This window comes from Vigna radiata, chromosome 2 (genome assembly GCF_000741045.1).
Source record: "Vigna radiata var. radiata cultivar VC1973A chromosome 2, Vradiata_ver6, whole genome shotgun sequence".
Taxonomy (NCBI): Eukaryota; Viridiplantae; Streptophyta; class Magnoliopsida; order Fabales; family Fabaceae; genus Vigna; species Vigna radiata.
The window spans coordinates 1746050-1888644 of NC_028352.1; the positions used below are offsets into that span (position 1 = coordinate 1746050).

At 31.4% G+C, this 142595-nt stretch overlaps 14 protein-coding genes across 24 annotated transcripts in view; 6 read left to right on the forward strand and 8 right to left on the reverse strand.

The window, feature by feature from the left end:
* Positions 1 to 4942: 4942 nt before the first annotated feature.
* LOC106756215 (TPR repeat-containing thioredoxin TTL1) lies at positions 4943 to 13658 on the forward strand. Its single transcript, XM_014638535.2, has 11 exons — positions 4943 to 6682; positions 6916 to 7155; positions 7749 to 7878; positions 9197 to 9349; positions 9495 to 9739; positions 9881 to 9950; positions 10687 to 10893; positions 11114 to 11328; positions 11812 to 11890; positions 11968 to 12105; positions 12808 to 13658. Exons 1-11 carry the CDS (start codon positions 5226 to 5228, stop codon positions 13000 to 13002), a joined length of 3129 nt encoding a protein of 1042 aa, XP_014494021.2. The 5' UTR covers positions 4943 to 5225; the 3' UTR covers positions 13003 to 13658.
* Positions 13659 to 14084: 426 nt separating this feature from the next.
* LOC106776186 lies at positions 14085 to 19896 on the reverse strand. Its single transcript, XM_014663562.2, has 13 exons — positions 19577 to 19896; positions 19386 to 19483; positions 19204 to 19286; positions 18968 to 19094; positions 18202 to 18262; positions 17710 to 17807; positions 17526 to 17610; positions 17223 to 17346; positions 16281 to 16382; positions 16083 to 16147; positions 14544 to 14625; positions 14353 to 14432; positions 14085 to 14263 (listed from the first exon to the last, which is right to left on the reverse strand). The coding sequence occupies exons 1-13, from the start codon at positions 19801 to 19803 to the stop codon at positions 14206 to 14208; spliced, it is 1290 nt and encodes a 429-aa protein (XP_014519048.1). The 5' UTR covers positions 19804 to 19896; the 3' UTR covers positions 14085 to 14205.
* Positions 19897 to 20371: 475 nt separating this feature from the next.
* Positions 20372 to 27310, reverse strand: LOC106756306 (beta-adaptin-like protein C). The gene is made up of 15 exons (XM_014638681.2): positions 27023 to 27310; positions 26218 to 26415; positions 25728 to 25841; positions 25317 to 25567; positions 24801 to 24936; positions 24539 to 24718; positions 24320 to 24412; positions 23590 to 23801; positions 23400 to 23463; positions 23146 to 23325; positions 22516 to 22608; positions 21821 to 22212; positions 21360 to 21549; positions 21074 to 21277; positions 20372 to 20952 (listed from the first exon to the last, which is right to left on the reverse strand). The coding sequence occupies exons 1-15, from the start codon at positions 27107 to 27109 to the stop codon at positions 20653 to 20655; spliced, it is 2694 nt and encodes an 897-aa protein (XP_014494167.1). The 5' UTR covers positions 27110 to 27310; the 3' UTR covers positions 20372 to 20652.
* Positions 27311 to 33785: 6475 nt separating this feature from the next.
* On the forward strand, positions 33786 to 38644 carry LOC106755003 (hexokinase-3). The gene is made up of 9 exons (XM_014637096.2): positions 33786 to 34260; positions 35585 to 35735; positions 35843 to 36025; positions 36456 to 36530; positions 37030 to 37185; positions 37332 to 37430; positions 37503 to 37630; positions 37893 to 37974; positions 38067 to 38644. Exons 1-9 carry the CDS (start codon positions 33989 to 33991, stop codon positions 38418 to 38420), a joined length of 1500 nt encoding a protein of 499 aa, XP_014492582.1. The 5' UTR covers positions 33786 to 33988; the 3' UTR covers positions 38421 to 38644.
* Positions 38645 to 39584: 940 nt separating this feature from the next.
* On the reverse strand, positions 39585 to 41221 carry LOC106755578 (ubiquitin-conjugating enzyme E2 20). The gene is made up of 6 exons (XM_014637753.2): positions 40914 to 41221; positions 40525 to 40552; positions 40205 to 40432; positions 40030 to 40093; positions 39881 to 39940; positions 39585 to 39780 (listed from the first exon to the last, which is right to left on the reverse strand). The coding sequence occupies exons 1-6, from the start codon at positions 41027 to 41029 to the stop codon at positions 39737 to 39739; spliced, it is 540 nt and encodes a 179-aa protein (XP_014493239.1). The 5' UTR covers positions 41030 to 41221; the 3' UTR covers positions 39585 to 39736.
* Positions 41222 to 42531: 1310 nt separating this feature from the next.
* Positions 42532 to 57162, reverse strand: LOC106755954 (DDT domain-containing protein PTM). Of its 4 annotated transcripts, none has more exons than XR_001375430.2 (12): positions 56941 to 57162; positions 55116 to 56819; positions 54403 to 55014; positions 52836 to 53976; positions 51768 to 52050; positions 51540 to 51664; positions 50532 to 50992; positions 49584 to 49612; positions 46805 to 47476; positions 46436 to 46638; positions 43655 to 43921; positions 42532 to 43348 (listed from the first exon to the last, which is right to left on the reverse strand). XR_001375430.2 is itself a non-coding variant. In XM_022777512.1 (12 exons), exons 2-11 carry the CDS (start codon positions 56810 to 56812, stop codon positions 43907 to 43909), a joined length of 5238 nt encoding a protein of 1745 aa, XP_022633233.1. In that variant the 5' UTR covers positions 56813 to 56827; positions 56941 to 57162; the 3' UTR covers positions 42532 to 43348; positions 43860 to 43906. The 4 variants fall into 4 exon arrangements, 2 of the variants coding, with proteins under 2 accessions (XP_022633233.1, XP_022633237.1); XR_001375431.2 differs by having other exon boundaries at positions 55116 to 56827; XM_022777512.1 differs by having other exon boundaries at positions 43860 to 43921; positions 55116 to 56827.
* Positions 57163 to 65577: 8415 nt separating this feature from the next.
* LOC106755955 (GPI inositol-deacylase) lies at positions 65578 to 78035 on the forward strand. 3 transcript variants are annotated; one of them, XM_022777523.1, is made up of 19 exons: positions 65578 to 65845; positions 66102 to 66681; positions 67268 to 67516; positions 69531 to 69721; positions 69807 to 69978; positions 70361 to 70498; positions 70578 to 70767; positions 71210 to 71355; positions 71818 to 71994; positions 72141 to 72251; positions 72903 to 73025; positions 73443 to 73599; positions 74596 to 74759; positions 74937 to 75023; positions 75253 to 75581; positions 75835 to 75916; positions 76189 to 76328; positions 76542 to 76818; positions 77373 to 78035. In XM_022777523.1, exons 2-19 carry the CDS (start codon positions 66391 to 66393, stop codon positions 77703 to 77705), a joined length of 3357 nt encoding a protein of 1118 aa, XP_022633244.1. In that variant the 5' UTR covers positions 65578 to 65845; positions 66102 to 66390; the 3' UTR covers positions 77706 to 78035. The 3 variants fall into 3 exon arrangements, with proteins under 3 accessions (XP_022633244.1, XP_022633245.1, XP_014493674.1); XM_022777524.1 differs by having other exon boundaries at positions 65579 to 65845; positions 76545 to 76818; XM_014638188.2 differs by having other exon boundaries at positions 65579 to 65845; positions 72906 to 73025.
* A 1970-nt stretch (positions 78036 to 80005) lies between these two features.
* LOC106776381 (scarecrow-like protein 3) lies at positions 80006 to 82528 on the reverse strand. 5 transcript variants are annotated; one of them, XM_014663843.2, is made up of 2 exons: positions 82202 to 82528; positions 80006 to 81752 (listed from the first exon to the last, which is right to left on the reverse strand). In XM_014663843.2, exon 2 carries the CDS (start codon positions 81706 to 81708, stop codon positions 80341 to 80343), a length of 1368 nt encoding a protein of 455 aa, XP_014519329.1. In that variant the 5' UTR covers positions 81709 to 81752; positions 82202 to 82528; the 3' UTR covers positions 80006 to 80340. The 5 variants fall into 5 exon arrangements, with proteins under 5 accessions (XP_014519329.1, XP_014519320.1, XP_022633254.1 ...); XM_014663834.2 differs by having other exon boundaries at positions 80006 to 81755; XM_022777533.1 differs by lacking the exon at positions 82202 to 82528 and adding an exon at positions 82041 to 82187.
* Positions 82529 to 86467: 3939 nt separating this feature from the next.
* LOC106756315 (probable protein S-acyltransferase 19) lies at positions 86468 to 93516 on the reverse strand. Its single transcript, XM_014638697.2, has 9 exons — positions 93276 to 93516; positions 91822 to 91935; positions 91320 to 91721; positions 90485 to 90553; positions 90296 to 90367; positions 90069 to 90197; positions 89889 to 89969; positions 89311 to 89511; positions 86468 to 88389 (listed from the first exon to the last, which is right to left on the reverse strand). Exons 1-9 carry the CDS (start codon positions 93318 to 93320, stop codon positions 87292 to 87294), a joined length of 2211 nt encoding a protein of 736 aa, XP_014494183.1. The 5' UTR covers positions 93321 to 93516; the 3' UTR covers positions 86468 to 87291.
* Positions 93517 to 98735: 5219 nt separating this feature from the next.
* Positions 98736 to 105475, forward strand: LOC106756560 (gamma aminobutyrate transaminase 3, chloroplastic). Its single transcript, XM_014639032.2, has 19 exons — positions 98736 to 98961; positions 99698 to 99840; positions 100332 to 100416; positions 100562 to 100634; positions 101163 to 101260; positions 101589 to 101681; positions 102069 to 102142; positions 102227 to 102265; positions 102378 to 102466; positions 102560 to 102636; positions 102723 to 102797; positions 103624 to 103671; positions 103769 to 103852; positions 103941 to 104028; positions 104106 to 104184; positions 104282 to 104372; positions 104454 to 104532; positions 104845 to 104960; positions 105108 to 105475. Exons 1-19 carry the CDS (start codon positions 98926 to 98928, stop codon positions 105180 to 105182), a joined length of 1542 nt encoding a protein of 513 aa, XP_014494518.1. The 5' UTR covers positions 98736 to 98925; the 3' UTR covers positions 105183 to 105475.
* Positions 105476 to 107061: 1586 nt separating this feature from the next.
* LOC106755923 lies at positions 107062 to 107766 on the reverse strand. Its single transcript, XM_014638157.2, has 2 exons — positions 107552 to 107766; positions 107062 to 107464 (listed from the first exon to the last, which is right to left on the reverse strand). The coding sequence occupies exons 1-2, from the start codon at positions 107642 to 107644 to the stop codon at positions 107351 to 107353; spliced, it is 207 nt and encodes a 68-aa protein (XP_014493643.1). The 5' UTR covers positions 107645 to 107766; the 3' UTR covers positions 107062 to 107350.
* An 11139-nt stretch (positions 107767 to 118905) lies between these two features.
* Positions 118906 to 128407, forward strand: LOC106756083 (putative leucine-rich repeat-containing protein DDB_G0290503). Of its 2 annotated transcripts, XM_014638341.2 has the most exons (7): positions 118906 to 119116; positions 122164 to 122265; positions 123210 to 126395; positions 126543 to 126731; positions 126872 to 127030; positions 127222 to 127377; positions 127780 to 128407. In XM_014638341.2, exons 2-7 carry the CDS (start codon positions 122182 to 122184, stop codon positions 128023 to 128025), a joined length of 4020 nt encoding a protein of 1339 aa, XP_014493827.1. In that variant the 5' UTR covers positions 118906 to 119116; positions 122164 to 122181; the 3' UTR covers positions 128026 to 128407. The 2 variants fall into 2 exon arrangements, with proteins under 2 accessions (XP_014493827.1, XP_022633261.1); XM_022777540.1 differs by lacking the exon at positions 118906 to 119116 and having other exon boundaries at positions 122142 to 122265.
* A 3676-nt stretch (positions 128408 to 132083) lies between these two features.
* Positions 132084 to 134734, forward strand: LOC106756641 (scarecrow-like protein 23). Its single transcript, XM_014639143.2, has one exon. It carries the CDS (start codon positions 132125 to 132127, stop codon positions 133436 to 133438), a length of 1314 nt encoding a protein of 437 aa, XP_014494629.1. The 5' UTR covers positions 132084 to 132124; the 3' UTR covers positions 133439 to 134734.
* A 6740-nt stretch (positions 134735 to 141474) lies between these two features.
* The window catches only part of LOC106755657 (NAC domain-containing protein 35), a 1323-nt gene continuing 202 nt past the window's right edge, over positions 141475 to 142595 (reverse strand). The window contains exons 1-3 of the mRNA XM_014637845.2: positions 142512 to 142595; positions 142148 to 142416; positions 141475 to 141971 (exon numbers count right to left, since the gene is read on the reverse strand). The exon at positions 142512 to 142595 is cut by the window's right edge and continues 202 nt beyond it. Of these exons, the coding sequence (XP_014493331.1) occupies positions 141543 to 141971; positions 142148 to 142416; positions 142512 to 142595 (782 nt within the window). The 3' untranslated portion in view covers positions 141475 to 141542. The remainder of the gene's footprint in view (positions 141972 to 142147; positions 142417 to 142511) is intronic.

Genomic DNA, 142595 nt, shown 5'->3' on the forward strand with positions numbered 1-142595 from the left:
TAATCATTAATATCATATATTTACTTAAGGTAAGACAATCTGACTTATACCTGCTTAATTGTTCATAAGTGACAATCAATTTCAGTAGGTATACTTCATATAGTAAAAGTATGATTAAATTTGTTTTGAAAAAGGTAAAAATATAAAAGGTATATTTTCAAATGATTCCTTTCCCAACATATATCAATTCTCTTCGCGTTATTATGGTTGAGATCGTAGGTTTTGTATGTATTATCCTTTTCCAATATATCAAACCCCATTCATCCGATTAATGTTAAAATCTATACTTTGTCCTTATTATAGAAAAACTAGTAAAATATATGGAATACATTCTTGAATCAAAAAGTCACTTCTAGATCATTAATAATTTTTTATAATAAACTTTTGAATGATTTTCAGATTGTATAATATAAAATAAGTGTTTTGAGTATGCATTGAGAATAATAGTCAAAATAATTTATTATACTTTTCTTTTAATTTTGGATCGTCATTTTAGGTCTTCGTCTCGTTATAAAGTGTTAAATTAACAATAAATATAATTATCTATCTCTTTAGTCTATTTTTATATTTACAAGTTTCAAAATTAAATTTTAATTACAGTTTGTATAATAACGGTCCAAAAATTGATAAATGTATTTTGTCTATGAATATGTTCTATTTGTAATGTAGATTGTCCAAAAATTGATAAATGTATTTTGTCGTTCTATTTGTAATGTAGGTGTCTAAATGATTTGTTAAGTAGTTGTCTGATTTGAAAAACTTGATATTGGAAACTATTTTCTCACATAATATTTTTTTTTTAAATATTAATTGTCTTGTCAATAAAATATCGATCGGTCATACAAGAAGTAATTTTCAAATCTATAAATCTATTCCGAATTATAATTTAGAAATTACTACTGCTATCAAAAAGGCACTTTAGAATTCTACAGTCCAACAAAATTTTATATCACATTATCCGGAAAAAACAAGGGAGGCAGGAAACTGGATGTTAAGTTATTTGTATCTTTAACATACTTAAAGGTGGTGCAAAAAGAAGTCCCCACCGATCAAATAACCACAATACTTCTACTGAGCTCAAACCCAACACTTCTATTTGAAAGGCCCAATAGACTAGGTCTTGATTCCTACACATTCATCATTAATAAATGCACCTCTGTTAAGACTAAAATGCCCACCTTCATTACGTCCACCATTGCATAGGAAAAAGAAGAGAGAAAATGCGTTACGGAAAAAAAAGTTCATTTTCGAATTATTCTTTCCAAAACTTATTTTGTTGGTTCTATAAAGTTTATTTTATAAAAAGTGTTGTAAAGTTTGTTTTGAGAATTCAATTATAAAAGACTTATTCCAAAATATATTTCATCTGTTTTAAGAATTTTGTTCCAAAAATTATATTTCAAAAAACTTATTTTAAAATATATTTTATGCATTATAGAAATCTTATCTTGAAAATTCCACTAAAAGACCCCACTCTATAGATCATGCCCCAGAAATCTTAAAAAAATCCTAAAACAAATCGTCCAAAAATCATTTCTAAAAAAATCAATATTGTCATTTTAAAATTTATTTGAGTGAATTTTATGAGATTAGAGAAAGAAAAATTCCACAAAATATTACCATTACGAGCATAAAGATCTAGGAAAAATAAAAATAGTTAGTCACACATTCGTAAAAAGATACTTAGCATAGGAAGACATACTTAGCAAGAATAATTTTTTAAGGAAATATAATTTCACGAAAAACAATAAAGAAAACATGAGATGAAAGTATACTTTATTGTTCATTCTATTCACTTTTGTTGTAACACTAGATTTTATGTCATAAACAAATATTAAAATTTGTATGGCATCTTAATATGAAAATTAGAATTTAAATCATTTTATATTTTATTTTATAAAATTCATTTTTCCATTCTTATAAAATTTTCTTTGATATATATTTTTTATTAATTTTTGAGATCACTTCTTGATTTTTCTTTTCTATCAAATTAAAAACTGTGAAAACCAAAAAACATGTGTTGGGAGAAAGGAAATTTTAAGGTTATATTTTTAGAATTAAATTTTGCATAATTAAATATTGTACTATTAAATTTTGTGTAATATGATGTTTAATTTTGTATATAACATGTACCAAGCAAATAGATATTTTAAAAAGTCATAGAAAGTTTACCAAAATAACACATGAATATTTTATTCATAAAATAATGGTATGAATAAAGTTTTTATTATATATTGTATTTTACAAAACTTTGGTATGTTTTTAGAAAAATTTTCTCCTAACATCTTCTATCATTTTTCTAAGATAGAAAACTCATTATTCGTCTCTTATTCAATTAAAGCTTACTGTTAGGATCATAAGAGAGTACTCTAACTCAATTTGATCAAAATCATAAATAAAGTAAATTCATTTTTTACTTTTTTCGAAAATTAAAATTGTTTTTTTCTGTGCATGTGAATAATTTTGATTTATATGGTCTAATCCTAGTCAAATCGATTATTTCCATGTTAATGATTCTAAAAATATATTTAGATCATTGATATGATGTTTAATTTGTAAATAGAATTGTCTCTAAAAGTAAGTTATGAGATGTTAAGTATACGTAAATAAGGATGGTGATAGAAATGCAAAAGAAAAAGAGTACTTCTTAGTAATAACTGTGGACTTCTTTAATTGTGTTTTGACAGTAGTAGGTAATTGTGTTTAAGACTATAAGTTCATTAATTGTATATTTTGGTAGCAATTGTGTCTAATGTATGTAGTTGAAGGGCTTATAAATAATGCATGTATTATTCAAATTGTCACACAAAAAGTAGTAATAGTACAAAATGTTCATCTAAAAAGGCTTGATGTGAACAAATTTTGGCATTTAGAGAGCCTGAGTGTTTGAGTGTTTAAAAAAAAGTTAGAAGGTTAGAAAGTGTTTGTGAGTTAGAGAGTTTGAGTGAGATAACCAACTTTGCAAATAGTATGTTCGTGCCTAGGTTAACTAAAGTTGTCAATTATGATAATTAAAGTATGATGATAAAGATTTTCTTTGATTTCCAACAAATATGAGAAGTAGTTAAAGATGAACACCAAGAAGTAACTAGCGTCGAAGAAGTCGTTAAATGTCCAATTTACTACGTTTAGAGCATCACGAGTAATACACAAAACAACTTTATAAGAGTTGTACTAAGCTCTTGTCGAGTTTAACTTTGAGAATATAGTAAACGTTAAGTCTTTAATAAAAACGTGAGATGTATTAAAGAATATATATATATATATATAAAGAGGATGATGATGTAAAGAACGTCATGTTTCAAAGTTTAGAGACGGGTTCAAAAACAAAAGAATGAAAGAAGTTAAATAAGTGGTAAAATAAATATTTTAAGTAAAGATCACTGTGAACCACTTTGGTAGGAACGGAGAAACATTGCTTAGCATCCAAATAATGAAAATGATATGTATAATCGAATCAGTAAGAAATTTTCTTTTAATTAGTATTAATGATCTATCATGCAAATGTAGTAATTTTAAGGGTTGGAATTCTACTATTTAAAACATGTAATGTTTTAATGGAACTATACCAGTTCAATAATAATAATTTAATGTCATAATGAATAATACAATGATATATTCCAAATTACTATGTAATGTAGTTTTTTATAACAAGTAATTTAAATCTAAAATAAAGAAAATTATAATAATTAAATAATATAACTTTTCTCAATAATGCATTAATATTTAAATGTTGCCTAAACATAAAAATATGAAATAGATGAAACTTTATATAAATTTTGAGAAAGACAAACTTTAACATGATTATTTTGATTCCAACTTGATAAATAATCAATTTTAAAATTACGTGCAAGCAGGATAAAAAGATATGTCAAGTGAACCGACTTTCAAAGAACAATTCTTATAATACATCGTTTAACGATGAAATTGATACATATAATTAAATACCGATAAGATTAACCTTAACAAATGGATCATATTTATTTTATAAATTTTATGTAATTGTATTCAAATATCTTTATAAAATACAGTAATATTTATTTTTTATTATTTTTGACTTATATATTCTCTTATTGTTAGGAGAATAAATAATTTATAACGTATTTGCTTATAAATAAAACCGATACTCCTGTTACTAATGAACGGCTATATTTTAGTTTGAGTGTTCTTCATTTTAATTTAAGTCAATAGAGTTTTTTTTTTTTTTTTTTACATATTTCTCTTTGATAAAACACATTCAGTTTTTTATTGGAACAATATCTAATTTATCATGATTGAATAAAATTAAATAATACAATAAAAAATATTTAAATGTGTATAATATAACAAACTTAAAAATTATTGTACGTAATCATTGTAATTATTTTCCTTGTTAATAATCTTACCTCACATAATACTGCTTTTTTAAAATCAATGTCAAATATTGTTAAGCTTTAGATTTCAATGTATATATAATTTTTTTTCCAATAAGATATTAATATAGGGTTTATGGATGTTGCATAAGTGTAAGGAGGAACTCTTAAATGTACAATTTCTTTCTGTTTCATCTAAAAAAGTCCACAACGAGACTTTATACAATTAGAGCACACGTATTCATATTTGTATTTTTAAAAAGAAAAGACATTGGAAGGAAAAATAAAAAATAAAAAATAAAATATCACTAATTATTAGCTGCGATTAATTTTGAATTTAGAGTAGACATATTTTGTTGCGTTGCGTTCCAATGATTGCTGAAACCCGACGAAGAAGAATCGTCGATTCAATCACTATGATTCCGACGCGTCTCCGGCGACTTGCTCCGTCTAACTAGGGCAGCGCCACCTCCTTTGTCCTTGATTTGGATTATCGAAAATCCAAAACGACTGAACCAACCAATGGAATCGCCCAACGCCAGTGACGATAATAGGTTTTCGAATCCAAAAGCGAACGCGAACGCGACGACCTCAACCTCAGGTTTCACGTTCAGTAGCACATCTTCCGTTTCGGGCCTGTCCCGGCCCAGATTCGTCAAGGTTCGGAAGCCCAACAACGCCCCCGCTTTCAATCCATTTCGCAACGGTGCTGCCGCCAATGCCGCATTTGCGAACTCCGACTTTGCTGCAGGAATTGGCGATCGATTCCGGAATCTCAAAATCGGCGAAGGTTTCGACGCCGCACGCCACGGTGAGTTCGTGTTCGCTACTAATACTTCTTCGCGTGTTGACGAAAACTCGGTCTCTGAACAGATGAACAAGTTGAAGATCGTAAATGAAGGTGGAACAGGTTTTAACGAATCGGACCTACGGAATGACCTGAGGAAGAAATTGAACATTAATAAAGGAAGAGGTAATAATGCTGCTACTGAGAACTCAACTCATGAAGTTTTAAGTCAATTGAAGAATCTGAATGTGAATGACTCTGTTGGTAGTAATATTCGCAAGAGTAAAGTTGATGCCAAACCTAGTTTGGAGAATGTGACTACATTTGGAAAATGTGAAATGGGAGCGGATTTGTGGGAGAAATTGGAGAAGTTAAACCTAGTTAAGGAGAAGGAGGATTGTGCTGAACCGAATTTGTGCGATCCTTTTGCAGAGGCGATTGACCGAAGAGGTGCTAGTGTTGGTGGTGCTCAAGTTATTTCTGAAGATAGTGGTGTGTCACAAAGTGCTGCGTCGGCTTCGTCTTCTATGTTCTTTCAGCCCGTTGGAGTGAGCAAGGATGAGGGATTTGTGTTTACTGGTAAGCAAGATAGTTCGGGCTCGTCTTTTGTTGAGTTTAAAACACCTGCACCAAAAGTTGGCAAAGAGGGAAAACTTAAGCAAAAGAGTAGCAAAATGAGGATGAGTAGAAGCAGAGAAAATCTGAAGCATTATAGCACAACCCAGCGATGGCATGGAGAGGGTTTTGTTTCGAAGGAAAGTGTTTCCCAAGACCAACTACAGGGTTCACCGATGGATGTGTCACCATATCAGGAAAAACTGGCTGAAAACGAAAGGTCCAGGGAAAGTTCTTTGACATCCGAGGAGTTATGTAGTGTTGATAAGAACCTCGTGGTCAATGATTCGGCAACATCATCTGTTGATCTCATCGACGAAGATCTAATTGCCGCAACAGAGAGCTTGAATATAAACGAGGGTGATGTTGCCTTCAGAGACACAAACCCGGAAACTTCAGAGGATCAAATGCGTGCAAACAGTTGTGTTGAAGACCTGAAGGATGAGTCAATTTCTGGGGTTGAAACTAAAAGCTTTAAGTCTGCCGGTGATCAAGTGGACATAACTAGTGACGCGGCTGGTGTATCAGGAGAAACTGAAGTCCATAGTGATAGCATGTTGAATGTCGGTAGTGCTATGAGTTCAAGCAAAGCGAGTGAGTCTGCCTTCACGTTCGCTGCTGCTTCTTCAACTGATGCTCAATCATATAGTCCTAAAAGACATCACAAAAAGAAAAATGTCGGTCTCGATTCTTACAACTACTCACCAAACATAAAGGTTCCTTATTCATCATCTACCGTGGCATTTACTCCATTTTCTGGAACTTCATCTCTTTTCGCATTAGAGCAAGGTTTAAAACCCAAGGTATCCTCTCCTCAGCCCAAAACAAGTGATTCTGATGAGAATGAGAAGGGGTTAAAGGAGACTTATGCTTCTATTTCTGTTGCAAGCGTTGCTGCTCAGGAAGCCTGTGAAAAGTGGAGGCTTAGGTGAGTATGTATATTTGATAGTTCCATTACTAATTTTTCAGTCACTTGCTTGTTGTGTAAAGCTTGCTTTTTAGAATTGCGTCTGATTTGTAAACGGAAATAGAGTACAATATAGCAATGTTTACTGCAAACACACAAATGGATTTTTGTTGAGTAGCATTGAAATGATTTTGGTATAATAATTTACCAATATTGCAACCATCATTCACTGTACTGAATGTGCTCTGTATCAGAGGAAATCAAGCCTATAAAAAGGGGGATCTTTCTGCGGCTGAGAATTGTTACAAACAAGGACTTAGTTGTGTATCTCAAGCAGAAGCATCTCGTAACTGTCTCAGGGCTTTGCTGCTATGTTACAGCAACCTTGCTGCCACACACATGTCTCTTGGTAGGATGAGAGATGCACTAGAAGATTGTAAGAAGGCTGATGAGATTGATCCAAATTTTCTCAAGGTGCAACTTAGAGCTGCAAAGTAAGTTTCCACTGTTTCTTCAGGCTCCCTTTGTACACAATGATTTAAGTTGTATGAATCTTCAGTTTCATGCAGGATGAGTACAACCTCAGTAGATATAATACTACTGGGAAGTTGTGTGTAATGATTCATGATGTAAAAAGGAATGGATCAAACGACAGAACCAAATGAAAGCGTGCGAAAACATTAAGGATCATTTGCTTAGATTTTTTTTTTCTGCTTTCACTTTTAATTACAAAATGTCATACTTTTTCATTTTGTTTCCTGTTTTTAAACAATAATTTTTTTTTTCACGATTCCTATACAAATGATTGAAAACAGGAAACAAGTTAAATCATGGTGGTGGCATTTCTGTAATTAGAACTGAAAATAGAAAATGTTTCTCAAAACCACGCTGCCCTTAGTAATTAGCATCTAGTGCATGATTGCTATTTAAAAATTTGGAAATACATTTAATCAATAACAGGAATGCATACCAGGAAATACATTTTAGTGTCTAGCATCATGCATATTCGTGCCTCATGTCTAAAGTTTCATGTATCGTGTTTGATGATTGCATACCTAAAGTCCTTTTGTTTTCATTCTTGTTTTAGTTGTTACCTTGCTCTGGGGGAAGTTGAAGGTGCATCACAGAATTTTAAAAGATGCTTGCAATCAGGAACTGATATTTGTGTTGATCGGAAAATTGCCGTGGAAGCCTCTGATGGCTTACAAAAGGCACAGGTTTGATAATAATATATTTTTGACATAACTTGATATATTAGGCTCTTCCTTTTGGTTAATGATTTTTAATTAGCTACAAGCTGCACATGCAATGAGTTAAAATTTGGAGTATGTTAGACTGAACTTGTCTGACATAGAATTTATCATTACCCTTCTACAGTAAATCTTTCAAGGGTTTAAAGTGCATTTAATCAGTTTCCAGTGTGTGTGTGTATATATGTATATGGTGAATGCTACAATGGACCACCTTTAAACGTGGTCTACACTGACTCAGTATTATTTAACCATTAGATTAGTCTACATATCACACATCCTACATCTTTCGCACACTGAATGGCGTCTTCCTACTCCTTTACCATCTACCTCCCATCCCAATAATTCCTATAACTTACATTCTGCTCTCGTTGAGGCATCGCGTCATCTCACCTTGACGTCACTGTGCCTCAGTGTCGCCTTGCTGTCACATTTGGACTCGTGTCTTGTCTCTTCATCCTCCTCCTTCTTCAGTTCAGCTTCTTTGTTTCAAGAGGTTTCTCAATTTGGGGCTTGCTTTTAAGAACCATTTTCATGGCTTAATTTATTTAGGGTACCATTTACAATTTGGGACCTTTGATTTTGTTTAGGGTTTGTTTTTATTTTGTAGCTTCAATTTAATACGGACTCTGTATTCATTTTATGGCTTCAGTTTCATTTTTATTTTGGGACTGACTTCAATTTCATCACCGATTCATGAACGTGGAATTGGTATCATAAAATTTATTTATTTTTGTTGAATTTTGGCATGAAATAGACTCTTATTAGTCTAAAAGTTGAGTTTACAGACTTTCCACAAGTTTATGTAGACTCTCAAGTTTAGTAACCTTGATTGTAATTTGTAATGGGTTGTTTCTGTTTTATTGATTGGTCCTTATTTTTGTCTTCACACTATGTTTAGGCATGTGTGGGGACTAATTTAAAAGATTCTTTCTTGAGGGGAACAAAATGAAAAAAAAAGTTTTATGTATTGGGATTGAAATGCAAAAATATGTAAAGATTTATCACACGTCCAAAGGCCCTGCCAGAAATTCATTGGACAAGTCAGATTTGCTAACAATGTTATAATTTTTGAAAATGGTGGCGTCATTTCAAGGAACTTGTTGACAAACCTTTTCATGTACTGACCAAAAATGTATTACCTTTTCCAAACATTTTTGGCATTTCCTTCTCTATTCTCCATAACCAGATTTCAATATTTTTTAATTTATACTTTTTTATGTGTCTGATGTGAATGTTGGTCCCTCACTTTCGAATTGATTAGTGGTTTTAATGCATATTACAGAAAGTATCAGATGTCATCAATCATTCAGCTCAGCTTTTGCTAAGACGAACCTCAACTGACGCAGAGAGAGCACTAGAACATATTGATGAGGCGCTAATGATAAGTTCATACTCTGAAAAATTGCTCGAAATGAAAGCGGAGGTGCTGCTAATGGTTAGTGACTCTTTCTTATAATAAGATGGAATTTCATTAAGCTTAGGTTATGATTTTATGACTCTCAAAATTTGTCTTGAATATATTTGTGCAACAATTTGTACCAGTTATGTCTGTATTGGATAACTTTTGCCGCACGTATCAGCTTTGTAGATATGACGAGGTGATTCAGCTATGTGACAAGACCCTTGATTCTGCAGAGAAGAATGCATGTCCATGGGATGCTGGTTGTGAAGTCACAGATCTGGATAATTCACAACTCTCAAAAGGTTTCTACTTCAGAATTTGGCGCTGTTCAATGATGCTTAAAGCCTACTTTTACCTAGGAAAACTTGAAGAGGGTCTTTCTTTCCTAGAGAAACAACAGGAAAAGATGTCTACCGTAAACAAGTATGTATTACTAACCCCTGACTCATTCATCCGTCTCTGCCCCTCCTCAAATGTAAACCGAAAAGAAAAGGGGAAAATAAAAATGTGAATATTTGATAGCTATGGTCCTTTATTTGGTCACCTTAAATCCTCTCCCTGCAGGAATGGACGTAAGGTTTTGGATTCACTCATACCACTAGCTGCTCTCATACGTGAGGCCTTGCATCATAAGGTTAGCTCACGTGTTTCATTAGATCTTTATATGATGATTATCTTTATTCCTTATTGTCTGTTAAATATCTCGATTCCTAACATATCAACTGTTTCGAAGTATACTTCTCTATTTTTGTCTTGTGAGCTAATTGTTATTTTGGCTATTTTACTTGAATATATTATTTTATTCTAGTATGTCTTTATATTGAGTTCTCAACTGACTTTTAAAATGAAATTTTTATTAGCAACATAAATTCTTTTACCTACAAGCATTTATTGCATCAAACATACTGATGGTGCTTGCTATTGCTCTAGGTGACTGTCATTCTGCTCAAGCTCTTGTTTTTTTTTTTTTTTTTTGTATTTTTAGGTTTTGAGGGAAGCACGGAAACTTTTCTATTTCAGATTTTTTTACCTTTTTGTAAAGCACAGCCACAGATATTTATGTTCGTAAACTTTAGATTTTGGATTGACACAACCAAGTATATCAACACCTTCTGCAAACCAGTCTGATCACCCATCATACACTAACACTACCCTAATTGTCTTTAAATTGATAGTTTGTCATCTTCATTTGTGTTTCTATGCTCTTCTCAAGTACAACTATTCTATCACGAAGAAAACAATTGAAGTGCCACAGTCACGTCATATTTGAGGATGGTTTTGTTGGTTTAATTCATTTTGTTTTTGTGTCCTTTTCCTGTAACATGAGAATTGCTTTTGATTAGGATTGGTGTAAATCTATTTATATGTAGACTGCAGGGAATGCAGCATTTCAAGCTGGAAGGCATGCAGAAGCCGTTGAACACTATACATCTGCTTTGTCATGTAATGTGGAGTCTCGTCCATTTGCAGCTGTCTGTTATTGTAACCGTGCAGCTGCCTATAAAGCTTTAGGTCAAATAACTGACGCTATTGCAGATTGCAGTCTATCTATAGCCCTTGATGGAAATTATTTGAAGGTTTCTCTCCTTAACCGTACTTCATTTGTTCTTTTGACATGTTATAATTGTTTTTTTTTAGATGTTATAACTGTGTTTAAATCTATCAGAGAGTAGCAGTCTTAGCTTAGTGTGTTGCATCTTCAAATATATCTATTTTTAATTGTTATTCCGGGAGTTGTTTATTAAGGATTTAAATTTATATGATAAGTATGAGAAGAATGTTTTCATATTCTTGCAGGCACTTTCTAGACGTGCAACTTTGTATGAGATGATCAGAGATTATGCCCAAGCAGCCAGTGATCTGAGGAGGCTTGTCTGTCTTCTGAATAAGGGGTTGGAGGACAATGTCAATCAACTTGGAATATCTAATGATTTGAGACAAAATCGTGTTCGTCTTTCTGAAGTGGAAGAGGAAGCCAGAAAGGAGATCCCTCTCGATATGTACCTCATTTTGTAATAATCAAACTTCTTTATCTTATCATTGATAATATATTAATTAACCCCATTTTTCTAGTAGTCTAAATTGCCTTCCTTTTGGGCACTATCACTTCCACTTTTGCATGCTTTTCTAGTCAAAGCTGTGAGAAATATAGTTCTATTTATGGGGACGAAATACATAAACTATTATGCTGTGCCTTTTTATAATTGAAAATTCCATTTGGTATGAAAAGTTCCACACACAGTAATATTTCAAGTGATGAGCATATTGGTCTACTTGTCCTTTAATTAGTAGAGTAGAAAAATGATTGGCCTAGTTTAAAATTCAAATTTCGTAGTGAATAAAACTTCTGTTTATAATTGACACCATTCTTTGTGTAGTTGTTTTTCATCTGTGACAAAGAAAACCTAATGCCAGCTAAAAAACTATTTGTTGCTAATGTAGGGAAATGTTATCATTCATTTAAGGATATTAGCTAACTGACATTATGATGGCAGGGGAGTTGAACCTTCTGTTTCGATATCTGAAATCAAGAAGGCCTATCGGAAAGCTGCACTTAGACACCACCCGGACAAGGTTGTTTAATTGTCCACTTTGTCTGGTGCTCACACTAATTAGTAATCAATCTTTTGACATTTTATCTTGTTGTGTAGGCTGGCCAGTCTTTGACCAAAAGTGACAACGGAGATGATCAGATTTGGAAGGTAATTGCTGAAGAAGTACACAGAGATGCTGATAGGCTTTTCAAAATAATTGGGGAGGCATATGCTGTCCTGTCAGATCCTGCCAAGGTATTTTATATATTTTCAACTAATTATCTTGCTGAGAGGCTTGCTCTATGCATAGTTAGAACTTAGTAGAAGGTTGTTTTTTTGCGGAATTGTGTCAATTAATCCTACTGGTACTAGGATTTGTTTTTGACACTTGGCATGTCATATGAGATGTTTCTGTTCCTTAAAACAAGGTAGGTAACAGCTACTAATGACCGGTAGCTGATACCTTGCATAAAGGAATTTGGTGAGTTTGTTTGTTTAGATAAAAATCAATTTTTTACCAGTGTTCTAAGTACTTGCAGCAAATGACCATTAGTATAAATTTTCATGTGTTTCCTTTTATTGCAACGCGGTGCTGGATGAAAATAGAAAAAGGTAGGTTGATATCTTGTTATAATGGGAATGGAATAATATACTAAAGCTGTGATACTATCAAATAAACGTGCATCAATAACAGCGATAGATGAGTAGATCTATGACCCTAGTAAAATGAAGTTAGAATAAAATCTGATTTGCTTCTACATGTACTATGGAATCATTACGGAAAGCAGCAGAACTTGAATGTTCTTGTAGTTTGATTACATCTTGCAGTGTTTGTAAGTATGCATTTCCCCCTGTAATGTAGAAAAACTCCCATGATTATGGGAAGTCGTTTAAATGTTGTAAGCTTTAAGAGTATTATGCTACATATTCATTTGGTCATTATTCCATTTTATGTAGCGGGCCCGTTATGACCTAGAAGAAGAAATGAGGAATTCCCAAAAGAAACGCCATGGACCTATTGGTAGAAACAATGTGGATGCCCAATATTACCCATTTGAACAAAGTAGCAGAAGACAGTGGAGGGAGGCTTATAAATCTTATGGTTATTCATCTACCCGAGGCCCGGAACCTGGCCGATCAAGCAGGAAATAAAAAAGTTTTCAGGAATTTAATACCACGAGGATTTGGGTTGCTGTTTGACTATTTAAATGTGGCCTAGTTAGATGGTGCCTTTTAAGTTATCCGCTGCATTTGACCTTCTGAATTAACGCATTATGCTGAGTTTTGATGCATTGAACGAGCTGTTTCGTGGGTTAATCCTTCGAGTTAGGAAAATTCTGCAACTGATGACGTAGCAGTTGGAAAAGCTTGGCTCATTTGCTGGTCAATGGTACTGGTCGCTTTGAGAGGTAGAATTTTCCACTTGGAAAAAGACACGACGGTTGCATCCTGAGAGTTGTCTTCGCAGTTTGGTTGCTGAAACCAGCACCTGAAGCTTGAAAATTTTGCATTATGGTCGGGCAAGGTATTTTTTAGACATGTAAATTTTACAGACACAGATTGATAGAGATGTACAGACGAAATTTAATCATACCACCACAGCTATTGTAATTACCATACCCAGTTGGGCTTGTGTAGAAAAAGTTCATACCTAGCTCCACTTAGCATTTGTTAGGAATCCTACCAATGAATGGGAAATATTACGGTTAAGGCTGGGATTAGAATCACGTGTAAAACTTCAATATCATGTAAAGTACATTTAACCAATTAATTAAACCAATCCTTTTAAAAGAAACATAAATTATACTATGAAGTAGTCCCAAATCATAGTATGTATACTTTTTCGTTATTGAATAAATTTACATAATAAATGTTTAATATGTATACTGTTTTACACTAGTTTCAAAATAAATTGAGCTCATTCATAATATGAATAAGTAACCCTTAATTGAATAATTGATGAGCTTTAGGTAATGCTTATGGTTCCGTATTTTCTCCTCGTGTTTCTTGTTTATTATTGAGTTGTAAAGAACACACATCGTCATTCCTTTGGTGCCTTATTTAAAAGAAAAAGGGGGAATTTTAGAAGTAATATATCCTAGTCATGGATAACGACTGGTAAAGTGAAATCACATAACAAAAATTCTGTTTTCCTTTCTTACCGAAGAAGGTCATTTTTCATTTCACAAATCCAAACAGATAAGCATTTTGTACATTATTCTTATGGACATCTATCAATTAATCTCGTACATGCATGAAAATGAACGATGTCCCCAGAACAATATACACTTACAGCCTTGCAGTACATTAAAATGAATTTTACTAAATTTCAATTTTGCGGTGGTACGGGCAGACTTATAAGTATATTCCTAACCCGAGCTCCTTTGGATTTGTTTCAACCATCCATGGTGATCTGTTTATGTTTCAGAAACCGAAAAAAATTGTTAACAATCCAAATTCACCAATAATACAGAACACGGGCACTGATATTAGAAAGCGTACCTGTTCATTACAAAGTTAAAAGTTCCCTGGCTAGCACGCCCGAGAAGAACTTCTCTAGCTTCAATAGGAATTCCTTGAGGCTGCTTGTAGAATCGGATGAAATTGTCATATATTTGTTTGCAAAAGAAATGTCCTACGGTTCCTTTTAGATTGCAAAGAATAAAATGAAATTGAGACGTGGACACACATACCTCTTCAGGAAACCAGACTCCTGGCTGAGCGCTTCCTTCAAGAATTGCCAGTGCAAAAGCAGCCGTGGAAATTCCAACAGATCTGAAAAAAGTGCACAGTGGCATTCGTCATTACTAATAAAAAGAAACTAAATTCCGGGTTTTATGAGATTAGAATCTACTTGACAGTTGTTGATGCGGTAAAATTATAGAAATCGGATGGATAGACCAAGAGTTAAATAGGCATCCAATCAGAAATTATTCTTGACACCCAAATGCATCTAAAGCACTGGTCCATGTTAGCCTCAGTCTGATTTCCAAGGTAGTAATTATAAAAATCAACGACCATACATTTTCATGATTAGATTATAGTATATCAATTTGTATTAATTCGAACAAAAAAGATGGTTGAGTGAATCAAGTAAGAAAAAACATTGGGTTTTGGAGTCATGTTTAGATAAACTTTTTCCATAAGTTAAGTTCAATTTTTTCCATTAGCTAAAACCAATGAGTACCTTATCTTTTGAAAAAAAGCAAGAACTTCTGTAAAAATTAAGGACATGACTCAACTTAGAAGAGAAATTCAATATCTTGTTTCCTATAAATATTTATACAGAACTTTTTCCAAACATAAGCATACTTTCATACATATAGATTCTACCACGGCATGACCGAAGATCTTTTAATAAAGTAATTACTAGTGGACATGTCTTCACTCTAAATATCTCATTAATTTCCATAATTTCTTTTTATATCTCTATCATCACATCATATCAAGTATCATTCAAATTCTCCTTTTGTTTTGTTTTTTTGCTCTCAATAGGTGTCATTTAAAGTGGAAGTGTCCACTGATCCTTTTAGTTATTTCTCCCTCGCTTGATGCCCTTTAGAGTATAGATGTCCACCAACTTTACTCTGAATATCTCATTAAAACTTGTTTTCTTTTCTCATCATATCACTTTTTTTTTTTCTTTCTCAATAAATGTCAAAATGAAGGTGTTCACTGGTATCTTTGTTTAACATGTCACTCATCATATCACCTTTCTCCACTCTGGACATATAAAATGGAAAGAAAACGTATAGAAAAAAAAAGAAAATTCCATTGATAATATGACAATCTCACTCAGCAATATAAAATTTCCTTTCCTTTTTTCTTTATCATTTCTCTTATTTTGTGTTCTTTGTATTTTCTTGGATAATAAGTGAACTTGATTTCTTTATTTTAATACTTTAATAAAATGTTCCAAAGAAAATTTTCTAAGACTCTATTGATGAAATTAAAAACTGTTAAACACAATTCTTCCTTCTTGACATTGTAAAACCCGTTTTTCTTGCATTATGTTCTTTTTAATGAAGGTGTAGGTTAGGGATTATATACTTCACCTATATAGGAAAAGCAAAAGTCATAAAAAGCTTGTAGCAGAAATATTTCAAAAATTATCCCTTAAATATATTGACATAATAATAATAGAAAAAATGTCACATAAACTAGCTTAATGTAAGCATAGTTAAAACTTTGCACAAAGTTTCCCAAAAAAATTAGAGAAAGGGAAAACTTACACTGAAAGTCTCCTGTGACTGAATATACCAACAGTATGGCGTCCACTTGCGCACTCCAAATCCACCTGTCCATTGGGAGGGAAGGGGTAAAGTAAATAAGTAGTTTATATTCGCAGTTTACTAATATTATAATTTATAACAAACAACTACGTAATTTATTGAAGAAAAAGATGGTTAAACCCTTTGCATTCCCCTCACCCTCATTGATACGCGTTCTCCAGCAATCCCATCCAATGCTCTTACAAAAGGATCAAACAACTGAACCAAACTTTGTACTTTATTTCTGTCTCTCAGAAATTCCTGCATGTTTAATCACACGTCACTATCAGATTAATCAACAACATAATCTTCATTTCGATTTTCATGTTTTGTTTTCTCGTTACGTACCTCCTCCTAATTTTGTTTTTATGGTTCCACAGCTTGCTATTATGTTTTTCGTAGCTCTTGGTTCAAATTAGAGATGGGGCGCAGAGCGATTTTAATAGTGGTGAAGCGAGGGGAGAGGAGAGAAATAGAGGTCTTCTTATTTCGTTTGATTCAGGAAAAGGGAAAGGATGACTGCCAAATGTGATTTTGTTTGATTGAGGAGGGAAAATATGGATAATTTAGAGTTAGGCCGTATAAATACCATTGAGTAGTAATGGGGAACTTTTTTTTTTATTCATGTAGTAATGGTAAATATAAAAGATGAAATAATTTGTTGGGACAATTTATTACACTGTTCAAATCCCCCCACTAACTATTCAAGGGAGGCAAAAATTAGAGAGGAGGGATTTTAGCCCTCTAAATTTTTTAATCAAACGAAATAAAATTTAAAAAGTTCCTCCCTCTTGCTTTAAAGCGAAGACAGTCAAAATAGTCAAACATCACGTTGGAGGATTATGCCTTTTAACAAACATCAAAGCTAAAGTTCAACAGTTTCCTACAAACAATAAACCAAATAAAAATAACTTCAGATTTATTATTTTAGGAAAAGGAAATCTGGTATTATAGTTATCCCAATCGCAATTTCCAGTTCCATTTCATTATAGAGGTAGTAACGTATATTTTCAACATTACATGCACAGAATATGTTCATGCATATTGTTATCAATTAGACTTATCTGCAACTATATCAGTCCAAGTCAATCAAGAGCATACCGAAGGAAGAAGTGTTGTCATAGCTTCCATTCCCCAATTCCAGAAAAATGGTGATGTTCCAAATCGAGCACTTACAGTTGGCACTCCTAAAATCTCATGAGCACTGCTAACCTCCGGTAAATTCCTGAAAACCATGTATTGAGGTGGAATCCTAATTTCTGAAGAAAGCAAATATATAGGGGTAATAAATCAATTTGTTGTAAACAATCTATCATATAGAACTGGTCATGAAACAGTATGACTTTCGTTTCCTACGATGGGTAATTCTGACTTCCAATGTTTTTTATATATCATCAAACTTACAATAGATAAACATCTCGTTTGCCAATTCCTTTTCCAAAGTCAATGTTGAGCATTGCACTATATGGCTTCATTCTGATCTTCTCTCCTAGTTGAACATTCCAGCATCATCATTTAATCCTACAAACAAAATGGTAATTTAATCTAGATAAAAAAAAGAACTAGATCAAGCTCTTTAGAGAACAACCTTTGTTATACGCAACTACTTCCTCTCCCAATAGCAAGAAGCTTGTAGCCAATATGGTTGGACCAGCACCACCAGTTCCAGCTGTGTAGTAGTAGAATCTGAGTTGACATAGAACCTTATAAGTGCTGAATCAACATGAAGCTCAGAAAATAAACAAACAAGAATGTTCTTCATGCCATTTTTGGATTCTTTATTTTTGCCATATTTCAGGCTGTGCTTATTACACCTCAGCAGATAATAGGAGAAAATATGCATTAAATTAGTAAAAGAACTTATTCCCTACATACCAGAATGTAAATAATTTGATAACATACGACTTTAAGGATGTATTTGATGCGCAGTATGTTTCATTTCATTATCAATTATCTGACATGTCTAGACATAACATATCAAGGAATTCAACATATGATGACAATTGACATATCAACCGAAATAGTTTGCCTTTAAAATAATAAATCATAAATTTATAACTATATAAGAAGATCCACCAACCTTAGCCTCTCTGGCTTATCTTTACTTTCATTTGCTGCACGGACTAGCTCTGCTGCCATGACTGTACAATTATAGGAAGTGTTAGCAACCAAAATACAGCAGAGGAAACAAGATTGTCATTTACCATAAATCACGATCTACTCCCAACGCCAATCTAATTAACAAAGAATATTTCTGCCAATCAGCATGCACTCTCTATCTTGCATGTATAGCAACATATACTCAATTTAGATAAAACCTCTTCCCTCATAAGTTAAAATTGACCTTTACTCAACTTTTTTTTTTTACTCATGAACCCACTGGAGAAACCAATAGTCACGGATGGAGCCGCGCCATATAAATAGCATGAATTGGTCAAGCAAAGTTGCAAATGCATATTTTATCTCACACAGTTGAGTAAAAATAAAAATGAAACTAAAATCAGCAATTTGTGGGCATCTTTAAATAAACTTCTCCATCTAAAAAATTACGGAAAAAAATAAACAAGCTTCAGCATAAGCCAAGATTAGTTTATACAATAATTAGTTTCGTAACAGAAACACTCATAATTTTTCAAAATTATTAATTTTAACTCATATTTAAGCTAATTTAAATTTAAGAAGAAACTCGTTTACTTTTTTCTTCTAACTTTCTCTTATAGAAGTGTTTACTTTCGATAATCAAGCGCTAACCACGTTAGTTTAATATAAATTGGTGATGAAAAAATTTCATATTATTTTCTGGTCCTGATTTGGAAACATAACACTGCTGACAGGTAGGTAAGCACCATTGCTAACTCCAGGGTATATTCCTGCAGTTGTTATGGCCGGAACATTTGCATCCAACGCCCTTTTCATCAAGGATTTTGCACGCCATGCGTAGCTCGTGTCATCACAAACATCAATATACGCAGTCTGCGGCAAGAAACATACAACTAATTTTTTTAAATGTCTATACGCTAAGATGCATGCACAGAACACTGAACATAACAATTCAGAAATTATGATAGTAAATAGAAGCTACCTTAGTATTTATTGCAGCTTCAAGCACGGTACACCTTTCTGCACGTTGGAAGGGACCAGCAGCATGAACTACGAGATCTACACCTGCACAGATTCATTTACAATTACAACATTCAAAATCAATTTCAATTTATAGCTCACAAGACACTGAACGGGAATCGGTAGCGAGCGAGAACAATTTACTCTTCAACGCAATTTCCAGTGAATTCACGTCGTCGATGTCAACACGAGCAAACTCTGCATTTCCTCCAAGTTTAGCGGTGAGAGCCTCACCTTTCTCCCTGCCACACGTGCCATGCACACACACGAATTAGAACTACACGCAAACACGATTATAGCGGCGGTGCGTGTGACGCACGGGAACCGTAACTGACCTGTTTCGACCGGCGACGAGGATTTGAAGGTCGGGACAGAAGTTTGAGAGCGCAATGGCGGTGGATCCTCCGACCCGACCTGTTCCACCGAGAACGAGAATTCTCGAGTTGCGGATTTTCTCCGGCAGCGGCACTTCGGTGACTTTGTTAGTGGCGGTGGAGGTGGCAGTGGCCTTCAAACTCAACGGCATCCATTTCAAATTCAGAGGTAATGAAAGTGGCGGCATGGAATTCAGTTTTCTCTTCTTTCTCTATGCACACTTCGCAGGAGTGTCCATTCGTTATCGTAACACACGTTATCCTTGGGGTCATTAAAAAATGTTCAATACTTGGCAAAATCGACGCCACAAGTCATATTTTATAATATCTAATTTAATATTTAATGAATTCGATATGGTTCTAAAAAGGGAATGAGTACGTAATGACGCCAAGCGCATGTTAATTTTATTAAGTCATCAAAAGTCACTTTGCTAATCAAATGTATATAATTTTTAAATTAACAAGAAGAAATAAATATAAAAAGGATTATATAAATAAATCCTTATAAAATTTTAGAGCTGATAATAAAAACAATTCAAATCTCAAATTTACTCTCTAAACTACTCAAATCAATAATAAACTATGTAGAATATTGGAAGCTTTAATAGAAGCTTAAATATCATTGTAAGATATTTAATAATTATTTACTTACCACTGTTAAGATATTTATTTTAATTGAAAATTATTAAAATATAACTTACATTCATATAGGAGGGGAGAGGAGTATATATTTTAAAATAAAAATGGAGATGAATGTAATTTAAGAAACTTTGCTGGTAAGAGAACTTGCACTTGCTAATACAAAAATGTTAATAGCATCTAGTAATCGTAGTTGTTACAAACAAATCACAATATTACAAACCATCCAAACCTCTCAACAGACATTGTCCACAAGGCCACAGCTATGAATCAGTGGGTAATTTTTTTCGAATTTACAACCCCCTGTCCAGAATATCTATTAAAGATGCTGGCAAAAACAATGTATGAGCAAAATTAATAAAAAATTGATGACACAAGAAATGATGATGATAATGATATTAGCTCCTGAGAAGAGTTTCGATGGCTTCGAAGAAAAATGTCGACATTTCAGGGCTTGGTGTCTTGATTGCGCATTTGACACCAGGGTTTCCGACCACTGTGGTAAGCTCAACTAATAACGGTGTCCCTCGAGGGATCTTAGCTGAGAAGTAAAACACATCCTGGTTGGCATTCTTGCGTTTTGCAATAAAGAACACGTTTGATGCAGCGAGCAGGTCCAAGGTCACGTCCACACCGCCAACCACAATGTCCGGGAAGTCCCTTGAAACCTCGTTTGAATCCGGAAGGGACCTCCAAGTCTGTAACACAGATAGTGATCAGCTTAACAAGTGACAAAGTTATAGAATTTGATAAAGTTTCGTATAATGTACAGAGATCAAAAGTTTAGTGTAAAAGAGTCAGAACAATGAAAAGGTATACCTCCAAGAAAGTAGAACGTTCCATTTTACCATCCTCGGTAAAAAGGACATGGAATGAGAATTTATCGTTAAAATACCACACGGGTTGCTGGTTGTTTTTTACAGCAACCTGCAGAAGTGAGCTAGGAGGACCTTGGGACATGTTCTGGAACAAAACCATAGGAAGGAGTGTTCTGGTTGATGTTCCAGGTTGCAATTGTGGAACCTGGAAGGCAATTAACCTATTATTAGAAACTATTCGGTAGAAGTATGGAAGTAAAACTATATGGGAATTGGGCAAAAATAACCTGAAGGGGTCCAGCAGCTGCTAGGCCAAATGTGTTCTTGTTAAACTGAATCATGAAGCCGTCAAGTGGAACTTGAGTGTTGTTTTCAAACAACATACTGTAAAATATTTGACCATCTTGCCTGGTCAGTTGTGCACTGATTTGTAAACCCTGACCAGTAGAAGCGGGAAGTACAATAGGCAATGCAGGTCTGCATGCGAGGCAAAAAATATAATTAAGCATGATTTCATAAATGCAAAGTAATGAAAGTTTCAGTCAACACTGTTCCAAACTCGTGAAAAAGTTTTAGCATTGAATAGTACCGTGACATTGTAAAAATTATCATTAATCTCTTTCTGTACAAAGGAAATGATCTTTTATTCATTCATAGAAGAGAGTAAATGCAACACTTCTAAGGGGGCGTAGTTAATTTAGGTAGGAAATTTCATAAGTAAAACCACAATCTACACAGTTTCATTCACCTGGCAGGAGTAGCTGGCTGATCCAGAGGAACAACAGAATCATCCATGCCCATCAAATCCCCAAGTAAATCGGGGACAGGGGCACTGGGTGGAGGTGAAGCTGGTGCAACAGATGCAGGAACTGAATAGCTTGAACTTGGTGGTGAAGCAGCCCCATTAGCAGGATTCGCAGATGACTCAGAATACCCTATTTCATCTCCCTCGGGATAGTCACCATCTTCAGTTTTCTGGGCTAACGAGTGTGTGCGGGTCACAAATGCATCTGGGGGCTTGTGATAAACAGAAGACAAGGTAGCAATGTTCACAAGAAGCTCGTCAAGTAGGGAGGGATCAAGTTGGTTTGAGTCATCAGTTATCACTGGCTTCTCCGCTAACACAACATCCTTGGCTGCCTGGGGAAAATAAAAAAGGGTATCTACAACTAGAAATTTGTGTCCCAAAAAGAAATTAAAAATAATAAGGGGAAAAAGTATCATTTGAATGTGGTTAGGAACTAAAATCAAGTTAATGATAGATGGTGAATCACAATGTACATACATAATCTTTTGCAAAGAATGATAAAACAAATGAAGAACGTCTCTGTGAAGAGTAAAAAGCTAATAAATAAGTTTAGCTTGACTATCCAATCTTCAGTCAGGTATCCGCCTTAACAGATTATGTTGGAAAGGTCAAAGAGAAAAAGACAAAAAACAAACCTCAGGATCAGTTGAGAGGAGACGCCAATATATGTATGCACGATCTCGTAAATCAGGATTATCTGTTTCCGCAGTGGCATTGTTCAAAACGACCTGTGATGATTAACTATAAAGTGAAACTTGGTATACCATCATAAGAAGAATAAACATGAAACAGATGCCAACATTTTTAATGAACAATTTAAAGGAGGCTCTTAAAAACAACTTAATCGATGAGTGATGACAGAATGCTAGACTTGTCTTCCAGATTTGGTTACAATAATTTTAAGAATTGTTTTAGATGTATATCTAAAACAGTCACTCTTAAATATCGTCACAGTTCTTTTTTGGAAAATAAAAATGCATTGTAAACCACAACATGGGGAAAAAACATGTGCGCAGTGATGATGTTGATGATGATGATGATAATAGAAAAACATTAAATTTTCTGAAACAACGAATTTCAATATTATCTCAGTTACAAAAGAATTGATATTTAAAACAAGTAGTCCTTTTATATACACAACTTGAAGGAAGAGGAAAAGGAAAGAATAGATTTTCATAATCAGTAAAGAGTACCAAAGATATTCATTTGAATTGAAAAAACCAAGAAAACAAGATGTGAACAAAACAAGCATTATATGGCAGGACCTGAATCATTTGCTGTGGACCTTCAGTTGGCTTCTTGAGGAAAAGTTTCACAGTAGCTGTCAACAATTGTAGTTGGACTTGTGCAGGTTCTTCAGGGAAATTTTCCAAGAAACTTTCCAGAAGTTCATCAGCATTGTCAATTCTCTCCGCATATTCACCAATTATCCAAATCATTGATGCCTATCCTCGATGGAAAAGGGATGAAAACATAAGCATTCGTGAAGGAAATTATAAAGGCACATAAAGAAACATACCTTGGCTTCTGGCTCGTCCAAAGTATCTAAGTTCTCACAAAGTGTTGCAATTATGGACTCATAGCTTCAAAAACGACAGAGATTCAAAACTTCAAAGTTTGAATGTGATAAATATAAACTCTAACACAACTCTTGTTGCGCAGCCCCTCCCCACCCGCATCCAAAAAAAAGAGATAAAAAGTTTTAGTACGTGTTGGGGTATCTTCTAAATATATCTTTGATAACAATGATAGCCTCTTGAACCACATAATTTACTTTTATCTTGATCAATTCAAGCAAAACACTAATACATCTTTCAGCTGCTCTTTCTAATTTGATGGCACAACGACCAATTGCACGAACTGCTTTTCTAACGAAATCTACATCAACTTCAGTAGCATATTCCTTAAATTCCAATAAAACCTGTCAATATCGAAATTTAAAGGTTAATAAAAATTAAAACTAACCACACATAAAATTTACCAAATAGAATACAGCTGTAGGACCACAAGTTTTACAACAACAAATCTGTCATGAGTGATGATAGTGAATCATGATTGTTAGATTAAAGAGTTTTACATTGGAGGGGGGGAGGGAATTTTACAAGGCGAGGGAATTTTACATGAATATGCACATGAAAAGGTTATAATTCTGTACCAAACAAATGAAGGAAATGTGAGTTTCACTATTGAATAGGATAACCTCTTGTTCAATAGAAAAGGAAATTTCAGTAGAGAGCACAAAAAAAAATACAAGGATAAATTGTCCTCCACAACAAAACTATCAACAAAAAAAGTAGCTAAAATTGGCAAGAGATTCTTATGGAATTAGGATAAATCATTAAAGACATCTTTAGTTAGACACTGTAGAAATAACCTTTTACCAAATAAAAAAAAAATACAGGGGAAGGGACATACGAACTAAAAGAAAGTAAAGCTTGCCTGATCTATGTTTCGGTCTGAAGCAAGTTTTATCATGATTTCCAACTTTTCCATTTTCACATAGATCGGATCATTGTACTTGCAGAAGAAAACCTACAAACAGAGTAAACAGCTCCATAATGACAGCATCCTCCACAATCGGGTACAGAAGTTCTTCACCGGTGCCCAACTATATTATAAATAACTGACAAGTTCACAAACTAAATCTTGGACCAATACCTTAATTTCATGAGCAAGAATTGTTGGTCTTCTTTGTACTATAAGATTGATATTCCGCAGGGCAACATACTGTATCTCAGGTTCTGCTGAGAGCAATGTCACAAGAGGAGGAGCCATCTTTTTACATAGATTCCGAACCACATCAGTACTGGTGATGAGCTCCATCTGTTGAAGGATCATCTGAAAAGCCAGCAAAATGTGATTTCTGAAGCATTAACGCTAATATATATGGTAACAAGATAAAAGTTCCAGAAATAAATACCTTAACAGACGATAGTACAACTGCACAATTGGCATGCTGTAATCTCGGTGTAACTCTTTCTACAATATTTTCAGCCTCCCGAGCATCAGCTGCCTTGTACCTAGAAAGGGCGTCCAGTATAAAAACTTGACCCCATCTGATACATTAAGTAAAAGCAAGTTATGCATTTAATAAATCATATATGATATCAAACTTTAAAGACGAATAAGGAAAAATCAAGATGATGACAACTAAAGCAATGACTGATAAATTGACACTCAACATGACAAAATAAAGTAGTGATACTTTTCGGTCTTATGATACTTTTCGGTCTAATAATTATAATCTATATGAAAAAATAGTGTGTTAACATATATTGCCCTAATGAAACAAAATCGTAACTAATCAGCTGCTCATCCGAATTTACCAACTACTATTTAAACCCTTGGTCAAGAGGAAGAGAAGTTGCAATATAGCTAAAACCCAACAGTGTCTTCAGTTTGAAGTTCTGATAACAATCATCAAAATGTAACTTACTCTGTACATTCGTTTAAAGCAGTGAGGAGCTTTGTGAGTGTGTTACTTGTGAGCTCAAAGATGGGTCTACTACTGTTGTCCTGAATTTCAGCAAGTGCTGCCACTGCATTAGCTACCACCATTGGATTATTATCAGATATCAAATCCTTCAGAGATTCCAGAAAACCCCTATCCTCAACCAACTCTGCATTTATATCATAAAGCTTTGCAACACAAATGGCTGCTGTCTTACGAACATATGGATCATCATCCTGTCAACGTATCACATACAGCTTATACAAGTAAGGGTAGCAAATAGATGGCTTTAAACACATACTGTCGCTCTTATCAATACAAGAAGAAATTGAAAATAGTTAACCTTTCAAACTCAATAGTAGACAGGTGCAAAATATAACAACACTGCATGAGTACCTTTAGGCATCTTTGAAGGGGGTCACATAGATACTCAGTAATTTTATCAACACGAATGCAGCCCATTGTCCGTACAGCTAAGGCACGAATTAAAGGATTTGGATCTTGGGAATCCTGCAAATCGTTTTATAAAAAGCAATTTAAACACACATACACACAAATCCAGATTGCTTCCATCACACAGAGACAGGGAGAACAACATTCAGTAAACGAGTATTATAATCTATTATTTAAATTTTCTAAAAAACATATCCGATGGAGTGCTGGGACCACCCTTTGGGTTAATGAACAAGCATTTGAAATGAATTACACAATTTAAAACATATAGTAGAAAAGTTGGGATCTCAAGATGAGGAGGGAATAGGGAATATAGTGAAGACAGACCATGAAAGCAATACAAAAGCAGTACAAGATAATAACAAAAGAAACAATACGTTAAGACTACAGGAGAGAGAGAGAAAGACAAACAAAGTAGAATTCCAGCTTTTACCTTCACAAATGTATTTACAGCAAGTATAGCAAGATCAGGCTGGCTCTTTGCATAATTTATCAGGTATAAGTAAACCAATTTTTTCAGCTCCAAATTTTCTGTTTGCATGCAATTCACCACATCTGTGAACAATGAAGAGACATCCTTTCCAACTGTCATAGCAGCAATCACCTTTTTCACTGCATCTTTTCTTTTATCCTATTAAACAAGGAAAAACAGAATTAAGATTCCCGTGCCCTCTAGCATGCAATTTTCAACCATGGCAACAAAAGAGAGTGAAAAACGTCGAAGAAAACATGTCACAAACTCCAAACAGTGAAACAGCAATCTCCATACGATCAGTTGTCAGTCAGAACATCAACAAATCTTACCACCACAACAATGCAATATATTAATCCCCAATCGAAAGCTTGGTAGTAAAAACTGATAGAATAATACAAAATTCAAACACGCTAACAATAAAATTCGTAAATGAAAACAGGAACATTAACATAGCAAAAGGCTCCATGGTTTAACAAGTAAATGCCGCCCATCGTAGTTAAAGTTTTAAGTTGAAACACTAAATTTAAAACATAAATGAAGATAACTAAATTACAATCTCGACCAACATTTAAACAGATCGGAATATTGTTAGTCATCCAATTACTATTTACGTATTGGCGAATTCTCTGATATTTGAAGCTCAAACTGAAAGGAATCGAAAATGCAGAGCGAGGGATCGGGCGAAGAATCCAAAAATGCAATGTAGAAACGATAATCGGGAACAAAAAGGAAAGACTGTGAATGGATCTGGAGAATGGAATACCTTGTACTGAGAATTGAGCTCCTCTTTGAGTTCAGGGATTTCACCCTTCTTAGTAGTGGAGAAGTACTTGGAATCGTTTCTGCTCATCTTCTCTCACTTTGCAACCTACTCCTTCCTCTTCCCCAGTTCCCGTTCAACTGCTTCCTCTCGCCAACAAAACGTTGCAAAACCAATACTTGGATCGGTTAACTGTGCTTGCTTCGGTATCACAGATCCAAAACGATGTCGTCGTTTACCCACTGTTCAGAGTTAAGTTTCGGGGAACGACTACCATGGCATGTCAGAATAAACTTTTCCTTATAGTAAATAAATTAAAATAATGTTGGTTCAATATTTTTTTTTTTCCCATGAAAGAGGAGTTATTCGATTTTATTTTTAAATTTTGTAATTAATCTTCTATGTTTTTTTTTTTTTCCTTTTAGTTTATTTCAGGTTGTTAAATATAACCATAATGTCGATATTGTATAAAGCCATAAAAATACCATATTTATAATGTCACATTAATTAAGAAAAGGTTTTGATAATAAAATATAGGCTTAAATATTAAATAGTTTTTGTTTTTAATTAGTTTATTTCGTGTGTCTTTTTAGTTAATAAAGTTTTAATTTTTGTTAATTTTTTTCTTAAAACTATTTAAATCATTAATAGAATGTGGATCGTGATTTTTTTTTCATTTAAAAAAAAATATGCACATATCAAGTTAGTTAATGTCATGTAATGTGATACGATACTGTGAGGTGTGTGTTTTATATTCAATTGGATTCATTTTAATTCAATTTTGTCTTACTTTATTTAAAAAAATTAGAACAATTATATTTTTCTTCTTAAGATCGAATTTATTTTTAGGATAACATTATAGTGATATCTTTATTAAAATTCATTGTAATTTTATAATATAATTGTTATAATTATGTGATTATTCATTGTGTTAAAAAAAATAGGATTAATTAAATTTAGTTTAAAACTAGAAGAAAACTTTTTTATTATTTGTAAATCAAACATAATCTTATTTTTAACATATAGCAAAAACGAAATATAAATCTAATAATTATATTATAATTAGTTGATTTAAAAATAATTTTAAAAATATTTAATAAAAATGTGAATTTTAATAAAAATATTATTATAGTATTTATATAAAAGTTAAATTTGATTTGTGTTTGGAAACTGACAAAGTTGCTATATTGTTTAAAAAAAAGACTAAATTGAATAAAAATAATAAATTTTAGGTTTAATAGGTTTGGAGGTCCCTATATTTGGAGGTTTGTTTCAATTGGGTCCTCCAATTTTTGAAGTGATCGATTAGGTCCGTAATTTTGTTAATTTGAATCAATAAAAGTCTTTCTGTTAAATGCAGTTAACGCCGTGAAGTTTTTGAACATGTGGCACGTTAACGCTTCCAGGTGGTATCGTTTCAAGTGCAGATTATAAAAGGGTGAAATCCCTTTTAATTTAGGGATTTCACCTTCACATATAATCCCTAAATTAAAAGGGATTTCACCCTTTTATAATCCACCTATGCACTTGAAACGGTGCCACTTGGAAGCGTCAGCGTGCCACATGTTCAAAAACTTCACGTTAACTGCATTTAACTTTTATTGATTCAAATTGACAAAATTAGGGACCTAATTGATCACTTTCAAAATTGGAGGGCCCAATTGAAACAAACCCCCAAATATAGGGACCTCCGAACCTATTAAACCTAAATTTTAATAGGATATAAAACATTGATGACACTTGATAGATTGAGAATATACATTTAATATTCTAATTAAGAATATTAAGATGCACCTAGAGTAATTACGAGATTTTAAGAGGTTCAATGCATCATATCATTGAATATAGTGGATTTTCTATTGTATTAAAAAGGTAGAATGATGTTAACTGTATATCTAATTCAGATAAGATAGAGTTCAATAGTGGTTATTTATTCATAATTGAGAGTAATGTGATTACATGAAGATAAGTCAAACAAACAATTATTATAATGGAATATAGTTAGTTGCTCTCGAGATGACTAATAGTAAGGTTGAGCAATTGAACAACTTTTTAGCAAGCATTTCATGCGAATGGAACCAACCCCATAAGTGTCAAAACATTATGATTTCCAATCGACAATAGTTATAGCGAAAAATAAGAACTACAATGAAAATAAGAGACACATGCATTTGAGATATAATCTAATGAAATATATAATAAAGAATAAAAAGTAAACTAATTTCCATTGATTATATGTAGTCAAAATGGAATCTAGCAGATCCTCTGAAAAAATTCCCACGAAGAAATATGATTTTAGAAACATCTAGAGGAATGAGACTTAAGCCACTTGCAAATAAGCAAGTGATGGTAATTCAACTTTTGTGATTGGAGATCATATGAGCAATGTTCATATGGATAAAGACAAGTCAATTATTAGTTCTAATAACATTAAAGTTGTTTTAATCAATTATGTCCATTTCTATGGTTCGTGCGAAAGTGTCAGAGATTATATTATCAAGAGGTTAAACTTTATAATTAAAAAATTCTATACGGTGTAAGAATTTTAGACAAAGTTTTTAATTATTTTCATATTCCTTAAAGGTGGTGTATGTTTTGCATTGTAGATTTGATAAAATCACCTATAGGAGTATCGAGTGGAGCCTCTTGTATAAGATATTAAAATGATCTTTGTATCATTAATGAATATCGGACATGCACACAACCCAGTAAGTATAACATAACAATAACAAAAAGGATCGTGAGAGTGTATTGTGATTAACAAGCCGCTCGCACATGTCAAGTATCTTTGATTCATATAGCTTATAATATCAACTACATTGTGTGTTAAGTTTTTCAATCTATGATTGATTCATATAACTTACTATATCAACTCTGGTGCATTATATCTTATGAAACCTATGATTTTATTATTTCAAATATTATTTTTCATATGCAGGGGATTGTGTGTTTTATATATATTGCAGAAGTCATGATTGGTTAAGTTCACGTGGGTCGAACTCATGATATATGGGCTTGTGTTGATGTGTGTTGGTTGAGCTTGTGTGTCGTCTAAACTTGTGTTGATAGAGATCGTTGCAACAAAGTTGTTGTTGGACGATCTCTCCTCTGCAAGACCCATATAGTTGCATCCGTAATAAACGCGAGAATCGTTACCTTTAGTCGCAAGACCTGAGATATCTTCCACATGTCATGGTTTATTTAACCGGACTCATAACCCTCATCCATCGATAAATATAGAGGTGTTATGATTCCTCCAAAAATATGGAACACACTTTCTTCAAGCTCCTCCTCTCCTATAATTTTGTTCTCTCATTTCTTTTCTTATTCTTATATTTTCTTAAGTATATTTATTTTGTTTTAGAATTCATTGCTAGTTTTTGAATTATTCAACACGTTTTTATTGTACTATATACACTATAGATACATCTTTAAGGATAATAACAATTCACGTATAAGATAATTCATTTAAATGATATTCTTGTCAAATTTCCCAACCGAAAACTGAGAGAAAAGAGTAAAATTACAGACAAAAAAACTTTTGAAAAAGAAAAAAATACATATTTGATTTTCTAAAACAACTGTAACTTTGGTTCTTTTAAAAAATATCTGTGTTATATTGTAAAAGAGTTTTACAAATAGTAATTTTTTTAATGATAATATAACATTTAATTATCATGGTAATACACTTGTTTTTTAAGATTTTATGTACAATATATTTATTATTTCTTTAAATATCATGGTTATAAAAATAATTAACAATTTGAACTAGAAGTAATAGCAGGTAATCCGCCTGATCAATAACTCTAAATTAACTTCAATAGATTTTGCATTCAATGTTAAGGACATCTTTTTATGTAAAACTTTCTCACATGGTAATTAAACTAGTTTTTAATAAACTACGTTTCAGACTCATAAGCTAGTTTATCAGGTTAAAAGTTGTTGGTAAAATAATAAACCATTGATTGTTAAATTATAATTTACGAGTAAATCAATTTATTTAGATAAATTGACATAATTAATATTAATTAAATTACTTTTTGTTATTTTTAAAATGTTATTTTTTATTTACGAATTTAAATTATTGTTACAATAAATATGTTTTTTTAATTTACATAGCGTGATCTTTGTATAATATAATTATTAAAAAAGGTTATTAAATAAGAATTAATGTTAGAGATAATTGTAACGACTAATCTATAAATTAAAAAGTATTTTTTATTATAAAAAGAAAAATATTATTAATTTGCAAATTAAAGTTTAATTTTTTTTAACATTAATTAGAAAATTATTATTATCTAAATTGATTTATAATTTTTTGAGATTTCTTTTATTAATGTTTATAAAAAAATAAAAGCACGTGACAGTAATGTTAGTATTTTATTTTATTTATTTATAAGTTAGAATTATATTAATAAATAAAAAGGTTGGGTGCGTGTGTTTAGCTTTAGTCGTGCATTCGTCAGTGGACAGCTCAGCGGAACAGCACAGCTGGACTTAGCTGAGGCCAGCTGGCATAGTACGAATCCAAATACGGAGCCACCGTCGTAGCTTCTCTCTCTTTACTTCTTTTCGCTTTCAACAAACACTCTCAATCTTATTTACCTATTTTATGTATTCTTAACTAATTAATTATTCTTATTTTTTATTTTTAAATATAAAATAGTAATAAAAAAAAATATCGTCCTCTTCGAGGTTGGGGACCATAACACGAGTGTACTGTATGCATTACACTGACCTAAATACCCTTGGAACCTTCTCTATTTACAGTATTACCCTTTCCTTTGAATTTGAACGTTCGTTGACGATAATATTCCGTCAAAGGGGTTTGTCAGTAATAGGAGGTTGAATAATACTTTAACTATAAAAAGAAAAAATGAGAAAATTATTTAAAAAAGAAGAGAAAAGAGAACATAAGAATATCATATTTTTAAATAAATACTGCGTGAATTTAAATAAATCTGCACTAAGATTTTATGGTACATATTAAATTTGAACATTAAATACTTAGCTGTATGGAAGATGTAGAAAGAAATTAATATCATCTATATTTGTTTTGGACAATTTTTTTTTTATCTTATATGAGTAGAAAATAATAACACTCTATTAAATGATTTTTTTTATATTTATATTCTTTTTATAAATATAGTTATTTAAGAAGTGTAAATTGTAATCATCCCAAAATTATATTTTATTTAAAAACAATAACTAATATGTCATAAAATATAGTTTATTTTTCCTTTATAGTTTTAAAAAAGTTACAAAGTCATGAAGTTCTCATATATGTCATGAAAATCAAAATGAAGCACACGTGAATTATATGAATTCCTAAAAGCACTTATTCTTATTTTAAATGCACTTTTTTTTTGGTTGAATATATTTCGTATTTATACTTTATTTGTTTAAATGAAGAAATGACAACAAAAAATGTTTAAATTTTTTTTCTTAAAACTATCTTTTTTTTTTCTTTTCTTTTATGCTACTTTTAATAGAAAAAAATAACACATAATATTGGTTATTTTTTTTCTTTAACCAAATATAATGTTAGTAGTGACCATCTTTTAAGCGAATTTGTCTTATTTTAAAGATAAATGTGTGAAATTACCTAAATCAATCATGATTATTTTTCAATATGCTATAAGTAAATAATTTATTATTAATCCTTTTATTCACTCTATAAACTATTTATATAGTACGTTAAATACAATAAACTAAACTATTAAATTTAAATAATTAAATTAGTAGGAAGTGAATGAGAAATCCAAGGTTGATTAGTGGTAGTAGCTTTTAATTTAATTTTTAAGAGCATTGTTTGTCTATATTACAATGATGAACGCGTCATAAACGGTTTTTGAGTTAGTTGAAGGAATTCTGTTAGACAAAATAATGAAGCAGCGTGAAAATGTTAGTGTTCTTTCATGTGACATCCTGTCGCAACAAAAAATAATTACTATAAAATTATCCAATAAAAAAAACAGAAAATTAAAATTGATTATGGTCTCAGAAATTTTAAATAAAAGTATTATTTTTTAAAATTCATATTATAAAATCAATCAATAAATATACATATTAATATCAATGTTTAATTTTTTTCTTTAACCTTTGAATGAAAGATATTACTTAGCTTTTGTCTTTCTTCATTACCGACTTTTCTCATTCATATCTGATTATTACAAGTAAATTACGTCAATTATTTCTTTTAACGATATTACGTTAATTATATTTGATGCTTTGCGAAGCTATCAGAAATATTTCTTAATTTTTGTATTTTTTTATGCTTAAAAATCTCCTGAGTATTTAAAAATCTTGCATCAACATATTTGCTACATTATAGTATATTTTTTTTAAGAGAAATTTCTGTAAATATTTTAAAAATATGAGACATTTAAGAAATTATTGAATGTTAACTATATCAGATGGCAATTATTAAATGTAGTAATGTAATTACCGCGTGAATATTTACTATTTGTTTTGAGTGGTCATTAATAATCATTAATATCATATTAAAGCAGTAATTTAAATTATTTTGTCTTTTTAAGTTAAATATGACTGGATTATTTTTGTAATGATGATTATTTAAAAAAGAAAAGAAAAGCGAATGGGAAAGACACAGGCCAGAGCGGAAGTCAAAGTTGGAAAGAAGAGTTTGGAGGAGAAATCCGAAATTTTGCAAGGAATCAAGGACAAATATGTCATTTCGTTGCCACATGTGTTCATTCTAATTGCTTAAATAGTGCTGCGAAGCCGCCGCGTCTCTCTTCTCTTTCTTTCTTCTCTCTCTTTTTTTCCATTCATTCATTCTCCACTTTTCCGGTAACCGTCGCCGGCGTCTGGTTGCTGGAGCGTAATGCTATCAGCTGCGGAGCTTGACTTGGTTTGTTTCGATTAGGTGGAGGATAGGCAGACGACGTGCGTGTGGAAACGGCGACGTTTGGTGGGATGTAGTTTGGTTTGATTTGATCAGGGGGAATGGGGAGAGTGGTGGTGGGAGTAACGGTGGGTTTGGCGACGGTTGCGTGTGCGGTGGCGGCGGTGGTGGTTGGAGGGAGAATGAGGAGCAGGGGGAAGTGGAAGAGAGTGGTGAGAGTGTTGAGGGAGGTTGAGGAAGGGTGTGAAAGTTCTGTTGAGAGGCTGAGGCAAGTGGTGGATGCTATGGCGGTTGAGATGCACGCAGGGTTGGCTTCAGAAGGTGGTTCAAAGCTCAAAATGCTTCTCACCTATGTTCATAATCTCCCTGATGGGTAATCTAATCGTTAATTCCTTTCTGCATCATTCTCATTCAATCGCACGCACTCGCTTTCTCATGTTTTCTTTGTGCCACTGGGAATGGTTTTGTTAACTTGTCAATGTTTGATTGGAGCATGTACACTTCTACAATAGTAGAATGTTTTCGGGTTCCTTTCCTGTCTTTTGTTATTATTATCATCATTGCTAATTTCTCCTACTGTAGCATTATTATTTCAATTTAGTGCTAAAAATTATCAATTCTTTTTTAGGTTAAATATGTCTTTGTATTATAATTTTTTATTTGTTTTTAATCCTTATATTTAATAAAATAATGTATTTTTCATCTTTCCTCAACTAAAATAAAAACATGAGTAACAAGAAATTAAAATTTCGTTATTTTGTTGAATGTAGGTAGTTAAAAGAGATAAATTTTGTATAAATACCAAAATAAAAAATTTGGAACAAGTTGGCTTTTGTCGCCAACTTGAAAGAATTATTTTAATTTGTCAGAATTTTAAAAGTGCGACTTTAGTATCTAGAACTATAAGATGGAGATGGAAATTCTCAAAAATTCTGGCAGCGATATTTCATCACTTTTGTAAACACAGTTTGTCTTCAAACTAAAATCATGTATTTTTTTAGTTGGGGAGAGAAAGAAAATATTATTTATAATTTCATTGGGTGAAACACAATTAATTGAAAGATACCATATTTTTAGGGGCTAAATATTTTTATTTTTATTTTATATATATATATATATATATATATATATGTGTGTGTGTGTGTGTATGTATATATTTCATTGTATATCGTTTTGAAATATTAACATTTGTTAATGTCTCCCTCCCTGACTTCTGTGTTATTAGTATCCTTTGACATTGCTAGTATATTATGACCCATTTTTACTTTTAACTTTTGGACTTATTCTTCGGCAATTCTTTCTTATAATTTTATAATAGGCCAACTCAGGTTTTCAGTTCATATTGTGGCATGATTTTAAAATTTTGGAAATGGTTCCTAAGTTCTTGTGCATTACTAGAAGTCTGGGTCAAGATTTACCCATGGAATCTAGAAATGGTGCTATGAGCATTCAAGTGCTCCTCTTTGTTTTCATTTATTTAGTTAGAGAAGGTGATGTTTACGTGTTTACTTTTTCCGCTATCATTTTATTTAGTTAGAAAAGGTGATGTTTACATGTTATCAACATGTTTGATCATGACTTTTTAACTGATTTAGACATTTAGTGTTGATTACTATATTTGTCTGTATCCACATACATGTTTGATGATTGCATGGATTAAATACTGATATGTTATATTCATATTATTCTTTGATCAGGACTGAGAAAGGGACATATTATGCACTAGATCTTGGGGGTACAAATTTTAGGGTTTTGCGGGTTCATTTACACGATCAGCTATCCTCTGTTTTGGAACATGAAGTAGAGCGACAAGCCATCCCTCAACATCTACTGACCAGCACAAGCAAGGTGACATAATCTTCTACCCTTGTGATGTTTCTCTGGCTTTCTCTTTTCTCTTTGGGGGAGGGGGTTCTTTTAATGTAGTAGAATGTAATTGATTTTTCTTCATGCAGGATCTCTTTGATTTCATTGCTTCATCTTTAAAGGAATTCATCGAGAAAGAAGGAGACGGTTCTGAGCTTTCAATGGACAGAAGAAGGGAACTTGGATTCACATTTTCTTTCCCTGTGAAACAAACGTCAGTTTCTTCAGGCATTTTAATTAAATGGACAAAAGGTTTTTCCATTGTAGATATGGTCAGTCCTTCGGCTTTCAAGCAATTTCAATATGAGAAGCTTCTATTTAAACATTATGAAAAGAAGGGTTTTATGTTTATTATTCACGGTAGAACTTGATCACTAACTTTGTCTAGGCTTTGTTACTTTATAATTAACTTAGATGGCGAATCGGGTTTGTTTATTAAAAGAAGAGGGACTTAATTTTGTAGTACCTTTTATTTATATCGTCGCATTTACTTTTAGATCTGAAGTACCCTCTTTTTTTTTTCTTTTTTCTTTTTTTTTTTAAGTAGTATCGGTTATTGTTTGTGTACTTCGTCTTTCACAAGTTACAAAATAGATAGGTTAAATCATTCAAGTTACACTTGGTCTTTCAGTATAGTGAAGTAATTATCGAAAAGATTTGAGTAATTTAACAAATACTTTGTGCAAAAACTGTTTACCTCAGGTAGGAGTAGATGTTCCTGCTTGTTTGCAGGAAGCATTGATACGAACGGGACTAGACGTGCGGGTTGCTGCCTTGGTAAGGAAGTCTTTCTTTGTCCTGATAATGATCATTTTAAATCGGGTTTATACCACCAAAAATCTGTTTCATCCTTTTTGTCACTCTTACTCAAGTTGGGTCAATTTCCCATATCACTTCTTCCTTTGATAAATTAGATTGTTCTAGGATGTACTTTATGTTCTTATATGATACCTGATTTTTTTTAACTATTAACCATTATCTTAATATCTATGCTGCCACTCTTTTGGAGGTTTTACCGACGTATTCCTGGATGACTTTTTTGGTGACGAGTTAACCATATATTATTTCATATAAATGGGGTTATTGCCTTTATGTGTTCTGCTTACTATAAATTCACTTTTTTATGGTAATGAACGAAATAGGTTTCCCCATGTTGTGTTTTAATTTAGAGATGGTTTTTAAGTCCCTAAAATTTATAAGTGTGCACTGTCATATAATGAACCCTTTTGTCTTCGATGCATTATTTGGAATATGATTTTGTGTTTATATTGATCAGGTCAATGATACTGTGGGAACACTGGCTCTTGGACATTATCATGACTCAGATACAGTTGCTTCCGTAATAATTGGCACCGGTACCAATGCTTGCTATTTGGAACGGGTTGATGCTATTATAAAGTGTCAAGGTCATCTTACATCATCAGGATACATGGTATTACTCTTGTTTTTTATTTTCACTTTCATTTATTGTTTTGTACTTATATAATTCTTTCATCAGGATATATGGTATTACTTTTGCTTTTCATTTTCACTTTCTTTTATTGTTTTGTACTTATTATAACTCGTTTCGTTTATTAGGTTGTAAATATGGAATGGGGAAATTTTTGGTCATCTCATTTACCAAGAACATCATATGATATTGATTTAGACTCCGAAAGCCCTAATCCAAATGATCAGGTTGGTTCTGCTGCTCATGAATCCTCTTGCTTGATTCAAGATACTCAAAAGATTTTGGTAATCTTGATGTAGGGTTTTGAGAAAATGATATCAGGAATGTATCTTGGTGACATTGTGAGGAGAGTCATTTTAAGGATGTCGCTGGAGTCAGATATGTTTGGACATGTTTCTTCCAAGCTTAATATGCCCTTTACGCTGAGGTGTGTATCGTATCCATCTTTGCTCGATCAACTAACTCTACGCTCTTGATAAGTGGTTAATCAATTATTCTTTTATTTTTCTTCTCCCAATCATAAATTTTCTGACAAGTCCTCTGGTTGATCTATTATATAAACTAGAAAAGTGAATTTGCTATATATTATCGCAGAGGTGGAGGGATCAATTCAACATTCTCAAGTTTCGTTTTCATTTCTGGAACGGACTTCACATTGACAACTTTAAATGTTCCTTGTGCTATTTCAGGACTCCTATGATGGCTGCTATGCACGAGGATGATTCTCCCGACTTGAGAGAAGTAGCAAGAATCCTCAGAGACATCCTTGAGGTAAACAAATCTGACATGACAGCATATATTTTGTCCTCAAAAACCCTCTAAATCTAACAATCATTCCATATGGTTGGGCTGTGCGGTCTCAGATTCCTGATGTTCCTCTGAAGTTAAGAAAAGTTGTGGTGAAGGTTTGTGATGTGGTGACTCGCAGAGCTGCACGATTGGCAGCTGCTGGTATTGTTGGTATCTTGAAGAAGATTGGTAGAGATGGAAGTGGTGGCATCACAAGTGGACGTAGAAGTGATGTGAAAATGAAAAGAACAGTTGTTGCAATTGAAGGAGGCTTATATTCTAGCTATACATTGTTTAGGGAGTATTTGCATGAAGCTTTGAACGAAATATTGGGGGAAGATATTGCCAAGCATGTAATTCTTAAGGTCACTGAAGATGGATCAGGCGTTGGAGCAGCGCTGCTTGCTGCCTCGCATTCATTCCTATGATGTGGATACAGTAGGAGTTGCTATAAGTATATACATATATAATCTATATGTATACATATAATTCTGTAAATCAGAAAGAAAATTTTCCCTCTTTTAAATCTGTGTAAAGGAAGGTTCTGTCTATTCTTTGTTAAGATGGTTATTAGTATTATTCTTGTCAATTGTTTATTATTAGATGATTAATGGCTTAGGGAGTGTTTGGAAATGTTTGTTTATTAAATAGACTTTAATTTTTCAAGAATTTGTTTATTAAATATACAAATAAGTTATGTTTCTTATGTTATGAAATTCACCAAAAGGATTTGCATTTATTACTATGTTGCCTCTGCTCTAGCTTGCCATAATGCAGCTTCTGAAATTATTACGAGTGGTTTTAAAATAATTTGATAATCAGAGAATCCAATTTTATGAGCATTAACCACGGTATAGAAAGTCCATATCCACTTTATATTTTGCTATTAAGTTATATAAATGAAATTATGTTACAAAGCTATTGAATAGTAGTTGTTGAGTTAGAAAAATCGATTTTGCAAGCATTGTCTTCCCTTCTATATTTGTAAAAGTACTTATATTTTCAATTTATATATTTCAAATGTAATTTATATTTGTAAAAGTACTTTTTCTTTTACTATTGTTATATATATAAATATTTTTCTTTCTAATTAACAGCTTCAAAATAATTATTATCACAAGCACAATACTTTTGTTTTCGGTAACTTTCTGAAATTTTAGAAATGACAGTTTCTGAAATATTATAATAATAATTTGTAGGACGTGAAATTTGGAAGAACTTGTCTAGGCTTATTTTAAGTTTATTTTTCCTTCTAAAATATTATAATCAATGTTATATTTGGAACAACTTGTCTAGACTTATTTTTATTTTATTTTCTTTCGAGGAAAGTTCCTGAAGTATAAATTCTAAAATATGGTATGACATGAAAGCACTTATTGATATAAATGCTATTCAATTTATAAGCATAAGAGCAGCTAAGAGATTCTAGTATATTTTATAAGTATAAACCTCTACACACAATCCAAACCAAAATCCTAATTTGATTAACAGAATTGCCACAGAATGTGTTTTCTTCACTAAACTTAATTAATTGAATTGTAGCAGTTGTTGTCGAATGAATATCAAGAGTATGATCACACAGAAGAAGAACATTCACAAATAACAAAACCTTTTAACCTTTGATTGTAAAGAAAAGAAAGGAACATACAATGATTGGTAAATGATAAAAATATAAAAACAGGCTCCTCAGAAAAGGACACCTAAAAGAACAACTGTGGCTTCATCTTTTCTCCCACTAGATTCATCAATTTGCAGATTTGTACAACTTCTCAACCGTCTTCCTGTATTCTGTACAACACAACACATCACAACACAAACAAACTTTTATTAGAGACATGCAAAATCCTCAAAAGTTAAAAGTTTCAAATATAGATATCAATGTTGTCACCTTCTTGATTGCTCCATAGCTGTGCTGCTTGTGGGTTCAGTGGTGAACTAATGTTTGGCTCTAAGTTTAACAAAAACAAAAGTTAGAAGAAGAAAAATAAAAACAATAATATGAGTAAGCATTAACCATTAAGAGACTTCTCAAGTTACCTCCAAGCAGACTTTGGATGGATATAAGAATTGTTCTGACATCATATGCAGATGACCATTTATCCTACATAAGCAAAGTAAAACAATAAAAAACACACATCAAAATATAATGGCAATTCAAGAACACAATTATTGTTTGGTCTTAGTTACAAAATGTCACATCACATCAAATCACCTGGAGTATGTCTAAGCATATATTGCCATGAACATCAACATTGGGGTGAAAGCAGGTTGTTTCAAACTTGACTTTTGGAGGCTTAAAAGGGTAGTCATTGGGAAAAGAGAGAGACAGCTTATACTCTGTGCCTTCAAACACAGTATCTTTGCTTCCACTGATTGTTCCTTTCCAGAAAAATATGTTGTCCTCTTCAGGAAATGCAGATATCCCAGAATCTCCACTCATCTAACACAATTAACCCACAAAACCAAAGATCAATCGGACATTTTCTCAACATTCAAATCACTCAATTTTATGTGTGTCTGTGTTTTTCTTACCATCAAAGCCATCAATTCAGATTGCAGCCTGTTTAATAACACAAAACAAAAAAAGCATTAGATCATAAAGAGTAAAGGCAATGGAACAAAACATCAACTTGATCTCTCAAATACTACTCTACCTCCTATACAATAATTCTAGAGTAATTAAATTAATCAAATACATAATTCTGAGTATTGGACATCTATCTGATTAGTCTCCAAGTTGGAATATTTTATCAACATTCTGTATCAGTTTGATGGGTTACTTGCCATGAATTTTAATTCTTGAAAGATTACTTATGAATCTGTTTGATACTCACTAGAGAACAGTACAAGAAGAAATTGAAGGTATATTCTAAACAGTAACATAACAAAAGAGAGAAAAAAAAAGAAGAATAAAAAAGAACCTTCTGAGAACAGATTGAGAATCAACTGTCTTGGCAGGAGGAAGAGGCTGCTTTGAGGAAGCAATGTTGTTGGGTTGAGCAGATTCATTGTTGCCATGAATGGTGTTAGTAGCCATATTGAGAGAATGGAATGAATGAAAAGAATAAATAACCCTTGATTTGCAGAAAGAAGAAGATGAAGGAAGACAGAGATAGCAGTGTTCTCAATATGAATCTTCCTTCTTGCAAAGGGTTATGAGAAGAAGAAGTTGTGATGACTACTGAATGAGAAAAAGTGCGACTTTAAAGGTTGTACTAGCCGTTGGGGATTTCACCAAACCCTACTACATGCACAATAGTTCAGTAGTTCAAATTTAAACGTTGTGTGGCACAAAAGATCAGAACACAACGGCTAGTTCTAACTAAACCCTACTTTGTTTTCCTTTTGGGTCCACATTTAAATCTTTTTATGACACATTCTTTATATATAATTTTTTGAAAGGGAAGATATATATTATCATAATTGAAATTGATTGTTTGGTGCAGACAAATCTATAATAATGTAATGTTGACTAAAAAGGAGACAAAGAAAGGGAAAATACACTGATTTGTTTGCTTTAGTTCATATAAAACTTTTTTTCTCTTCCAAGCTTTCTTGTATGGTCACCAAAATCAAGCAAGAAGTGATTTTAGTTTTTTTTTTTTTTTCTCGCTATTTCCAAAGCAATATTACGCGTGCTTGTAAACTTTCTTTTTTATCAATTTAAAAAATAAAAAATTTATTACTGTAGTAATAATTATTAAAATAAAAAATTAATAAAATGAAAAAATTCATAAAAATAATTATAAAATAAATAATTTCTATAATTTTATTGTTAATTTTGGGTAAATAATTGAATTTAAAATATCAGTTAGAAGAATAAAATAGTAAAGAATTGTGTAGACAAAAAAAATCCTTAAAAGAAAAATTGTGGATAACAATTTCTTTTAACAATTTTTCACAGTAAGACATGTACTATTATTTTATTGATTTGTTTAAATTTATTTTCTAAACAACATTTGAAACGGACCATTACAAGTTATTTATAAAAAATGTTAAAAAAACTTTTTCTAATGCTATATATTAAGAATATAGAAAAGAAAACATAAAAAAAAAAGTAATTATAAAATAAATAATTTGTATCGTTTTGCTATATGTAATTCTTTTTATTGTATAGGTAGTTTTTTTTCTTAATTATGAGTGGGAATTATTTTTCTAAAAATAAATAGTTACTATGAAAATTAATACTATTTATCACATGTTTAAGTAATCTTTTAAATACAATAATATTAGAAGAGCTAGACTTTTTTTTTTTTTTGTAAAGTTACACAAGCAGCCATGCTTGAATTTTTATATGTTAAGTGTCACACTCAAACATTATAGACCCAAGAGCCTACATAACCAAATTTAAATATGAAAAGAATAAAGTAGAATTACAATTCATATGGATCAACGGACAAATTAAAATTTGGATATGAAAAGTGAATGTTTTAGTAGGAACATAATTTATTTCTTTTAGAAATGATGATAAATTCTATAAATTCAAATTCATAGAGCCACGTACCAATGCAACATAAAGCGATTTTTAAGCCAACAGTAGAACAGGTAATTTGTTTTAATGGTTCTTTATCAACGTGTTAGGAAGCAAAGACTCAATTTATAATACAGACATAGTTTACAACAAGCATGTAAGAATAACAATTTATTAACAGATTTAACCTATCAATTCATTCCAAAATTAACAAACAAACAAACATTAGTGTTTAGTTAAAACTACAAGTAAAATTGTATAAAGGGTATTTCGGAATCAGCATGTTAATCTATCCCTGTAGAACTCCGGTGAAGAAGAAGGCGAAAAGAACTCCCCCTTTCTCCAATGCTTCAATTTTCACCAAGACAACGAACAACAAAACCAGCAGAGAAATCTTTACAGAGCAAGATTCTATTTACTATCTGCCACGATCAATATAATCTATACTGAGATCTTCTATGATTTATATACTCCATTCCTTTAAAAGAGTTTGACAAGACATTAGTGAAATCAGTTCAAGTGAAGATGAAGACAAGACCCTACATTAAAGAATGCTACAATGAATGTTGATGGGTTAGAATAACAATCATGAATGCAATTGATGTATGAACTCTACTATGTCCAGATTACAGTCATCTTCAGCTACATGCTTCTTTCGTTATTCATCTTTCCATTTCCACAACCGTTCGTTAAAATAGAAGGCAATTGAGCAGAAGCTTGATCAACGCATTCGATCATTCTCCTACACTGAACCTGTCTAAGGACAATTCTTTTTATATTAAAATAATCATTTGCCACCAGACCCTGCAGGAAAAGAAAAACAACCATACAAGAAGCTGGCATCTGAAGTCCTGCCATGACTTTTTTCAGTGCAGATCATCAAACCTGCAATGAAGATAAGTAAGCATAAGAATCTTGCAGATACTGAGTTGTATCAAACATAAAAATCCTTTTGTTTAGTAGGATTAGGTCACTTAACAAACAATAGAAACATAAAAAGTTGGCCAATGTACAACAACCAATTGAATAGGACACTCGCAGGAGATCATGTAACTTGTCTATAGGATACCACAGAATCACAGAAAACTTTGTTTCTAAGCATATAAGTTAAGAAATCGAACACAACCTTAAGACTAGAAATTCTTCGTTATAACTACCAGAAATTTTATTTTGAAAGGGCAAGGGTAATACCACTTCTCACTTGCTGATTCAATTGTTACACTAGAAGGCTCCTCACCAACTACTGTATGCAACATTTTCAGCTTAACCCAAAAGATCCCTCATATTAAAGAAGAAAAAGCAATCCTCGAAGAATCTGAACCCAGTTTCTGTAAACCCATTTATCTAACTAACTAGCTGTATCAATATATGAATCTTCCCACAAAAACAATTGTACCATAACCCCAGCACAGTGAAGATTTCATCCATGACTGCCAACGGTATTTAATTGCATGGGATCTGCAATGACAAGTGAAACTTCCGCTTTCAACCATTTATTACAAAACTAATATAAAAACCACAGAAAGGTTTTATGTCATCTTCTCAAAAAAGGGGAATTATAAAAACAATAATGTAGATGTTATGGACAGTGTACACATTATGACGTGAAATTTGACGACATCCATTAACTAAAATTTATTCCAAGGACAGGACTTAATTTTTATTAAAGTAACTGCCCAATTATTTGAGGGGAGAGAGAGTTGCCTGCAACTGAAGAATACATAAAGAAGCACACTATATTAGTCACAAAGGACAAAATGCTTACCAAAAGTTTAGTATTATTTACAAACAAATATACCAAAAAAAATAAATTGTCACAAAAATATCAAAATAATAGGAGGCATCACCTATTACTTTGTAGATTATTAGATATATTGTCTTTATTTTATATTTATCTTTTATTTTTAGTTAATTTATTATTATTTCTTATTTGTATTTTAAACTTGATCCATATTTTTTCTATTATAAAAGATAAAAAAATAAAATATAAAAAATAAGATAAATATAAAATAAAGATAATACATCTAACATAAATAAATAAATAGTTTAATTGTGATCCACGGTCAATGATAGAACTTTTATAACTCTCGTCTGATATTCTGACTGTTAAAAACTGAGATTTCAAATTCTTTAAAAGATGTAGCAATAAATGTCTGTCAAAATCAGATTCAACGAGTTGAACTGGTCACTAGAGTGGTTCATTTAACCCAGAAAACCAATCTTGTATAGAGAACTAGTATAAAATTCATTGAACCAGGGTCCAAAAGAGAGCAAATCGGGCCAAAAACAGACTTTAACTGTTTGGTGGAAAAAATATTTTAAATATTACGAAACTCTATTACGATATTGGTGAACTGATGACCAACATTATATTGATAGGTAACTATTATTATATTTGTATACTTTTAATTGCAGTAGCTGATAAATATTATTGTGTAATTGAACTTAAATAATAACATTGATTAGTTTCATGTTTAATTTTGAAAATTATATGCTAAATTATGACATTTAAGTGAAATTTAATTTCAACATTATAAAGTTGCATTTATTGATTAAGTGTATTAAGTAAAATATCATTCAAATACAACAGCTTGAACCACTACCTAAGCTATTACAATGACCTATCCAATTTTTTAAAAGATCTTAAAATCAATAATTCACTGGATGGTAGACTGTTTTTTCCATTCTGATAGGAATTCAGGTCCAACTAACCTAGCAGACCAGAATTCATTTAACACAATGGCCACTAAGGCTGGGTCTATTACTGTTCTAAATGCCAGCTCCGTCTGACCAATGAATCAATCTAGTGTTTGACCCAAATAAATTATTGAACAACATCGAGAAAAACCAGTCTAAACCTGGGAAAAAACCATGTAAAAAACCAATTCACAATAGGCTAATAAAAAATGCTTAATATATTTTTATTTTTTTCTTTAAATGAAAAGTCAACCTAAAGTAATTATCATTTTCTTTTTTAATTTAAATGTGAGCTTGTTATTATTAATGGAAACTTGTGTATTTTTGAAACATAGGCCGTGCAATATGATATGATTGCAACACTAACTTTTAAATGTTAAACATTCATAAAATGATGTTTCATAAAAAAAGAAAAATTAAAATATTATCTTTGGTTGATCTTATTATGTATGGGATAATGATATTTAGACAACATTTTTTTGACAACATTTGAACATTGATTACATGTCAATATGTGATTGGTTAAAAATTACTCCATAATCAATAATAATAATAATCATAAACATTATTGTGGAATAATTTTTGATCAATCACATATTGACACGTAATCCATGTTCAAATATTGTCAAAAAAATGTCGTCTAAATATCATTATCCGTATGTATATGTATTACTTAAATTACTTAATTACAAGTATTCTTATCATTTATTAACACCAATTCCGTTATAATTAAACCATTAAGCCTTGAACCGACTTTTTTGACTGGTAAATTCTCAAATATACCATTACAATTTAAACAACATTGATTAGTAAAAAGCCTCCTACAGCTTATTCTCAAATGGTATTAGTTAAAGAAAAGAGGGAATAGATCTGTAAATTCTGTGACGCAGAGAAATTTAAGGAGGGGAGGGGAGGGGAGGACAGGCACGGTAAATTTTCCACTTTCCTGCTTTTAGCTCTCCTTGGCCAAGAGCATCCGTTGCTCTTCGTATTTCGACTCACTATTTTTCTCAATAATAATCGATTCATACAATATCTCTTCTCATGATGTTCATTTTATGCATAATGTCTCCGCGTCCAGGTTTAACAGATGTAGACAAACCAGTAATAAAGATTTTCCAACATCAGGAAACCTGAGTGAGAGCATGAACAGTGGACAAATTTCTTATTTAAAATTTAAAAATTACGCAAGATATGCATGGTTTGTCCATTTGACCTTTTATCATTTCATTCTCCATGTTCAAAACAAGTCATTATTAAAAGAGGGAAACATACCTCACTTAAAGGTTGAAGAGAAACAGGATTAGATAATTCCTCTGCACACTCATTTGCAGCACTGCTTTCAGGACGAGAAAATGCATTAATTTTCACATGAGGACAGATTGGAGCAGTTCTATCAAGACAAACATGGCACTTAAATCCAATAAGTTGTTTGACATTGTCCACATTAAGCCCAAAAGCATCACCATGAAACCAATCTGCATAATTAGCATAGTTTGTTAAAAATATATTTTGATAAATGTTAAAAAGGTACGTGTACAGATATTTATGATATTATCTTCTTAACTTGCTAAAAGTATTAGCCTCTTTCCACACTCATCCCCGAGCCCAAAAGGAGAAAACACAAATGAGAAGAGTAGTCACCTCCACATATTTCACACGCAATATAATTCAAGGTGTATCCATTTCCACAACAAAGGCAGCAGTTAAGACAGTCAAGAGAGCCAGAAAAGTCTTCAGAGGAGACAATGGTCTTCTTCTCTTTAAATAGCAATACTCGCTCATCATTTGGCTTTCGAGACAACCGAAGACCATTAAGCCAATAACTGCTACAGAACTTTGTTCTCGTCCCTCGTGTAGTTACTGTTAACTTTGCATATTCACCAGTAGGTTCATTGGACTCCGGAGAGGTCACCTTCTTGGATTTACTTTGCTTTCCCTTTTTACGTCCCACATTCTTTTTACCAGGCTTTCCTTTTTTACGTCCACCGTTCATTTGACTTTGCATATACAGGGATTTGGCCTTTCTAGTAGATCGGCGAAGAGGTACACTTGATTGGATATTCTTACTGTTTCGAGATCTTCCCTGGCGTACCTTACTCAATGCCTTCTTGTTGCCCTTGAGGTTTACTGACTTACAAACTGAAGGCACAGTTTTACGTTTCTTTGCTTGAATCTTCTGCAGTTTTGAGCCAACTTTTCTTTTATTGGTATTAGTATTTGCATGCAACCCATCCTGACATCTGTGACATGAATATGTGCTTCCAGTATTTGTTGTGCTACCTGATTTCCTGACATGCCTCTTGTGGAAATATCCTAAAAATTATAAGATGATAATGAGATATGGAAATGCAGATACAATTTATGAAAAATAACAAAAATTTCAAATATGAAAAGCACAAGATAGCAAAAGAAAATAAAACAGTAATCAAAACGTAGTGAAAGCATGCACAGAGACTACTGCTCATGTGAAAAAGGAAAAAAAAAACAAAAAACTTCTGGCTTCCATCACATAATTATCATATGCTGTAAATTTGAAAAAACATGCATTCATAACAAAAATTACTATTTCTAGGATGTAAGGTAGTCTTATTCATCATAACAAATGTTTTGACCATACACCTAGAAAAAATGAGATCTCAACAAACCGTCCTATCACTCAGGATGGGAAATTTTAAGACACCCATCATCAAGACCAGAGTGTTTCAAATTCCGGATAGCAGCATGCCCAAAAAATGCTATAGTATGATAGTCGTACTTGGAATTTATATAATGACCTATTTTATAGACCTCACAACGACTGGAAATGTGACTGAATTAATAATACATAAAAGGGTGCAAACTTCAATTTACAAAAGGATTATTTGAGATTGAGTTAAGCTTAAAGTTTATCTTCTAAAATGATTTCAGATCTTCTATTGAGGTTTGTTAGACCTATACAAATATTTATTCCCATGCTTGAGACGTCAATACTCGATGAGAAGGAGTGTTAAAAATCCTACATCAACTACAAATATGAACAAATTATAATATATATATATATATATATATATATATATATATATATAAAAGTTTTATTTAAGTTTAAAGTCTACTTTCTAGGAAACTATACAAAAAATACATATAAATTATGAAAAATGAAAAAAATACTCAGTATTCATGACACTCATAATTAACAACAAAAGGGTCACAAGTGTCTTGAACAAATCATGTAAAAAAATGTAAAATACAAGTTTTCTAGATATATATATATATATATATATATATATATATATATATATATATATATATATATATATATATAAAACATCATCTTTGAAATTCAAGTGATACATACAAGTAAAACCCAGAATATAGCATACATAAAAATACTTCTCCATCAATTCATGGTAATATTTACAATAGAGGTATGAAACCAATCCTAAGACTTTGTTTAGTGGTTTGAGCTTTTATGAGTGTTCTTTCTTCACATGACACAAAAAACTCAACAAGAAACTGATTAATTGTTCAATCCTTAACATCCCTCTTCATGGGTAAGTTGAATGTTTTAGCACAAAGTAGAGAATGGCTTGGACAGTTTCCATGCTTGAAGCTCTTGCTTGAAAGGGCAATTCAGAGAAACAAAACCAATCACAGGCCTTTATCCAACCTATATGATTTTATTCTTGTCAATAAATACTTTTTAAAATCATTTCACAGAATAAAAATAGTTTGATACTTCAGAAACTATCGGCAATGGTGATGGGAGTGGCAGCAATAAGGTAGAAAATCTATGGCATTGATGGGAAAAAAGTGGTTTTCAAATCTATTACTGTAAAAAATGTGATTAAATACTTTTTTGTTCATGCAAATACAGAAGTTTTTGCTATTAGCTCCCACACAAAAAAAAAAAAATATATATATATATATATATATATATATAATATATAATTCCTGTAATACCCTATTTCAATCCTTTCCATTCAGAAATAGTTATGTTGCTCCATCTGGTGTTGGCACATAAGCATTTTTTTAACAATGAGTTGACACATGGCAACATCATCTGATGGAATCAAGAAAGAAATTTTGCAGCAGGACAAAAGACCAAAAGTTTGAATATTACATAGATCACAAAAAAATTTACAGGGACTATGACTAGAAGAAAAAAGTGGTATACTAGTAAGAACAGAAAAAGCTTAAACTAAAACCAGATTATGAAGAATTGGCTTTAGAAAACTACATAAATAAAAGAAAAAAAAAAAAAAAAGAATTGTGTTTCAAAATATAGTAATCATGTTAAAAATCATTCTCTAAGATTTTAAGGCAGCAGTTCCTGACAACACCTTTACAACAGTGCCAGATTCAGTAAGATATAAGTTATACATTATTATCTAATATAAAAGCTATTGAGGAAAAAAAGCTATATTAGAAAACAAATACACACCTTTGCAATGGAGGCACCTCACAGCATCCCTGCCAATTTCATTTAAAAGAGTATATATATTAGTGAGTATATTTTTACAGAGTAAATTACGCACTTAACAAGATAGGAAGATTTCTGTGTAATTGACAAGTGCACACAAAAGAAAAACTTGCAAATGCATATATAATAATAAATAAAAAATTATCAAAAGAAAAAAAAAAAGCACAATAATGATGACAGTCAATCCTCTAATGACTCATTAAATCAAATTATCATGGCTCAACCTTAAAAAAATATCCCAATGTTATGCTTAATAAAAGTTACAATGATCCCTATTGTTGCTGATTTCATACACTCCACATATTTCAAAAAATAATTCTTGCTGAGTTGGCAGGTCAAACCAAAATTAAACTTGCCCGTCCATAAATTTTTTTATCATTTTAATCTTTAGCAAAAAAAAAAATTATCCTTCTACAGTACTATTATGTACTGGTCTATGTGCATAACATTATTTAATGATACTATTATAGAAAAACTGATATATCATCATACATACGCATCTACCGATTCTTATTTATCGAAAATCTAACATGCTCTCTATAATGACAATATTAGATTTGTTGCTTAAGAAGTATTTCTTAGGTATACATTTCTTATAGACCACTAGTATCCAAGTTTGAACTATGGCTTTCATGTCATATTTTGGGCAGATATTGGGGGAAGGAATACTAATTTCGTAGATTTTTATGTAATATTTCTTCTTTTAGTTAACTGACAAAAACAGATAATCAGTAAACTTGAAAAACAGTCTCATCTTCAATCAACTACAACAAGACTAGCATGAACAAGATTACAATACAAAAGTATAGAAATCTGTAACAGCTGATTTTATTCTAACAAAAAGAAAAGATAACCCATGTATAAAGTAACAACAAGAACTAGTCATAACACAAAAAATACTACAAATACCTCACTGAAACATCTTTGTTGCAGAGCCCGCATTGATGACAATCAGATCTTTCCAATCTAGTAAACAGATATGAAAATCCCCTTTCTTGAGGAACTTTCTTGTTTACTTTACCAATCTCAAGCATTTTTCCAAGTTTCTTATCAGTGGATTTCCGAACAATTCTTTTGTCCTCAAAATTTTTTAGAAGATGCATTGGAACATAAGATTCCTCTAGCCAATATTTTTTTCTCTCACTAGAGGATTGTTCCAACAGAGAGCCATGTTTAATAACAACATCCGGAATAGCCCTTCTCTTTCCAAAATCAATAAGATATTTCACAGATTGCCCTTCAGTGCACTTCCTGCGTACAATTGATTTTTTGAACAGCCTGACTGATTTTCTAGATTCCTTGTCCAACACACATAAAGGATGATTGTTCTCAATATCAAGCCACCTTATGTTTGAATAAAGCTCTCTAACCTGAAAATCATAAATAGCTTCTTAGATTAAAATGTATTTGGTAACAAGAAAACAAGACAAGTTCATCAGCTTATACTGGTTATGAAAGGTCAGAGTGTAACATCAAACAAAAGATACTCATAATGTGTATACAATTTAAAGATTTATTACGTGTTTGCTTTGGGTCCTCTTCAAATTTAGAGGGCAGCATTATATTCCCTCTGGCAGTTGAATTTATCATCTTTTTAAGAAAAATTTTATATTTTTCACTATGTATATTTAACGTATTGTAACCTATTATTTTCAAATTAAAGGTACCACCACATTGGATAATTGTCGTATCTGATACACAAATTGTATCCGTGCATCATAGGATGTCACGCAAGAAAAATAGACAACTTTGTAGCATTCTTAAAGACTTTAACCTCTATATTCCTTGTTTATTACTTCCTTTGTTTTGGATGATAACTAATCTCCTATTTGTACTTCCCCTGTTTCTGCTAAAACATAACAAATCTTCAATTTACACCACAGTAACTTTCGTCTTCATCAAGCCAGGTAATCATACCTGTAAAGCAAGCTGCTCAGCACTTGTTGACATCTCAACAGCTGCTCGCCAGGCAACAAATCTGCTTCTCCGTGCAAAGTCTGAATTCTCAAGATATAAAATTCCAGGTATCTTCTTACACCCACCTGTGGAATTTCACAATTTTAAATCAATTCAAAATAACCATTCAAATGAATAGGCTACTACTAACACAACATGCACAGAATACCAACGAGAACAATTGCAGACCTTGTCTAGCAGCCTTGGCAACCAAGGACTGAGGCAAAGCCTTCAAATTAAACAATTTTCGGGAAAGCCTGCCACCTCTCCACCAGTACATCCCCAAACCACTAGCACTGTTTGAAGATGAACTGGTTTCAGTATCTGAATACCTGGCCCTTTTCTTTGCAATACCATGCCTGGAAGATGTGCGTGAAACCACAATATGAATAGCGGACCCCATTGTAGGAACAGAATCCACATGCTTTAACCAATCTGCTGAAAGAGCAAAAGGCCGCAAATTGGATTCTAACTGCCAAATAAAACATTATACAGTGTCAGACATTTAACTAAAAGTATTCAGAAAACAAAAAGCCGATGTTAGCCAGGCAGCCAGCCAAGTCAGAAAAGACATGTTTCTTTTGTTGCTAGCATCATAGTTTTAGCTTCAATAAAATCAAAGGTAGCACAAAAAGCAAATAGTGAGAAAATAGTAAAAAGATATACCTCTGATACATTTATGGAAACATGAACACGTTTATAAGGTTTGTACACCTGATACTTATTATTTATTGTCGGTCAGTTATATTACCTATACAGCACTAGTCAATTCTGGCCACCAAGCAATCTTAAATTTGTAGGAGAAAAGGTTCTGTTTATAGCTCTATGGTGCTCTGCTCAGGTTGAACTAAAGGAAATTGATATTACTGGTATGTAGAATGATACAACTCTGTTGCATCTATGAGCCAATTTGGCTCTACCTTTTTCCACTTTATTCTTATTAGGAGGATTTATGACCCTTCTCTCTCTAAATGTACATTATATGTTCTTCATCTATCAAATAAAATCAAAGGAAAAGGGGAAAAAAACCTTTAGCACGTTTCAAGTAAAAATATCAACAACACACTCTTGGGCTGTGTTAAAACGATATCTAAATTAACAAAAATGGTTTTCTGTTTTTACTTGACTTCTAGTGATTGTAAAAAGAAAAGAGCTTAATGAAGTTATACTAATATCTCAAAACTTGACAGAGATAAAGGAGTTTAAGTAATCATGTGTTTAATAAAAAGTATTGACAAAGAGAAAGCAAATCCTTACAAGAAGCAATAATCGCTTAACACGAAGAAAATCAGATGTCTTCAAAAGATCTTTATGCCAAAGATTTGTTTGATGCAGATTAAGCCACGGACCCAATAAAAGCCCACGTAACCGAACCTCAAGAGAGAAGATAAGACATATGATATCTCTAAGATGTCCATTCTGGATATTCCTGGGTTGAGGCCCAACCGAAGTGCTATTGGACACTTCCCAAACAGGCTTCACAACAGAATTAAACAAACAATCCCTGTCTTCATTAGCAACTTTGCAAGTAAAGCACCACCCACATTTTTCTTTTTGAGCAGCTGCATCCAGTTCGGGAATACTTGGCCAACAAAAGTTAGTAGATTTCTTCATAATGACCTTGGTTTGATCTGAAATAAATTCTTCTTCAGACATTGCAAAAATCTTATTCATTTTCTCAGGCGACTTACACATCAACTCCTGTGCAACAAATGAAGCTGTTCGGGCAAAGCTATAATAGTTTACATATTCAATTCCACAAGGTCCTTCTGAAGTATCCTTACTGTCTGGGGAGGGGGTACTGCTAGCACCTACAGATCTTAAGTTTATTTTATGCCCCGCATCCAAGCTGGAAGATGTCAAAGAACAGTCGGGATAGTGTCTTTCTGGTACTCCTGGCTGATTCAAGGATTCATTACATCTATTGAAATCATTGAGCCCACACGTCTGAACATTGTTGGTGCCTGTTCTCGTCTGTGTGGTATCAGCTGATCCATCTGAAGCAACACAAGGACTTTCTATGGTGATCGTTGAGTCTAGGCAGTTCCCAACTTTAGGAAACTCTTGGCCAAGTCGCATACAACAGTCAACAGTTGAATTTTCATCCAACTTTCCTTGACCATTGGCCTGATTATTGTCCAAACATATCTCTGAAGTAGAAGGTGCCAAAGATGTATACCTAGTAGAATATTCTCCCTTCATCTGCATGTTCTTGCTGGAACTTTGATTAAAGACACTATCCACTACATTCAAGTTAGCTTTGATATCCCAATGCTTATAGATAGCCATTAGTATGCCTCTATATAAAGGACCCATAGATTTTAGAGCTTCAATTACTATGTGTATATCATTTCGGTGGTAGTAATAGAACAATGGCCCTGCTTCAGATGAGCTTGACCTGCAAAGGTTTCAGCATTCAAACAAAGTGTGAACACTCTAAAACGATAAGAGGCAGGCACAGGACAGATTAGACTTTAGATATGTGAGATATGGTTTGCATTTTCACAATGACAACAACTCTGGACACTTCAAATTTAAATGGAAAAACTACATCTAGTAAAAGGTCGGTTCTGATATAAAAGAATTATCAAATAGACAAGAACAAGTAAAACTGTAGGCAATCTATATGTTGTCAACCAGATGTCCTGCATGAATCTTCGTCTAATACATTGGGATAGCTGTGGGACAAGCTACCAAGCAACCTAGATGTTCAACAGAAAGTCATACAGCAATTTCCAATAGAAGAATTTTATGTTACTTATGAAATAATGTTTAGGAAGCTAAGGTATGTGGCGGACACACCAACAGGTATAACTACACTTACACTAGCAGGTAACTGCAGCTGTTGAAATAGACACTGCCATCCATATCCATCCCTAATAGGTCCGCTCCTCGAAGTGACCTTCGTGATTTCATCCAAGCCCTGTGTTTGCCAATTCCACACTCAGGGCAATACCAGTCACCTTCTGGCAGTTTGTCACTGGCAATTCCCACACATCGTGAATGGAATGCAGCAGGGCATCCGTCACAGCATATTAAACTACCATCCATCTTGCACAGGCAACATTCGTCACTGTTCCAGTCAGTTGTGTCATCCACATTCTCCTCGGTCAAGCAGGAGCCACCAGACACATCCATTACAGCTCTTCTTTTCTTGGATGCGTCAAAATACATATTCTGATCAAAACCCATATCAGTCTCCGTAACCAAAGATCTTCTGTTAAGCTCTGACCTTATGGCTTCTGATTCAATCATATCATCACACAGGTACTGGAGAATCTCGACCTTTACCGTTACAGGTTGTCTATAGTAATCAGTTCTGAACATTAGATGTTTAATATCAAAACCAGTTTTAAATCCCGAGCCATGAATCAGAAGGTACTCTGCCATGAAAATAGGCCATGTGACCAGGTCCAAAAAATCCCAGTTAAGGTTCCTGGTTAAGGTAAAAATATAAAAATGGAGAACTGGTAAGGATAAGACGGTCAAACAGATTGACAAGTATAATAGATTGAAAGAAAAATTAAATAAATATACCTCAGACAATTGGATGCAGATTGGCAACCCTCATTGGAAAGGTATTCCAACTGCTTCCTCAGAGTTTGCAAAATAGAAACATGAATGCTGTCAAATAATATACTTGGAATTTCAGACTTTAGTGCAGCCACAAGATCCTCCAACTCAAATGGACTCAAAAATAACAAAGTACTGAATGATCTTAAACAGGCATAAATAGAAAACAGTTCAAGAACAGGAACACCATCTAAATTCAAATTTGTAGAAGACGGGGGCAATTGCAGCTTTGGAAGAAGATTGTTGCATTGCCTGTATCTCAGATCATTGTTATATTGCTCAGATTTCTGAGAAACAAGGATTAGAGGTTTTTCTTCTGTTAAGACATCAGTTCCCAAGGTTACCAAAGGATCATCAGCCACTTCCACTTCTAAGGTGCTTGAAACCCCTTTTCTAGCTGATGCCCGACGAGAGCTCCTCCTTAAAACTGTCTCTGGCATGGCTCCTGGATTATCTGCTAATTTTCTTCTTTTCCTTCTGCTATTTTCTTGTTTGCATGGACTTTCTGAAACATCTAGGAATTTTTCTTGTTTGCAAGGACTTCCTGGATCATCTTGATATTCATGAATTATGGCAATACCACCTTCAGAAGGACAATCAACTAGCTGAGCCTCACCAAAATCTGAATCCCTAACAGAAATTGCACTTGAAATCTGATGAGAATTAATAGTCCCTGCGTCTTCTTTGCGACTGTCTCCTCCATTTTCCTCAATCAAACACAAAGAACCTTCTTTAGATGGATGATCAGCAGAAACATGAATTACCTCCAATTTAACCGCATCAAAGGCGTGATTCAAATTACCATTAATGCCGTCACCTTCCACAAAACTGTTATTAACATTTATGTCTTCCTTTTGGGACAGCCCCATCTTACCAAACAAAGCATTATCCACCAAAGAATGTCCATTTCCGTCACCATCACACCGTGTTTCCTTACCTTCTTCACATACTACCTCCACATTTAAATCAAAGTTACATTCCCGCTGCATTGCCTCTCCCCGGCCTACGTCATCCTCATTACTCACATCCAAATTTAAATCAATGCAATCTCTTCTCTTCAAACGATCCTCATTACTCACATCCAAATTTAAATCCTCATCCAGATTAAGCCCAGCATTCAAATCAAGTCCATCTTTAGCACAACTAACATTTCCGGATATACTCTTGTTCAAACTATCTTCTAAGCTAATTTCCTCTATCAGAGTTTCTCTAACCCCATTTTCCTCCTTAGTCCCATTAGCATTGCTCTCAAGATTCCCTCCATTCCCAACTATACCATCCAACTTTCTCTCTAAAACACCACTATCTAAATCCAAACCCCCACCACTAGCAGAAGAAATATCCCCATCCAAAACCCCCCTAAAACCAGTACCCTCCGCCACCAAATTCTCTCTAACATTACCTGAACCTGCTCCAACATCGCGCTTCCTCTCGACCCGGCATCGCTTCTTAGGTTTCCGACCAACTCGAGGCTTAGCCTTGACACTCTCCGGTTGAAATTGCAAGAGAGAAGCCACGTCAGAAGACTCCAATTCCTCAGAATCACCATCTTCGTAAACGATCTCCAAAAAACCAGACGCAGAATCGTACGATTTCACTGTTCCCGAAATAATCCCAAACCCCTTCACCTCTTTCTTAACTGCCTTCCCCACAAACTCCATCGCTACACTGCAATCCTAACGCAGCAAGTGATCTCCATGAGCAATTACTTACAATATATGATGAAAAACACCAAAGAATTCATAGAGAACCAAAAAAAAAAAGTGATGTAAGAGAGAGAGAAGCAAACCCTTATGATGGCTCTGGGTGCAGCAGAAGAACAAGAGCAATTCGAAGTGTTTGGGAATTGAAATGAAGAAAAAGAAAGTGCAAGGGAAGAGAGAGAAACAGAAAGCTGTGGAAGTTGGGAAGAAAAGAAAGGCAAACGAGTCCCTCCTTCTCTCCCTCTCTCTCTCTCTAATGTTGAAAATGTTGAAGTGGGTCAAACTAACTAGTGCGAACTGGAGAGAGGAGAGAAATCAAACAGTAACAACAAATTCTTCCCATTTTCAAACATTTTTCTTTTTTTTTCATTTATAATAATTTATATGTGGATTTAATTTTTTTATTCCATAAAAGACAAATTATAAATATATTGTTCAGAGCAGTTGCGAGTTGGTTTGATGATGGATTGGTTGATTTCTGAAACTCTTCTTTTACCATCTTTGAATGTTATACCATCTATTTTTTATTTTTTTATTTTGTCATAAATGATATAACATATTTAATTAGTTTAGTCTTCATAAAAATATTATATTTAAAATAGCTTGGGAGTATTTACTATGAAGATTTAACCATTTTTTTATATACTTATTTGTGTTGTTTAATATTGAGTTATTTATTGCACCCAATTAGAATTGGTAATAAATTCATTCATTTCAAATAATAATAAATACATAATAAATATAATATTTGTCTGGTAATTTTTTATAATAAAAGTTTCAATATAGTTGAAACAATCAATAGTATGATCACTCTTCATCCAATTAACAACAAATAATTATAATTTATTTGATGTATAATAATACAAATCATAATCAGCATATGGTATCAATTTATAAAACCCAAAATGTCATCAATTAAGGGTCAGAATATTGTATTTTTATAAACTGAGAAATTTAACTTAAAAGATTACATGGTTGTCTTTTTAAAAGGTAAAAACGTGGTTGAGTGTTTTTATGAACAAGGTGATAAAATTAAACAAAAATAAATAAATAAATATTAACCCATTAAAAATAATAAATCCAACAAAATTAAACTATTGAATTGAATTAAATTAAATCGAAAATATTATATTAAACTGAACTCAGACTCGACTAGATGCGTAAGAGTAAGTACATGCATTAAAGATGACATCATTTAGAACAGTTGTATTTTTAAACATTACTTTTTGTTTAACTTGGAATTGTGAATAAAGGTATTTATAGTCAATCTAAAAACATGTTATATTCTAAACATAAATATATATATATATATATATATATATATATATATATATATATATATATATATCAGTGAATAAATGCATATCTTAATTTTGATTCAGCCAAATCATTGAAAAATGGACATTCTCTAGTTAATTTAATCTACATTATTGTCAATAATAATCTTCTTATTACATGAAGAAATAAATAAAAGTTATTTTTTATTCAAATACACGTACTAAAGTTTAGAGGTGTAACACTTCAAAATTGTAAATATCTATTATTAAGATTTTTATTTCAAAAAATTAAATTCTTATTAAAACAGTATCTTAAACTATATTACAAATATGAAGTTCTTTGCAATATTTTGTAATTTCTGTAATTTTTAGTTTTGATAATATATCAATTTAACCAAATTGATTAAAAATAAAAAAGAAAAAAAGCCTACATTTCAAGGTCAACCATGTGATAAACACGCAAAACTCTTACAATACTTATAATTACTCTTCATGTTCACATGTTTAATAAATCATCACATTTAATTCTCATAATACTTCATTTTCATTTTTCTATTACCACAATACATCATAATGCACCAACCATCCTATAAACAACGATTTATAATGTGCTTTAATGGGAGAAAATAAAACAATAACTTTGAGATTTTCTTTTTTAAATTATAGAAAAATAAAATGCTAAGAAATAAAAAGTGAAGATTAGTTTACGATACATACATTACCTTCCTAACTTTTAGACAAAAGTATTAATTTTTTATACTCCACTTTTTAACACGTCATATATGAAATCTTAAATTGTGACATATAATACAATAATGTAAAACTATAAAATAAAACATTATAGATATTATAATCAATCACAATCAATAAATATAGAAAGTAAGCATATAATTACTATATATTGCAGAAATTCATGCAAACATGTATTATATATAAATAGACATGTTTGTAACTAAAAAAGTTAGAATTTGTCAAAAGAATAAGATCATACAATATCCTAGAACTATACAGTGGCACCGCACTTGATTAATTATTACATATTTATTTCTCATACAGTTAAGATGGTCATTGTAAATAAAAAAACACACAAACAAACATAGGAAAAATGATAAGTTAGTATGCAAAAAGAGAAAAATAAAACAGGTGTAAAGATATTATCACATATAAATCGCTCATAACCACAAATATATTGCATACAAAGAACTCCTGTTACTAGACATGTATATTAATATCAAACTCTTGCGAGTTGTACCCTTATGGTGGCTTTTATTGTTATACATAGTCATTACCAATGAGTTTCATCCTACTACAAACAAGACTAGTATATTACACAAATGCCAAAACATATCAAATATTATATTATACACAAATCAGTGACCAAGTTCATCTCAATTTCCATATCAACCATACAACATACCAAATTTTGAAATACAATTCATGTGAGCCAAATTGAATCCAAACTCCCTCCACATATCATATCCCATCAGACAATTCAATCACACAAACCAAACATCATACAAACATGCAATTAGCAATTACAAGTTATCTATCAGCTAAAAACAATGCTATTAGATTTCCTTTCCATAAGGACAGATTAAACACTCAAGGAATCCTAAAAACACATCCATATACAAAATAAGTTCTATTTGTCCCCATAAACAACCCAAACACGGTCAGGACACATCATTATGACCATTGATAAACAAATACTCTTATAGAAGACTCAGACAGTACATGTGACTCAATATGGTACATGCACCAAAGAACGTATCAACTAAGAAAAGAGACAAAAACCAAATTACTCTATTTAAGAATTTAATCGTAAACCTGATATTCTTCAATTATCAAACAGATGAATTGACATGGAAAACATTATAAAAGAAAGAAAAAAGTTGTAAAAGGAAATTTTTTTAAAGAGATAATATGTTTTTAAAATAATAAAACGTGTTTATAATAAATTATTTATATTTCAAAATTTTATCATCAACACGATTAAATTTAACCATTATAAAGACATCATTAATTCTAAAATATAATCTTCTAAGCTCTTGTGTTATTAAAATACTAAACTATATTTTTATTTTTTTTTCTTTTTTTTTCCTACAACTTGAAATTTTCTTCAGAGAGTGAATTTTCTAACTTAATTTCACAAAAAATTATATGCCTTTATAATGTTGGGCCCAAGATTGCTTTCAACCATATCCATTCTGGGAGGCTATAGCTCGGCATTTGCTATCTACGCCCTTTTGTTTTCCAAATACCCCTTTCATAACGAAAAGGTTTTTGATCTTGCTCCGGTCACTTTATTTCACCCCTCAAGTATTGCTTATACAAACAATACAATATAACTTGGTAAAAATATAGAAGAAAAAAAGAATACGAAAGGGGTGCACAAATAAAAAGGTAAACTATAGTTTTTATTTATTTATTTATTTATTCAAGGTGTTTGAATACAACTTTGGGCAATACAAGACATAGATCAAACACAATTTTCTTTTATTAAAGCTTAGATACCTTTTTAGTTTCGTGCACTTGGTAACCTTTGATTTTAGCTCTATAATACGGTAAAAAAATTCCCTTAAAAATTTTCGGGACAATAAAATAATCATTTTAATGAAGTAAAAATGTCATAGCATTTTTTTCTCCATCCTCTCAGCCGCCTAAAGCATAAACGGCTGCATGATTTGTCATTCACTTCAAACAAATGCTTTTCTCGCTATTTACTTTGCAACAAGCAAAAACCTAATAATAATAACAACATGTGTGTTGTTTCTCTTAATATTAACGAAACGATAGCATGTTGATACCATGTTTCTTTCTCTCAAGTATTAACTATCTATTTATTTGGACAATGATATTTTAACAACTCTTTTTTAATAACTTTTTGAGAATCGTGTCACAATTCTATTGGTCTGTTTGAATTTATTTTAAAAAAATATTTAAAACGGACCAATCACAAATTACCACGTATACATTATGAAAAAATTGTCGAGTTGTTAAAAAAACTTTTTCGTATTTATTTTAGTTCTCCCATGTTGCAAATGTAAAGCTAAATGACAGTTATATCCTCCATTTGATGATTTTCTTTCCTTGTAAGATAGCACACGCAGGATCGTTTGGATAATTTCAGACACGTTCAATTCTATGGTGATCGGCGTAGTTTCTCACGATATTGTTTTGAATTTGGAAGTGGCATTTGTAAAGAAAGTGACAACAAGACTGTATTAAAAAAATCGAAACAATCGAAGTTGTGTTTGTTCGTGTCGCAAATCTATATATATAAATGTTCATAAACTCATCAAACTGCATATTGGGGCAATTTTTGCAAGCATCCTTGTGACAGAATCGTGGGATTTCTCGTACAAACCTGAGAGAAAAAATGGGAAGTTGCAACACGTATTTGACACTGACAATGTTAGTGGTCGCAGGATGTTTAATGTGTAACACAAAAGAGGTTTCTGCAATATGTGGAGGAAGTTTGCCAGATGCGATATCACAGTGCCAACAGTATGTGCAGAAAACAGGACCAAAGATTAAACCTTCAGCAGCGTGCTGTGCAGTGGTGAAACAATTTAATGTGCCATGTGCTTGCAAACTTGTTACCAAAGAAGTTGCAAGCCTTGTCAGTATTCCAAAAGTTGTGTTCGTCGGACGCTCTTGTGGTTTGAATCTTCCCCCAGGAATGCACTGTGGAGGTAATTAACATTTTTTGTCAAACTCAATTTCCTTTAAATGATATTAAATCTTTATTATTATAATAGTCAATATCACAAATGAAAAGAAGGAAATAAGTGATGCTATATGTTATTGTTTCAGCTGTTGTAATCCCGCCGGCCAAGTGAACATCTTCTCCATCTGTCAAACCCAGTGACTATCAAACATCATTTACATGTCATTCTGTGATCGGTTTAAAATTACTTCACAATCAATAATAATAACCATAAATACCATCATGAACCAATCACAGAATAACTCGAAAACGATATTCAAATATTGTCAAAAAAAATTGTGTAAGATTATCCTTAAAAATAAATATACTTGTTCATGTAATAAATAAGGAATTATATTACTGTACAACTCAAAAGTTAAAGATCTTATAGTTATTTGCGTATTAAAACATGGCCATATTTAATTATACTTATCTCATATTTTCTTCTACTGTGTTAATAAAACTGGAGTGATTGGTGGCTATCATAATCCACTAAATCTGGGAAACATGGATAACGAGTTATCTATGAGATATCTGAGATGTTGTATAAAAATGCCTCTAAAGTACTGTATTCCATCAGATAATTTATAGTTAGTTTCTTTTTATAATTTCTTTAAATAAACATTAGTATATAATTATTTTAAATAAATATATACTGGATTCTACTATTTTTTTAGTCTTTATATTGTATTTTTAAAATATATATGGCTAAAAATGTTTATAGTTATTAAATTTAAATGACAATCTAAAACTTGAATTTCAAAGTTTTAAAATAAATTAATACAAAAATTTTAATCCAATGTTATTAAATCTTTTCGAATATTAAACATAATTTTAGATTAACATTTAAACTCATTAAAATAGTTTTAGATTATCATTTGAATATATTAATCATAGTTTTAAATACATTTAAAATATCAAATAGAATAAATAAATCTAACATCAATCATAAATGTCATTTGATACATAAACTTTTTTTTAACATAATTATATTTATTTATCTTTAAAATTTGAAGATTGTATCAAAATTTATATTCATATACCGAGATAGGGTAGACTTGGTCAGTTAATTATATTCATTTTATAAAATGTCACACTAAGTTTCACTTGTAAATTCTTAAAAAGTTTAATAACGCTTTTGATCCGGAAGGTTTTGTTCAATATAATAATTGATCTTACTTTTTGAAAAAACTGTTCAATTGACTCCTTATTTTAACAGTCCTGACATAATGTTATGTTAAAAATCATGTCATCATCGTATGTATATAATAAGGACTATAATAAACAATTTAAACTTGAATATATGAACAAAAAGGACTCAATTGAACAGTTTTTTCAAAAGGTGGGATCAATTGTTATGAAAAAAAAGATAGAAACATATTGAACAAACCCTCACAAACTAGGAACCAAAAGCGGTATTAAACCTTTTTAAAACCTATCGAGAGTGAGTTATGAGTGACTTATCTATAAAAGAATATTATTTATACCTTGTAAATTTTTGTGCCAAAAGTAATCATAACTAATTAGGGAAAGTAAGTAATCAATACAATACTAAGTTTAAAAAAATGTTTGTCTTTTATTTTTATTATTAAATAATTCTACTAAACTCGATCATTTGAATAAAACGTTGATCGAAATTTCAAAAGATAGTGTATTTGTGAAGGATCTTCTTTGTTTTTAATATGGTTACTGTTGTTGTTAATATCATTGGTGTTATTATTATTGTTATAATAATTATTGTTATTATAATTATAACATCTTAATTTTTAGTAGTTTATAGCTAATAAAATAAATAGTTATAAAAGTAATAAAACAAAACATATTTGTGACCGCTTATAAAAATAATATCAATACAGTTACCTAGAACAAAATAACTATAATAATAAATATATAAAAAAACTAAAAATAATTGCACTAAATTAATAAATGAGCAGAAAAGTCTTGAAAAAAAGTTATGTCTGTGATAGTAATTTTTGAAGTGGTTACTACAGATAATCTGGTAACTTGAATGAGTTGAGAACTTGGAAAGCATGTTGTAAGAGAAGTTTGAAGCTTGTTTCATCAAATGTAATAGTCTGACTATGTATAGTGATATTTAAATTTGATAAAAGAAAAACAATTATGCATCCTAAACTATACATTGGTGTGAGGTTGATTGGTTTGTATGCCAAATAGGACAAAGTTAAAGAGGATGATTCTTTGTAGGTTAGACTTAAAAAATCTTGCTGTAAGATTATTTAGACAATTTCTAATCTTAAATCTTAAAACAGATGAATAAAGAACGAGAAAATCATAAAACTAAATCTGATTTCTTAAAAAGTGATGTATTTTATTAATTGCTTGCTTTGTTTCGAGTTTCACTACGATGTATCAACTTCATTTCCATTTTTTAAGAAATATAAATTTCATCATTTTGTATATATTGCACCAATCAAATCCATTTCTATTATGGATGTTTAAATAAACAATGTTGACTTTATGAATGTGTGACGTGCAACTATTGATGTCATGATAATTTCTTGGAATATTTATTGTGACATGTGAGCCAATAAGAATTGTTATTTTTTTCGTTTAACCACACCATACCTCGAAAATCCTAGAAATTCCAATCACATTCATCGCGAATCAAAGAACCAGAAAATTACCAAATCTCTTCACCAAGAAACCTAAACCGATATTCCTTTCACCATCACTGCGATGCCAACCATCGCGATACTTCCATCCCACCACCATAGAAACCCAAATCGAACCCAAACCCATCATGAACCACCAAATCACACTGCTACAAAAAAACCCTAAATCACGAACTTCTTTGTGCTTCCTGACGCATTAATCATGTTCGTTTTCTCCACCAGATCGTGACATCACCATCGTCAACCACCACGTTTTCCTCTTCTTTCTCCTCGCAAACCTATATAACACAACAAAATCTTTTTGAACCACCAATCAAAACCTCAAAATCCCAAATCAAAAAATCAAAAACCTAAATCTCCAAATCGCCATGGAATCCCAATAGTGAACCCATTTTTTCTTCCCTTTATTCGAACTTTCAACGAGTCATCTTCATCACCAACTTGCAAGACCAAACGACCCATGAACTCAAAAGACCATTGATTTAGGATTTGAGGGTGGATGAATACTTTGCAGCCATCTCATTCTTCAACTAAATTCAAGTTTACGTTACCAATAATACGAGTTTTATGAAAGAATGACTTGTCATGGGTGGTGGTGTGAATTGATTGAATTTGTAATATGAAAAATGAAAAATCACATTAACAATTTAGAAACCCTAAAAGTTCATATGGATTTCTAAAAATCATTAGAAGCTCTTATCTTAAATTTTCACATTAAAAAAACATAATTGAATACAAGATGCAAATTATAAAAAATGGAAACAAAATTGATATTTCTTTTAAAAGTGTGAATAAAATTTAGATTAAGTAAGAACCAAATAAACAATTAAACCTAAAATTATTTATATTAAAACTAATCATATCTAAAATGTTTTATAATAAAATATATTTTATTAAAAAAACACATAAACAACTTAAATATATTTTTATAATAAAAGAATTTATATTTAAATTTTAAAAATTACTATTTATACTAATTATTACTTATATTTTTATAAACATAAATTTATTTTATAAAAAATAATTTTTTAAATATGTGCATTGCAATATTAAAATACCTTTTTACACAACTAACACTTTGACAGATAACAATATTACCTAGAAAATCAATCTACCAGTCTCCTCTTTGCACATCCATGAAGGTCCTTTGGCTAGAGATAGATTGGACGTTTAATAGAACATACAGCGGGAGTTGTGGACGGAGGCGTGAACTCCAGTGTGTAGTCTGTCACAGTCAGATTGTGACGCACGCTCCTCCTTGTTTCTTTTGTCGTCGCATTTTGCACTCTCAATTTAAAATAAAATTCTGTTGCATACTCTCAGTCTCCACATTTCAAGCATTTTGCTCATCTTCACCTTGTAGACTCTCCTGGTAATCCTTTTCTTGCTCTATTTCTCTCTCCCTCCCTCTCTCTTTCTCTGTCTCCCTCCATCTCTCTCTCTCTCTCTCTCCACACACACATATATATTTGACTTCTCCTCGGAGGTAGCACCGCCTCCACCGGACGTGTTTCAGATCTATGATATTGGAGTTTATTCTTTTTAATGATATTTTTATATCACTCTGATTTCTTTTCTGTGCTTCGGATTATCTTATGTTCTTCAATTGTGTTTTTGTTGAATTGTAGATCTCCATTTTATTTGTCCAAAGCGATCTATTATTTTTGAGATCGAAGCTGTTCATTCTATTGGAACGGTAGTGCAATCGATGATGGCGATCTGATTGCGGCGATGGCGATGGCGATGGAATCTGTGTTAGTTGCGTGGATTAGTTTAATTGTTTGATGATGTTGTTATGTGTTCGCGTAGCTTGAAGTTCTATTTCAACCACGGCACTACTATTGTTTGAGTTAGCTAGTTTGTTGAAGTGAACTTTGCAGCGATTTGAAGACTGTGGAGTAGAAGCTTAATCTGAAAATGCCAGGTTTTAGAGCAAAAATTAGGATTGGAATTTTGATTATTGTGGTAGTAGGGATTTGTCTCGCTGCTTTATATGGTTTGTTGAAGCCTATTTCGAATGGATGTATAATGACCTACATGTATCCGACTTATATTCCCATTTCATCTTCGGAGAGCATTTCTCCTGGGAAGTATGGCTTGTACTTGTACCACGAGGGATGGAAAAAGATAGATTTTAAGGAGCATCTTAAAAAGCTTAGTGGTGTGCCCGTGCTTTTCATCCCAGGCAATGGTGGCAGCTTCAAACAGGCAAGGTCCTATTTCTTTTTGCTCAGAATTAGGCAGAATTGGTTTGGTTTATGGATACTTGTTAAATAAATATGGGAATGTAAAAATGAAGAATGGGAAATATTAATATGTTATTGCTGGACTTGAGTAGTTCTAATGTTGGGGTATTTGGGAGTAAGTTGATTTAGTTGTTATAGATCGATTTGAGAGTGGTTAATGTAGTTATGTAGTATGATGACATGTAAATCTGCATTTCTAGTTTGCTTTTCTCAAAGTTTGAGGTACGCTCACTTGTTGGCCAAGGTTTCTGATTTTGAATCTAGATTCTAGGGTAACTCATTATCAGTTCATTTTTGAATGATTTTATAGCTGGAGTTTGTGAAATTCCTTTGGGTACGGGAATGATGCTTCTTTTTATTTGTGAAATTGAAAACAAGGAAAAAAGAATAAAATGAATAAAAGATAGAAAAATACGGCATAGATCCCCTATTGATTTACGAAACTAACTTTAATGTTGGTAATGATTTAGGAAACTAATTTTTTGTACTTGTCCCCCGAAATTTTATATTTCTGTTAACATTTTCTGTTAGTTGTATCCACTTTGTAGGTGCGGTCTTTGGCAGCCGAATCTGATAGGGCATACCAGAATGGTCCCCTAGAGCGTACATTCTACCACGAGGCAACCCTAAGAGCTGAAGAAGGAGGTGGAGATATAAATTTATCTAGTTTTCAATTACCCAGCCAGTATACCAGCAGGCTGGACTGGTTTGCTGTTGATCTTGAAGGTGAACATTCTGCCATGGATGGTGCCATTCTTGAAGCGCACACTGAATATGTTGTACGTGCTATACATAAGGTATCACTTTTACTATTTTAGTTTATACCAAATGGATGCAAATGAATATTGGATGAATACAATCTGGTTGTAATCTTAAAACTCTTGAGATGGTTTATTTGTAGTCTGTAGATCACCAATCTGTTTTGAATTGAACTTGTTATCATTGTTGTTGTCTTGGCTGGTTCACACTAATGGTATTAATATTCTCAATAAACTGAGAATTTGTTTCTTATTATTGATTATCAACATCATTAAAATCCAATGAATGAACTATGTGGCTTGTTAGAATGACAGTTAAACCCTCAGCTCTGCAAATGTTGGGTCTTGCTTTGTTTTAGTACTAGTAATATTTATTGTTTCTACTTTTAGACCATCTTATGGTAGGGAATACACTAGTTGGTTTTGTTTGATGCTTTTGAATGACATTCTTCTCTGTTTTCAAGTCATTCAACTTAGATTTTTGGTTTAGTCTCATGAATGTTGTGACTTGTTAGAATGATATGGTTAAACCCTCAGCACTGCAAATATTTATTTATGAAGTCTTTCTATGCATCAGTGCTAGTAAACTTTATTTATTTGTTCTACTTTTTAACCAACTTGACCATGAATGTAAAAATAAGCAATTACAAGTATTAATTTTGGAAGGGGAAACAAACAAAGGAGAACATAGAGTACTTCAAAACTCAAGTAACCTGTGAGAGACATTTTCTTTGCTTACCTGTTTTGAACTAACCTGTTTTGCTTAGTGGACACAAAACTCAAATTCATTTCTTCTTAACCCTCAGTCTGATGGCACTTGGTGGTTGACTGACTCACTAAGTACGTTCATTTCCTACCCTCAAGTAATCCTTATACAGATCACGACGTATCAAAATTTTTTCTAAAGGAAATGGTCCAGTTAAATTGATTTCCAGCTACTATTATTTAAGTTAGGGAGGATAATTTTCTTAGCCTTGTTTGGACTGACCTGTTTCGCTCAGCTGACACAAAACTTTAGATTCAATTTTGCTTATCACCCTCAGCTTGATGGCCAAATTGAAGTTATCAACAAATGTGTAGAAACTTAAAATTGAAATTATAAAAAGAAGCTAACAGATTAACACTTCATCTCGATTTGAAGATGAACCTTTTAAAAGCACAAAATAAGATGAACATGTTTGCTGATAAACATAGGCAAGAAGTGCTCTTTGCAATTAGAGATTGGGTATATCTAAAATTACAACCCAACATACTGTAATCCTTGGCAGAGAAAAGGAATGAGAGGTTGAGTCGTGATTTTATGGCCCTTATTGGATACCATGAAGGTGGGACAGGTTGCTTATCATCAACCATGACTACCCACAGAAAGCAGAGTCCACCCAGTTTTTCTTGTATCACTTGTACCCAACCTCTGCCTTTGGTACGATCAGCTGGAGCTACAAGTTGTACCTATAAAAGAAGTAATAGCAGAAGGAGCTGAAGTTCTACCTGTCTTTGAAGCTACTTGGGAATCATTTGATACTAATGAAACATTTTCCACACTTTCTTCTTGAGAACAAGGTGAAACTTGTGGTGGGAAGTATTTTTAGTAACAGACCTCTTATTAGAATAGTTTATGTCAGAAGAGGTAGGAAGGATGGGGATTTGGGCTCAAAAGGCCCCATGTCAACTAATGAGTAAAGTCAGTTGTATAGAAGAATGTGAATCAGGAGAAGATGAGGAGGAGGAGGGAGGGTAGGAATGGACAGATATTTTTTGGTGGTAAAGATATCAGGTTTTTGAATTCCTATGCGACATTCTTGTATCTGTCGCTGTTATCGGGATAACTGACTGAAAATAATAAAGATTCGTTCTTTATTCTATACTTTCTTTTATAATCAATCCATTCCGTGCACTATCTTTTATTTTCGTGTTCTTTACCGTAGACAGTTCTGTGTTATGCACTCTTTTCTCAGTTGGTGCTGTCTCTAGCATTTGTAAGAACTATGTTCCTTGAGACAGTTAATTATTGAAAATTGTCACTCTGTTCAATTCTTATGATCTGCTCATGCAGATTTTGGACCAATATAAAGTGTCTTATGATACCCGAACAAGAGAAGGTGCTGTGGTTTCTGGGAGTTTGCCAAAAAGTGTAATATTGGTTGGTCATTCCATGGGAGGTTTTGTTGCTAGGGCGGCTGTTATCCACCCTCATCTTAGGAAATCAGCTGTTGAAACTGTTCTTACACTTTCAACCCCACATCAGTATGTATTTTTTTCTATTATTGTTTTCTTGTTATATTTCTATGTGCCGCTTAAATGTTTGATGGGATACATGTATTTTATTCAGATCACCTCCTGTGGCATTGCAGCCTTCGTTGGGTTATTACTTTGCACGTGTAAATTCCAAATGGAGAGAAGGATATAAGGTTCAAACCACTAACACAGGGCGTTATGTGTCTGATCCAGTACTCTCTAATGTTGTAGTTGTATCTATTTCTGGTGCCTACAACGATTACCAGGTATTGCCATCATTTTTCCCCCTAGAGGCAGTAGATTTTTCACCAATGAATGTTTTTTGTATAGCAAAAGGGGCCTTATTTGTCTTTGCTTCAGAAGATTATTTGCCCTATGCATTGTTAAATTTTAACAATTTCCAGAGTGTTGGTACCAGCCCTTTTACTATCTCTAGTTAAAGGACATTCTTACTAGTATCTTCCTTTAGTATTACTAAATTTCCATCTTATGTAATATATAGAAATGAAATTTCTTAAATTTTGAGTAAATGTATAAATCCCACGATGGAAGTTCAAGTTTTACTGTCTCGTGCAATCACATTTATTAAACAACTATTAAATATTATGAACCTTCACATTATGGTTTATTTTTTGTTTTTTTTTTCAGGTACGGTCAAAATTAACATCACTTGACAATATTGTGCCCCCAACCCATGGCTTCATGATCAGTAGTACAGCCATGAAAAATGTGTGGTTGTCTATGGAGCATCAAGCTATCTTATGGTGTAATCAATTGGTTGTCCAAGTAAGTAGGTCTCTTCTCTGTCAAGAACATAAACTTGTTTCTCCTTTATGTGATCCTTATCGTTTTTATTCTTATCTAGGTATCGCACACGCTTCTTAGTTTGATAGATTCCCGAACAGGCCAACCATTTGCAGATAGTCAAAAGAGACTTGCAGTTTTTGCAAGAATGCTGCGTAGTGGAATATCACACTATTTTGACTGGATGGTGCAGTTACCCCGTTATAAACAACCAATAAACATTCCTGTTCATAATACAAAAGATGTCACTGGTATGTTGTTGCCAATTTTATTATCCCATGGTTGTTGTATTTTGTTTATCTGAAAATTCTGTTGACAAGCTTTCTGGAATCATCTAATATTCATTCCAAAGTTCTATTTTATGGACATATAACTGTTGAAGCTTTTGCTGAAAAATTATGCTTTATGGACAAAGAAGATAGTTTTTTTCCATTTTTACTGTTACCAGCCATCTTAATTTATACTGGTAAAAACTCTTACTATATACTTGGCCTTATTATTTTTCCATAACTGATGCAATATACAAATGTTTTTGAAAAATGATTTTGCATTGCATAGGAAATTCAATACTTATGTCACGTGGTGGTTTCTGTTTAATTTGATTAAATTTTGTCCATGCCAATATATGTCAATTTGGAAATAAAATTCCACATTTGTACAAAATTTTGTATTCAAATTATATTGTGGCTACAGGATCTCCACTACATAGGCTGATTGCTTGTCCTGCCAATGTTCATTGGAATGATGGGGGCCTTGATAGAGACCTATACATTCAGATAAATGAGGTGACTGTATTAGCAATGGATGGTCGCAGGCGGTGGTTGGACATACAAAAATTGGTATTTGTTTATTGTTTCTTTGATACAATATCCAAAGTATATGACATACATAGGTAAAGTTCTGTAGAAATAATAGGGATTTAGGTAGAGAAGGAGGAAAAAAGAGAACAAACATTGAATAATAGAAATAAGCTTTAATATATGTTGTGCATTATTTATTAGAAAAGGAAAAACGCTCACCCCTACTTATATAAATCCTAGTCTCCCAATTCTTTCTGAACTAGGTAACAAATCTTGGGATATGTTGAAACTATGAATGGCCCTTTTCCAAACCTTGAAATGCTTGCGAATAATGACCTTGTCACCTTTTAGATTTGCCATGTGGTCTTGTGCTTGAGAATTTCTATCTTGGCAAAAATGTCCATGACAATTTGAATTTTTTCTGAGTTTTATAGCCTCCTTATTGATAGCATTTGCTTTTGGAATAGTGCAATTGCTTAATAATTTAATCTGGATGTGTAGGGTTTAAATGGAAAAAGTCATTTTGTACTTGTGACCAATCTAGAGCCTTGTTCTGGAATTAGACTTCATTTGTGGCCGGAAAAGGGGAAATCTGCTACTACTTTACCTCTCAATGATAGGGTTGTTGAAGTAACAGCAAAGATTATGCGCATTCCCTCAGGTCCAGCACCACGTCAGGTACAATATGCCTCTTTTCAGACTAATCTGTCTTGTTTGGATTATCTTTATACTACCTTACTATTGTTGAGTTCCTTAAGATTGTACGAGGAAGATGCCTATTTAGTTTGGCCACTTATAATATTTAATCTACAATGATATACCAGCTTGAACCTGGTAGTCAGACTGAGCAAGCTCCTCCATCTGCTGTATTTTGGTTGGGTCCAGAAGATATGCATGGCTTCAGATTTCTTACCATATCAGTTGCACCTCGTCCGGTACAACTTTTAGTTTTGAATGATTTAAGTTTTTTTAGATATTAAGAAATTCATATCTTACTGAGATGTATTCAGAAATATTTGTACGTATTTGATTTTTTTCTTCCCTTGGGCCTTTCTATTCTGCTTGATTAGGAGTTTGAGATTGAATGTTTTTCATTTTAAAGTTTCCATGGGGGAGCTTGTACTTGCTTTACATTTGGTCTTACATTTATCTTTCATAAAATTAGAAAGGTGATTTTCATCTGGATGGGTGGATTGTGTGTTAAACTAAATATTTTTTATCTTTTTCTAATCTTAAAAATTCTTTATGTAAGTGTACTTTTGTGTGGCCATACTAATTATGATGACTGAAGATGGAATACTATTGAAAATATGAGAAAAAGAACTTAAGAGATTAATTATCTCTCAGCTTATCTTTTTTATTTATAGAAGAAACTTACATAAAAAATATCTATGTAATTAATACTAATAAGTAAACAGCTTATAGGTATAACGGTTTTCCAATTAAGCTACTAACTACCTATATTTAATTCTTATTCCGACAGGAATAATTAAATCAGTTTGCCTCTAAATTGGATTTAGTTATTGTATGGTTTTTGTAGTTAATAATGTGTTCCATATTTGCTTATGAAATGACAATGTGGTTAGCAGAGTATTTCAGGAAGACCACCGCCAGCAGCATCCATGGCAGTTGGACAGTTCTTTAATCCGGAGGAGGGCAGTCAAGAATTATCTCCATGGTTTATGCTTCAATCTTCCTATTCTCAAAAGGTGGTTATTTTTTTGGAGTGTACCGACCTGTACACCCTAGACTGTAATTTACTTTTATTTACTGATATGAATTTATTTCTTGAGTTTCTTTTCATTGCAGTGCCTGTTGTTACATCAGAAATTGTTCTAATTCTGAAGCAGTTTGTAGTATACAGACCTTATATAGCCAAGGCTTACTTTGATGCTTACATGTAATGCTGTAACTATTATAGGGATGTTCCTCTGTCTTATTAGGTTATATATAATATAATAAAAAAGATATATGTGTAGAAAGTTTCATTAGAAATCAAGTGAAATTATACTGTTACGGTGCTAAAATAGGTTTCTCAATTTTCAGCAACTTGCAAGTGAATGGAACAATTTTTTCTTCTTCAGCGGGCAATAGGTTGCATAACATTGATATGTTGTTTTATGTAGGATTTGGTTTTGGAGGAAGCTCATCCGCTAGCCGTCAAATTATCATTTGGCATTAGTGTGGGCCTTCTACCTGTTACTCTGTCTTTGAAAACTGTCAGCTGTGGAATCAGAAACTCTGGACTTCCAGAAGAGGAAGCTGGAGATATTGAAAGTAGTAGTAAGAATCCTAATCAAATACCAAATAAACCATCGTTTAAGGATTTTACTTTTGGTGATAGCTTTTTCTGTGGTGTGCCTGTTTTCGAACTTCATATGGTATTGTGGTGTATTGAAATATATTTTGTATGCAGTGAAAATTGCATATATTAAGTTTATTACAAATATAATCAATTCTAGGTCTCGTAACAATAAGTTCACAAGTGACAGAGGTCATAGCTCTATTTTTTACTTTTGCATTAGATCTTGGAATAACATTTTGTTTCTTGCTCTTCTAAGAAATCATGTTATCACCAATGGAGATACAATCTTCAGTAGTGGATCTTCTATCAGAAGGAAATTCTATTCAATTAGCATCTAAATAACAAACACACTAAATAATTATTTTATTGATAACATATATCAATTACATTCTCATCATTACTATTTTGTAGTAATAAAATTCTTTAAAATAAGGAAATAAAAATATATTGAAATGAATTGGAACATTATAAAAATATTTTTTCCTAATCACTATGAAGATATTGAGCATGTTTTTCCTAATCCGTTATTAGGGATTGGCGGCAAGTATAGACAGACCATGTCATTGTGGTAGTGCTATATCTGATTTTTTATCTTATTCTTCTTTGATGATATAGATAAAGAAGTTTGAAAATGTGTGAACTCTCCAAAAGCTTACAATGTTACCAAATGACATGATATAATTTATCTTTAATGACAAGAATTGGGCTTGAACACTTCTTTTATCGTAACTAATTTTTCATCGTATTCTTCTTTGATGATATACACAAAGAAGTTTGAAAATGCGGGAAATCTCCAAAAGTTTAAAATGTTACCAAAAGATATGATGTAATTTATCTTTAATGACATGAATGTGGGCTTGAACTTGGCTTTCTTTTATGCATATAGTGGAATGCATTCTAAATTTGTGATGAATATTTTTCTGCTGTTTTACTGTTTTCTTTTTAGCTTAGATAACTATAGCTGGGTATTTCAGGGCTCTGCAAATTGCGCTGTTTCCCACCTGTTGCACTTGCGTGGGATGATACATCTGGTCTTCATATATATCCAAATCTGAATAGTGAGATAATTGTTGTTGATTCCTCCCCAGCATATTGGAGTTCAACCCAGCAATCTGAAAAAACCATTGTTCTTTTGCTGGTATGAATCACCTAATGCATAAAGTTCAACTGTTTCCCCCTTAAAATTCTTAAACAAATAAAGAATTGGAGTTATTTTCATGCCAAACTGCCAAATTCTACGACTAACTAGAATTCTGGCAGTGGGTGGTATTATGACAATTCTTTTAATTCTTTTAATTTCTCCACTATTCTATAGGTTGACCCACATTGTTCTTATAAGAGTAGCATTTCAATTTCTGTCAGTGCTGCTGCAAGTAGGCTTCTACTATTGTATAGTCCAAAGGTAAATGAACTTCTTTATGCCTGATTTTGTAACCTTCTATCTTGCATTTTACAAATGGAGTTATATTTCCATGAGAAGTTTTTTATTATTATCCACTTTTGAATAATTTAGTGTTTTCAATTGATTCACAATGGTAAATTGTTATATGATCTATTATCTTTATATCCATCAACTTAATATAAGGATTCCATTAATGTAAAATAATTTTGTCTATTGGCTGTTCATGCAGATAGTTGGTTTCTCTGTTGCTGTTGTTTTCTTTGCTCTAATGCGGCAAGCATATTCATGGGATCTTGATCTGAGGATACCATCTATGCTGACTGCTTTGGAATCAAATTTGACACTATTATCACATTTGTTTCCCCTAGCCATTCTACCCATTTTCTTTTCCTTATTCCTTTCGCTGCTGATGTCTCAGCCACTTCCTCCATTTGCTAGCTTCATTGGCATCTCTCTTATTTGTTATATCTTTGCCAACGGATTCATAGCCATTATAATTCTGATTACTCACTTGGTATTCTTTGTGGCTGCTGTTACACACATCTTCATCAAGACAAGGTTAGGTGACTGATTGATCTATGCCACTTATCACACTAAGTTTTGCTCAATATGTGTGCTAATGTAAAGAAGGGCGGCCTTGATTAATAGGATTTGCCTTGATAAATTGGAATTTGGATAGTAAATCACATTTCTTGTGGATTTCTGTTAATCTATATTTATTTTCTTATCTCTACCAATAGAAATTTTAGGTAGATAATCTACAACATAAATGCTAATTGTGCCTACGTTTTTATTGATAAATATGTTGCAGGTGGCAAATGTGGGAACGGAATTATAGCTTTTTGTCTCTTCGTTGGTTTGTTAATCATTCGTCTAGCGTCTTTTCTCTGAAGGTAAAGTACAACGTTATATTTCCTTTGATTGACAAACCAAATATGTTGTATTTGGCTTTCTTATCCACATTTTGTAGGCCTACTGGTCTAGTATATTTCCAATTTTAATTTTTTATTTTCATGCATTAATTCTGTGGGGGAAGGGGTAGTAAAACAGTGGTGGGAAATAGACAAGAAGGTGGTTATCTATAATTAATTTTGTGATCTTCAGTTTTGTTTGTACTTCAAGTTCATCTTATTTACGTTTGAATCTTGGTACTTACATTAAACAGGTGGTTAGGGTTCTAAGATCTAATCCAGTACTTGTTATGGCACTTACTGCAATGATCTTGGCAAGCTTGGTTCATCCATCTTTTGGTCTCCTCATACTTCTGCTCTATCACTTTCTCTGTTGTCACAATGCATTATGCAGGTATATATTAGGGTTTAAAATAAATTAAAATGGTGGTATTGATGAACCCACAACTGTGATCATCCTAGCTTAGGGTTTAAAATAAATTAAAATATAAATACTGTATATCAATCTATGCTATATCCATCTAGTATGATTCTTTTTAGGCCTTAGGCCCATCCTATCATGACGTGTTTGACTTTTTGAGACTGACTTTTGTTTTTGTTTATGTAGCAGTTTCCTGACAGCATCTTGTGGCAGCCATGAACAAATTACTGAAAATTTGGATTGTAACAGTGAAGATTATTCGGGGTCTGAAAAGAAGAATTTCAAATTTGATGGTAGTTTTAAGCGGACATTCCCTTCAGAAGACAACTTGTCCAACAGTCCTGATTCATCAAGAAGTTTTGGTGACGCACAACTAGATTTATTTCACCATCGCCATGGCTTGTTGATATTGCATCTTGTTGCAACGATGATGTTTGCTCCATCCGTTGTTGCTTGGTTCCAGGTATATAACAATTAGTGTCATGTTAGCATTTTAAACATATTCTGTCACGCAATCATTTCTTGGGAAATAGGAAAGGGAAAGGTGAATTTGATTGATTGAATCCCCACAACATAACTTTACTCCTGATGTTTCTCCCTGATGAAGACCAGGAGAGACGTGAGCTTACAAAATCTTACCCATTATTTTACATGATTTTGTATCTCCCTTATGGTTATATACGCAATTGAAGAAATACGATTCGGTTTCTTTCATTCTTGTTTTCTTTCAATTGATCTTTCTTTCCTCTCGAGGCCTTTTCACTTTCACAATAGTGAACTCTTCTTTTAGATGTGCACCTTGTATGCTGTCATCACTTAGGGTGTGCATAAGAAATAAATCAATGTAGATATTGAAGTTGAACTTATGTTGAAGATGAAAACTCCAAGGTCCAGTGTTTTCTCTAGAGTTTTATTGCATGGATTAGAAGGATAGTCCATGTAAATTTTTACTAGGTCACTGCTTGAAAGAAAATGCACTAATATTCTCTAATTTACTTATAAAATTAATTTTTGCAGAGACTAGCATTGGGTGAGAGCCTCCCATGGTTCCTGGATGCAGTGCTTTGCATCGGCGTCATACTTCATGGCATCTGCAACTCGAAGCCCGAGTTCAATTCCTTCTTCGTGTCCTTTGCTGGGATCCCCATCCGAAACGTTAGACTCTATTTCATCTACCTTATAGCTGGATACTGGTCCTATTTTTCTGGCCTTACTCTGTCTCCGTATAGAGTGTTTTATGCTATGAGTGCTGTGGGAGCCATTTCCTTCGGTTTAAGAATGTGGCGTAGCTGGAACGGCGAAAAGAGAGAGGTTACTTATAGCAGCCGGAAGCATTCTCACAGGCACTGAAAATTTCCACAACTTTCTTAGAACCAGTCAGAGGAGTTCCACGTGTATGTATGTAAAATGTGTAATTGTTTCGATGATTGTTACAGTAGGGCATTGCTGTTAGATATTTGATTTCAAGTAGAACGAGCAGGGTCTATCGGTTCATCGAGTTTATGCCGGTATTCCCTGTGCCAAGTGTTGTAACATTTTAGATGCATAGTTTTAGCGTCTTTTCCATGTGCCTAGGCTGGTTTTGCGGCTGTTGTATCATCGTTTCACGAGGATATTTTGCAATTTTGCCTGAATGTGAGGAATCTAAAGTGTTTGAATGATCTTCGGAACGTTGAAGAAGTTCATGTTTCATTAGATAAACACATTCAAGTTGATCACACAAGTAATTCACGTTCAGACTTTGTATTTTTTTGTTTTTCCTTTTAAAAATGTGTTTTTCTTTCCTTTTGGTAAAAAGGGAAGGAATGATTTAGAAATATAGAGAAGGAAAAGAAAGAGAGAGAGAAGAATTAAGTAAAAAGCAAGATTGTTTAGATGGCAAAGGAAAAAACAGAAGGATGATTTGATATGATATATATAATTTTAGTTTTCTCTTTATTGTACAATAATAATCATATAAATGCATTTTCTCTTGTCGTAAAATCACACTGAAAAATTTATATTAATGATATATTTTCAATTGACATTATTACCAGTGAAATTTACGCGAAACCTATTAAATCAAACAAGTTTCACCGGGTATTAAATAAAAACATCAAATTTACTTAAAAAAAAAAAAAGTTGTGTATTGATAAGTTAGGCCATTGAATGACAGTCTTTTGACCCAAACACTTGTCATCCTGGTGGGTAGGTTTACTTGTGGCTTCTCATACATCACCACTTTCACCCTTCAAGGGCCCATAACCCCTTTGTTTTTTCATAGCAAAATTAGGAAAAAAAATATATAAAAATGTTAGAAAAACTTAAAATGGCATGTCTCTACTTCTAAACATCCCAATGCTTGTCTAATTTTAGAATTTAATGGTTTCATTTTGTTTCCTCAGAAAAATAAAAAAAAATTCTATAGGATGGTTAAAAATTCCACATAGACCGAAGATAATATATTATGGTGCAACACTATTACTATGTTAGAAACATATGCATAAAAAATGTGATGTTATATCAATTTTTGAATATTAATTTTTAAGATTGAGTATATTTCTTTGAATACTAAATTAGAATTTATTTTTGCCATAAGCTTTAATACATTTAATTCTTCAAACTTTATAAAAATAAATAGGTATAATTATCTTAATTCAATGACTTTAATTTTTTTACATATTAAACCGTATTTTATATTAACATTTGAAATAATACATATTAAATGATTAAACAATTCAAACCTTGTTTATTTGCCATGTCAAAAAATTTAGCATCATTATCTTAAAAAGGTTATATCTTTAAAGATTAAAGACTAAACATAATTATCACTAACTTTTATAATAGTGTGATTCCCGCTGAAAAAAATCACGACATGCCTAATCCTGATGAATAAATTCTGACGCCAAATTCACGCAAGAATTATCACCGATTGAAAAGGCAAAGTTCCTCTTACAGGGTTGAGATGCCCGACAGCTTTATCAAAGCTTTAGAGAATCTCAACCATGGAAAATGTCGGAATGTATTGTCAAAAACAGTTGCAAACATGATAAAGATGAAGGATGTGAGCGCAAGAGGATTCTTGGCTCCTCCTCACAAAAGGATTCATGATAAGAGATTTTACCTTATTATTATTATTGATTGACAACCTCTGACAACACAAACGTTTCAACAAAAAATGGTCTTGTTTAGTGAACAACACAAAAACTAGAACACACCCCAATTATTTAAATATTGTTTGTGAATTGATCACACACCCCAATTCTCCAACAGCCACCACACCAACCAAAAAAAGCAAAATCACAAGAAAAGATGTTTTTATTTTGGGGTGAGTGTGTGGCTGCGTTGGGATGCATCGTATGGTGCTAAAGTCAAAAGCTTTGAGGCCAATGGGCTCATCTATCACCACTACACAAAAAATCCAACGATAAACAATTCTCCAATCTTTGAAAGATGACATTTAGCAGTCGTCATCATGACAAAGCACAAAGAAAGTGTTTGTGTGAGTATGGTACATAATAGGAATGAACCATCTAATTTCTTGAGCACCCTAATATGGCAGTGCTTTTCCAGGACTCATCCAAATCCACTAAAAGCCAAAGTCACAACATTCGCTGAAAGAGAACCGACACATGTCCTAGAATTTTGAATGTTAACTTATTCTAAACAAGTGGCTGAAGAAAAACATATTATATATATATGTAATATAATATGCTAGATACAAGTTAAGGAACAGGAGTTCATAGAAAAAAAAAAATTATCAGCAGTAAAAAAAATCAAACCATAAACAACCACGTTTAAATCCTCTGTTCTGTTCTTATGTCCTTCTACCCTTTCTCTATCTCTTCCCAAGTTTCTCTCTTAATGAGGTTTTACCAGGCAATGAATAAAGAGTATCTCTAAAAACCGATCTTGAAGAATGGTCATTACCAAAAGATAAAACACTCTCATGCAATGAAAAGAAGAAAAAAAAAAGGTCATTAATTTACCCCTTGAACTCTCTTACTTACTTCCTAGATCTCCAAGCTGATATTGAAAACATTGGTCGATCCTGCCAGCAAATTAATACACAGCCATTTTCATCCCTCATTCTGTATCCTTCAGAGCCATAGCTCTGGACGAACCTCCTTGCTTGCATCATACCATAGTAGCTCAGAGGCACATTACCGAACCCAGCTTGGTCAAATCTCTGGAACCACTTTTCAAGCTTTTCGTGTCTCTCCTTTCGATCAGGCCCTTCACATGCAATGATGTTCTTTATTTCCTCCCCAAAAATCATCTTCTCCACCCTTAATCTCTCCAATGAGGATCTTGAGACTGTTGATTCCAAACAGTCAAACAATGCTGCATAAGAATATAGTGCTTCAAGTAGCCTGTCCATCAGAGTTGGACCATTGTGGTTGCAGTCTTGCTCTGTCACAGCCATGACCTTTGGTGATAAACCCCATAAGGCATTGAGAAAGCTCTCCATGTTCATTGAATTGGAAGTAGTAAAAGATGCTGGTGATGACGAGGTTGAGTCAGGACTAGGGGTGTACCCATTGACCATGTCTTTCTCAAGCATATCACCCAATGTGGTTTGGCTCAGTGGCAGGACTCTTTGCATGTGAATTCCGTTTGAGCCTTTTAACAGACGAGGAGATTTTCTCCGCAAGGCTTCATCATCAAAGGCCAAAAGGGAATGTAATTGGAGTATGGAACTTATTGCTAGTGCCTCACCAGTTTTCACTCGAAGTTTGTCAAAATCAAGATTTTCAAGTTTGCTGACTACAGGGTTGAATTGGAATGGTATATCCAACTTTTCTGCCTCTTCAGTTAGTCTATGAGCTACCTGATCCAGAATCTCCTTTTTCTGATGAATCCCAGTGATTTTCAAATGAGGAGGGCCTTCGGGACGAGCACTCAAAACTTGGAGGAGGGCAATCCACTGAGTAGCTTCAGCAGCATTGAGATCAATTATGTGAATCACTTTCTCCCCTTCCATTGCCTCAATGATGGCCTGATTTGTGAGAACATATGCCACCTTCAAGAAAGGGAAAAGCTCAAAGAAGAGCTTCTGAACAAGAATTTCTTCAGACAGCATAGTAACTTTGGTTGAGTTGAGGGCTCTGTGGATCCCAGGCCATGTTTTCAGAATCCGATCTGCAAGTGATTCCATAAAATATGCTGCGATTCGCTGCATGGTATCCCCATCAGGGGAAGCAAGCAGTGAAATTTGCTCCAGTGTGGCATTTGCATTTTCAAGATTACCAGCAGCTACGTGATTTGCACAAGTGAGCAGCAAATGGATCAAGTACAAACCTCTTTCCTCGGATTTCATTTCTCTAAGCAAGAGATTGTTGGGAGAACTTAAACTAGGTGAAAGTGACATCATGGAGAAGAGCTGCAGGGGTGAAGAACTTACAGACGACGACCCTTCTTCTAGCCACACGAGTCCCATGTAACAATAACAAAAACAATCTTAGGAATTTGCAAACAGTGAAAAAAAGCAGAATGCAGTCACAAAAAAAAAAAAAAACTACTAGACAAGAAAACACTCTTCAAATTTTCTATTCATTCAGATACAAAATCACAGGTTTTACATTACAACACATGAGCCAAATACGGAGAAACTAATAAATAAATGAAGACAGAATAAGAAAGAAAGAACAAATTCAAAACAAAGTAAGAAAAGCAAAAAGGAGAAAAGGATTTGTGCATAAGAACCTGCACAGCCCAAGTTCAAACTTTGATCACAAGCTTAACAACCCTCAAGTTTTATTTTCAGTTTTATAAACTCAAAAACCAAAAGCTCAAAGACTTTTCCTCCAATTCAGCAAACTCAAGGAGAAAAACGCTTATAGTTACAAAAAGAAGAGAGAACCTACCGAAACCAGGTCAGCAACAGAGGAGCGCATTGCAGCGAGAAAAACGCTTATCCCTTGGAGGGTTTTGAAATTGAAGAATAATCCAGACGAAACCCCCAGAAAAATCCAAAACTTGCCTCTCGGAACACTGAAAAAACCAGAACCATAATGGGTTGGTTGTTCTGCTTTCTTTGGGAGTGAGTTTCAATGTTTGGACCCTTCTTCTGATTTCAGCTACTTGTTCATGACTACGTTGTCGACAATGCGTGAAGGGTCCCTTTTGTCTTTATTGTTTTGTTGTCCTTCACACCTCAGTGCTGTGTGGAATTTCTGACTCTTGGAAATTTCTCTATCTTCCTGTAAAGGCTAAACATACAGTTACATTTCATTTTTCCATTTCTTTTTAGTTTCATTCTAATGCCGCGTTTCTAGTTTATTACACATTTCATTTCACACTAATTTTAAATTAATTATTCTAAACATTAACAAAATTACCACATCTTATCTATAATTACCCCAACAGTATGTAGATTCTTTTATTCTATTATATGCATAAAACTTTTTTTGCTTTATTTTTTCAGATAAAAGTAGAGACAGAAGAAGTGATTAAAATGACCAACCTTCTCCAATTTTGAATCAAAGGTTTATTTCATCATATCCAATAATCTTATGTAATTTCAAAGTCTAGGAGTTGAGATTAATGATAATTAAAAAATTTATTACTTCAAAACATTGAATGATAAAACTATCACATGTTTTTAAATTCTAAAATGGATTATAATAATTAATTTCAACAATGTTATATTTATCAGAAATTTAATATTGCTTTGATTTTATTCTCGTCCACAAAATATCATAAGAAAAAGAGATTTTGGCCGTTGTTTTTTTTTAATTCCAATAGACACGTCAATTTTTTTGGAATAGGAAAATATTGGAAGTTTGTTTTTTTTTTTTCTTAAAAAGTCACATTATTATTTATTATTTATTTTATTTTCATTATGCATAGTCTACTATCCTTTCGGATTCAATACGAAGAGACTCAACCTAAAGAAAAAAAAAAACATTAAAAATTTAAGGCAGTTCCATCTTGATTAAAAATGAACAAGATGGAAAATATATGAACAAAAAATACATAAATTTTCTTATATAAGTTAGAAACCTCAAATCTATAAAAATAATAAAATTGTACAAAACATCTAATCTCTAAAAATAAATAAAATCATGTCATTAACAAAAACATTAATAATAACTATAATTTAATAAGAAAATGTTGAATAAGAAAAAAGTTACTGTAAGAATGTGGTGGTTTTGTGTATGTGAGAAAGAGTTGTAATTTAATGTGGTCGTGTTTGTGTTGAAGCTTAGGTGGGTAGGGAATGAAAGAGTTATAATATTCCGAAATGGTACGTAAAAACAAACATGTCTTGACAAAGACAAACAACGTTACCCTTAGGTTTTGGTTGTGAGTGGGATGAGTGTGCTGAGAGAGTGAGAGTTCCTAACATACTTCCAAACCAAACTTTTGTTTTATTTTCAAAAGCAATGACTATACAATTGGATTATCTTCTCCTATTACGACAAAAACAAAACCACCTTCTACAAAACTCCAAAACCATATTCAACTTTTATCTCTATTTCTCTATTCTTTTTCGGAATTCCCAATTTGCCAAAACTCACATACTATCTCATCAGATCTTCTATGCCCTTTTCGTTTTTTTCTCCTTTTCTTTTATTTACTGTTTTATTTTTCATTTTGCTCTTTTATACTGAAATTCATTGTTCCTATTTCTGACGAGATTCGATTTGTAAATTCAGATGCTAACTTTTCTGTGCAAAACAACAAGAAATGGTGTTGCGTGTGAAAGTTAACTTTAGGATTTTGGAGTGTTCTTTGATTGTTTTCGGTGTATTTTTCGAGAGAATATAGAGTGTGTTTAGTAAACAAGGAGGTACGATTGAAGATAAATTCAAAAACAAAAGAAAGTTAATTTTTTTAAGATGATTTAATTATAAAAAATAAATAAATATTAATATTCTTTATTAATTTATTACATTTTTATCATAATTAACATTATCAATGTATCAGTGTTCTCAATAATTAATTAAAACCTAATTAAAAAGAAGAATAACTCCTACATTACTTCTAATTATTGAGGGTGTAGTTTTGTATATATAATAAGAGTGTATGTATGAGTAAGAATAATTCTCACATTATTTATGTGAATAATAAACTCTAGTAGTTTACGTGAATATCAATAAATAAATTACAATATATTTATCTTCTATAAACATAAAAAAATTATAATCAAACAGAATTATATAGATAATTAAAAACCAATCTAATAAATCTTAATATAAATAATCTGATAAAAAAAACTCTTTAAATTAATGTAACTATCAATAACTCAAGACAAATAACCCTTAAAAAGAAAAAAAAAGAAAGAAAAAAAACCAACTGGTTATAAATAAAACCAACAAAAACCCATAATAGACCAAACATACACCACTCTTTTGTTTGTAGGTCCCAACATTTTTTTTATACTTTTCTACATTTTTATAATTCTAAACAATCAATCTGGTTTTATTTTTATCCTTTTGTTACACCTCTTCTTGTATTTACCCCATACGATTTCTTAAAAAGAATATGAAACCAATCATTTACTTAAAATAAATGTTTTTTCTTAAATTAATAGTATTGGTTTAATGGAAAAAGGGATAACAATCAAATGTGCACCAATCAACAATACTATACAAGTGTGTGTCTAAAAGATAGATCTAATTGCGCACTAAATCGTATTATTAGAAATATACATCTTGCTTATGAGAAACACAATATTTAATTTTCAAAACGAATGAGTTTAAATTATAGTAATAGTACATTTATATTATATCGTATTTAGTATTGAAAATAAATAAATAAATAAATGATAGAAATTTTAAAATGCATGGACATATATACATAAACATGACTTCAAGAATTTTTATTTAATGGAAATTGAAAAATTAAGTATTATTTTAGAAGCATAAGATTAGTTTATTAATATTACAAGAAATGGTAACACCCACACAAGTGTATACTTACTCTTTTCCTTTGTTATGTGGTTGGAATAATTTACCTCATTCTCATAATTCTTTTAACATTATATTTATAACTGAATTATAAATGAAATTAAGTTAACATTGTAAAATATTTTATGTTATCAATAAAGAATACTATATATTTTAGGCACTCATTTTTTTAAAATTTTATCATATAAGTAACTGATTTTTTAAATTAAAATAAATATTTTACCTTTTTTATGTTTTAAATATTTATTTATTTAAATTTAACCATTTTTTAGATTAACATAATTATCGTTTAACTCCTTTCAATAATTTTTAGATCTTACCATTCACATATACTTTCATTTATTTGAAACTGTAATTAATTTTATTTGTGTTAGTTTGAATATCTGTTGTAATTTATAGATTAAATGTAGACATAGTCAGAGAGAGACAGAAAAAAAATCATCTAAAAAAAATCAATTGATGTGTGACTGTTACTCAAAATATGAACTTATCCCACTGCAATTATTGCTATATTTCATACATCAATTTGTGAGAATAGTCTATCTATGGTGGCAAAAAGCAAAATTAGAATAGTCAATACATTACATTCTATCAATTTTTTATAAAGAGACAAAAGAAAGGTATCCAATCCTCTATTAATGAGCTGATATAGTAGTACATGTGCCAAAATCACACAAACATTCAAGAATGAAAATGATACAAGATACCAAACACACTAGGTTGTTTTTAAGGTTGAATTAATTTATATTTATTATTAGTACGCATATGTAATTATATAATGTAACCTACTATGTTTCCAATAAGTAAAATAACGAGAAGTGGCTTAAAAAAATAATAAAAAATATTAGAAGGGACAATTAAAAAAGGACCCAACTTCCCCACCATCATAAAGAAAAAGACAAAAGATGAAACAGGGCAAAACAACTCCTTAACGTGTAAGAAGGGACGTGGAAATAAATGTTGAAGAATTTCTTACAATATTTCAGTATTTTATTAACAGTGTTCAAATTAGACTACTAAAATGTATTAATTACTACTGATAAGCGGATTTAAAAAATAGAAAATAAAAAACCCAGCAACATTTTTAATTTGTTACAAGTAATGCTAGTCAAATATAAGAAAATAATAGTTTTTTTTAATATTAAAAATAAAAACTAACAGAGTGAAAGAATAATACAATAAACGATTCAGAAACTTGTACTTTGAAAATTAGAAACATAGCATTTGAAAATAAAAAGGGTACTTTCACTTATCTGGAAATCAATATTTTTGCTTGAGCATATTTGAACAATGATGGCACGAATATCAATGAAAAAGCAACGGAAGAGTTTGGCAGATAGGCGTTGAAAGCAGCTCCAGGTCCCAAACAGGCAGAATAACGACAGTGTCGCGATGCTGCTCCAACAAGAATTGCAAAATTTGGCAACGACAAAACCTTGGGGTTAGGAGTATTTTGTCAGAAGCCAGACTAGGCCATTCTCTTCCGTAGATAACTACGAGCCTAAGATACCTAACATCAAATGACACGTGGCAGAAAAAAATCTATAGCATGAGAAGAGACAATTATACAAGCCAAAACTATTCTATCCCAAACGCAAGGTGATGACAATTTTAGTATCTAGTGGAATGGAACAAATGGTACAATAATAAATTAAAATCCATTAAGGAGGCTCATGCTTACTGAACTGATGCTGATAAGTGCTTTGAGATTTCATCAACCGCGTCACGGAAGATTCACATTTCTCAATGCATGTTCAGCAAAAGGAACAATGAAGTTCATTTCAATCTCTCAAATGCCCATAGGCATTTTGATGTATCTCAAACGTACGTACAGGCTGCAAGACGACAGACTTTAAACCTAAATGATGAGGCCGAATAAAGAACCAGCTGTTGGCGTCAGAAGTTGTTCACCATAATTTTCATTTGTATGGTCTGAAAGGCTAAAATCGCGCCTACCATATAGACCCTTTGGTTGCTCTTCACTGTCTCTCGATTCCAATAAAAACTTTGTCCAGGTCATTGGAATCTCAAAACAAATCAAATTAATTCATGCCTGAACGAGGTTGAAGGTTATTCTCAAATCCACCAGGGACAAACACAGGAAGCTGATTTGAAAGAGAGCCCCTTTTATATCTTGGCTCTAGGGGCAAGTTCGCTGATATGTTATCTTGCGCCTCCCCTGATGCCAAAAGTCTTTCATTTTTCAAACCATCTTTAACAGGGGCACTCAAAAATGGACCCCCATAAAAGATAGAATCTCCTGTATACATCAGATTCTGTATGTGCTGCCCTGGAGACTTGGGTGCAGATGATGACAACTCCTGCTGCGGAATCACTGGTTTTTTCCCAAAACTGCTTGTTTCAGCATTTACATTTTGCAATTCTACGCGCATGGATGACCTGTTTCGGGCTTCTGACGGCAATAAAGGGACTGAAACGTATCTGCCAGCTTCTTGATCCCAAACAACTGATGACCGTTTCACATCTCTTAGAATAGAAGTGTTAGAAGCAGAAAGCAACAATGGATCATGGCCAATTCCTTTTGGCATTGTTGTCCTCCCGTCAAATCCAAGAGATGGATTAGATATTGGGTTCCTGAAGTTTGACAATGTTGCTTTAGAAGTTAAAGGACGTTCAGGCACCACCAAACTAGGGATTGAGGCACCTGACCTGAAGCCACCCAAACTGTGACCCTGTGGAAGAGGGCTGAGTGTAACTGCCTCATGAACATGGCTAGGACTGCTGAAGCTACTCATACTTTGAGTTCCAGTCTCATACTCATCGCGACTTCCTTGACTAGGAGCAATAGAATTTTGGACCGGAGACAATCTTAACTCGTGTTTAATTTCCTTGTTAGTTCCAGTCTCAGTGCTCAAACTACTTCTGATGCTCATGTTGCCACTAGAGCTCAATTCTGCATCTGGTAGGCGGTGGCTGTCTACAGGTCGCAAAACTGAAGAAGATGCCCTGGCTTTCGCAGCTGCTCTCACAGCCTCTTGTGAATCCAACTTAGCAAGCTTCCAAGCACTAATACGAACAGGTCTTTTTGGCATCTTTTGCCCTCTTTCTGCAATACCCGCTGCATCTGGATCAACAGTAGACGGTAGCATTCCAGGCTCCAAGTGAGGCACAACTTCATCCTAAAGCCCATGTTAGGCAGGCCCCATAAACCAACTCATAAATACTTTTTAAGAACAAAAACATTTCACTTTGTCAAGAAAAAAAGGAGGGAAAAGTGTAACAGCATGTAATTTACATAAGAAAACTACATGAAAAGTTCGTTAAGTAAAATAGGTATAAAATAAATATAGAAATGAAAATCACTAATTAGGTATACCGATTAGAATTTACATAGTAAGTCCCTAATACAGGGACGGGCACAACAGTGCCATATAAATTCGGCCAAGGTTGCAGACAAAGCCATTATACATAGTCCATTCCTCCTACCTCCAAAGAATTTTTTTTTGTTCTGCCTTTCGCACTTTCATCCATTTCTTTTATCTAAAGGTCCTAAACTACTTAAGACTGTAAAACAGCTTCCCATTTTCTCATATAATTACAAAAATCCTGCTCTCACTGTTTCTTATATAAATATTGGTTAACAGGAAATAAAATAAAAATAAGATGTCAATTTTTGTAATTATTTGTGAAAATATAAAAAATAAAAAATAGAAAACATTTTTCGAACCCCTAATTTTCTGGTCACTTGACCTCTTTCCGTGGATTAGAAAGCTACGGCTTCAGGAAAATTCAAGTTATTCAAATTTTAAATGTTAACCTATGTAGCATTTGAATGATAAGACGCTAATTTTCCTAGAGGTGATTCGTATTAGAACAGATGAAAAAGATATAATCCAAAAGCCAGGACAGAAGTGCCCAGTGTCACAATTAAAAGCTTCTTTTAGAGGATTTTTCAAATAAATAAGAGCAGCTTCTAACTCTGACTGTTGCCCATGAGTCTTTCAACATAGTTTCCCAACTAAAAATCATCAAACCGCAAGCCAACAGCGCCATCATTGGGTAATCAATATACGGATGAAAGCAAAAATTAACCATAGTACCTGATAATCAACAAATACCCTGGGAGGGGTGCACCAAGCTCCTTTATATTGCAAACCAAGAGAACTTCCTCCACTCAATCCAGTGGTGGCTGAGCCTGTTGGAGAGTAAAGTATATTTGGCAATTCATCATCCACAGATGCCCCTGCAGGTGCTTCACTCATGGCTCTCATTGCTACAACATATTCATAAGTAGTAATGCCCTGATCCAACAAGAAGAAAGGAGTTAAGATGAGAGTCCACTCTTGTGTGTGAAAAAGCTAAAATAACGGTCAAGAACTAAAACATGATTTTTATAGTGCTCTGAAAATCTCAGGGTGGAAGCAAAACATCCCAGACATAATTTACAAAAATTCTTAACTAACATTGATAAATTATTTTCCAGTTCATAAAAATGCTCTTCTAATCGTAAATGAATTTTCTGAAACTCAACGATGCATATCTTAAGTTTCATTGCACAGAGTTCCCTTGATCAAATTAGATTAGCCAGGCAGCATAGAACCATGCACAAAAGCATGGGGTTGGGAAAGAAAAAAGAACAGAAAAACAACCTCAGATTCTCAGCTACTGAATCACTGACCTTCCTGATTAGTATCATGTGGAAAAAGAAAAGCTCACCCAAAGGCACACAAGCCAAGATAGAAACTACAGTACATACGACCTACACATTGAAACAAGAAATATATCAAACTTCTAAAAATGATTAATAATAATCAATTGTCATATGTCATATTTAATATAAAACAAACAAAAGAGATACCACAACGGCAGCAAATGGGGGCCGAGAGAATCCATTTCCAAGTCTATCAATGATTTCAGATTCCATTCCTCTCTTATTGACAAAGAAACGCACAAAAACCGCAACACCCACTCCAGCTTCAATGGCTAGCTGAAATGCAAAGAATAACATACAGAAGGCATTATTGAAAACCAAAACAAATTATAGCCTTTAAATGATAAATTGTTCACAAGGACCAATATACATACCCAAGCAAGACTGAAAGCCATGAGAGCAATAAAAGAACTGTAATTTTTGTGACCCACACAATTGTTAAGCCACTGCAGCAATGCGATGAACCAAGTGAAACTTTAAGTTAAACAAAAGTTATGAAAATGTTATTCTAATAGTGAATACAAGTCCAAAATGTATACTTCACTTGGCACACCAAATCATACCCGACAATGGTGATCGAAGCCATCAACACATTTATCACAACTTCTACAATGTTTGCTGAACTTGCGCACCTGCAAAACAGCACACACAAGGCACGAAATACACTACTCGGTGAGATGCAGAAGTCCAGTCCAAAGTTTAAAGCTACTTCTCTAAAATGCCTCAATTGACAGCTGCATGCAACTAGAGATGTTTATAAGGTTAGACTAACTTTATTCCCAAAATTCAAGTAGCAGAAGCTTCCAGGAAAGGGGCAGGAATGTCAAAAATAGATTAGACCGGAAGGAAAACAAAGGGGATGATAATTCTCTTGTATCTCTACCACTTATGTTTCCAGGAAACTCGAAGTTCAAGTTAAATTAGGATCAAACATAAAAAGGATTGAACAAATTAATTTAAATAGATTATTGAATTGAAAAGAAGAGAAGAAAAAACATAAGAATTAAATGTCCTTAAATAGGAGAAAAACAAAAGAATAAACAAAATAAATGAATTCATAAATAAAAGTCATAACGCTCCCAAAAGAAGCAAAACAAATCCAGAAAACCTAGCTTCTTTCTCAAAGAATGATATGAACATAAATACACTTTTCCACAACTTATACCAACAAATCATGACATTTCTCAAAGAAAACAAAATGTATTTTTGAAACTCGTTCTCAATGACTCGTGATTTGTTATTGTACTGGTGACTTTAGTATTTGCAGTTAATATTGACACAGGTATAAAATAAAAATATAAAAGATATCACTTACAGCCAAACTAAATAGGAATAGGAAGAACAAAAGTTGAAATATTAACACAATGTTTCAAAGAGTCACAAATCACAATGCAGTACCTCAGCATTGCACAAAGTGCAGAACAGTGCATCCTCACCACCACCCTGCTCCTCAGTTGATGCTTCTTGTTTTCGGCAATCTTCATGTGAAAATAGTATGCAGAAAATTCCTCCAACTACATTACATGAGCTTTGGTTATTCTGTTTCCTTGAACTGTCTGCCCTGTCCAAATCTTCCACCGAGCTTTTCTTGCTCATATTTGTCATAGACCTTTTGGAAGATGATGGAGAATATTGCTCTCTGGCAGCAATGCGTTCATGTTCCGAAATGTGATGTTTTCCTGACAATTCATGAACAGAATTGAGATTATTTCCCACTCTGGGGTCAAACTTAGACATAATGCCCGGATCTGCAGGGTTGATTGCAGTGCATCTGACGTAAAGAATGAACACAATGAGTGCCTGAAACACCAAAATAATGAGACAACATAAGCTGTGTTTCTTGTGGGTAAGTAATAGTGTACATAAAAGAGGTGAAATGACAAAAAGGTGATTTACATACCACAGGAGAGTAAACACCAATGAAAATGTATTCCCATATAAGACCTCCAATGAAGGGAGCAAGAAAAGCATAGAAAGCAATCACCAACAAGCAAAATACAGTGATTGCAACAACCTATTCATGAAAGAAGCAATAATTAGAAAAATAAGTTGGCATGCCTGCAACTGATAAAAAACAATACAGTGTAACAAAAGGGTTAAACATCATATAAATCAACAAAAATATGAGAAACTAGTATTTGGATATATTTAAGTGATGTAAGGATCAAATTTAGGGATCAAATTTAATGACAATATCACGGGATATATTTGAGATTGTTGTAAAAGAGAAAAGCCGCCATCGGTTATTCTATTGAAAAGTACCTACCAAGTTCAAAGGCAAGTTTATTGTATTTTTGTTTTCATCTATACTCTATGGTAAAGTTTAGTGAAAATTGGATTTTAAAAGAACGAAATAGAAAAAAAAATGTGGAAAGAGTATAAATGAGAATTGTGTTGCCACAGAAAAAAGCTAAGATGCAAAATGGTTGTATGTAGCATCTATTGAAGAAAATATGGCAAAAAAACATTTAAGGTGATTCCGATACACACAAAAAAGACCACTAGAAGAAGCACCGGCTAAAAGAGTAGATTACATGATTTTTGGTTCTGCAAAAAAAAGAGGGAGATCAAGAAGGATATTGAGAAATGTTCTGGAGACAAACCCCACGATAAATAATATCTCTGAAACCTGGTCTTTCATAAAGCTGAATGACATTGAATGATCCATGTAACCAACCACACCTAATGGGATAAGGTTTTGAACAACACTCTTCACCCATAAATTTCAGTCTGTGATGCTTTAAATTAAAATTATTGAATCCTCTTGTTAGACAACCCAATACATCTGTTGTTGCTTAATGTTTTATAACTTTGGACATGGAAAGAGTATATGATAGGTAGGTACATATCAGAGGATGAGCTCCACAGTCTATATTTCATTCGGCCGTTGACCCATTGAAGAATTAAGCAAGACATGATTAATTTTCCCGGGAAAGGGTCTTCCCTCCAACAAACAAAGTCTGGATTGTTTTAATTCCAAACGACCCCTTTCCTTTTTAGTTTCCAAAACTGGCGGAAATAAATTTATTCAAACGTAGAATTTCACTATTTCACTACTTCCTTTTTTTCTTTCAAAAACAGTCTTTCAACCACGGGGACTTCTAGAACATAATCAAACACACATTACTCTACAATATAAAGTAGACATTTCCGAGCCAGTAGCCTTGCCGTTAACCAAGAAGCTCTACATAATTTAAAAAAAAAAAAAAAGACAAACAAATCACGCGATTACAAGAATTGAAAAATTAAAGCCACATATACGATTCCTCATGAAGCTAATCATGAATTACTGATTTCAGCAAACCCTAACAAAAAAAAAACTTAGAATCGAAAGAAGAAGAAGAAAAGATATACCTGAAAAGTGTGAGCAGGTAATTGCCAGCCATGTTTTCTCACCATTTCTGTTCACAGTTGAATTGGGATTTGACTCTCTTTCTTTTCCAAGTCTTTACCCTAAACCTTTAACTAGCAACCAAACACTAACTTGCTACTTCCAGCTGCAGAGTAAGAATAGGAACAGAATAAAATAAATTAAATAAATCTTAAATAATATACCTAATCCTAATATACAAGAAAAGGTTCTTTCTTCTTGCACACACTTTTTTTTCTTTCTTTCTTATTTTTCTGATTTCTTCTTCCTTCAAACCCTTCTCACATTCCTTCTTCTATGAGCATTAATTATCAAATATTCCACTTCTTAACTAATTATTTAAAGTCCTTTATCTCATTATTTAAAAAAAAAAATCAATATCTTTCTTATATAATTTTAGTTAATAATAGTAGTGAAACACAATTACACTGTGTGTTTTTTTATAATAATAAAAAGCATAAGTAATTAAAAAATTATTTATTATAATTATTGTGATAAAAAATATTATTGAGTTAACGTTGTAGTTATAAAAATATACATTAAAAAATATTTTCTGGTTGAATAAAAAATATTTTTTGGTTGTATCACATTTAAAAACAACATTATATTTATATTAAAAAATATTTCATATAAATTTATATTTATATAATGTGAAATTAATTTTAAAAAAATTTAAAATAAATAATCATAATCTTATAAAATTACAATATATTAGTAAATTGACAAAATAATTGTATAAAACCATTTTTAATTTAATATTTAATAAAATGATTATATATATATATATAATGGAAATGTTTTAATATATTATACTTATATTCTTTTATTAAAGGGCCATCTTTTACAATTTTCACAATATTTTATTAGGTAAATTAAAATAAAAAGCTACTAAATGACAATTGTCGTTTCATTTTCTATATTGATAAAGTTAGAAAGTAATTTAAGGAATTTAGTTATAAAATAAAATTAATTTTAAGTTATAAACTAGTTAAATAAGTAAAGCTCAATCTTAATATCTTTCTGAGTTAGAATTAAACTGTTTAATTAGGAGTCGTTGTTTATTTTACAAATCAAGTTTAAACTTTTCCGTTACACTGTCTTTTAAAACTTTAGAAATGTTATCAAGGTTTTTTATACCCTATTTTGTAATTATTAGAATGTAATTTTATTGCTTTTTAACGAATTTCAATTAATGATAAAAAAAAGTGTACTAATTATTATCAATTTTCTTTATTTATACAAATCCTGAATCCAATGTGTTTTTATTAACAAATATTTTAATATTTGGCAAAGCAAAAATATCAGTTTACCTTTCACACTCTCATACAGTCAAAATAAGACTACTGGAAAAGTCAAAAGATAAAGTTTGGTCGTATTTTTAAGAATACATAAATAATGTAAATATTTAATTAATTTCTTCCTATAATTATAATAATAATAATAATAATAATAATAATAATAATATAATAGTCATCAGTCATTCTTTCGAAATAATCATATTTAAAATGTACATTTTCTTAAAAATTAGTCGAATATTTTAATTAAAAAACTATGACACGATAATTTCAAATTCAAACTATCGAAAAACGGGAAGATTTTTAGAGTTTAATATATATTGTGAGTGTCGGGTTTTTTACTGTCAATGAATAAAATATTCTTTATAATAATTTGTAATAATCAAACAATAGCTTGATAATTTTTATTTATTTATTTATTTCAATTTAAAAACAAGTGTGAAACATCTTTAATGCATTCTAATTTTGATTCACACGATAACTTTGAAAATTACATTAGCCTTTATTGTTGATAAAACTCTTGAGTAGCATAAAAAGCTAATTTATTATTTCGTTTTAAATACATGAGCGGCCAAATAAGACTAAACATATAAGTTTACAGCTAAGAATGAAAGTTAGAATTTCCTTTTCTAAAATAAAAGGACCTTTAATGATAAGATTCCATCCATGATGTCATGTCTTATTTTAAACAGAGTCAATTTAAGTGATCTCACCATTTTAAATAATAAAAAGATAAGCAATTTATATTTTTTATTTGTAGATAATTTTGTTTTAATTTAGATTTTTAATTATGAATAATAGAATGAGATTTTATTTATAAGCGAAAAAGAAAGAGAAAAAAAATCTCAATGCCATGTATATTTATCTCAATAAAAATAGTAGTGTATCTTTAGAACACGAAGATACATACATTAAGAATTATATTGAAAAGCATTCGATAAAATAATAAATAAGTTAGTAGAAAAAAATTGCAATTAACGTGTTATTCTTTGGAGCATCTTTTCGTATTTTAGATTATTTATTTATTTATTTCTTTTTTAATATTTGGGTTTATCACAATGAAATTAAAAGAAAAAATTTAAATGGTTAGAAATTAATATTTTTTTTAGAGGAAAATTTTCTCTTTGCTCTTTTTATTGAAATAATTGTATGTCATATATTTTCTGCTTAAATCAATCTTACCAAATTAGTTTTTAAGATAAAACTTACACCTCATTCATATAGCATGATTTATTTCTATTATTAATGTCTATAGAACATTCAATAACTTAAATATAAACATATTTACTAATTATATAATTATTATTTTTTACATTAAAAATCCGCACTATTAGGATAATATGCTTATTTGTCGTAATTACCATCATTATTCGTAAAATAAGATAAAATCATGAGATAGCAACTACACCTAAAGTGGTTGATATGTAAACTCATGGGATACACGTTTTCGATTAATTTCATTAACATTTATTTTATAACACAAACACACAATGTATAGACGCATTAGTGTCGATAAGGGCCCACTAAAATAATTACACTTCCACTTTTTATTACATTGTCATCGTAGTAGGTAAAAGAATAAAATATATATATTATTAAAATTTAAATAGAAGAAATATCTTTGTAGTTAATTAAAATTACATATCATTCTTCTTATTTCTTTTCATCCACTTCTCTCTCTTTATCTTTATCTATATCTATATCTATATTTATATCTATATCTATCTATCTATATATATATATATATATATATATATATATATATATATATATTAAAATATACCTACAACATATTCAACACGAGAAATAAAAAAAATTATTTAAATAATAAAAAACAAACAATGTTTCCTTTACAAATATATTTTATAAATGTTTTTATTATCGAATATAAATATATATTTAATGAAATGTGAGATTAAAGTTTGATTGAAAATATTATTAGTTGAGATGATTGTTAAATATTTGTTGTATATTAATGAGTAAATATTGTTTATTAATGAATATTGTCATGTATGATTCTGAATTGGTACTTTCTTGAATCATTAATACTACTGTTTGAAGTTTAATTAAGTGTAAAAGTGTTGTATAGTTGAAAGTGGTGAAACAAGTTTTGTATGTTAATTTTGGTTTAAAATAGGAGTTTTGATAAGTGAAATTTTGAAAAAATGATGTTTAAGAACGGTTTTTTGGATCATTTAAGACTTGTTTAGCTAATCAATTCACTAAAATCTTGTTTATAATATGTCAAATATAATATATGTATTTTGGATAGTTAGATTGATCAAACAGACCATGTCACTAACTAAATGAGTTCAAATATATCAAATTTGAAGGATAAACATGTTTTTAAACAATCTTAATGTTAAAAATACAAGTTAGATCATTTAAATAGATATTGGGTATAGAATTATTTAAATTATGATATTTTGAATAACATCTAGTTATGTTTAGATAATATTATTTTGTATATAAAATTTGAATTATTCTCATATTTTGGATAACTTTAATCTTATTTTATATATTTATATTTAGTTTGATAATGTTTATTGAATATCTAATAATTTCACAACAGTGTTAAAACTATAATTATTGGAGTATCAGATTTAAACTACTCAACTCTCACTTAATATTAGCTTCAATTAATAATTTATTAATATTTTCTAATAATCATATTTTTAATATTTTTATTCTTTAACGAGTGGGACAGTGATAAATGAAAAAGATGAAATGAAAATTAAAAAATAAATAAGATAATGGAGACGAAGAGTTTGCACCAAAAATATTAATTGCAATAAAGTGAATTAGCAACGATAGAATAAATAAAAAAATTTAAACGATGACCTAATTGCTACTATCCACGATTAACTATTTTTCCTTTATGCCGTGTTACCAAAACTATTTGAAATTTTATAAACAACTTATATTTGTTTATATCTAAACAGTCTATTTATATTGTTCTCGAGATATTTATAATTTATAATTTGTCCATAATATTATTTATCATTATTATTATTGATTTTGAAATAATTTTAAACTAATATAAAGATGTTTAAATATTATAAAAAATATTATTTAAGTATCATTATCCTATTATATTACACATAACAAGTCTAAACAAATTAAAATAATCAACCATATTCCCAGGCTTTTTCTAACAAGATTACGAATTCATTTTTCATATTTAAGTTTCACAAATATAACTTGATTCTTATGTTTCATCAAATTTTATTATAATTTTTTACTTTTAAAGTTCTTAATTTTTAACTCTCACCCATTTTAACTCTTAATTTAGTAATTAAATTAAAATAAATGTCCAGTCTGTGCTACTGTTAGTAAAGTGTTATCTTTTTAGCTAATTATTTAAATATCGGACACGTCCTCGTCTTATCGTTTTCTTTGTTTTGTTCTGAAATAAAGCCATACCAAACAGCACTACAACATTAATGATTTAGGATTTTTTTTTATAAGGAAAAAGTTAAAAAAAGAATATAAAATTGTTTTTTAAACTTTTAAAATATTTTTTATAAATTGCATTAAACAAATTAATTTTAATTTATAATCAAATTAAAACTTTTAAGTTTTTATCAAGAAAACGATACAACGAATACTTCAACCACTTTTGGCTATCAATCATGTAAGATCGTCCAATGAATGATTAACAGGTTAATATCACAATTTCTCTGAGTTTAACTTTACTATTAATAAATATTCGATAAATGATTTTTTAATACTTTCATGATAGTTATTCGAATATATATATATATATATATATATATATATATATATATATATATATATATATATATTCCTAATTTGTACAGATTCTTGGAATGAATAAATTTTATTTTATTTTATTTCTTATCATTGAAGTGATTGAGTATCAAGTTAGAAAGTAAATCAGTATCAAGAAAAGTTAAAAATGTAGGTCCCACACGTGCACATTCCTACTCATCAGTGGTCCATATTGAATAAGCAATTAGAAGGACTGCTACGTAATCGCGTCTTCCTCGTGACAGATTAATGAATTTACTAATCAAACACCCTTCATTGATTTTCGTTACCACGAATGAAAGAAAATCAGATAAAAAGGCGAAATACTAATAATAAATTCACCAGCCTAAAATAAAACCAATTTTGGTTGAATGGAGTCACCGAGTTCAACGTTTGGCTCGTGCGTGAGTTGCGATAGAGACTACAACGTTGAACTTTACACGTGCCACGGATATTGGATCACTATTTTTCTGTTTCAGTAATAAATCTTCTTCTCACTCCCACTGTCTCGCGTTTTGAACATTTCCCATAGCTTTGGTGCTGATAGAGCACAACCGATTCCGTCACCATGAACACGCTCCTCCGATCCACTCTGAGGACTAAGGCACGAGTTATTTTTGTTTTTTCTCTTCGTTTTTGTTGCTAGTTGAATCTGCTCGTGTTTGTTTTCCCCTATCTAGATTCTGAGTTCCGGTTATTCGAAACTGACTTGTGCTTATGGATTAGATTGATGAAGCATGTATAGTTTATTGGTGTTCTTAGTCGTTTGTTGTTCTTGTTTACTTGTTGTATGCAATAGGATTTAGGACGTGTAATCGTGACAAACGTTAAACTACTTTTACAATTTTTGAATAGCAATGATGACGGAGATTTGTGAAATTGGACAGGGTCCTAGCTTACGAAAATGAAAATTTATTAATATTATAACGTCTGCAGTTGTATTTGAACGAAGGCCCGCTTTCGTATAATATTTTAGGAGCTTATTCAATATCTGCCACTTTTTGCCAGATTTTCATAATTTAATCACCTTTTTCTGTTTCTATCTTAGAATATCGTCACGGTTTGAGCTGCTGCCTTGGGGTCGTTTAGAGTAGCTGATTAGATTTATAGAGGCATTTTCGATTTTGTACTTTTTAACGCAAGCAATTTAGTAATTTTCTGATGGCTGTAGTCCAGAATTTTGAAATGTGCTGCCTGATTGTGTTTCTGTATTCATAGTGGTAATCTATCATGTATGCTAATTTGTTGTTTTCATTTTGGTGTAAACGGATTGTCGAGGAGCAGTCCTACTTGTTACTCAGAATTCGTCTTTTGATGCTTGTTTTACTTTCTATTTGCAGAATGCTTCATCTCTAGCATATGCTGCTGTTTCCAGAGGTGTTCAGGAAAATCTTCTTCAGGCTCCCTTGTGGTCTAGATCAAATAGCACGGAGTCTTCCTTGAAAAGGGATGACTCAGCCAATGAAGTGAAAAGTGGTCCAGTGTATGTAGTTCTTCTACGTCAACACTTTTTCATTCTTACCTGTGTATTGATCGTATCGCTGTCTTACACGTATCTTAATTGGTGTAGTGCCTTAGAACTCAATACGAAAAATGTTTCTCTTTATAATAAAATATGATGCCGAAGTAGTACTAGTTACTTTTTTTTTTTTTTTTTGTATTTCGAGCTAATTGAATTAAAGTATATGTTTGAAATACCGTTTTATTGTCTAGAGGGAGAAGTGAGTGGCTGGGACATCTCTCTGGGTCAGTGTTTAAGATTATGATTCAATCTTGAATATGTTGAATGCATTACCAAATGCCTTTCTTTTCTCTTTAGATTATTGTTTTGAGTTATTTGTGGTTATAATAACTGAAAGTTGAAAGTATATTGGTTTGGAGAGTCCATGTGTGGACTTTTTAGTTTTTGTTTAACAAAACAATGAAAAATAAGTTTTAAGTTTAAACTTTGCTGAAATAGTTGTATCTTCTCAGGTTCAAGGGTCATAGTATGCTTGCTCCTTTCACGGCAGGTTGGCAGTCTACTGATTTGCATCCTCTGGTTATAGAAAAGTCAGAGGTGAACTTTTTTGCAAGGTTTCTGTTTTTTTTTTAATTACTGCCATGTGATATAATTAGGAAATCACGGTCCCCTCTGTTTTTTATTTTATGAGATTTAATGATAACTTTTTTTCAATTATGTTATTCCTGATAAATGGATTCAGGGAAGCTATGTGTATGATACTAATGGAAAGAAATATCTTGACGCACTTGCTGGTTTATGGGCCACCTCTTTAGGTATGTTATTATTACCTCCGCAGTTATTTATTTTATTTTTATCTTTTCTGAATGGTATATTTCTTCCAGTTCATGTTCTAATTCCATTTTGAAAGCAATATTAATATAAACTTAGCTCATTGTTGATATTTTAGCATGCCCTAATCAGCTATCCACCAAATTATCTCTAAGTTTCTCGGGGATCCATTTTCTTCCCTATATTTGATCTGTTTTTTTTTTTTTTTTTTTATCTTGGCAACAAATACAAGGGACGAACCATTGTGACTACTTTTGCAGAATGCCCTCGATATGAAAATTCAGGGGTTTGGAAGAGATATATTTTGAGTCAATTAATTGTAAGAAATGATCTGTCAGAAGTTTTTCTAACTTCCACGATTATAATATTTATTAACTTTGATCTGTTAAATATACAGATACTCAATAAAATTGTGGGGTTATATTCACATTTTTAAGTTATAAATAAATAGTGTAAATGTTTTGTTGGCATTGAAGTATTTTATCTGAAATGAAACGTATTTTATTTTCCAGGGGGAAGTGAGTCACGCCTTGTGGATGCTGCTGTCGCACAATTAAAGAAGTTGCCATTTTACCATTCCTTTTGGAATCGAACCACCGTACCTTCTCTGGTATTCATTTAGTTCTCTTATAGCAGGATTTAAAGGATGAAATAAAGATTCTGGGTAAAAACCTTTGTTGCATTTTTTGAAGTTTCAAAGATAGTAGTAATATTTGCTGTCACTGAGAGTTGAAAAAGTGCCTTTGGGACGATTCTTTATATTTGTTCACCGCGGGGGCGGGGGTTTGGGATGAAACTGTGGTATTTTAACCTGTCTACCTATTCAAGGAAATAAATGATGAACTACTTTGCTTGTGATGACACAGTTGATACTTGATATTGTAATAGTCAACTTACATTTGATATGTACTTTATACATATAATATTTTCATATACAGGAACTAGCCAAGGAGCTCCTAGAAATATTCACAGCCAGAAAAATGGCAAAAGCTTTTTTTGTTAACAGTGGATCAGAAGCCAATGACACTCAGGTTTGGTAGATTATTATTCCCTTGTTTCAGTCTCATTTTCTTTGGAAGTTTTCATTTAATTGTAATGTAGATGTTTTGAACGTGTCTACTTTTTCATGCAATTCGAAAACTTAAAATCATTACTATAGACTACATACAACGCCTGCAACAGGTATCACGAAGAGGGAAAATCCGATCAATCCAGCACCTAAAATATTTGAAGACAAAATGAAATATTTTCTCAATGACAGTGTGGTTGTTTAGATAAATATCAGATCGACCTTTTTGCAGGATTTAATAGAAAAAGAAGGCAAATACTGTACATGTCTTGTAAACATATTGTTGAAGTATATAGTTTATGCAGAACATATTCTTGGATATATTTCAACTTTGCATGTATCATTTCAGGTGAAACTTGTATGGTATTATAACAATGCGCTTGGAAGGCCAAATAAGAAGAAGTTCATAGCTCGTGCTAAATCGTACTCATGACATCTCAAACAATACTGTTTTCTTTGTATAGCTGAAAGTGTGCATAATATATTGTGTATTCTTGTTTTTGTCAGGTATCACGGTTCAACATTGATAGCAGCCAGTCTTTCCGGGTATGAACTCAAAAGACTACTTTTTCAGTAAATTAGAAACTATGTAGTATACTGTTTTTAAGTTATTCTTATTAAATAAATATTTATTCAATTTATCAACACTGTATTTCAGTCTTCCGGCTCTTCATCAGAAATTTGATTTACCAGCACCTTTTGTTTTGCATACTGACTGTCCACACTACTGGCGGTATCACCTTCCAGGTTACCATTTGGATGGGCAAGTTTCTAGTAATATTTTAGACATTTATTTTAAAGTATAATAATAAATATTATGCATGCTTATGAACATTTCAGGTGAGACAGAGGAAGAATTTTCAACCAGATTAGCCAACAATTTAGAGCAGCTGATTCTGAAAGAGGGGCCAGAGACAGTAATACATTCATATGCAGGCAAAATGATTTCTACTACTGGAACATTGATTTCTTTACTGACCTAAATTTTTTTTTACTATCACAGATAGCTGCATTTATTGCTGAACCTGTAATGGGGGCAGGAGGTGTAATACCTCCACCAGCAACTTATTTTGAGAAGGTATGTTGTCCTAATATTTGATTCGCATGCTCTAAATCAACCGGATGGATGCCCAGTAATGCATCTTGCACTAATACTTCATTTCATTTGTATTCCTTTTCCCAATAGAAGGGTATATGATGTATTAATTATAATTAAGCATACTCCCACCATCCTCGTAATCTAATTTATGGGAGATAAGGTCAATTTATAGTATAATATATAAGTGGGTACAAACTTCATCCTACAAACCAATTTTAGGCCTATTAAGAAGTGGATTTTAAGAAGTTAGTTAAAAAATATATTTTAAGCTTAACTCAACCTTACAAAACCAACTTGTAAGATATGGTCAATTCACAATATATAAGTAAGTGCAAACTTCATCTTACAAACTGTTTTTTAGGGTTGAGTTAGACTTAAAAATCTACTTCTTAACAGAGTCTCTATTAGAGTACCCAATAGTTAGTAGAATAAAATGATTAAGTTGAAGCAATAGAAAAAATAAAGTACATGTCATTCCTTGAATTGGCAAGGAAGAAAAGGAAGAGTGCTGAGCGGGACAGAGTATGTTTAGTTTAAATGAGAAAAAGTGTTGGGTCTCCTTACTTGTTTACATGAGGAGGGTAGGAAAAATAAATATTTTACTATTTTATTCTTATAGCTGCTAAATAAAACAATCAAGCTTGGTTACTCAAATTAAGATCTTTTAGAAATTTGTTATTTATCTACTGATATTTACATACTGAATTTAAGATATTCTTTTTGCACATGACATTAATTGATGTTGTTTTCACTCTTCCTCCTTGTTCAAAACCAATAGAATATAATAACATTAATTCTTATGCAGGTTCAAGCTGTTGTCAAGAAGTATGACATTCTTTTTATTGCTGATGAGGTACTTACATAATTCTTTACATACTTTTTATTGAGGTGAGGGTATTCTGTTGTGCAGTTTTCCATTTTAATTGTTATCTTATATGTCTCTTTTAAAGGTAATCTGTGCCTTTGGAAGGCTTGGGACAATGTTTGGATGTGACAGGTACAACATTAAGCCGGACCTTGTATCCCTGGCTAAGGTAAACATGAAACAGCTCAGTACAGATTGTCAACGTGTCTATTTTAGAAGTTTGTACAATGTTTCTCATTTTTGTGCTTGACTTCTAGGCATTGTCTTCTGCATATTTGCCAATTGGAGCTGTGCTCGTGAGCCCAGAAGTTTCAGATGTTATTCACGCCCAAAGTAACAAACTTGGTATGGTGGTTCATTCATTCATCAGAATTATCACTAAATCTTCAGGCTTAGTATTCTGACACGCTTGCTTATTTTAGGTTCATTTTCTCATGGGTTTACTTATTCTGGACACCCCGTAACCTGTGCTGTTGCAATTGAAGCTCTCAAAATCTACAAGTGTGTTCTTTTGTTTCTTGTTTTTAAAAACTGCTATGGAGGTTATTATACATGTTTTGTCAATGGAGTATGATTATATTCTACATCTTCCTTGTAGGGAAAGAAATATTGTTGACCAAGTGAACAAGATCTCCCAAAGGTTCCAAGATGGCATAAGAACTTTTTCTGACAGTCCCATCATTGGAGAGGTGTATATTATTTGCTAGGAAACTTTAAGCTTGTGGTTGATAGAATATATTATCACAAACATTACATTATGGGATCTGCAGATACGGGGAGTTGGCTTGATTTTGGGCACCGAGTTCACAGACAACAAATCACCTAATGATCCGTTTCCTTCTGAATGGGGTAGGTTCAAATCAATACTCATTTTTCATCTATCCCTATTTGAAACGTACTTGACTCAACGTGTCTATTTCATCATTTCTGGTGATCTAAACAGTAATAATATAGTAAAAGACTGTCCTTTCATGCACTTGAGCGATCTACACAAGTCATGTTTAAAATACGTTATTGGATCGTATGATGAATTGAATTGACTATATCTTGGCGACTTTATTTATTTATTTATTGTAAATTATTAACAGTGATATAGTACATGTGAGTAAAACGAGCATGCTATTTTATGTGCATCTGAGCATATTTTTTGGTTGAGTACAGGAATAGGTGCCTATTTTGGAGCTCAATGTGAGAAGCATGGGATGTTAGTTCGTGTTGCGGGAGATAGCATCATGATGTCTCCACCATATATTATTTCTCCTGAAGAAGTTGACACGGTAACTTCACAAATAATCTTTCCATCTTTTTTTTTTTTGCCATTCATCAAATTAAAGAGGTTTTCGTTCAATTTTCATTTAATTATTTTTAGAACTTTTATATATATATATATATACACATATATGCATTTCAATGTTTTTCCCCAGTTAATCAGTATTTATGGGAAAGCTTTGAAAGAAACGGAAAAGAAGGTGCAAGAGCTCAAGTCTCAGCGCAAGTAGCTTAGCAAGATGATGGTATAATAAATCTGCTGCGCCTACCTACAGGTTAAAAGGAATTAAGTTCTGTATTTTAACTTAATTAAAGTTTGTTCCAACCTTTTCTTTATTGTAAATGTAAGTTAATCGATTTCCTAGTTGCTTCCTATCTTATTTTCCTGCTATATGCTTATAATAATGCTCGTTACACGGTTCTACATTGAACCGAGTATGGACCCTCATCTCATTAATGAGTTGGAAGCATCGATAGTTTAAGAGTATAAAATTTAATAATAAGCCAAACGGCAATTAGGCCATGGAAATTGTACAAAGCGGTTAGATGTGTGCACGTTTGTTTGTGAAAAGCAATAGCAACACATCGATACAAAGGGTGTTTTGTGCATTTATCATTAAAAATTAAAAATAGGTTTAAACCTTTTTTTGGTTCCTAAATTAATTTCTGATGTTCAGTTTAATCTTCGTTTTTAAAAATGTCAACCTTTAGTCTCTATGATATGAAAAATGTATCACTAGGACTGATGTGATACATTTTTCATATCATAGGAATTAAAGGTTGACATTTTTAAAAACAGAGACTAAACTGAACATTAGAAATTAATCTAGGAAAAAAAAAAGTTTAAACCTTAAAAATAAATTCTAGTGATCCACGTTAACTAACGGGGCACGTATAAAAGCGCGAACTAGAAGTCGGGTTAGAGTTTATTTTTCTTGGCTTTTTTATCCTTCTTCGTACCAAGAATGAACCCTGCTTGAATTTGAATGCACGTGCGATTCTGTGTTGTGAATTGTGGGATATTATGAAATTTGAGGTTTTATGGAGGTTTTGAACTTTTATTGGGCGTTTATGGTACGATTGGTGGAGGAGGAATGACTTAAGGGTGGCTTGTAAAACATATATGGCGTTCAAATTTGACATATCGATTCAAATAGCCAAATTTATACTTTGTTTTAGAAGTCGGTTTGTATTAACATGTTTTTAACTTTATTTATGTAATAATTAAATAGTTTAAGATTATTAACTAGTATTTAATTGTAATTTTACTTCTAAAAATGATATAAATGAGAAGAAAAAAAAAACAGGATACAAATTATGTAAAGTATTATTTGAACTATTCATAATTTTTTAATGTCAATCTTGTAAAAATTGAATTTCACTCATCTATACAATTTAACTCAAGTTAAATAAACGAGTTTAAATATTAAATATTAATAAATTAAATTTTATCTTTTATAAAGGAGAATTTATACAACACTCGTCTTAAACCGTGAATGAGTGTAACCATGGCTTGTGAACTTTCATTTTATATACATTTTGAAATGTCTTTAAAAAACTATGCAAATAATATTATCGTTATCATATTTACCAATTTTATTTAAGTCTTTAAAAAGTAAACTAGTATTTGTGTTGTTATTTATGATTTTTTGTTTAAAAAGTCCTTACACTTGCTCTTATTTTCTATCCTAGAGAGAGAAAAAAATAAATAATAGTATTATCCTAAACAGATGGCAAGAAGAAGACAATGACTCTAAATATATGCCTCAATCCAAGTTTTACACTTCAAGTATTATCCTCAAATACAGGCTGTACCTTATAACATTTTCAATGGTGGCAATATAGTAGCCTTCCGGTGGTCCGGCATCTATCAATTTAAACTTGTACGTCAAATCTTACTTTATCGTTCATAAAATTTAAGAAATGTAAACTGATTTTATAATTAAATTAGACTTAAAATCTGTTTTATAACCGTTTATTTAAAAGAGATTTTTATTTATTTATATATTATAAAATCATTTTATCTTTCATTCAATACGTAAAATCAAACACTTTAACGTCTATTATTCTGCACTCTGCGTATCATTAACAAGTACAAAGTCTGCAATATAAAAAAATTACATCAGTTACCACCAGATAATATCATTGCTTTTCGTGCTGAGCATAACCAAGAGTTTATTACGTCAGCAAAATAAATACAAATTAATCAACAAAACACGAAAGAAAAGGAAATGCAACCAAACTAAATAGACAACAACATATCATTCGAAAAAAAGCAGAGACGATTTAAACTTTGTTTCGATACAATAACCTTTGAGATTGTTTTACATTGAAAATTCAGTTATGTTTCTGATTATAAACACTAAACTCTATCTAACCACAATCTTAATAATAAGGTTCATTTTTTATTATTTTTGTTAGCTTGTCTTCTGGCACGCCTCTCTCGGGAGCTAGGGGATGGCCTATAAACTCCATCTTCATATTCAGATTCTTCCAAATCTCTAAACGATTTCTGTGTAAAATAACATTGCAAATTAAATTAGAACAAAGAATTTCAAACGGGGTTGACAGAGAAAAGGTAAAAGGAAGAAAAAAATACCTCTCTAAGCTCAGCAAAGCTCACTGCATAAAAGGTCACAGCCGCCGCCGCAACAACTCCGACAATAGGAAGAGCTACCTGCAACCCATCCATGTCTGTTTAATCTCTTCCTTTCTCTTTATTTGAGTGATTCTGAATAAAGGGTATAAGATGACGATGAGATAAGATATTGGATTTGCTTCCACTCTACAGTGCCACTTTTACAGTTACTCTACACCCTCGCCCTGTTCACCGTTGATTCCATCAAGTAGCAACTGGCAACCTGTTACTTTTTGTTCACAGAGTCAATTATTACTAAAAACACGTTATTCAAATATTCTACCTCATTTTTTATTAAAAAATTATTTATCTAAATATTCATTTTCTCCAAATATTTATCTATCTAATCTACTCACCATTTTTTGTAATTTCATCTGAGAATTGGCTTTTGGAAATCAGATTTCTCAGTATATCGTTCTCTTTTCTTTTTTAGTTCAATTTATTGTCCCTTTTACATTTTTTAAGTTTAAATATGATCGTAGTTTATGGTTGATTGAAATAGGTTAAAAGCTCTTTTTAGTCCCAGTTTTTGTTAGGGAAATTCGAAATGGTCGCTGAGTTGATTTTGTGTTCAATTTCGTCTCAAAGAACGAATTTAATGTTCAATTTGGTCCTTTTCAGTAACTCCGTTAAAATTGTTAACAGCAACTAGTCCACATGTTTAACTGCTAAGTGATGTGTCAGTTTTTTGCTGACTGGGATTTTAATGTTCAATTTGGTCCTTTTTAAATTGTGGAACTTGTTTATTTCACTTTTTATACTTTTTCTTTTCTTTTCTTTCCTTATTAATAGATTTTCATCTTCTTCTTCGTTGGCCACCATCAATGCAGCAACCACCATCTCCCTTGGGCCACCACCACGTTGGCCACTGCGAAAGCTTCCTCGTTCCTTTCTCTCGTGCAACCACGAATTTGAAACAACAACCCATACCCAAATCACAACCACTCGTTCCATAGCCATCATGGCTAATTCTCTTCTTCTCAAGATCTGCAAGAATGAGAGAAACCTTCCTTCAAACCTCCATGGTCATGGCTCAACCTGCAAGAAACCACCACAAAACCCCAAATTGAGAACGCGAAACCCTAATCGCAATCATCCTCTTCTCGAGAACAACAACCAAGCCACAATGTTGCCATCCTAAAATCCCAAATCAGAAAACCATAAACCTAAATTAGAAAACCCCTAATATGAAAAAACCCAAATTGCATCATCACTTCACCATGTTTGTCCTTTCCGATTACAAAAGCACGTTACTGGTGTTCAAGGCCAAAGTTGTTCTTCTCAAGTTGCAGAAGTTGTTCTTCGCAAGTTCCACAATTTAAAAAGATCCTAATTCTAACGGCTAAAAAGGACCAAATTGAACATTAAAATTGAACATTAAAATCCCAGTTAGCAAAAAACTGACACATCACTGACACATCACTTAGCAGTTAAACATGTGGACTAGTTGCCGTTAACAATTTTAACGGAGTTACTGAAAATGACTAAATTGAACATTAAATTCGTTCTTTGGGACGAAATTGAACACAAAATCAACTCAGGGACCATTTCGAATTTTCCTAACCAAAATTGGAAACAAAAAGAGCTTTTAACCATTGAAATAATCATGTGAAGTAACTATTTAAAATTTTCAGTTACTGCACAGCTTACATTTAAAAAAAAAATATTGTCTTTTGTTTGATAATTTATTTTTAAAACTAAATTCATAAACGTGATAAATAAAGAAAGGAAAAATACGTTCCTTTACAATTTCTAAAATATTAAATATGTTTCTAAATTATTTTATTGAGATGAAATTTAAACATAACAGAGGTTAAACTTTTGTCTTATATGTTTAACTATAAATTATAATTTTTAACCATTTAGCAATTTATTTTTTATATTATACTATTATTTTAGATTGTGTTTACGCTCTTTTTATTTTTCTCCAAAATCTCAAAACTCCATCTCATCTTGTATTCAATTTACAAGGCTTATTTTAGGAGGAAGTAGAATTTATGACAATTTAATCTGATTGCATTTTTTTTTGGGTAAATTTCTTTTTCTTCAAATCAATATTTTTTTTCTACTAATGTTTGCATGCATAGATTGTGATGTTTGCACGCATGAATCATAAATTTACCAACTCCTGAATTATTTTTAAGAACACAAAAATACAAGAGAAGCTAGATTAATTATTTATTTTCAAATTTTTTACATAAATTGGCATTGTTTTGTATTAAAGTTTTAAAATGAGTATTTTCGGTAGATATATATATATATATATATATATATATATATATATATATATATATATATATATATCAGTAAATTAATTCATTTAGAAATGTTTTATATTACTAATATATTTTATATATTTACTATAGTGTAATTAAAGTGAATTAACTCGATTTTTTTTATAGTAGTACAATAAAAATGTTTATTTAGATTATGTTTCTTTTGAGAAGATAATTTGAAAGAAAGTAAATAAATGAATTTGATGAAGAATAGAAGATAAGATGGAGTTCCTTTTAAGCAATTTTGATTTGAAAATGAAGATATTTGGAGGTAAAATTTATAAAGAAATTTAAATTATTTGATGGATTCAGGAGATAAAAAAAATGAATTAATAGATTAAGTGATCAGATTATAAAAAAAATAATCTATTATTAATTAGTTATATTTTTTATTATAACTTTAATTTGTATTTTATTTAAATATTATATTATTTTTTCCATTAATATAGTTTTTGAATACTTTATATTTCATTATTATTATTAAATTATTATTTTTATTTTTATCATTATAAATAATTATTAGTTATCATAATTGTAAATTTTAGAAAAAGTCAAAAATCATTTGGTAATTGAATTTTTCATCCTGTTAAACTATCTCACCCTGTGAGAGATAATACTTCACCTCTCAAATATTCTCTTCCATTTTTTCACAAAGCCCTTGAAATGGACAAATATATTATTTTCACTTCCTCTCTCACAAATCACAAATAGTAAATATCTTGAAAGAAACATATTTTATTTCACAAAAACATTATAGTAATATAATAATTAAAAATTAAAATGCCAGTCTACTTTACAAACAAATAAATTAAACTTTCCAAATTTTCTAATATTATTGAATAATATTAGAATATTTAAAAAATCAAATTATCAACCTGATGATTAGAAAAAATAAATAATTAAAATAAAAGACTTATAAAATAATTATAAAAAACTAATAAATGCTTGTTGTTGATAGATTATGAATCAATCCTCGTTTAATCCAACTTAAACCAGTTTAATGAATTAATTAAGTCAATCAAATTTAATTTAACTCACATTTAAAAAAAAATATTTTTTAATCAAACTCACTCGTGATGAATCATGCGTTTAAATCTATTTTGACATCTTTATATATTAATAAAAGAACAATAACACATATATATTTTAATTATATATATTTATTATATACTTATTTTCTATATTTTATCATATCATAAATTTATAAATATATAATTTTTATTCTCTCTTCAAGTGTAGGTGTTGATGAACTTGTTTGCTATATGTAATTATCTTAATGAAATGCTGACACAATATCACCTAAGAAAATTATTGGTAAAATGTTGACCTAATTTGACATATAATTTCTGTTAAGAGCTTAATGAAAATTCATGTCATCTTAGTCATTTAATACATTTATATTGAATGTTTCAAACCTCTCCTTTTTATTTTGATTAGTCAATTTTCATTTTTTTATTTATATATTCTGAATACCAAGACCAGTTCTTCTTTTCTTTCATTTTATTATTGTTGCTATCAACTTTCCAATAAAATATTTTTTATTTATTTTATTATTAAATACATAACTACTAGAACTACCATCAGAATGAATCGAATTGACAAAGGAAAAGCATTGGTAAAATGGACTATATTAAACTAAATCAGTAACTGCAAAGGATCAGTGTAATTGAAAATTAATAGTTAAAAATCAGTAAATTGTAATTTTTCTTTTTCAATTTAATAACTATATTTCTTCAATATGGACATACCAAAGGAATAAAAGACAAACTTAATAAAAATAGCAAAATCTGACTTTAATTCAATCATTTCTGCTTTTCTCAAGGGGACCATATCTTTCTAGCTTTAATTTTAGAAAAAAAAAATATATAAAGTTTCATGTGAGAGATCGATATACTTAGTTGTCTATTTAATATGGTTGTCTTTCTATTTTATTTTATTTTTTTCTTTGCTGATGTCAATTAAGTTTTATTTATTTTTGCTACACAATCCCAACTTGGGTTTTCAATTAAGTGATGTTATCACATTCTGCCATTATGTGTAAGTGATAATGAACTAATTATATATATATTTTTTCTCATGGAATAGAATTTTGTATATTGCACACCTAACGAGAGTTAGGCTAATTAAGGTTAGGAGTAGGCAAATGAAATTACATTACACTGAACTATTAAAAGCTGTATTGAACTAAAAACTAGTTTGATTAAATTAAACTTAACTGTAAAATAATTTAAACAAACTGAACTGAACTGTTTTTTGTTTTATTAAACTGAACTATATTGTACTGTACTAAACTACAATATAAACTGAACTATTAACTGAATTATAAATTATACTAAACTATAATCAATTTTACACTATTTTTACTTGTTTTATACTTTCTTCTTTTAAAAAAAAATATAAATTTGTATTTTTATATTCTGTATCAAGTAAATGTAAAAGTATGTCATCATATCATTACTAGTAAAATAATGTAACCCTAAAATAAGATTTTGGTAGTGATAAATAAATATTAAATATTTGAATATTTATTTAATATTTTTATTAGATATATATGTAAAAAAAATTTATTAGACTATTTTTCGTCATTCACCTACTATAAAGTCTTTCTTTAAGAAGTATTTTTTATTTGAGTTACTGCTAGTTGTTTCAACTTTTTTAAATGATTTGAATAAATTTTAAAAGAAAGTATATGCGTTAAAAATTAATTAATGTATCATAAGACCATATAGTTAATTATAATTAACTAAACCAAAAATTTATTAAGTTTAGTTTTTAAAAACTAACTATGTATATTTAAGTTATAGTAAAAATGGATGAGTTCTTTTTAATATAATATAGTACAATTAACCATAATATAGTACAATTAACTATAATAGTACAATTTAGTATTTTTTTCCACCCTAATTAAGGTATATTATCTTTTGAATCAATTCCATATTTAATAATTTCCTAAATTATTTGAAATTATATTTGTTGAGAATATTGTTTAAATTTAAAAATAAGGGTATTAACCGGGATAAGATCATTAACTTTTTTTCTTCTTTAAATAATATTTTTTATATGACTGTTGTTAAAAAGAGTCTTTTTGATGATCAGATAATTATTTTTCTAATATGTTTAGTGTTATCTCCTGCTTGTGCTTATTCCAAAGCGAAGTAAAGTCAATATTTGATTATATACCCATTAATATTTCAAATTGATTTTCTCTTCTGAGTTCATTAACTTATAGTTAATGTTTATCTATATTGGTTGTATATAAATAGTTAGACATTTTAATGATTGAAAATTTTGTATTCCAATTATATGTAAAATATTATTAAATTAACAATAATTTGAATACAATTAATAATATTAGCACTTAAAAAAATGTTACATGTAACATGCCTAATCAAATAAGAAAGCAAAAATAATAGTATAATAAAATAAATTTATAATTTTAAAGAGGGGGATAAGAAAAAAAAAATGAAAAATTTTGTATTACTCTTCTTTCAAGACACATTCTCAACTCCTCATTTATCTTTCTTCTTTTTCGAATTTCTTTTTTTAATTTAATACATTGGATCTCTATGTTTTGTAATTTGTATTAATTTAGTCTCTTTGAAGTATCAATTTGGCTTAAAAATTGCAAGTGGACAAGTCATTTTGAATTGTAGCATGTTTATTAACTTTTTGAAAGTTTGGACACCTTCCAATTGCTGTTACAAACTTGTTTGAAGTGTTATTAATTCACTAAATTGACACAGATTGCAAAATATGGGGACCTAATGTATACACTTTTAAAAGTAGGTACTAAACTGAAAATGCCCTCCTAACATGGGAACCAATTAAGGATTTAAGCCTTTAAAAAATTGATAGTATTCTTGAGTAGCTTGACTAGCTGAAGTGTTAATGATCATTTTGGATTGATTCGATTTCGAAATGGAATAATTTTATTTTCAATAATGTTTTCTTTGAAACAACTTATTTTTCCTTTTTTTTTTTACGTTGTATGTGATTTTTTTTTACCTTGTAAGCTAACCTTTATTTTTTGTGATCATAAAATCATACTCTATTGTTGATGGAACTTTTGTTGTGTAGATTGAGCAAAATTTTGTTTTAAGAAAGAAAAAAAAAGTGTTACAAATGTAACAGACTTTTTGAAATGGTACCAAAAACAAAATCGTGAAAATTTGGTCCAAAGCAGATAATATCTTATCAAGTATGAAAATATATGTGTGTCAAACCTCCCCAACATTTTTTAATTAGAAATGTTAATGGTAGAAAATGGAAAATTGAGAAAAAGTTCAAATGATGGAAATTTTGAGGTTTAATTAGACAATGTGTTATGTTTTATGTGAAAAATATTTTTGGGTATTGGAATTTTGTAGGGTGAAGAAAGGTTTGAATTTTTAGTCTATAGGATTTTGCTAAAGAATGAATAAAAATAATGTTTTATGAGTCAATATAAAGTAGAAATGATAATGAAAGAGTGAGTCGTGGATAGTTTTTTTTGTTGTTTTTAAATTGGATCAGAATTAAGTTTATATTATGAAATTATATATATATATATATATATATATATATATATATATATATATATTTATATGTGTGTGTGTTAAATGTGTATTATAAGAAAATTACTGATATTTTCTCATAAGTATCCATCTTTGGAAGAACTATTTTAGAAGAATAGAGTAATAGAAATTCATCATACTTTTCAATCCTAATTGATGAAATTTTAATTATTCTTTTAACTCCATCGTGTCATATATGTTATAGGAACATTTACTTGTTGGAAGTCCTACATCAATTAAAGATAAGATCAATTTATAATATATAAGTTAGGTTCAAACTCACTTTCTAATATAGTATCAAAGACATAAATATTTCTTGTTTCTTAGATATTTCTATTCCATCAGTTGTCATGTCGTTATTGGACCACCCAAATTCTACTATCACGCACATAATATTTATATCTCGATATGAGACTTACATCACTACCAATCTTATTTTACTTTAAAAAAATATATATTTGAATTAATTAAAAAAAGTAATAGACTGCAGTTTTATTTAAAAAAGAAAGAGTTGAGTGTTGCTTGAATAGTTAGTTGATAGCAACAACAATAACATTTAGTGTTGGGCATTGATTCTTTCAAAGTAAAAGACAGTGGTCTTCATGTTTGCACGCAAATGGAGGGCGGTTTGGTCGGTTATCTTTGGCCGCCACTTTGAGACCAAAAAGCCATTACTTTTCTTTTCTCATTTTAGTCTTCAATCTCCCAATAATCAAACCTACACCAAACTCATATTATGTTACTTTAATTAAGAATGCATAACATCTTTCCATATTTAAAATAAAATTCAAGAACATATTTTTCAATTTAAAATATATAAGTAAATGTAAATTTTATTTTATATATCAGTTTTATAAAATTAAATTAAATTTAAAATTTAGAATAATGATACTTTAATAATATTTTTCTGATAACATTTTAACATTGTCTATATTATTATGTTATTAATTTATGATAATATTTATGATTATAATTATTAACGATAAAGTAATTTTAGACTAATTATAAAATGTCACTAAATTTATATTAAAATGTTGTAAAATAAATATTGTGAAAATACCATTATTATAAAATTTATGCTAAATTTTATTTTGAGTTAAACTCTTATATATTTGTTTTTAGTAATTATGTTCATTTCTTGTTTTTTTAAGTGAGACTTTACTTATATTTAAAAACAAAATATTTTTCATATACTACAAAATGAAAAGACACTTTCTAAAAGGCTTATTTCTTCTTGTAAATTGGTTTCAAAAATAAATTTAACATGACTCTTTCGTATTTCTTAAATAATTATGCACTTGTGGCCCCATAAATCATATGGTCCACTTCCTACATTTTCAATATTTATGTACAAAGTACTTCTCCTACTTTTCTCGGTATTTATTATGTAAATTAAAAGTAGTATTAAATTGACTAAGAAAGTCATTAGATCAATTTTTATTCATTACAGTACTCAACTTATTATTACTGTAACAGTGCTTTTCATTTTTATCATGTGAATTCATACATAAATGTAGATTAATTTTGTATATATAATAACATTTGTCAATCGTTCTGGAAGGTCAATAGTTTTTCTATATACTTTTTTTAATAATAAATTTAAATATCAAGATACATTCCTTTAGTTGAATATTGATGACTCTTACTGAAAATTCATTGTATCAAAATTTTAATTGATTTTCACTTAATATTTTTGTCTATCTAAATGAGTATATTATATTATCGGAGTTTTAATATTGTAGTCATAATATATATTAATTCTACATTCTTAAATAACTATTGACATGCACAAAATATTATATTAGCATCAAACATATCCACGTATAGAATAAATTATTAATTGTTTTTGTATGGGATCCAAGACCTAACATTTTTCAAGTTTCGTTTTCTTCTGATTCTCTTCCAACGTTGATTACAAATTGTTTTCTTGACATCGAACGGTTGTGACCTGCAAGTTAGTATTCCGACATTTAAGTCAGCAAGGTCATAATTAAAGTAAAGTATGTATGATTCGATCAAAGATAAATACCTGGTTTAACATGCCTGTATTTATAGACATTAGACCTAATAATAGACATTAACTTCTTGTAACTGTTGCATCTTACTCGGTAAGATTCGCCCCTTATTGTAACCGTCACATCATGTAAGTTTCCTTTGTCGCAATACTCACTCATTAGTGTTACTAGCCATCCTTTGACGTCGTCTACACTCCTCCCATGATTGATCGCTCCCTTCGATCTTCGTTCTAACCGATCGATCAACCAATTCTTCCGACCACAATTCCACCTTCGTCCTCGACCAATCAGTCATTCACCTCTCCCGAACATATATAATACACATTAGTCAAACTTGATAATTCACAATTTGTAACTACTTATATACAATTTACTATTATAAAAGCACAAATATCTTATGTTATCAATAAATAACGGTTTTAAATGATTTCATATATTATATATACTTCAAAACATTTCAAAAATAAAACATTTAAATATATAGAGGAATTCGTAAATAAAATGTTATAACTCTTTTCAAATTGTTAGGACGACTAATTATTCATATCTTGCCGTAATAAAATGAATATTATGTCTCCTTTCCAAGTGTCTTCATAATGCTACAATGACAAACTCGAAACTTACACCCTTTTTTAATAAGATTTTTTCATAACAAGTTAAAAAGTACTATTAAAATAAAATGTAAGAAATTCTTTTATTAAAGAAAAAGTTGCAAAGTTTTAAAAACAACATATAATATAGTATAACTGAAAAAAAATTATTACCAAATTCAAACAAACTATGGGAGTATTAGAGAAAGAAATTGATGGTTATATTTGGATAAAGAGAGATGAATTTCGACATTGCGAAGAATGACAGAAATAAATATGAACATTCTTTATTGGTGAAAGAATATCACTTAACATTTACTATGGTATTTAAGGTTTAACTTGATATTTTTCATAGAAGAAAATCATACTCAAGTAAATATGGCACCTTTTTATGTGCAACAAAATCAATCTTTGAGTACTTCACGTAATTCCATGCCTATGATTTAAATTTGATATATATACTTTTCTTTATATGCATGGTGTTGCATAAATAAATTTATGTACAATCAAACAAATTTTTTATTTAGAAAAACTAAATAGGAGGTTTTCATATGTATTAATGATTAAGAAACCACTTTTACACAAAATAATTTTAATTCATTTACATGTGTGTAAAGAGCTTAATTAGCATATACATTACTATAACTTCATTAGACAGAAAATACTCATTTTCTTTTAGGAAAAAAAAAACAGATTTCTAATGTTTAAGAAGTTTCACCATACACTTACAATTAATTTGAAGCACTCTAAAAAATATTTTTACTATCATAAACTAAAAATTAGCCGGAACTTACATAAACAAAACACATTATTGTGTTGAAGTATCTGTATTTTTCTCTATTTATCCATCAAAATATTTAATTAATTATTTAAAAAACAAATTAATCAAATTTTATTTACTTATTTTTGGTAAAGTTAATAAACCAGTTGCTTAACACAGTGGAGTAGTTCATAAAGCAGTTTAAGTACAAACATATTTAATATTGCTCTAAAAATTTCTGACATGTAAGCTATAATTTTATTTAACTTTTTTTCTAGCTTTTAATCTTCTTTACTATTGCTTCTTATATCTTAAATGCTTATTTTATTATTACTAAGTTGTTTTATTTACTATTATTTATTTCAATTTATTGATATAATTAATTATTATATTACTTTTAATACTTATTAAATCATTTGATAGATCAAAATAACAAATGTAATTACATTATGCTTTATAAAAAACTATACACAATACAAATGGTAAGAGAAAATGCAATAGCAATTAATACTTATTATATTCACTTATTTAAATAAATAAAATAACTTACTTAAAATTAAAATATATAACTTCTAAAAATAAACAAATGTACAAAAATTTAATAAAATTATTAATTATTTAAAAATAAGAAATTATAATTATACAATAATATCCATTTTGCTAGGAAATAAAAATATAATTTATATAATAAAATCGATATATTTATATATTTTACATTTGTATAAATATATTACTTTATAAATATATAAATAAAATTTACTTTATAAATTCAATTTATAAAATTAAGGCAAGCTTTTTTTTTAAGTCACATAATAAGTTTTGGATAGTTATATTATTCTTTCATGATTATTAAGTAATTTATTAGTTAATTTAATAAATGCTACTAATCTAATATAAAAATTTATAAAAGAAAAGTAAAATAATTAAACTTTATTTGACTTGACTATAGTTTGAAAAAGAAAAGAAATTTATGGGAGGGAGTATGGTAAATAAGTGAGAAAAAGGGTGGCAATATCAAAACTAGCGGCGCCACCCACCTATGTGCCGGATTGGCTGTTACATGACCCCACCAAGCATTGTCTCAATGCTCCAAAAGAAAGAGAGAAAAAAAGAAACACTCTTCTCTCATCTCCTCCAACCCTCCCTTCACTTCACTTATATACCCCTTCCTTTCTCTCTCATTCTTCTTCATTTTCTCAATTTCCATCATCACGCCACACACCACTCCTTCTCTATTTCCAATTATTTTTTTTATTTTTAATTTTCAGATTCCAACAAATACTAAACATTTTCTGCAACCAAACCAAAGCAAAGCAAAGCAACTTTTCCCAGGCAAGAATTCTCTCTCTCTTTCCCCTTTCGTTACTCATCTAACCGTATATAGTTGTGTGTGAGTTTATCACGCTGAATGAATTGATTAACCATCGCTCGCAGCTTTCCAGTTATTCTCTCTGTTTCTTCTTTCTTTCTTTCTCTGCATCCAAATCGCTGTGTTGTGTTTTCATTCTTCTTAACATGCAATCTTATTTCTCCGCTCGATCTTATCATGCAATCTTATTTGTCCGTTTGATCTTTGAGACTTGATCGATATTCAGCGGGATCAGAATTTATTTATCTGTTTATGTTGCTGTATATGATCAGTAATGATTCTGAGTTTTTGTGTATGTTTTGTTGCGATGAAGAGTGTTTCACCATTCTGATCAGAAATAATTGGTTAGTGTTTTTCACCTATCATCAGAACTTGATAGTGTTGAGTTTAATCAGTTTAATCTTTGATTTTCATCTATAATTTTTGTTCCTGTGTTTTTTCAATGTTCAATTTGAGTTTTTCTACTCTTTCACTATGTGTCACATTTTTTTGTCAAGAATATTGGTTTTGATCTGGAGATCGATCGATCTCAGTGAAGACAATCGGCCTGTTTCTGTTGAGACGTATCTGTAGAGATTAGAAAAAAATTAAAAGTTTCTATAGCTTTCAGATGTTAGGTGGTGATTTTTTAATGCATTTTATATATATTCTGATTTTGATATATGTTTTTAGATCTTGCTTTGTTGAATTTAAAGGTAATTATATATTTGACATTGCATAAACAAGGAAGGGCAGAGGATAGAGAAATATTAGTTAAAAAACAAAAGGAAAGAAAGGCTAGTTTTCCCTCATTGCCACTGTGTATTACCTGCTATTTAAAAGGCCTTCTCAGGAATCTCAGAGCCTGCCAGCTTCACTTTTGTTCCCAATTTTTTATTTCCTAAGTTCACAATTACCCCTACTCTTTTGGTAAAAATCCGATTCTGACCTTCACTCTTCACTGTCCTTTTACAACTAGCCAACTAAGGGGGATTTTGTTTTAAGAAATTTGAAAATTTTATTAAAAAATACGTTTTTGCTACCATCTTTAAAAATATTAAAAAAAAAACCTTCTTATGTTAGTAAACATAAAACAACGATCAAGTAAAACAAATAGCTATATTCGCGGTCAAAAATCATTTCTCTATAGCAGTAAATTATACACACTTCTGTTTTATTATTATGGTAAACAGACAAGCACTGGATTTTAGTTATTTATTTTTACATAACTATTGTAATTTAGTAATCATGTCTGTGAATACAAATTTAATTATAATAGACCGGTTTAACTTTTTTTTCTAAATTAATTCAGTCCATTATAAATATGCATATTATTTTTTGTTATTTTTTTGATAATTATTTAAAAAAAAATATATTCATAGTAAATTTTAATTTATTTGTGGTGTTTTTTTTTTACTCTAACTCTACTTAAAAATGCTACTCAATTAGTTGTTGGGTACCATGTAACTTAATAAGAGTATATTTTTTAAATCTAATTATTGTAATATAATAACAATCAATTTTTTATTGAATTGAATTTTAAAAGTAAAGTATCATCGTGAAGAGTGCAGATGATCACGAATTAACGTGCTTTAACTTTGCTGTATATAACTTTATTTGAATTTTAAAAGACATCAATAAATATGATATGTTTGGCTTTGCTATAGGAAAGGAAAAAAAGTGTTGGTGGGGGCTTAGTAGCTAACTATCAAAAGTGGTCCTACTCATATACCATAGATATTAGCAAATTCCGTGTTGATTCATTTTTTATCTTTGAATGTTGGATTTTTGGGTCCCATGATGTTTATGTCTAACCAACGATCCAGATGTAATCTTCTTTCATTTTGGAAAGCTATACGGTAAATTTGATTTTGTAAAAAGTAGAAAAAAAAAAGAAAAAAGAATTGGGAAATAGGTGGTGGTGGACAGGGAAATGTCTTATTTGTGAGATCAAGCTGTAAGACAGCATTTAGGGACCCACATGGCATCTTCAATAATCCTTCACAAAACCAGTAACCAGACCAGGTCTTTTGCATGTATAATTAATATAATTAAGGGGTTAATCATATTTTTCAAATTTCTACGTAAATTACTATAATTCAGGTCGACGTTGTTTTGGTTATTTATTTGTTTATTTATCATATTAAATTATCTAATACAAATAATTTCATAAAATGTTTTTCAATATTATTTTTACTAGAACAATTTCATATTCTTACCGAGCTCAGTTATTGTCCTTTGTGGAAAGTTAACATGACAATGAATTCATAAATGAGGGTGCCTTAAAAATTGAAATGATTTTCTTGTACTTGTTGCCATAACTATCTCACGTGAAACTCAAATCTATTACTGTCTCCATCGCATATTATTATGTTTGAGGTTGTTTCACATATATTAAAAAAAAAAGTAACTATTTTAATATAGGTAAGAAATTTACTAAAATAACCTTGTTCTATGCATTTTTTAGTCTTTCAAAACAACTGATTTATTAGAGACCATATTAGAATAGATATTTGAGTTTCTCTTTGAAAACTAAGGGACAGATTTCAAATGTTAAAACTACATTATTTTGGGATGGAGGTAGCAAGAAGAATTATGTTATCTGTAGAGTCATTTATATTTATATAAGAATATTTTATCGCGTTATCAATTACATGTCATACATTTTTACTGTACAATTTGTTGTACCAATTACATTTTTCTTTTAATAAGATTATGTTAAATCTCTTTTAGAGTTTGAGAGTTACGTTTTAGAAGAGGAGGAAGAGAGAGGAAATTTTTCGTTTTAATAAATATTTGTCATTTCGCCTTAAAAAGTAAATTAACATATTAACCTAAACTTCTTTATTTTTACAAACATATTCACCTTAATTTCTTTTAATTGTATGGTATAATGATAATGGTATTAATTGTGTTCTGATCTGCCATAAACTTATGTTTTTCCTGTTCTTCACTTACCTAATTTCTTTATCACATTTAAGGGTACTACATCTGAATTCTTCCAGTTTCTTCTTTCCTTGTAATAATGCAGTGCTATAAAGAAGCAGACATGGAAGAAGAGACCAAAGTCGTATCAGAGGTTCCAGGGACAAAGGCTGTTGTGGAGGCAGATCATAAGAATGACGCCATCAAGGTATCATTTTCTTCTTGCACTCGTTATTTTACAATTTGCTGGTTGTATAAAGTAGTCTCGGGTTAAAAGTTCTTCCTAAAGCTTCTCTTAGCATCATATCTTGCATGTTATCGTTATTGCAATGATCAGTAAGCATCTATTTCCAATTGAATATTTTTATGGAATCCACAGATTGTGCACACCTACTTCCTTTTAGACTCAATAATTGCTTGCTTGTGGAGATGGGATTGAATTATTAGTATGGGAGACGTGGACTGAATTAGATCATAGAGAAAGAGAGACGCTATGGTGCTATTTTTTTTTCATATACTTCGTTGAAAATTTATAAATTTCAAAGATATTAATGTATCCAGATAGATTGTAAGAGACATAGAACTTCTAAGATTCTTTTAACAACTGATGATCATTTAGATATAAGAGACATACGACTTATAAAATTATTTGAATAATTGATGATAAATCATATAATATAAATTTCCAAACCCAATGAATTGCTTAGAACTTCTATTTCATTTTTGATAGGCAGTCCTGCTGCCCTATCATAAAAGTATATGATGCTTCATTTAATTGACACTTGAGTATACTTTTACTTTTTATTTATCTATCTTCTAGTTGTTCACCACCTGGAGTTTATAGATAGACATAATTTCAAAAATATTGTTCTCTAGTTGATCTCTCCATCTTTGAAAAACTGCTTTTGTATCCATGTCATTAGAGGGGTGATATGACCATTTACTGGATTCTTAATCCATTGACAATAGCTTGAGATTATATCCTGTAACTATTAATAGACGATTTCCATAGTCATTTACCATAGCTCAAAATGTGTAGATGTTCCACTGCTCGGTCTACTGTTGATACTTGATAGTATTATAGTAGCAAAAGCTTTTAGTACAAACTATACACATGTTTTTTATGTCCATTTTTTTAATGAATTATTGCAGGAGACAAATGGAGGCTTGTCAAGTGAAGTAAAGAAAGAAGAGGAAGAGAATGCCTTAGATGGAGAATTCATAAAAGTTGAGAAAGAAGAGAATGCCACAGATGATAAGTCCCACAAAACTGAAAGAAGCTCGGATTCTCCGAGCAGAGAATTTCTAGAAGCTCAAGAGAAGATACGGGAACTTGATGTTGAACTCCAAAGACTAACAGAATCGTTGAAGACCTCTGAGCATGAAAACAATCACCTGAGGGGAGAGATCTCAGTTACACAACAGAAATTGGAGGAAAGTGGTAAGAAATACGAAGAGCTTGAACTGAGTCACAAGAAATTGCAAGAGCAGACAGTTGAAGCCGAGAATAAATATAATCAGCAGCTCAGCAATCTTGAAGAGGCACTTCAGAGTCAAGAAGTGAAGCAAAAGGAGCTTCTTCATGTGAAGGAAGCATTCGACGATATTAACCTTGAGCTTGAAAACTCCAGAAAGAAGATGCAGGAATTGCAGGATGAGCTGAAACTTTCAGCAGACGAGGCTCGGAAATTCGAGGAACTTCATAAGCAGAGTGGATCACATGCTGAATCCGAGGGAAAGAAGGCCTTAGAATTTGAGAGACTACTTGAAGAAGCCAAACTGACTGCAAAAGGAATGGAAGATGAGATGGCCTCCCTTAAAGAAGAACTGAAAGGTGTTTATGATAAGATTTCAGAAAATCAAAAGATTGAAGAAGCACTTAAAACAACCACAGCTGAACTTTCTACTATCCAAGAGGAGTTGACACTTTCAAAATCACAGTTGTTGGAAGTTGAGAAAAGACTGTCTTCAAGGGACTCTTTGGTGGATGACTTGACCCGGGAAGTAAACCTGATAAAGACATCAGAAACACAGCTAACGGAAGACATGTCAGCACTTCAAAATCTATTGGCCACATCGAAGGAAGAACTGCAAGAAAAAATTTCTGAATTGGAATCTGCAAGGTCCAAATTGCGCGAGGAGGAAAAATTGAGGGAATCAATTGAAGCTTCCCTCAAGAATCAAGAAACCCAGTTTCTCAATGTACAAGAGGAGCTGACTAAGCTTAAAACAGAAAATGGAACTCTTGAAGCAACCGTGGAAGATCTAACACTTAATTCGAAGAAGTTTGAGGAGTTATGCGCTGATTTAGAGGGAAAACTAAAGCTATCAGATGAAAACTTTCTCAGAACAGATTCTCTTTTATCTCAGGCGCTTTCAAACAACGCAGAGCTCGAGCTGAAGGTGAAATCACTAGAAGATCTCCATAATGAATCTGGCGCTGCTGCAGCTACTGCTACTCAAAGGAGCCTTGAACTTGAGGGACATATTCAGACTTCCGTTGAAGCTGCAGAAGTTGCAAAAGCACAATTGAGGGACCTGGAAACACGCTTCATAGCAGCAGAGCAGAAGAACGTGGAGCTTGAGCAACAACTAAACTTACTACAATTGAAAACCAGTGATGCTGACAGAGAAGTAACTGAATTGTCCGAAAAAATATCCCATCTCAATGCTAAATTGGAAGAGACCGAGAAAGAGAAGAATCTTCTTAACGACAAATTGCAAGAGTATATGGAAAAGGTCGTTCAACTTGAATCAGACTTGAATCAATCCTCTTTGCGGAGTTCAATATTGGAGGAGGAGCTGAAGAAAGTCAATGACAAATGTTCTGAGCATGAAGACCGAGCCACTATGAACCATCAGCGTAGCCGAGAACTGGAAGATTTAATCCAGAGCTCCAACTCCAAATTGGAAGATTCTGGTAAAAAGGTGAGTGAGTTGGAGTTGTTACTTGAAGCAGAGAAATACAGAATTCAGGAACTTGAACAACAAATAAGCACATTAGAAGAAAAATGCAGGGTTTCAGAAGAGCAAAACGATAAATACCTCAACGATTTGTCTAATTTAACATCAAAACTTGAGGCAATTCAGACACGAACGTCAACCCTCGAAGTTACACTGCAAGCAGCTAATGAAAGAGGAAAGGAGTTGGAAGATTCTCTGAATTCGATGACGGATGAAAAGAAGAAGTTAGAAGATGCTTCTAGCAGTTTGAATGAGAAGCTTGCTGAGAAAGAAAACCTATTGGAAATTTTGAGGGATGATTTAAATCTAACACAAGGTAAATTGCAAAGCACTGAAAGTGATCTCAGGGCTGCTGAATTCAGAGAGAGTGATATAATTGAGAAACTTAAAGCTTCTGAAGAAAATCTTGTCATAAGAGGAAGAGATATAGAGGAAACTGCTTCAAGACACTCGGAACTTCAATTGTTGCATGAGTCTCTGACGAGAGATGCAGAACAGAAACTCCAAGAAGCTATAGAAAAATTCAGCAACAAGGATTCTGAGGTTCAGTCTCTGCTTGAGAAAATTAAGATTTTGGAGGAACTGATTACACGGGGTGGGGAACAGTCTACATCCTTGAAGAATCAACTCGAAGAGAGTTTGAGTAAACTTTCTTCTTTGGAAAGTGAAAACGAAGTTTTGAAACGACAAGTTCTAGAAGCCGAGAGCAAGATTTCTCAGTCTTCTTCCCAAAATGAATTATTGGTTGGAACAAACATCGACCTGAGAACCAAGATTGATGAACTTGAGGAATCACTGAACCGTGCACTATCAGAGAAGGATGCCACTACTCAAGAACTTGTGACCCATAAGAACAGTCTAGCTGAATTGAATGATTTACAATCAAAATCCACTCAAATTCAAAGTGCAAATGAATCCCGCATTCTAGAAGTAGAATCTCAATTACAAGAAGCGTTGCAGAGGCATACTGAGAAGGAATCAGAAACCAAAGTGTTGAATGAGAAGCTGAATACACTAGAGAACCAAATAAAGCTTTTCGAAGAACAGGCACTAAATGCAGTTGTAGCTTCGGGAACTCAAAAAGATGAGCTGGAGGAGAGTCTCATAAAATTAAAGCACCTTCAAACTGTCATTGAGGAACTGCAAAACAAGTCACTCGACCATGAAAAAGAAACTTCTGGGCTAAATGATGAAAACTCAAAGCTTAATCAGGAAATAGCTATCTATGAATCCAAATTAAGTGATTTGCAGTCAAAGCTCTCTGCAGCACTTGCTGAGAAGGATGAAACAGCTAAAGAGATACTCACCTCGAAGAATGCCATCGACGAATTAGTGTCAAAGCATAGTGCAGAGGTGCAGACGCTGAATTCACAGGTACATGAGAAACAGACTATTCGTATTGATATTTCTTTACTTTTCGTTCTTCCATTCCTATTGGTGGTAATATAGTTTGCTGAAATCATCATTTTGTCTAAACCATTATAACTAGAGAAGTGATATTGAAATGGTATCCACTTGCAGTTATCTTCAGTGATTGATGAGAAGAACTTGCTAAATGAGACTAATCAGGATATAAAGAAGGAACTTCAGGCTTTTATACTTGACCTTGAAGAGAAGTTGAAGGAACAACAGAAAATTGAAGGCTCTCTGAGATATGAGATCGAAATTCTCAAAATGGAGATTGCTGAGAAATCTGAACTAAATGAACAGGTAGGGTTGAGAGTTCTTATTTATTTTATTTTTTTGTAAATGAGAGCAAAATTCAGAAACATAGTACCTATCAGAACTAAAATATCGTTAAGAAACTGTTATATTGAATAAGCTTTGCTGATTAATCCGGTGCTTTGCAGGTTGGAAGTGTTCAAGCTGCTGCTTCTCAAAGAGAAGCAGAATTAAATTCAAAACTGGTAGACTATGAACAAACACTCAATGATAGGAATGTGCTGAATGAGAAGGTTGCAGAACTTGAGAAAGAGTTGCAACTTGTACGGGATACTCTTGCTAACCAGGTATGTTGAAAGAAAAAGGTTAAAAAGGAGATATCTGAACTTAATTCTCTTATCATTGCGTTCTTTCTCTTTGGTCACCCCATATAGTCGATCTACCTCTGCATGTCTATGATATTTATAAAACTCACGCTAGTGGTGTGCAATTTTGAATCATACTGATTGTTTTATTTAATTAAAAAAAAAAAAAACAGAAAGGAGCAGAATCTCAGAAGTTGGAACTAGAGACAGCCCTGAAGAATTCTGTTGAAGAACTTGAAATTAAGAAAAAAGATATCTCTCTTCTACAGAAACAAGTGGCAGATCTAGAGCAGAAATTGCAACTGGCTAGTGATAAATCCCCAGTTAAGGTAATTCACCACCCGAAAGTTCCCAACTACCGGTGTTTTGTCCTTGAATGATTTCCTTGTAGATTTAAAGCCAGAAATTACATGATTTGCATTCATTTCAATTTCCCTAGTAGCAAAAAGAAAGCAGTCAAAACGCCTCCTCGGCAATATTTTCATTGGCTTAATTCGGAAAGAGGGGGGTGACATTTGGTGATATTTAGAGAACATAATAATTATGATTGGAGAATGCTGAATTCTGAACGCCCCAAGTCAAATTAGCGATTGCACCTTGCCAAAGTGTAATCGAAAAGTTCAAAATATTCTGATTACAACAAAAAAAAATGTTTTCTATTCCACTATTTAGGTTCAGAATTATTCTGTTATTGAATGACATGTTTTTTGTATTCTCTAATGACACTCCAGGGCGATGAGGGTGTTGATCAGAAAGAAGGGTTGGAAGTGAAGTCCAGGGACATTGGGTCAATCCTCTCGAGTCCATCGAAAAGGAAAAGCAAGAAAAAGTCAGAAGTATCAAGTCCTCAAACATCATCTGCGTCCGAGACTCATGTTCAAAGTGGCCAGGTTTCGTCTGTCATAAATTACAAGTTCATCTTTGGAGTAGCTATTGTGTCCATTGTCTTTGGCATAATTCTTGGGAAGCGTTACTAGTATGAGCAGCGTATGTATTTTGTTTTTGCTATTCATGGTGATTTTTCCTTTTCTTTTTCTCCTTTCCCGTTGATTAACTATCAGATTGAAAGCTTTCTTTGCATGCTTTCAAGCTCAACTTTCAGGTTGGTCAGGAACTTGTTTTCATCCTATTCTTATTTTTTATGTAAAAGAAATGGGGGTTGGTTAATGTTTTATTTCATTTATAGTTTGAATTTTTAATAATTTGAGTTCGGGTTGTTTTTGCTATGTAACACATTTTTCTTCTCGAGTGGAGGATTTTGGCAACTAGAAAAAACTTTGTACTAGACGATAGTGTAAAGATTTATTTGCTTTCTTCTTCCTACTATGTATAATATTTGGAAAAATATATTTTTTATTAGGGTGCAGTATTTGCATTAAATTAGCCTTTGTTATGCCCTGTTATATTTTGTATTTATTTACAATACCTTTTTTGAAGTATTAATTAGAACTACAAATATCAAGGTCATTAAAAAATATAAAATATAAAAAGTATATCTTTGTTTGGGAATTTACTCAATATAATAAGAAGCTATTGATCGAATTATGCTTTTATTATGATTTTTCATAGTGAAATCAATATTTTAGATGGAACATTTTCTGTTAGGTTCAAAATTATAAATGATAATTAGGACATAATTCTCTTCATTAAAAAACGTAATAGTATAAATGTTATGATTCAAAGTCACGTAACAAATGTAACAAAACAATTTATATATTTTGCTACAAATTTTTGACATTCAATTTTGAAGGCAAGACGAGGTAATAATAAGAAGGTACAAATTCAAAATAAATGAGTTTAAAAGTCTGTTTCAGCCCAAATCTCAGTGTCCAAACCTATCATTACTAAACTCAACACCCCAATTAACTATCTTCAGTCCCCTTAAATAACAACATTATTATTATCTTCCATTATGATATAAAATTAACCTTCATTCATTACCTTAATTTTATGATTAAATAAATTACAGCTTAATTTTTTTAAATTTAATTATTACTTTTTAATTTATTCCAAACACTTGTATTAATACACATGTCCTTATTATTATTTCGCCGCTAACATTTAAAAACATTATCACTGTTTTCTCATAATATGCCTCTCACAGACAATTGATTCGTTTTTGTACACAAAAAATAGTCCAATTAAAAAAAAAAAACTGCGAATGTTAGCCACAAATTAACAGATTTTGGATTCCACCACGTTGTATTCGAGTTGAAATTAATTTTATGCCAAAAATAATACATTTAGAACTATAGATAAATTTACTAATTGATGAATTTTTTTATTAGTAGGAATTAAACTCATTAGAAAATTTATAACAATTCATACACCTCATTAAATTGATTGAGCTCAATCTCTAACTAGTGAATGAATTAATTCAATAGAAGTGCAAGAATAGTAACAAATATTATTTTAAAAAAATATAAAATGGAAAAATTGATTTAAGAAAAAAGATAAAAGTTATTATACTATATTAACATATATCGACCTACCAGTATATATTGAGAATAAGAACACTATTAATCGTTTGAATGTAAAAGAAGCCGATCAATTATTATTAAAATCAGCTAAAAATCTAATCAGTTTAAATAGATACACAATTATATTTAAAGAAAATTGAATCATAATTAAACTAATCTTAATAATAAAAAAAATTCATAAAAAGTATAATTGATTTTTTATGACATATTTATTATAATATTAATTATTTTACTAATTAAATTTAAAATGGTTTTACCGTTAAAATATTTTTAATAGATATTTTCTAATCATCGAGGTACGTAACAAGAAAATTGTTCTGAATATTCCAGCCTCCCTAAACCATAAATAAAATGTTATTATAATAGTTACATGAAAAGTGGAAAATCCCAAAAGAAAAAAAAAGTTTGTTGGCATGCTTACATGCGAATTCAGCTTTCTTTCTTTTCGCTTTGAAGAGCAAATTGGAAGACGAAAAAGAGTGATGCAGCATTCGCATTTGTTTTTTATTACAACCTCTTACCTTTCTCACTTTTTCCAATGACACCTCGTTACTACTTCTATGTAAGACATTTCCATCGTCATCAATTCATCAACATTCTTATTTTAGATCCGACAAAATACAATAATCACAATTATCTACTTATTTCTATATTTAATTATCTTCATTTTAGAATATCTATATTTTTGAGTGGTGTAAGGGATTTATTTTTTTTTACTATTTCAAAATATCTCTTATTAATAGAAATGTTTTATGCTTATATTATTAAAATATTATAACTAATGAAAATTAATTTCTGTTTTATATTTTGTTTCATTTTCTTTTTCTAAAGTTTAAAGGTGAATACATATAATTATTTTAATTTAATTATATTATTATTTTACATATAAAAAGGTGTTTAATGTTGTTATTTCAACTCAAACATATCAAATAGTATAAATTAATTAAATGTTAATTTAAAATGTAAAAAAATTAATATTATTAGATAAAAAAGGTTAAGTAATTTTTAAGATAGTTTTCAGCTTTTATTTTAATGAAAGTATCTTATATGATTTATATTTTAATAACATTCAAATAGTGATATGAATATATATTTTAAAGTAAAAAATATTTTATTTTTAATATTATTATTTAAAATCGTATTATATTTTATGTCATGTGAGCAGAATAATTGAAGATTGAGGATTTAAATTGACGAGTTTACCCTCCAATGAAAATGCCCTGAATGAGAAGTGTTTCCCTTTGAAAGGAATTAATATTGATGTTATTTATTCTCCACCACACAAATGCACATTTTCTTAATGATTTTCATGGTGTCTAGACTGAAGTGACTCCACAATAGTAGAACTTTCCAAACACTCAATAATTGAATATGATAGATTCTTCCATACCTTCTTTTTCTTACCAATCTCTTCTTCTTGTTTTTCGTTGCATTTGCAAAAAATATAAATTTTGTTATGTACAAAATCTTTATTAAAATTAAACCAAAAAGGAAATCAGATTTAATCCACCAAATTAATGATTTTTAAGATCAAATTGAATTTACTTGTCGATTCTCGAATGTACTAATTAGATGAAAAAATAAGTGTATGTTAATTCTAAATAAATAAAAAAGTCAGGGGAAACTAAATCCTTAAAAAAAATACATAACATGAAAGATAATATACAATAAAATGAAAGAAATAAAAGGATAAAAATATTAAATATATTCAAAGTTTCATATTAATTAGATATAAAATTTTAGTTTATAAATATTTTTATATGATTAAGTTAAACTTAAAATTTACGATATCATAATTATAATTTGTGTTGTTTAATATAAAATATGGTTTAGAAACAACAAAAGAGTTTCCTATTTGAAAGAAATAAAAGGTTAAAAATGTTTATTATGACTATGAAAAGAGATAAATAAATAATTATTTTGACTTAACTTAATTATTATCAATTTTAATTTTTATTTAAGATTGATAATTTAAGACTAATATGTTTATGTAAATTGTCCGACCGATGAATTTATATAAGAAATTGTTGATTGGTTAGGTTGCACGGTGGTAGAATAGTCTAATGATCACATGATAGATTAATATTTTTATTAAATTTGGAGTCAACGAAGATAAAGTATAAAGATGGATATGATTTAATATTGGTTAATAAGAAGATTGTAATTTAGGTGACGGAAAAAATAAAGATAGAAGAGATTTCATTTTCTGGTAAATAAAAAAAAAGGCATGACAATGATTATGAAAAAAAAGTTCCTTAATTAATCCCAAAGCTGCATGATTAGGAGGGAGAGAGAATAATTAATGAGGGATATAAAACGGAGGTAAGGACAGATTGAAAAGAAAACGGAGGAACCAAAGAGGATAACATAAAACCCAACCCAAACAAACTTTTATGCCTGCAAAGTTATAACCCTTTCTGTCTCTCCTTTTATCTCTCTATAATAATAATAACATAATTTTATCTAATTCTCTCTCTAAAAAACCAAACACTAATATTCTGACACTTTCATTGTCTTTCCCTCTCAGTTTTGTCACTTTTCCCCCAAAACTTTCCTCCAAAGCTTTCGATTCTCTCTCTCGCTCTCTGCACCGATCATGCTTCAAAGCTTGGTCCCGCGATCCCCACGCACTTCCAACCCTAACGACATGAAAACTAAGCGACCCGTTGACACCGCTGATTCTCCCGCCGATCAACCTTCTTTCAAGCGGACCAACTTCTCCGCCGATACTGCCACCGAGGACGACCAGGCCTTCGATCCCCAACCCCACGCCGCCGAGTCCACCGGCCTCAAGCTTCTTGGCCTTCTCCTCCAATGTGCCGAGTGCGTCGCCATGGATAAACTCGACTTCGCCAACGACCTCCTCCCGGAGATCGCGGAACTGTCTTCTCCGTTCGGTACCTCGCCGGAGCGCGTCGGGGCTTACTTTGCGCAGGCGCTGCAGGCGCGTGTGGTGAGCTCCTGCCTCGGCTCGTACTCTCCGCTGACCGCGAAATCTGTAACCCTAACTCAGTCGCAGCGAATCTTCAACGCCTTCCAATCCTACAACTCGGTCTCGCCGCTGGTGAAGTTCTCTCACTTCACTGCGAACCAGGCTATCTTCCAGGCCCTGGAAGGGGAGGATCGCGTCCATATCATCGACCTCGATATCATGCAAGGTCTCCAATGGCCGGGATTGTTCCACATCCTTGCCTCTCGCTCGAAGAAGATCCGCTCCATGAGAATCACCGGATTCGGATCCTCCTCGGAGCTCCTCGACTCTACCGGCCGGAGACTCGCGGATTTCGCGAGCTCGCTTGGGCTGCCGTTTGAGTTTCACCCGGTGGAGGGGAAAATCGGAAGCGTGACCGAACTGAGTCAACTCGGCGTTCGAGCCAGCGAGGCGATCGTGGTGCACTGGATGCATCATTGCTTGTATGACATAACCGGGAGCGATTTAGGGACGTTGAGATTGCTGACTCAGCTTAGACCTAAACTGATCACGACCGTCGAGCAGGACCTGAGCCACGCCGGGAGCTTCCTGGCGCGGTTCGTGGAGGCCTTGCATTATTACAGCGCGTTGTTCGACGCGCTCGGGGATGGTTTGGGTACGGACAGCCTCGAGAGGCACACGGTGGAGCAGCAGCTTTTGGGCTGCGAGATCAGGAACATCGTGGCGGTGGGCGGGCCTAAAAGAACCGGTGAGGTTAAGGTGGAGCGGTGGGCGGATGAGCTGAAACGGGCCGGGTTTCGGCCCGTTTCACTCCGGGGCAACCCTGCTGCACAGGCCAGTTTGTTGCTTGGAATGTTCCCTTGGAGAGGTTATACGCTGGTTGAAGAGAATGGTTCCTTGAAGCTTGGTTGGAAGGACCTTTCTCTGTTGATTGCCTCTGCTTGGCAACCCTCTGATTTGATTACTTACCCGGATTGATTCCAATTCAAATCAAAACCCCCATTGTTCTTCTGAGGAAGCTGCCATCGTTGGTTCCTTCCATTATTCTTCTTTTTTATCATCTTCTGCTCCAACACTCCAATCCAACAACGGACATGGCTGGCTGGCTAGCAGAGAGGATAATGATAATCTCTTCTTCTTAAGTTACTGAATTCAAAGTGATCAATCATTGCAAGTATCAACAAGTATGGTTTTGGAATTGGTTCCTTATATTAAATATTTATTAATTTATTTTTATCAATTGTTTAATTGATTCAAACTCCAAGGAGGAACAGAAGGCAGTGAAGCAATTGATAGGGTTGGTTGCTTCTCCTATTAGATGGGAATGGAAGAGGGTATTGAATATTATTTTGTAATGGGGATGGAGCGTTGTGTATAATAAGAAGAATAATAATGATAAGGGTGAGGTTGGGAATACCAAAGATGGGTCCTTTTTCTTTGTGACGTTTGAGAAGATGGAGGGTATGGTTTTAGGTTGAATTAGTAATGATAGCTGCACTTGAATTAATAAGGTATGACGTTTGATCCACGTCTAATGGTTCCGTGGACAATTTCGATCCATCAATTGAATGCCTAGCAGAGGTATGAAACAGAACAGACCCTACCCTAACCAATACAATTTTTCTCCTTCTCTTCTTCCACCCTAACATTTCATATCTCCACCCTACTTTTTCCCTTATCTTACTCCTTTTAGTCTAATTTTTTTTCCAATTTAGGTTTTCATTTATCAAAAACCTCTTTCTAACTTAAAACACTCATAAAACTGACAATACATAACTTGTCCCAGCTGGGTTTAACCCTTTTTAGAAATTAATGTAACAGATCATTTAGGTGAAATCAATCTTAATTACACTTCACTGGATTTAATTCTAGCGCCCCAGTATTAATGCATCACAATTATTATAAAAAGTTGCTCGAAACATATGTTATGATTATGTGTCATATCCATCACATCCTTAAGTCCACCTTTACATCTTATATTTCTCCGAAAGTTGGTCATTTTTTCTTTATTATTCATAACTGATTTTCAAAGAAAATCAACATCACACATTTGAAGCCACACCATAGCCATACTTCACTTACAAACTGTAGCAGTGAGCATTTATTCAGCACCATCAGTGTGAAACAAAGTACACTCTCTGATGTGCAAGATATGTCTGGGAAGTCTTCTTTAATCTTCGATCTTCTTTATGTTAATGGCTCAATGTTGTTTTTGTGAAATCTCAAGGAAGATTATTCTTAATAGATATGAAGTGTGTGAGTATCTTATTCATATGAAGTAGTTTTTTATTCAAATATACAACAATATAGCTCTTAATTAATGGTGGAACACCGACAAGTGTACGATTATCATTTTATGAGATCAAAAGCCTGATTTACAGCAAAAATATATATTATATAAATTGATTATTTATAATCGATACAAGACTTTCAAACAAATACTATATTATCTTTATTGAAAAAAATAAAATTAAGCTTTGTTCGTGCTTAGAGGTTTGGGCATCCTCTTTCAATGTGATATTTTCTTTACGGATGGTGACTTTCTATTAAAAGATGGTAAAAGGTTTGAGTTCTGCGTACCCTTTTATATTTTTATAAGTATTTTCTTATTAATAATTAATAATACACTACGGAATATATGAATAGCTTCCGTTATTGCTTTAACTCAATAAAAATATACCCACGTGTTCCATAAAATTACATTTGTGCAGTGTGTGGTGTTATTCATTCATATATATCACTGTTTTATTTTATTTTCTCTATGAAATAAATAGGCTAGTTAGATCCAGTCCAAAGAGTAAGACAACCCTATTCTAGGCCCAACAAATGAAAAGTGGCCCAGAACTAGCCCACCTGGAACGAAGAAAATGACTCTCTCAACTCACAAGTCAAAATCAAGCGATTGGCTTCTTCTTCTGCAGGATCTCCAGAGAATGACCATGCCACAGAGAAAGATTGGGATTTTAAATTTTTGGATAATTCATTAAATCTCGACCATGAGTTAATTTTTTAATATATGCTTTTAAATTTATAAATATAAACCTCATATTTAAAGAATATTATTATATTGATTAATGGATGGGTGAGGATAATTTTGAGTTGTGATTCTGCATTTTCTTCTTTACTAAAACTTAGCTGTGAATTCAATGAGTCGAATTGCAGTATTATTTACGTAGTCATGCTCCCTTTTACTGAAGGAACTGATTCATTGATCTGTTGTTAAAGTGAATAATTATGGAAGAACATGTCCAAAGCATCACTCTCAATTCCAACACATTCACAGAACATCCTAAGGACTCCAAAACATCAATTTCTGACACCACATTGCAACCACACATTTTGTCTATTTCTGATAACAACTCTCACAAAAATGACAAACCTTCATTTCCTAAAAACTTTTTCTTAATTTGCACCTTCGTTTTGGCTTTTTTCAAATTAGCTGCATCCTATGTTCTAATATTTAAGTTCAATTTGTTTAGATAACTTTGTAGTCTTGTAAAATAATTTACTCTTTTTTTTTTTTCATCTTCCTCTGTGTTAATATGACATTATTTATATATATATATATATATATATATATATATATATATATATATATATATATATATATATATGTATAAACCTTTTGTTTTTGTCTATGACTGCCACTGTTTTAGTTTCTGTATGTTTTTTTTAAATATGTAAACATATTTTACCTTTTATTTTAATTTTCCATTAACATCTACTTTTAATGATTAATGATGACACAGTAGTTGCTAAATAATTTTTTTATAACGTCATATATAAAGACATTCTCATAACATCACAATGATTAATGTTATCATTAGGATATCACATTCTAAGATATATCAACTTCGTTATTTTTAACGAAAGGATAAAGATACTTAAACAACATTTTTTTATAATATTTGAACATCATTTATTTATTATTTTGTGATTGGTTCATGGTAGCATTTATAATTATTATTATTGATTGTGAAATAATTTTAGACCAATCACACAATACAGGTAAATATCTCTGTTAAGATATTATTTGATACGATATATGTGATATTATATGATATTGTGTCTTTATTCTCGTTTGTGACATGATGGACCTTGAGCCCAATAAAGCTGGATCAGTTTAATAATTCGGTCCATTTAACTGATAGGCTTGACCGCTCGGTATAACGTCAGAGAGATATATCACCGTACATATCTTATGTCTATGTTGATGAAAAAAAAAATTGATACACTTATTTATAGTTAAAAAATCATAGTGGATAATGTATTAGACTATATTATTAAATAAGATATATTTAAATTGTCCAGTGTATGTTGATATGTTTTTTTTTAATAAAGTTTGTACCGGTAATTTTAATTTTTTTAGTTTTTAATTAATTTTAAGTTTTAGTTATTTTTGTCTAAGCACAAAATCGTTTTATTTTAAAAATACTGTAGTGTAGTATATGTATGGCTTTTAATAAAATATTTTTTAATTTTAATTTTACTTCTTTAGTGAATTTAATACTCCTTATCATTTTTATTTAAGCACAACAATGTTAATTAAAAAAATTAGTGTAATATGATGAATAATGTGAATGAATATATACGTAAATGTCAAAAGCTTCGCAATTAAAACATTATTAGTTAGATAAACTTCTATCACAAAATCTCTATATATTTTCAATCAAATACAAAGTTAAAATATAAATTCCACGTTTGAACAATTCAATATCTTGAATTAAGAGACCAAGTCGTGCTTCCTTTTGTGCATGACGCATGTGACACCAATCTTCGAATGAACGTTCTGCTTACGGAACTTTGAAATAATTCAGTTCACAAAAAATCATACCAAATTACGATTAATCGCGATGTTATTTTTTTAATTATCACTTATAATGATATAAATTATATAGAATTTGTAAATCCTTTGCATTATATACATGCATCTCTTCCACGTGTTTATACTGGTATTAAAACAAAAACCAATTTATCTGTAACTAATGTTTGAAGAGAATGATTATCAAGTGAGAGTTAATCAAAGTTTTATATTAAGTAATATGAAGAATGGAAATTGATTTGAGAATCATCATCAAAATTCAATAGTTTTTTTTATATATGAGAAATTTATATATTGTGTCATTGGATAATTTGTATTTTTTTTATTTAAAAAAATTGTATGATTTAGAACTTTTATCAAAAAAAATGTATGAGTAGGTTTACAATATTTGTTAGAAAATTGTAGTTTGTAGTTTTTGTAAAAAAATTTATATGTTGAGTAATAAACCTTAGTTCTACTTATTTGTATGTGAATTTTTGCTTGAAAAGATTATTTGAAACCTTTGACGAAGGACAAACATATTGATTCTCAAATGGTTACTCACCAAAATTCCACAAAAAATAATGTGAATAAGTGAGTGGGAAAATATAAAAACAAATAATTAATTTTAGAGTGATATAGTGACTTAATAGGTTTCTTTGATGTTTGGAGAACTTAGATAGTTATATGACATTCAAGAATATATAATTTTGTCAAGAAAAAATTACATTTAAAGATTTGTAAGTTTTCTCAGAAAAATCAAATATCTGATTAATATTTTAAATTAAAAGTCTTTATTTATTCTTTCTTGAAAATAAATGAGTTTGCATCACTTAACTAAAATAAAACATATAAAAAGAAAATTTCTAAATTTTTATTTTAAGATTTTAAATCTCTCAAAGTATCCCTCAAACTTCAATATTAAGAAAAAAAAGGTCAATTTTAATAATATTAGTTTTATTCTTGAATTGATATAAATGTTTAATTCAATCACAACAACATTGTGGGAAAAAAATAGTCGTATTCAGTTCTTTTCTTTTCAAAATGATTTTTTTTGCCAAGAAACTTCGAGAATAATTGTAAAAAATGTAAAGCATGGGATGTATGTTAAGTGATGATAGAAAAAAAAATTCTATAGTTAGTTGTGGGTTATAAATATTTTAATAGGTACTTTTGTCAATAGACTATTACATAAAATAAAGGTTTAATTGCTTATTTTGTTCTTAATTTGGTTGAAGTGTGTCAAATTTGTCTCTTTTTAGAAAAATGTCAATTTCGTCTCCATATAGAAAAAATTTCTATCAATCAAATCATTTCCGTTAAAAATCATTGCTTTCAAAACTCATTTTATCTACTGCAAAATCGGCGATCGGACCCATGAAATGGTTATTATTCAAAACTTACTTTAAATTAATTTGTATTTAATGGAAATGACTTGATTGATACAAATTTTTTCTATATAGGGACGAAATTGACATTTTTCTAAAAGGGAGACGAAATTGACACACTTCAACCAAACTGAGGACAAAAGAAGCAATTAAACCTAAAATAAAATTAATTATATATGATTCTTATGATTTTTTACTTAATAAACTTTATAGATAGTCCTCCATATATAAAACATAAAATGTGATTTTACTGACTAACATCAGGATACATGTCTTTTTCACATTGAAATTTATGCTATTTGAAAAAGTCTACGCCAATCAATTGTTCAAATTTCATCATCTCTTTGCAATTGAAAAGATACTACAAAAGCATGTCAATATTAGTTTAAGATATTTTTATCTAATATATTTGTTAATTGTTTAATTATAGAATAAGATTCTTCCACTACACTTGATGTTTGTTAATCCCAGACAAGTTTAGGTAATAATCTTACTTGATAAGAAATTTAAGTGAGTCCAACCTTCGTATTAAGATAGAGATGAAAATAATTAAATATTGTATAAGAAAGAATATTTCTAAATTTATTATTTTAAAAATTTAAATTGAAAGTGGTATGGATATCTAATAAAAAATTTACTCATATCATATGCCACTGATAGCGACATTTTACTATCGAGTAATAGTATAAGTGGATTAAAATATAATGAGATTATTATTTAAAAAAACTCAAATAAGATTTATGAAGTGGAACACCATCAGTGAAGTAAACTGTATTTGGGGACGACAAAAAAATCCGCAGATACGAGTATCTGCAGATAAAATCTGCGAATATTTATTATTTGTAGGTAACGGGTAGTGGATATTTTAATATCTGTTTCTAAATGAGTCAGATACAGATAGTATACTATCTGACCCGTGAATATCTTTTATCCAAAAAAAATAAAATAAAAAGTTAATTTATATATTTTTTGATTAAATTTAATTAAAAATAAAATAAAATTATATTTTATTAGATTAAAATTAATTACAATTAAATGTAAATTTATATTATATTATATTATATTATATATATTTTTTGTAATTTTACTTTGAAAAATATAATTTTTATTTTATTTTTTTCGGATATCCGTGTGTACTCGCAAGTACCCGCAGATTTTAAAATATACACAAATATTTTTTAAACGGGTACTTGACGGATAATGAGTCGGATGACAGATACATTTTTATCCGACGGGTCGGATTGTAGGTAAACACTATCTGTATTCGACCGACCCGTTACCATCTCTAACTATACTTTAGGAGTAGGAGTAAATTTATTTACAACTTCAAAATTTGCTTCTATTTCTTTAATGGCTTCTTTCTCTATAGTTGCATGTCTATGGGGTTTGTTTGTGTTGAGTGCTTCAATTATGAATTTAGTAATAGTTATTTAAGGTGATAGATTCTTTCTTTCACAATTGAGGGATAATGTTATTTGAAATACTTTTTAAAGACAAAGTTAACTTATAATTTTCAAGGATAATTATCTGATAAAAGTGTATCTACTACTCTAATTAAAACATGTATCATGCATTTTCTTGTTTTTTGTTTTAATTTTTGGAAATATTTAGCCTTTTTATAGATGTGTGTAAATTTATAGTTTAGTATTTTTAATACTTAGTGACAACATATATTAAATATTATACTATTTATTAAGTTATAAGATGTCATGATCTTATTAATATAATTTATGGAGTTATAATATTAGTTTATTAATAAATTTAAAAAGGACAGTGGAAAAAAATCATTAGATAAGTTAAAAAAGGAAAACAAAAAGGACGATTGATTTAATTTTTCTTACTAAGTTAATATTAGAATTCTAAATATAAATCGAATTATAAACGTGAGTATAAATTTTATATCGAGTAATAAGAAAGTAAAGTATTATATAAAATTGAAAATTCATTTTCTTAAATTTTTTTTTTAAAATTTAGATTTCATAAATATTGTATCTCTATAATAAACATTCTCCTCGATAGATCAATACATAATACTAGTAACTAATATTGGTATTGTACAATTATTCATTTTCTTAATTTGTTTTATTCTCCGCTACATTTTGTTATTGTTACAAGATTTTGTTGTGTTGTATGTACTTTTTGTGTTATTCCTTTTTGTTTTCTTGCAATGTTATATTTACTGTTTTTAAAATCTGAGTGAAAGAAATTGTTTTTTATGTAGTATTTTGATGTCTTAAAGAACCATAATTAATTTGGTAGACGTGCTATTGAAAAACACGACACGACCAAACTTAACTTTGGCATCTAAACGAACGCGCATTAGGTATAGAAAAATCATATTTTAACATATTTTTTGACACCATTTTAATATTGTACACATGTCAAAAAATGTGATCGGATGATTTCAAATTAAAAAATTAGACATATCCACGTCTAATTCAAATTGTCTTTTTTTATGCAATTCTCCTTAAAACTAATTTGAAATAATCGAAGAAAGTTTACACCACATCCTCAGCTTGTATTTCGGAGTTTAGTTCTTCATGACATGTAAATCCTCTCTAAGTAGTTTAATTGCAGATCAATGACTTCAATTCTAGAATGATTAAACATTAAAACATATCTCCAAAAGGTAAGGAAAATTGACTTGAACATTCAACAACAAGAAGAGGTTGCAGATATGCAGAAGTGAAGGAAAACACGTATTTGCAGGAAAAGCTGTGGAGTTAAATGAGCTAATTAATATAAAATACGATATTAATTAAGTGATTAATTAATTAGCTAAGTGCATATACATTCGAAAATAAATAAATAGGTAGTAATAATAATAATAATAATAAGAAGTGATTGACTTGAAGTTGCAGTTGATACACATAGAGATTGATTATGTGTGGAGTCAGTAAAAGTTTAAGATGTTGGAAGGAGTTAAGTTTTGGAGCCATGGACTATTCAACTGAGCCCAGAAGGTATCTTGGGTCCAATCTGTTAACATGGGAAGCTGCAGGTCCGGAAGATTGTCCTTCCCAAAGGGCATTTGTAGGGAAGATGCCCCACAACTACCTTTGTTGTTGTTTGTTTTCTCTTGTTTAGGCACTACACAACCCATTGTTTCTTCAGATTCAGACTCTTTCTTAAGAACATGCTGCAACAATGGCAGAGGCAAGGTCACGTTTGCCTCTTCCTGTGGACTGCTGAAGGACATGGTGTCCGTCGATGAAGGAGGAGAAGCAGGGGAACCCACCATTTGTTTCATCTCTCTCTCTGCTCTTTCCTCCAGCACTTTCAACGAAGTTGCCTTTCTATATATCTTGCACAACACTATTTCCTGTACCCAATTGCCACATAACACCATTAAATCAATGCAAATGATACCCTTTTTCTTTTTTAACTATTTTATCTTAGATTCTAAAATTTAGAACGATTGCTAGTTCATGTAATCAAAAAATTTCTTATGGGACACGTCAAAATCAGAAATTTTTCATGGTGGATAAAAGAAAGTACCTTGGGTAATTTGCAATTGTCAGGTAAACGGTACTCATTCATGACCCAATCGGTTTTGCGGCCACTGGGGGCTCTTCCCATGTAGAAAACCAGGGTCTTCCTTAACCCGATTATGCGTTTGGGATCAGACAGAGTGACTATTTTCCGGTCTGAGCCGGTTGCTTTCCAAAACCCTTTCTCGGTGGTCCGGTTTGGCCTTCCTCCGCTTCCATGCTTCTTGTCCCTCGGCACGAAGAAGTACCATTCTCTCTCCCCAACCTTAGCCAAATCTACGTATGTCATGTAAGAATATTTAACGTTGTCAAATGTCTGTTACATGTTAGTGAGATGTGATTAATGAAGCAATTAAAAGGATGATGATTACCAGGTAAGTCCCAAGGATCATGGTGATAGATGTTGAGGAAACCAATAACGTCGTAACGGAGTTTCTTGCCAACAACCATGTTCT

Excerpts from the sequence above, each read along its gene's own strand:
- LOC106756215 (XM_014638535.2), top strand. The coding sequence starts at position 5,226 with ATGAACAAGTTGAAGATCGTAAATGAAGGTGGAACAGGTTTTAACGAA. Across the intron at positions 9,740-9,880 it reads AAGATGTCTACCGTAAACAA|GAATGGACGTAAGGTTTTGG; the intron begins GTATGTATTACT and ends CTCTCCCTGCAG. Across the intron at positions 10,894-11,113 it reads TTGATGGAAATTATTTGAAG|GCACTTTCTAGACGTGCAAC; the intron begins GTTTCTCTCCTT and ends ATATTCTTGCAG.
- LOC106776186 (XM_014663562.2), bottom strand. The coding sequence starts at position 19,803 with ATGCCGCCACTTTCATTACCTCTGAATTTGAAATGGATGCCGTTGAGT. Across the intron at positions 19,095-19,203 it reads AAGCTGCAATAAATACTAAG|ACTGCGTATATTGATGTTTG; the intron begins GTAGCTTCTATT and ends TTCTTGCCGCAG. Across the intron at positions 17,611-17,709 it reads AGTAGTTGCGTATAACAAAG|GAGAGAAGATCAGAATGAAG; the intron begins GTTGTTCTCTAA and ends ATGTTCAACTAG.
- LOC106756306 (XM_014638681.2), bottom strand. The coding sequence starts at position 27,109 with ATGAGCAGAAACGATTCCAAGTACTTCTCCACTACTAAGAAGGGTGAA. Across the intron at positions 25,568-25,727 it reads CCCTTCAAAGATGCCTAAAG|GATGATGATCCATATGTTCG; the intron begins GTACTCATGCAG and ends ATACGTTGACAG. Across the intron at positions 21,278-21,359 it reads CAGCTGCTGGACCCCTTCAG|GTTCCACAATTGCAACCTGG; the intron begins GTTATTTTTGCC and ends ATTGCCTTCCAG.
- LOC106755003 (XM_014637096.2), top strand. The coding sequence starts at position 33,989 with ATGGGGAGAGTGGTGGTGGGAGTAACGGTGGGTTTGGCGACGGTTGCG. Across the intron at positions 34,261-35,584 it reads GTTCATAATCTCCCTGATGG|GACTGAGAAAGGGACATATT; the intron begins GTAATCTAATCG and ends TTCTTTGATCAG. Across the intron at positions 37,431-37,502 it reads GCCCTAATCCAAATGATCAG|GGTTTTGAGAAAATGATATC; the intron begins GTTGGTTCTGCT and ends ATCTTGATGTAG.
- LOC106755578 (XM_014637753.2), bottom strand. The coding sequence starts at position 41,029 with ATGGCTACTAACACCATTCATGGCAACAATGAATCTGCTCAACCCAAC. Across the intron at positions 40,433-40,524 it reads CTGAATTGATGGCTTTGATG|ATGAGTGGAGATTCTGGGAT; the intron begins GTAAGAAAAACA and ends TAATTGTGTTAG. Across the intron at positions 39,941-40,029 it reads CATCCAAAGTCTGCTTGGAG|AGCCAAACATTAGTTCACCA; the intron begins GTAACTTGAGAA and ends TGTTAAACTTAG.
- LOC106755954 (XM_022777512.1), bottom strand. The coding sequence starts at position 56,812 with ATGGAGTTTGTGGGGAAGGCAGTTAAGAAAGAGGTGAAGGGGTTTGGG. Across the intron at positions 52,051-52,835 it reads TTAAGCGATTATTGCTTCTT|TTAGAATCCAATTTGCGGCC; the intron begins GTAAGGATTTGC and ends TTTATTTGGCAG. Across the intron at positions 51,665-51,767 it reads TGCCAAGGCTGCTAGACAAG|GTGGGTGTAAGAAGATACCT; the intron begins GTCTGCAATTGT and ends GAAATTCCACAG.
- LOC106755955 (XM_022777523.1), top strand. The coding sequence starts at position 66,391 with ATGCCAGGTTTTAGAGCAAAAATTAGGATTGGAATTTTGATTATTGTG. Across the intron at positions 74,760-74,936 it reads AAACCATTGTTCTTTTGCTG|GTTGACCCACATTGTTCTTA; the intron begins GTATGAATCACC and ends ACTATTCTATAG. Across the intron at positions 76,329-76,541 it reads TGTCACAATGCATTATGCAG|CAGTTTCCTGACAGCATCTT; the intron begins GTATATATTAGG and ends TTGTTTATGTAG.
- LOC106776381 (XM_014663826.2), bottom strand. The coding sequence starts at position 81,774 with ATGGGACTCGTGTGGCTAGAAGAAGGGTCGTCGTCTGTAAGTTCTTCA.
- LOC106756315 (XM_014638697.2), bottom strand. The coding sequence starts at position 93,320 with ATGGTGAGAAAACATGGCTGGCAATTACCTGCTCACACTTTTCAG. Across the intron at positions 91,722-91,821 it reads TTGGTGTTTACTCTCCTGTG|GCACTCATTGTGTTCATTCT; the intron begins GTATGTAAATCA and ends TTGGTGTTTCAG. Across the intron at positions 89,970-90,068 it reads CCCCATTTGCTGCCGTTGTG|GTCGTATGTACTGTAGTTTC; the intron begins GTATCTCTTTTG and ends TTCAATGTGTAG.
- LOC106756560 (XM_014639032.2), top strand. The coding sequence starts at position 98,926 with ATGAACACGCTCCTCCGATCCACTCTGAGGACTAAG. Across the intron at positions 102,467-102,559 it reads CTGGCGGTATCACCTTCCAG|GTGAGACAGAGGAAGAATTT; the intron begins GTTACCATTTGG and ends TGAACATTTCAG. Across the intron at positions 102,637-102,722 it reads TGAAAGAGGGGCCAGAGACA|ATAGCTGCATTTATTGCTGA; the intron begins GTAATACATTCA and ends TTACTATCACAG.
- LOC106755923 (XM_014638157.2), bottom strand. The coding sequence starts at position 107,644 with ATGGATGGGTTGCAGGTAGCTCTTCCTATTGTCGGAGTTGTTGCGGCG. Across the intron at positions 107,465-107,551 it reads GCTTTGCTGAGCTTAGAGAG|AAATCGTTTAGAGATTTGGA; the intron begins GTATTTTTTTCT and ends TATTTTACACAG.
- LOC106756083 (XM_022777540.1), top strand. The coding sequence starts at position 122,158 with ATGCAGTGCTATAAAGAAGCAGACATGGAAGAAGAGACCAAAGTCGTA. Across the intron at positions 126,732-126,871 it reads AATCTGAACTAAATGAACAG|GTTGGAAGTGTTCAAGCTGC; the intron begins GTAGGGTTGAGA and ends GGTGCTTTGCAG. Across the intron at positions 127,031-127,221 it reads GGGATACTCTTGCTAACCAG|AAAGGAGCAGAATCTCAGAA; the intron begins GTATGTTGAAAG and ends AAAAAAAAACAG.
- LOC106756641 (XM_014639143.2), top strand. The coding sequence starts at position 132,125 with ATGCTTCAAAGCTTGGTCCCGCGATCCCCACGCACTTCCAACCCTAAC.